Genomic DNA, 113,783 nt, shown 5'->3' on the forward strand with positions numbered 1-113,783 from the left:
TGCACGTGCAAAACACGCGAACTTCTGCAACGTCTCTCTTAGTTTGTGTTGGAATGATACTCCGAAATTCAGATGAGAATTTCTACGAGTGTTAGTCGCGCCACGATTGGGCTGACGAGCTTCGCGTTGACGCTAAGGGCGATAAAACGGGGTCGCGGTTGATCGAGGCTGCATTCTCGCTTTTCAAGCGAGCGTGCGCACGCGAGAGACGCCTCGGCACCGTGCCGCTCCCGACAACGAACGAGTGTGCCGCTGTGCACACTCTCTCCCCCGTCGACTCACTCCTCCGTGGTCGGGTTTGCCGAGGTCGTCTCGGGTGTCGACGCGCTTGTGTCAGGTAAGTGACGTTGCGCCGACAGCAAACCACGGCCGTCGCACGATGGTAGCGACGCGACTTTCGTACTGCCGCATGGCGTTGTCGCGAAGATCGCAGCATCGGCTCTGTTGGCGGACCGTCGTTCGGCGTTGCCATCGAACACACCGGACGCACGATGCCGTCTCCTCGCCGGGAACGTGGTGTAGCGGCCGCTAAACGTGCTCGTCGAGCGACAGCTGCTACGGAATTCCGTGTTGTGCTCCTCGCAGTGTGCGCCGTCGGAGGTGTACGCAGTGGTCCATGACTGCGGGGGCACACGTGATCGCGCTTGTATGCGCAGTGGAACGCGCCGAGTCGAATGATTGTACTACCTCGGCTGCGACACCGATACGACCGATGTTATTCGCGCTTCGCTGCGTCGCTGACGGCTGATGCGATGGCGAAACACTCGGCGCGCTGCCGATAAGGAAGCTCGGCCCCGATAGGAGCGTCGGAACAAAGTCCACGCCGCTCAGTGGGATGTATAATCGGCGCTCCGTCCGATGAGTATATGACAACGTATATTGCCGTGGCCGACAGCCCCCGATTAGGCGGCTCGCTGTTTGCGATGGCTTCTGCCGCGAAGCCGGCCGCCCCCGTCGGGAAGCGGGCGAAAGTCGGCGTCAAGACCCCCTGCGGAGATCTACTGCTTGATTTAGATCTAGATCAACCACTGTTCACTATCGTCGAGTACGTGTGCCAAGAAGTGGGCATCACCGAGCCCGACCTCTACGCGATTAAGTACGACGGCAGCGAAGTGTACATCTTCGACGCCAACCGGCAGGACATCAGGAACGGTGACATGCTCCAGCTGGTCCGCATGCCGATGAACAGGAACGAGGTAATCGAGAAGCTGAGCTCCGGAACACCGGACGAGAAAGCGGAAGCCCTGCAGGCGCTGCTGATCCTGGCCGCGGATCCCGATTCCGCCGTCAAGTTCATCGCCCGCGAAGGCCACAAAAGCATCGTGAGCTGGATCGAAGTTGGTGTGTACAAGGGGAACCTGCTTTGCCGAGCGATTCAGTGTCTCCAGGGTTTGATCGATCAAAGCCTCGTAACGTGGGACATCTTTTCCAACAAGTGTTTGAGTAGGATACTGAAGGAAACGAACTCTGCCAATGGTACTGAGTGGAATAATGTGGAAGTGTTTCTCAGCGCGCTGGAATGTGTAGTGACGAGTAACCCGGCTGCATATGAAACCGTTTTCATGGGCATGCCTTGGGAGCGATATGCAGTGTTGATGCAGGAAGGGTCAGTAGTGGTCATGAGGAATTGCATCATGCTGTTGAACGCCCTTTTCGCCCAAGGTAGTCCTGGTAACAGAGATGCCCTTAAGAACGCCATAAGTAACTGGAAGATAAAGAGCGTCGTGTGGACGAGGCTGAAGAATTACGGACAAGTCGATTCGGAACTGGCGCATGCTCTGCATGTCTTTCAAGCCCAGATGCTTGGTTTATATGAGCGACTGCGAAATGCCAGAGTTGACACCGCAGACCTGGCTTTGAATGGCAAGGTCGACATTCTCTTGAAGCTCGCGCAGAGTGGTTTAAAGTCGGATGACGCCAGGTATAAGCAGCTAGACTTCAAACGACGCCTGTCAGTCCACCACACCGCCATGGGGCTTGAGGACGTGAGAGTTCCGTTGAAGGACTTCGCGAAGCCGGCGGGCAGACTTGCCATAGAGAACCTCTTGTACTTCGCTGACAAGTACAACTTGAGCTTTACCACGGCAATTCAAGAGAATCTGTTCAGCTCGTCCGAGCACATGTGTCCCTTGGTCGAAAGTAGCATCCTGCTGACAGAACTCTTGTGCCGCGTGTTCAGAGTGGGCGAGCCGGCTGGTGACGAAAAAACGTTCTTGCTCATGTACTTCTCCCACGAGTGCTTCTTCGAGGAAGTGTTCAGTGTGTGCATGCTACTCGTGTTCAAGACGTGGCGTGAAATGAAGGCGTCCAAGACGAGCATCCGCAAGGTCTTCGGCATTGTGAACCAGCAGATTGTGCGGGCGCTCAAGCTCAATCCCCATTGCCTGGACATCAACAGCTTCCGCACGACGCTGTCATCCCTGCCTTACTCGGAAATCGTCAAACAACTGCAGCGAGAGAACGACGAACGCAAGGCGTCTGAGAGACAGTCTCGAGCGGTGAACCAGCTGAGGGACTCGTTCCGCGCAGAAATCATCTCTTTGGTGAATGAGAACCGCATCAATGTTCTCTGCAACGGATCGAGGTTCCAAAAGTACGGAGCCAAAGGGAACCGCATCAAGGACGGTTATGTCTTTGTTAAGCTTTCGCACAACTTAAAGGCCCTTCACTATGGTGACTGCAATGCCACCTGCGATGACGTTGACATTGAAGAGCTGCCAGAGAGTATCGCGGTGTCGGACATCGAAATGATCAACACGGGTGCGTCATGCCCTCACGCGCGCAAGGCGGCCAGGCAGATCGTCGACCTGGCTTTTTCAATTGTGATCTGTAACGATGGCCAGCCGCTCAATCTGGTCGCTCCTAATGCAAAGGTGCTCAACCGTTGGCTGGACGGACTGAACGTCTTAATGGGCAACGCTGCGAATAGTATCGAGGCGCGCGGAGACATGGGCATTCTGTTGGACATGGAGGTTCGTCTTAGACTTCTGGAAACCGAGGGCATCCACATCCCCGAGACGCCCCCTCCAATACCTCCCCCGCCGTCGAACTTTGACTTCTCCTCAAGGTTTTTCGGCAGCCTGTGAAAACTCGTCTTCTGGTGTGTGACTATTTCTAACGGCGCAGTCTTTTGTAACCAGCTAGCTGCTGCTATTGTGTGATATTAACTAGTCTCATTCAAACTGTGCCTATTCAACAAAACTGTACAGCTTCTCTATATTGAGTCACAGCGCAGTCCACTTATATAGCCAGTGAATATTATTTACTATATGTTAGTCATATTTGTGTTGTCACTATGAAAAATTAAGCCACACATAGCGACCAAGGACAGTGATTGCAAATCATGGGGCAAAGCCATCATTGGGCCTTCTAAACAATTTTTTCAGACTAAATGGTACTGGCGGGAATGTCAGTACATATGATAGGTTTTCTCAAAAAAGTCCAGTACAGCTGATAGCCACTTACAAAAAACATAAGGTTGCGCTGTTTTAAAGGCTTCATCACACTACATTCCATGATACTAGGCTGTGGAAATATCACACTTTTATGCGCATAAAGACTTTTCAAAAAGATTTGTGCATGCCAACTTGCCCGCCTCGTGAATATCTTTTATAACTAGACTGTGCTTTGTTCACCGCCCTCTGCTTGTAAAGAAGCAAGCGAGGTTGATAGCAATGCAAACTCCGAAGTGTTCGAATGAGTACAACTGCCTTCAACCATGTTCCTCCTGCAACCAAAGCAATGCACAGTCATCAACTTCAGGCATTTGAGTTACGCATCTGAATGAGTCATAGTAAGTCGGTGTCGTTGATATGCTATAAATAATATCACCTATACGTGACGTTTACATTTGCAGTAACATTAGTTGTAGTGGAATGGCTGCACAAGCTTACTCCATAACTTTCATGTTAAATATCTGTATCACACTTGAGTAACGCTTTGCTGTTGGCTAGTCCATAGAATAATCGCCAGGCTAGCAGCATGCGTTCGCCTCTTCAGACTTATTATGGTGATGATTACGATTATTAGTAAGGGTACAGATCAAGCTGATGGGCTACACAGTCAGTGCTTCCAATATCGACTTGTCCAGATTGTTTGCGAGAAAAGAGCACATACGTGGGCATGCTCAGAGAGTTGATGTCTCAACTACAACAAATTTACGCTCACCACCTCTGTGTACATTGGTCTACATCGTAAGTGTCTAAAACTTTTGTTGGCTCGTTAAGGGAAAGGTTCAGAAACCAATATATGTAAACCAATATACTCGGAGCAAGGGACGTGGCCAAAAAGTTCCCTTTAGGTAGGTGAAGTTCAGGCATTTCACAGATTTTACGAGCCACAAGAATCTATGTTATGCGAAGCATGGGGTGAGAACATGACTGTGGTGTAAAGTTTTATCGAGTGAGTCGTTACGAAGTTACGCTACACATATGTACAAATGTTGTACATACAGACATATATTTAACAGTCGCACATGTTTTATACAACTGGTTGTTTACAGTTACGTAATGATGCCAAGAGTAACATGGGAAAACCGACACTAGAAGTGGTAAGATGAAACTTAGCGCTTATACTTGCGAGGATAGTAGCCCTGGGTAGTGCTACGTGCATAGACCAACTTCAGGGGATGGTGCTTAACTACAATTTGCTTTAACCTGACACGACACCTGTATCGTTGGAGCACATATGTAAAGTTTATAAAATTAGACAGCCAGCACTGGCAACCATACTTGACGTTTCACCAAGGTTACACCTGCATAAGGTCTTTTTCCAAAGCAGTTTCCAAGACCTGGCGTGGCTGTGCGGTAGAATACTTGACTTTCACGCAGAATCCTTTGGTTCGACTCCTGCTGGGACCCTTATTATTGCTACGCCTCGATTATTCCTACGAATGCAATGAGTGCATGCTTGTCTACGCATGCTTGGGTACGATTTCTGCTACACACTTGTGGTAGCACTATAAATGTATCACAGGGGCGTAGCCAGTGTTTGTGTGCACATGCGTGTGTGTGAGTCCACATACACAATTAAAAATTTTCGAGGGGCGGGGGTGCACCCTTCCCCCCCCTTACCTTCCCCGGCTACGCTGCTGGTGTACCACATTTGAATACATGGATTGTGAGGGATTATTTATATCAAAACTCGGGTGTTTCAGATCGCATTGCTAGTACTTGTACGCTGCTTCTGCTTGGTTAAGCAGGCTGTACCTTCGTGTCGATGTTGAGGTACATTCCCTGATCGACGCAGTTGCACGTGTACAAGCTCTAGGACTTTGCTGGAGAACCGCGTAGTTCGTAATCAGAAGTGACAGTGTAAGTTAATATTGAAAAGCAAATGTGTTATCAGTAAATGAGCTCATGAATCAAATAAATCAGAATAAATATTGGCATGTCAATAAAACATCTTTAATTATTTAGCGATCAAATTGCATTGAACATGTAATTACGGACCCATCGCTTAAGGATATAACGAATCGGGAACTGTGCAATCTATAGTAGCAGAAAACGATGATGAATTGGGCGTTATTGCGTTTCCAGACTGAGAATAAAAACTTTTATTATTTCCATAAAATGAAGTTTTGCATATCAGTATGCAGAAGGCGGTTCCAGAATCGGAGACTTAATTGGGACCTCCTGAACATCGTAAACATGAAAAAAATTAGACTTATAGCATCGAGAAGGAAGAAAAAATACGATATGCATTTTAATATCAGTAATCATGCACATTTCAAAGACATGTAGCAAAAAAAAAAACATGCAATACAATGAAAATAGAGAAAAAAATGTTTTTCGCAACATGGAAAATATATCAAAATATGCTAAATTATGTTTTATGGGCTGTGTTGAAGAAATGAAATGGAGCTTTATATTGATTGACAGAGGAACGTTCTTTGTCGTTCGTTTGCCTGCTACTGAGACGCGTGAATTTAGATATAACCTGTTCACGGGGCGAGGCCAGCGCTTGCCTATCGCGGGGGTGCGCCGCCTCCACGCCCTTTATTGGCCCTCTGCGGAGGAGAAACGTTGATTTCTACACTCACGATTGCGCGCGCTCAGAAGTGGGTCGAAAATGAACATCCGCATAAACGCAAACGGTTGAATAACGCATTGTTGTCAGGCGGCCTTGTCTCTTTCCTCCAAGTCACGGCAGAACTGTTCAGACTGGAAGCTTTTCCATCCGTCAGGCTCGTTACACCATCTCGTGCCCGACGTCGCAAAGTCGTGTGGATGCTGGGACTTCGCCGAGAAGTTCAGCAAAGAAAGCGGTGGCCGTTGTTTTCCATTCGAGGAATTCTTTCTTTCTTTCTTGATAATAATAATAATAAGAAAGAGATTAATAAGTTTCTATGTGCGTTACTCTTCATCAACCTCATCAAGACTTGTCCCTGGGTGCGGGCTTTCGTAGCGACAGAGCGTTCTGCAAAACTGGCTTCTCTGCAATGATAGGCTTTATGCGGAGAAGCTTGCTTTTTCAACTCTTAGCTCTTGCATCACGACGCACCTGAAGGCTGAATAATGATTTCTTAAATATATGGCTAACGAACCATGACTAATTATTGCCTATTCTTTGCCATACACTACGGCCGATCGATGGCTAATTTTTTAGGGTGGTCGTTTCCCAATGATCGCCGCCAACGCCAGGGCAGCGCTGCTAACCTGGCGATATGGCAGTTACAGTGGTTCCCTAGTTTCCGTTCCTCATTTGCTGCTAGAAAAGTCTCTTTTTTTTTTACGTTCAGGCTGTATATAGCTAACTTATTCGCTACTCCGGAACTGTAAGCATCTCATCAGGAAACACCAGGCAACAGGAAACCCCTCGGTGCCTCAGGAATCGGGGAAAACTCTGCCATTCGTCCTGGTCCACTAACAATGAAGTTGTCCGCGGGCAAGTAATAAATAAATAAATAGAACGGCTCAAATAGTTTATAGATAGGTATGTAAAGTTTCACGTCCCAAAACCACCAAATGATTATGAGAGACGCTTGGAGGGCTCCGTAAATTTCGACCATCTGGGTTTTTTTGACGTGCACCCAAATTTGAGCTCACGGGCCAACAGTATTTTCTCCTCCATCTAAAATACAGCCGGGATTTGATCCCGCAACCTTCGGATCAGCAGCCTAGTGCCTTAGCCACTAGACCCCCGCGGCGGGAATCAAATGGGTTCTAGATCATGCGCAAAACGCAAAGCCCACACGGCAAACCAGAAGGGAATAATATAATTGACAAATAAGTAAATAAATATACGAATAAATAGGATTCGCATTGCACTTCCGGCCCTTGCAAATTGAGCTGGAAGTGTTTCAAAGGAGCGTATACGTTGAATTCAAGAGACTTCCTGGGCCTATCATCGAAACTCCGCGACTTTCATCAAAATGCAGTCTGCTCAGGTCGGTCATGAGACGAGTGCAATAGTGCCGAGAGAAAACCAATTGATCAGTAGCGATAATTGTTATTGTACATCCCACCCTGCCGCCCCGCCGTGGTGGTCTAGTGGCTAAGGTACTCGGCTGCTGACCCACAGGTCGCGGGATCGAATCCCGGCTGCGGCGGCTGCATTTCCGATGGAGGCGGAAATACTGTAGGCCCGTGTGCTCAGATTTGGGTGCTCGTTAAAAAAACCCAAGTGGTCGAAATTTCCGGAGCCCTCCACTACGGCGCCTCTCATAATCGTATGGTGGTTTTGGGACGTTAAACCTCACATATCAATCAATCAATCAATCCCACCCTGCTGCTCGCACGCACTTTGCACCAACTTGCCGCGTGTATTAGTAAATTAATGGAAGATTCGCGGATCACAGTACAAAGTTCCCTCGCTGTTTGCGGATGACACACCGACTTCTTTCCATTCAGCTGATATGGTGAAACGGAAACTTCACTGGCGACACACTGTCCACTTCCTTTCTCTTTCTTTTGTCGGGTTACGAGAGTGACAGCCACGCTTCAGCAGTTGCTTTGTGACCCACTCCGTTTCCTATCCATCTCTCGTCAAAAAAAAAAAAAAAAAGAAATGAATGCAAAGCAGAGATAAAGAAAGAGACCAACCATGGAGGTTTAAGAGCAGGCAGAGCAGGAAGTGCTTCCTGTCGAGCATTGGGTGATTGTCTGGCATGAGTCACATTGCGACGCTGTGCGTGGATAACTGGTGGGCCAGTAACTATACACATTTGATAGACTATACATGCACGTCAGAAAAGAGTAGAAGAAACGACCGCTTAATTGTTCGCATACACACGTACACGCAAAAAGGTCAACTTGACAAAAAGCTTGTGAAACGTTGCTGTCAGCATCTCATACTAAATTGAAGGAATTTAAAATGCTTATTACTAGGATCGAAGTAAAATAAAAATGATCGAGCGCGCAATTATAGCTGTTTGGTTATTTTGAAGCAATTACGTCTCTTAAGTTGCGCTTTTCGGTTCTTCAGCTAGAACTATTTAGCAACAGCTATGAAAAAGAGCGGATGCATAAATGCTTCTTTTTTTACTTTCCTCTCATTGCGCTGGAAGAGCGGGCCGTGGTTCTTTGAAGACAGTGCTTTATTTGATAAAGCAGAAAACATGGTACGAGCTAATGGGGGGGAGGGGGGGGGGGGGTAGTACAAATTAATCAGTTTTGCACCGCGACTGGGAGAGGGGGAAGCACATGGTGCAACTTGGGCGAAGGCAAGTGCTGGTGTAGCTTGAGGGGGGCAAGTGCCCCCCCTGCCGAGGCCCACGGTTGTGCTCATTAAAGTAAAACAGGGATGGCAGTCGTCATGGAGGAAGCTGGTTCGCATGTGGCGCACTTCACTGATCACTGCTTTGGAGTTTTGCTTTGCGAGCACACTAATTTATTCCTACAAAAATGTTGATACGAGAATCTCATTTGAGTTGTGTTAATTATTAGGTCGTGGTTGAAAGATTTAGGCTTCGGAGGAAATATTTCAACAAACTGCTGATGATTTGCTACCATCTACGGGTTACATGCATCCAAACAGCTGAATCATACATAGTTCTCACAATTTTTAAAACAAAAAAAATTTTGGCTCAGCTAATTGAGTCTGAATTTTCGCGCCATTCAGCGTGTGAGCGTAATTCCGCACTCCGTTCCGCGGAGTTCAAATCTTCGCGTGCGCTGGACGCATGACTACAGCGTGCGTCACTTTTCTCAGCCGCGAACCACGCGAGCGTTTTCCTTTCCCGTTCGTGGGAAGAAAGTTATGCATCGCGCAGAGTCGCATGACTGAGCAACACTCTCAAGAGTTATGCGAGGTAATGTGTCGTTGAGTGCATCCAAAATATTGCCATCAAGGACGCAGTTTAGTTTCGGTATTGAAGGCTAGCTTGCAAGATATGAATGTGGCCTTAGAGTGTCGTAGTTTATATTTGAGCCCTTCTGTTGACCCTCGCCTGACGTTGGCGAATATTTTTGAAGAGTAAGACCCGAAAGAAACGGCGTATGCTCGCTATTTTCGTCATTGACTGCATACCAAAACCATGACCTACTACACTCCTGACCTGCCCAGAGAGCACCTCTTCCAGCGCCCACGTTCTAGTTCATACCTTCTGCCGCTAGGGCCGTCACCTACGAGCGGCGTGGCGCTAGGCAGCACCTGTTCGCTGTCGTCTGCTTCAGCCATCGCTGTGGCAGTGCAAATCGTTCTTATTGTGCATGAATTGTGTATGAATGTGTAAAATATGGCAAATAAAGCGATATGATTCCTCGTCAGAGTTGGCTGCATTCGTGTGGACCTTGATATCACTTTGAGGGATCTGCTTTTCATTGACAAACGAGTATAATGGCACATTTTCAGCATGTGTACGCGCCCCAACTGCGGGTGTCGCCCTTGGGCGCTATCAATCAAACATAACCACTAGTACAACAAAGGCGGTACTATTCCGCCCTAAAAATAAGTCTGTTAATGAAAACATACATTTCAAGTATGGCGATACTATTATTGAGTTAGTAAATTGTATAAAAATTCTTGGAGTTACATTTTCGAGCAATATGCTTTGAAACGATCGCATTTACAGTGTGCTGGGTCAGTTATCTCGCGTAGAGGGCACGGTGTACAGTGGCAAAACTGTTCTACTATACAAGGTAAAATTCTTACTTTATAAATGACTGTTCTGTTGGCATCTTGCTTATTGTTTCTTGGTATGAAGGACTACGACTAACACGCGCTTACAAAAACTGTACCTGATGCAAAAGACGTATATTAGAATAATTTTTTACTGGTCGTATGATGCTCGCAGAAGTGAATTGTTTCAACAGGCTGGAATACCACCCCTACATCGTCTCTACGATTTTAAGTTAGCATTGGTGGTCAGGCGTCAATTTCAAGAAAGTCGACATTATTTGTACGACCTCTCGAAACTGCAGCCAAATAATTTGTTCGAAACATGACATAAAGAAACATGGAAAATAAAAACTTCGAGAACAAACTACTCCACAGATAGGTTGTTCTACACAGTTTCTACGTTAATTGATAAATATGTGAAAGCTGGCATAGATTTCTTACTCTGTACCCGAACTCAATTGCACGATATACACATGTATAGTTTTCAAGATTTCTTTGCAGTTGCTACATTGTTATCATGGTTGCTATTTTTATTTTTAGAATTTGAACTTGATATTTTTGTAATTGTTGCTTAGATAACATTGCTAACTGTTTGCCAGTGCTGTCGTGCTAAAGGCGTCTGTGGGCCTATGTCAAGCTGCCTCTTTCGAAGAGCAGCTTTTACCTGCCGCTGTCCTTCATCAAACTATTGATGAAAAATAAAACATTATTATTATTATTATTATTATTATTATTATTATTATTATTATTATTATTATTATTATTATTATTAACTATGCTCGACAAGATGATGATAATGATGACGATAAAAACTTTATTGGGGTCGCAATGTGTTGCCCTCGATAGGCACATCACTGCCTTTACCATATCGTCTCATCGCACGGACATATAAAATCATAGAAACGCGCATCGGCCAGCGCTCCCCGTTCCAGCAGACAAACTCCCGTAGCGAAATTTGACGCACAATTTTTGTTGTGTAGGTCACAGTAAGAGTTAAAGCTTCAATTCCTGTGTCTCTCCTTGATATGCGTCCGTGGGCGTATGTGCATTATTCTCTTCTATCAATTGACTACAAGTGTAACACCTGTCCAGGGCGAGTGTCCAAGGTAAGTGCTCAACAGGGGCACTGCGTTTCACCTGACGCGTCCTAAACAACCTAAAATCAGTTTGATATTCTATTACCAATGAGTACATTATTAGTCAAAAGCTTTATGAATACTAAATTGAAGTTTTTTTAGGCTGGAATGGCAAAAACAACCATGCAGCAAGACATTTCTACGCAAATATACAGCTTTAGAAGTCAATCAACCAGTATAGCCTAACTACTAAAATGTAACACATAGCACACGTTAGCCTTTTCAGCAAAAAACAATCACACGTATAGGCAGTTTGTCACAGAAGCAGACGCATGGTATCAGTCCGTCGCCCTCCTGCCGGCCGCACAGTAGCAGACGAACAGGTTATAGGTAGCGCCACCTACGGCGAGCGATTGAACGAGAGCGGGGACACGCGCTCCCATAGGAACCCCGCTATCTGAACAGGTCAGGAGTGTAGTAGGTCATGACCAAAACTAGCTGAGCAGTCACGTGACTAACATCCGGGTGGTGAACGCGTTGCGCCCATTGGACAACGCGGAAAGCGCACCAAGCGACCCCTATCAGAAACCGATGGAATTTTTTTTCCGTAACAGTTCACGCTTCGCAAGTCGGGGCTGTGTCCACGTAGTTTTTGTTTTTATCCTTTCACTGCTTTCGGATGCACTGAGTGCAGCGTGCTCATGTTTCCAGTAGGATAACGAGACCGCATCTTCATCGGGGATGCCTAGATCCGATACGAAAAAGTCTGGATTTTTCAAGGGTGTTCTCGATGGGCTACGGTCCTCGGTAACCCAACCAGTGAAACCAGAAGCCGACGTCGAAGAGACGCTCCGACCGGAACATTTTAAGGTTTCCAGAGTAAGCGAACACTTTTGAGAACCGTTGCGGACTGCACCGCACGATCGTTGCAATCTCTGTGCGCGCAGCGGCCCGACAGCAAAAGGGGGGTGTGATTTGTGTTATGACGGGAGTCGGCCATTTCATTCGCGGGTTCTGTGCTTGACAAGAATCCGCCTACCACGGTGGATGCATGGATTGAGCTCGGGCTTACGCGTGCACACGCGGATTTGCATTGGATCCGCGATTTAAGTGGCACTGCGTACCAGTTCGGCGACGGCACGGCCCCCGTAGTTATGCAGTATGGCTCTTGTGTCGCGATTGTGAAAGACGGCGATGTTTAGAAAAAAAAAAAAAAAGAAATCGGCCACATCACTGACCTCAACGGATTGCGTGCGTTGTTGTATTTGGCACGTAGCGTACCTCTCACTTCACATGTGTCAGCGAGGCACGAATCCGCGTTATCTGCACGCATCTACTCGCTACCTGTGCCTTTCTGATACCTTAATGCCAGAGCTTGTTTGTGCAACTTTTCGCTGGCCGCAGTTTGTTTCGGTTTGCGCGTCTCTCTGGTTTGCGTCGAGGGCATCAATTATAAGCGCTGTATTTTATATTACTCGTGTGTCATTGCATTGAGGACCGGTTAGAACTTCACCGCTTCGTCGAACGTGCCTACGCGGACAGCTTTGGAAAGCGGCATTTCCAACGCGGCATGACCCGTACGTGCTTAACGTAAACGCGCAAAGGGCGGTCGCAGATGTTATAAATGTCGTACGGGGCTGGCACTGTCGTTCATTATCGAATTTGGTACCGCAGTAGTTTGCCGTTCGCTCACCGTCTTCGATCTCAAGTGGCGAGTCGCCGTATCTGCGCGATTGAGCGTCGAAAGCAGCTGCATTCGAAAACGTAAACACCATATTGCCGAGCCTTCGTTAGTTGTGTCCTAAATTCCAGCCCAGTGCATGCAAAATAGCGAGACCCGGCCCCTAAAATACTGTTTCCAGGACCTCTGAACCTGCCGATAGTTCTCTTACGACCTTTATCTATCTGGCGTAGATGCAGCGCGAGTGACGCAGATTGGTTGAATTCCTGAAAAGCACATTAATCATAGTGAAGGCTTCGACCTTTCTTCGTTTGTTTTCTGCGTACGTCGGAAGTATGTTAGCGAAAGCTCGCCAAATTTTTAAATCTTTTCCGGGCTTGATGCTGTACTTGCTAAAAAGAAATTTCTTATCCGCGACTATCTTGTATATTTCTCCCTTGAAACACAATGTAAAGACTTTAGTTTACTGGGACTTGCACACTGAGTATTGTCATTGCAATTTAATGAAAACAAATTATTATATTTCTGCCACTACAAAGAAGCCATTGTAGTATGCTGTCAGCTTACGTAATTGTCTGTGGCTTTTAAAAAAGGTGGCACTTATGTATTGCATTGTTTCTACAGTGGGTTACCGAAGCCTATATCAGACACATTTACATGCAAAGGTTTCCATCCGATAAGTCATACTCATGTTTTTATTGTGCACAGGGGCACATACGATGCTTCAATATTTATTGGCCGTTTCATACTAGGTGCGTATAGTTCTAGGCAGGCCGATCAGCCGAAATTGGACCAAGAGAGGGATATAAAAGGCGATGTGTGCTGTCCTCTAAAAATTCCAATTTCCTAAAATTTTATGATTAATTTAATTGTGGTGGGAGAAAAGTAGCAGAGGAAGTCTTGCCCACTTCTTAATGCACTCACAAAATTTCCTTTTTTTTGCACCTGGCAGACTGTACGCCATGGATTCCCTTTCCAACCAACAGCATTGGCATTTGATCCCGTGCAGCGGATACTTGCCATCGGAACAAAAAATGGCTCTTTGAGGTTGTATCCTTCTATGTGTGCGTCCACGCTTTCTATATTTATTGAAAGACCAGGTGACAGGTTGCACTTGAGATAAGTGTATGGCAAAAGTTTAATGTTAACGAATAGTCACATCAGAACAGTGCTGCTGTTTTAACCATCGCTGGTGACACACTGATTACAAAGGTGACACCTTTTATGGCGTTATTAGAATATCAGGACCATACATCCCTGCAATCTTGTTTGTTTCTATGAGTGGTATTCAACAGCTGTTATACGTTTCACCACATAGCTTGTCTTCGTTTTTCCATGCCACCATTTGATGAACTTGGGACTGTACTGTGAAAGTGTTACCATGCTTAAAAATCATGGGTTTGCACCATGTGTGGCTCTTGTAGGGTTGCTAAACATGTACAGTCACACACGATATGCAAGTTATTGCCCGAGCGCTGACCTGCTAATATCCCAAAGACCTAACGGCACATTTCGGAACAGTGAAAATCAAGATTACACATTCGTCTCTCCCTCATTGGCGGTTCCATGCTACAACGATCGCTCCTATGACGAACTGTTCCCCCTTCCTCTCAATTTTGAACCTTCTATTCACAGTCATCAAGACTTAGTGTATTCTTTGTGAGCTCCTCTCTCTGTGGGAAAGATGCTGGGAAAGATGTGTTAAAGTTAGTGATTGGCACTGCTTTATGGAAACAGCTTGCCCAGGTGGGAGTGATTGCAGCTCAAGCAACAGCAAAAAGGGTGAGTGAAGCTTGCGTGGTACCACACTCTCCTCGAAGGAGTATTCTGGGACGTGGCGCTGTCGTAATTCGCAGTTGAGGCTTGCGCGATTACCTTCAAATTGCGCTTGATTGTACATTGACTACGGAGTGCATCAGGTGAAAAACCGCGAGTATTTTTAACCTCGAAAACAAGTTTGCTATATGGTTGTGCTTTAAGCATGGTGTGGTGTAGCTGCAACATTTAGTATAGATAACCACTGAGTTCAAGCAGATGAGTTAACGTAAAAAATCGGAGTACTGCTGGGTGTATGCTGACACTGTTTCAAGCACAAACAGCATAGTGGTGTTTGGTATGTTTCATCACAACTTGACTGTACTAAAAAAAAAATTGGCAAGGTTTCTTTTCGCACCACATACATTGTCTCTCAAGCATGTATTTTTGGTTTGTATGTTATGTTGAGTTCGTATTTTCTGTTGCTCCTTTATTGCTCTGTTTTGTTTGTTCTTTGTGTTGTACGATTTTCCTTGTGTTCATGCCTTTTGTCTTGATCTAATAAATGCTTATGCGTTTCATTTCGCAGTTTGTGCTGTGTCATTGAATGGGTGGTTTGATATATTTGAACTGTGTCACTTTGAATGGGTGGTTTAGATATATTTGAACTGTGTAACTGTAATCACCATTGTATATCCTTGGGACAGCTTCACTGACGTCTAAATGGTCGGCATCCATTTGCTGCTCGTAAATGCCATTTATTTTGACAAAGGCCCCGTATTTTGTATAACATCAGTTCATTCAGCCCAGTTTCCAAGAAACTTTAAAGCAGTCAACCTGTTTGGATACACAAAGGTCAACCAGTCAGACCAAAAAAGAAAATACTATTGACTGTAGTGCAGGGTTTGCCCAGTACAGCAAGTAAAGTGTATTTCAGACATTAGGGAAAGCTAGATCAAGACATGCTTGTTTCATGTGCTTGCTTTGATTAAAAAAAAAGTTATATTCCAAGTCCTAGGTCTGCTAGTTCTTATTGCATGTACATTTTTCCCTTTAACTTCATCTTATAATTTACGTTATATCAGTATTTGTCCTCAATTTATACTTAACAATGTTTTGATAACGAGAGCATTCATTTAAACAGCGTTAAAAGAGTGCAAGGGTTGTTGGATCAGGTAGGCATGTATACACACTCGCTGCTCAAGTGGGTCACCATGAAATACAACTTGCCGTAACAGCCAGCACTTAAGCTAACGGCAGCTTATTACTTTGAGGATGTTGTGTATATTGGGAGAGTTTGAAGGGCCAAGGTTCTTGTTTGGTTGAACAGTGGGCTTAGTTTCTGCATGTCTAGCATAATGACGCCTTGTTTCGTGTGAATTAACCGGGGTAGGAAGTCGCAGGCAACATAATTTTCAGTACATGTATGTGTGTATATATATGTATGTCTCTCTTTTAGCTGACTTTTTGCTGGAACTACATCCTGGTCTTTCTTTTTTGTTCGTTTGCCTGAAAATTTGACAAAATCCAAACCTTGCTCTTTTGCTTGGACAAACCCTTCAGGTGCTGTGAGGTGATGCTACTATTTTGTGCATGTTGAAATAGTGTGCAGGTACCGAACCTCTAATGAAATTTTTTAGAATGTGATGCATGCATCTTCATAATTTTATTTAATGGATTTAAGGTCTGAATAAGTATATGTACAGTGATAATAATAATAACAATAAATATCTGGGGGAGTGTAACATCCTAATACCATTACATAATTATGAGAGACACAGTAGTGAAAAGATCCTGGAATTTAGACCATCTGGGATTTTATTTAACGTACACATGCCTAAATCTTAAGTGCATGGTCCTGGAGCATTTTTGCTTCCTTGGAAAATGCAGCCACTGCAGACAGGATTCGATATGCGACCTTCGGGTCAGCAGTCGAGTGCCATAGCCACTAGAACAACGCGGCAGGCCACATCTACAGTGCAAGTAGCAAGTGTAAAATGCAAGTGTAAAGGCTGCATTTGTGGTCTACATCAGTAAATCGTTATGTAGTGAGAATCGATACCTTTATGATTGTTTACAATGTTTTCCATATGACGTATTTGTCAAGCGACTGCATAGCTTCTTTTTGGAAGTGGCAAATGCAAAGCAGTTAACACTCCTCTGCATGATTGATGCAGCGCTACAGACGAAGACAAAAGAACACTAAGTGCATAGTACGAGTACTGCCCTGTGCAGGGCCAGGGAAGAGCACATAAAACCCGTGCCCCCCCACATGGCATAGAGAGCGGAGAAAATGACCATTTTAAGGGGGTGCCCTCCCCAAAATAATGGATGTGCCCCCTCCCCCCCAAAAAAATTCTGGCAAGGGCTTTGGACCTGTGCACTCTGTGTTCCTTTTGTCTTAGTCTTTAGTGCTGATTCAATCACGCAAGCATTGCAACCAGCCCAACTTTCCATTTTTCTGCAGTAACATTTCTCTATAGGCATCTTGCGGGAAGTTGGCAGTGTGTAAAATTGATGAAACTGACTGAAGAATTTGAAAGTTTCTTTTTCATTCACTGTACACATTGATTTTGAAGATGAAATGAACTTGTTAAAATTAGAATAGAAATAAATGAAATAGCACTTCGTATGGCACAAAGCGTAGTTTTATGAATCAATAACTTTTTTCATTGCTTTGAATAAGTCAGCTATGCCAAATAGCAGTTCATATGGTGCGAAGTGCAGTTGTATGCATCAATAACTTCCACATTGCTTTGAATCTGTCAGCCGAGAATTCATTAGCAAAGCTAACGCATATTGTGCGCCATCTGGACGAGCATACCACTTCTCTTGAAGTCATCACACTTCTTTTTAATTGCTCATTATAAACATTGCGATTAGCCCCATGCAATAGTGACTTTCTAAGATATGTTGATTTAACTAGCTGCGTACTACTTACTGTGATTATCTACTTATGGCAGCCACACCTCAGTGGTGGCAAAGCACAGGACACCTGTTTACTTATTTTTAGCTATAAAAACCCCCAGGTGATTAAAATTATTTCATATTTCCCTAGAGCGAAGTGCCTCACAATGATATCTTTGTTTTGGCATGTGCAGCCCGAAAACTTAAATAAAAAAAAAATTCACTTCAGCCATACAGCAAAAATCTAAGAGCTTTTGATTGACATGTGCTGCTTCAGATATTTCTCGAAAGTGGAATGAAACTTTGTGGAGTCACAATAATTATTTTTATTTTTTCCTTTTAACTGTAACCACAGCCTACAGTACCCGTCAGCAATATCAATGGTCTCAAGTGCACTTCACTTATACCCAAAAAATTTGCTAGTTTTTGTTAATGTGTACCTGTTTCATACTTGGCAAGCAGCAAAACTTCTGTTGACATAGAGAACTGAGTGAATTTTTTATTCATATTTGTGTACTTCATTAAGGTTACAGGAATGTGCGTGGAAGATATGTCTATCGCAACCTGTAGCTTGTTTGCGTACACTCGGGTTGTATGTGTTGTATGAATGTGCGAAAGTACCGCTCATACTTTTAGCTAGTTACAAAGTGGCATTTAGTGTGGAAGAAAGTACGGCGTCCAGATAAAAAAAAGAAATATTCAATACAGTAATCAAATGAAAAGTTGTGTTGTGGTGAAAAAAGTTGTTGCAAACCTTATTTGTGCATTTTTAGCAGAAGCTGCACCCTCTGTTAGTTTGGTACGTGTGGGTCACATAAAAAATAACTGCTCAAGCATGATATGTCTTCTCTTGCAGTTGGCATTTGTGCCATATATTTCTTTTGTGGCCGTGTATGCTATTCCTAATTTGTTCTACAGCAAATTTTAAGCAAACCACTTGACCTTCTGTCGTTTTAGAGAATAGCCTTGTGTGCTTTATTGCAAAACTGTCAGATCACTTGCTGGCAGCGTGCAGTTACCCTTGCTACTCAACCTTGACTCGTGACGTCTCAAAGGTTTGGCCGGCCCGGCGTGGATTGTACCATTCAACATGTGTTGGAGTATGCTGTGATACAGATTTTATTTTTGGTGAACGAGGTGAGGCTGTTTCACTTACTCGGCATGTTTCAAAATAAGTTTGAGGAAGTGCTCCTATTGTAATGCGGAAGTCGGATAACAGCGGTCTTGCCTGGCCTCAATGGATACGTGTTGTTTTTCATTCAGGGTGCTCTGATTAGCGTGTGTGCAGATGATACTCTCCACCTCTGGAATCTGCGCCAGAAGAAACCCGAGGTGGTGCACACACTCAAGTTCCAAAAAGAACGGCAAGTGTTTTTTTTCCCTGCTATGCTTTGCATCTATATCCCCTTCGGGCGCGAGTCATGATGCACTGTGTGGAAATGCATCAAATGTGCATGGCATGATTTTAAGGCACTCAATATTACATTTCAGGAAAGAAAATGAAGGAATGTGTTGTTTTTTGTTAGTTTGAGTAATTAATGGTAATTAGCATATAATTAATTATATAATTACTGTTATTAGTCATCTTCATTTCTTGCTTAAAAAGACCAAATATTAGGCCCAAAATGCATGCATAGTTTGATTTGTGGTTGCACTCATTTGGAACAAAAAAAAAAAAAAAACTCTTTACGTTGGTTGTGAACACTCTAGTGTTTCTAGCAAAGTGATCCTTGGCAGCAATACTCAGCGCAACAAACTTAAGTGATTGCTGTGAAGCCTGCATGAATGTGCACGCTGAGTTTCAATCCATCTGAAGAAACATGCTGTATGTGACATTTCTCTGAATTTGATGTGTATAATTGTACACACCGCCGCCGAAGGGGATAATAATGATATATGAGCATGGCTTACACTAAATAGATGTGGAGGTTCCTGTATGAGCTAAGTAACAAGAGCGTCTGGGGTACACAGGCAAGGAAAAAAATAAACGCAGATAATTATTTCAGTTGAATTTGTAACTCGCCCTTCTTCATAAACACTCAAAAGAGCCATTCTTATTGTAAAACAAGTTTTAGGGAGCCAGGAAAGACAAACGAACTGGGCATCAGCTTGTGATTGTGTGGATTTCGACAGCATCTTCTTCAGCTTTGTTGTCTTTTTAGTTGTGTACTAAGGATCCAATGGCTGAGCTTGACAACTTTTGAGACGCTTCTGCTGAGCCATAGTGACGTAATTATGAAAAAACGATTTTCAATTCTTCATGACAAACTGATGTTGATAGCAGTCCCATTCTGTTCATGACTTTCGTGTATATGCTTCTGTGAACCATTTCTCTTTCAATGGTTAAATATTATCAAAGAGATGGATCGCAGCCAATACAGCTAACCGTTTTTCTATTCTTTTTCTAGGATCACCCATTGTCACCTGCCATTCAGGAGCAAATGGCTGTACATTGGCACCGAGCGTGGGAATTTGCACGTAGTGAACATAGAATCGTTTACACTCTCTGGCTATGTCATCAACTGGAACAAGGCTATAGAATTGTGAGTGTGCTTTGCCAAGCTTCAACAAGACACTCGAGAGAACTTTTGAATTTTCGAGCCAGTCATTACCAAAAAGGCCACCCGTGGTTAACTGTCCTTTTAAGTGCAGAGCACTTTATGGGGGACCTGGGCTGTCATACGGCGTCATCATTTCTTGTAGCTTGGTAGAACGGTAGAAAACCCACGTGTAGCGTAGTAGTCTACACTGAGCAAGTGCTCGCTCCAAGAAGACGATGTGTTCCTGGTGTTATTCGAGCGCTTTAACTATGACATCAAGTGCAGAGCACTTTAGGGGCCCAGTCTGCTGTATTCTGTTGTGTGCTGTCGATCATTGGTGTAATACGGTCAGAACGACGTATAATAATAGAAAAAAAGGAAATAAGTGATAAATAGAAATGCAGAGAAAGAAAGAAAAAAATTCAAAAATGGAAATAAATTGTACACAAAAAGAGGGGAAAAAACGCAGTAAAACTGTGATAGATAAAAAGAAAGAGAGGAGGAAAGAAAGCGAAAATCGAAAAGAAACAAAGAAAGCTGCCTAGCTCTGCATTTCGTTCGTGCTTGGCAACACCAGTGCAAAGCTGCGTTATTATCATTTTTTGTTTACTACAAACACACTCAGTCTCCCTAACGTGTCAAAAAGGTGTGATATCCCAGGCATTCGAATTGCAGAAACAAAAAATTGTGTGTATGCGTTGTTTATTACAGCTCTATTAAGCACAACCAAAAATTTGCAAACGCATTTTGCGATTTGGGCAGCTGTTCTGTAACTGTACAGTAAGACGACTCACATCTCGCTGGTACATGTTCTGATGACATCAAGTTAATTTAAGCCCCATAACTGTACAGTCAAACGACTTACATCTCGCTGGTACATGCTCTGGTGACATTAAGTGAATTTAAGCTCCCATAAAGTGCAGGGAGCAAGCGGGCCGTATTAATTTATTCGATTGCAACAAAAGGGTACTAATAAAAAATATGGAAGCTTGTGAAGCACAGTTCAATAATAAGCGAAGTCCTCTAATGCCTGCTGTTCAGAAAGGATTTATGCATGGTGTTGCTGTTGCTCCATCTACACAGATCTCGCAAGACTCATCCCGGTGCGGTGGTTCACGTCAGCGACAACCCTGTGGACCATAATAAGGTGGGTGCTCTGGCTTGTCTTATTTTTCTACTTTTTTTTTGTCCCCTTAGAACTTCTATTTTAATTTAATTTAATTCTATTTAATTCATTCTCTTGGGAAAGGCTCGAATATGACCAACACATCACCACCCGATAATAAATCTATGAAAGCTTCCCTCTTCACAGTCACAACCTCTCTAGATGTTCCATTACTTTAGTTATCATATAGCCTTCACAGTAGTTGGGCAAGTAAGTTCTGGTATGGTTGCTGAAAGCTATGTCAAATGCCAAGTGGGGGCCACAAAAGTCACGGCTTCAAAAGTCTGCACTAGAGCTGACAGTGCTTTTTTGTCAATGTTTCATATAGATAGGGATAAGCATGACATGGGCACTTCTGACTCACTGTTTCTTATGTGTGGGATGTGAGAAGAAACATTGTGATGACCTGTAGCAGCATATCAGTACACTTGAGTGCACCCATTCTTTGGCCATATCTCCTTTGCAAGTATGGACTGTGTGTACAAAAAAAAAAAACACATCCGAGCAATTACCTGGCCTTTTATTCTGTTATCCCTGTGTCCTCATTCTAAGCATTTTGGCACAGATAGAATGTGTTGCTTGCTTCTGGCCACTACCTAAAAATAAGTGCAGTCCACCATGGTGGGTGAGTGGTTAGGGCACTCGGCTGCTGACCCGAAGGTTGGAGGTTCGATTCCGGCTGTGGCGGTCACATTTGGGTGGAGGTGCAATGGAAGAGGCCCGTGTACTGTGCGATGTTGGTGCATGTCAAAGAACACCAGATGCTCAAAGTTTCCGGAGCCCTCCACCATGGCGTCTCTCATAATCATTTTCTTTGTTCTGAGATGTAAAGCAGTAGATATTAAGAATGAGCTCATTCTACTTGGTACTGTCAGTTTTTTGTTGCACGAGGCGCTAAGTTTTACTATTGAGGTTTCAGTAAGTTATCCTTCTGAGGCATTCTACCTAGCTGCTGGGAATGCGTACGTTTGTTTGCCAAAATGTGTTCGCAGGAAACTTATTTTTGCGAGGTGCTGCAAATTTTATTTGTAAGGCTCTCCCAAATCGTTCTTGTGAGACACTTAAGGCCCATATTTTTAACTGAGCCTCAGCACTATATGGCGGGTTCATCGTTGCTGTGCTGCTTTTGCGTTCAAGCTGCGCAGCACATTTAAAACTCTTGTTCATCCTTGTGCATTGACAGAGATGGATTGCAAGAGAGCATTGTGCATTGTGTGCGCCCCGAAGCACTGTGTCCAGTTGTTGGCTGAGCACAAATTCAGGCATGTTTCCTCATGCACACACGGCTTTGTGCATGCATATTGGCCTTATGAGTCGGCGCTCGTGCGGCTGTGAAGCATCTGACCAACTTTCTTGTTGTCTTCTATGCGCTAGTTAAACCCTGTAATGCCTACGAATAGTTATGACTTCAGAAAAAAATCTGAGAAAATATTGACTGTTTTTGCTCTTCTTGTACAATTCATTTTAAGAAAAATATGAATGAAATTTCGTTTGAGGCATAATTTAATTGGTAATAATTACAAATAATTAAAACTGTCCTATAATATGTAAGTCATTGTATTGTCAGCGCCGAATGAAACCCAAACAGCAGAAAGCCTTTGCGTATACCATCGTGAAGGCTTGCCGCTGTTTGGGCTTCATTTGACACTGATAGTACCTTCTTCATAACATGTCAAACCTGCAACAGCTGCTTATCATGACATCTATAGTACCTTTATTGACGTATCATATTCAATGTACCAAATATGATACAGTGGGCATTACAAGAATGATACATAGTTGTATGCATTCGGTAAATTGGCATGTCCTCGTATTAAGTAACTGTTGGGAGTGCTGTGTTAATGTCTTGCTACGTAAACACAACCTGCCTCGAGTTGTGTTTCTCGGGTGACCACTTGTTTTTCCAAGTGTACAAAAAATGAGAAATAGCCAACAGTGTTTCCGTAACGGAAGTGTACTTGGAGCTCCAATGCATGCTTTGCGACGAAACTGAAGAATTAAAAAACAATATAATAGCGTGTTTTGTTGCCTGCATATAATCAACAATGCTGGAAAATACAAGCAAGAATTTATTAAATAGGTGTGCAATTTTATCAGTGGATAAATCTACCCTTCCATATCAGTCCCAGCACATGATGCCGCCTTTTACAAAGCATTGGTAACCACCACTGGTTCCACATAGGCCCTCACATACACGTGTAGTTGAGCGAGTGTAATGACTAGAAGCAAATGCTATTTTTGGGGTGCATTTATAAATAAATAAATAAATTAATTTTAATTTTTTTATTGCCTCTGTCTTTTGTCATCATCTAAGAAGGAATCATTGAGAAGTTTTGTGGTAGAAAGTTTTGCTAAAAACAACATTTTGGCAAGGAGGATATGTGCATGTACAGTGATACCAGCTAGAGACAGAGCATGCAACTTTAGCTTTGCATACTTTCGTCAGGCATATTGCTTCTAGACATTTTTATACAAATAACTTCAAGGAAGGCAACAAATTCTTGCCTGTTTTGGTTGGAGCACCATATGAAGTTGAAGTGAAGTTATTGTTAAGTTACTATGGCAGGTGGGTTAAATGACATAAGTGCTGCCTTCATTAGAAGATATTAGCTGCATGGGATTTTTTTCTTCTAACATTTTAAATAATATTTTGCCTCTTAACATCGCTAAAATTTTACCCTTGCTTGTGTAAGCATGCTGTTTAATACGGTGTTGTCTATTGCTTTTGAAAGTGTGCTGTCGAATGAACATAAGCCAAATAAAAAGTGTCTTTGTTACGCATTTAAATGAAGCTATTGCAACCTTTCTCAATTTTTACTCAACAAAATTGCACATTTGTTTTCTGCACAGCTGCTCGTCGGCTTTGAGACGGGAGCATTGGTTCTCTGGGACTTGCGCAATCGTTCTGCCGATGCAAGATTTCAACACTCTGAGGTGATTACTGGATGGAATGTGTGTCTTGTTTGTATCAATACGACTAGCCATTGGCAAGAGAAATTTAGTCTGTAGCCTAATTATGTTGGATGTTTCTAGAGACAGGTTCTTGTAGACACATTTTTTGAAATGCAGTACTGAAATATTTTTTGGAAATATCGTTACTCATGTCAACAAAACTCGCGTATGATTTAGCTATTAGTTTGTCAGTATAACATGACAGGTTTCTTGTACAACTACATACTGCTCTCTATCAGGTTGGTGGCGAAGATGTTGCATTTGTGGAAAGGCTTGCTGAGGCGTGAGATTTTCTCGATCAACGCCCTTAACTCATTACGCAGAAATGGAAGTGGTGCCTCGGCATTATAGCCGGTGTTTGTTCGATGAATTAGATGGCCATACCTGGGTGACACTTGTGGCTTGAATCCATTCATTTGACAATTCTTGGGTCTCATCAGATGTTCCTGGCAATTCCAAGTCTTGTCTTCTCATGGCAGTCCAGTGAAGTACCTAGTTGTGTGCACTCAATACTGTTGTGCCAACATTATTCAATGCCATAAAGAGTTTTTCTCGACTTGTACTGATTGCACATTTGCTTTAAACTATCACATTATACGTGCTTTTTCTCAGCATGCACCAATAACTTTGTGTCTACCTTAATTCTCCCTAAAGTGCAACATTTAAAGTTGATAGTCTGTAATTGGGTTTTTTGGGCTATTCTGTTGTGTCAGTGTCTGCATGCCTTTGTTTTGCGATGAATCTCTAACAACTAGCTCAGCCTTCTGTGGTTATTAGTTTCAATCCTAGCATCGCTTCCATTAATCCTAACAATGTACTGTAGTACTCAAGATTAGGCAGGTAAGTTAACAAAAAATTGGAGAGTTATTTTGAGTCGGTTGTAAGCTTCATACGTAATTGTGTTGCCTACGTACCTCATGCTGCCTTACGCCAATAAGAGATTGCGCCACAACGGTGGAGATGGCTCGTCGTTCACTTGGGCTGTTTTTTTCCCTGGCAGGCTCTCCATTCTGTGGCGTGGCATCATGAAGGCAAGCAGTTCATGTGCAGCCACTCCGACGGCAGCCTTACCACGTGGAACATACGAGTTCCTGCCAAACCGATGAACACTATCTTCCCGCACGGTGAGATCTGTCGTGCATTCCAACATTGTGTCCGTTGCCTACGTAGTTCGCGAAAACCACCTAATGCAGTGGCAAATATTACCACTGTCTAACTTCCAATTTGTGCCAGTGTACTAGCCAATTATACGTCTACATTTTCGTGGTGCCGAGACATTCTTCAATACCATGATGGCATTGCATATATGAACTTGGAAGCTGTATGTACAAAACGTTTCATGAGCACTGCTTGTACTGAATTCATGGATTTTAATCGGTACTTTAGAGAGCACTGTGTCAGAAATCTTAGAACGGAAAGTGCCTTCAGGAGAATTACGGCAACGAGCATAGTCTGAAAGGTGCTAAAGAAGCAAGATTCTCATAGTATAAACCTGAGAAGTCTTGCTGAAAAGTGTGTACTCGGAACACCCTGATCACATTAGCTTAGTGCTACATCTGGCTTGTTGGTTTAATATATAAACAGGGAATTTTCTTTGTGTGTGCAAAGGCTAATACTACGGGCTCATAAAGTTCCTGCATGTGTACTTTGGTTCAAAGTAGCCGAGGCATACTGGTTTTCAAGTCTCTGGCCTTATGCAGCCTGGGGTGCTGTGATGTAAAGCTATTGAGTTTCATTTCCTATTCCACTACAAATAGAGCACTTCCTGATTGGTTCAAATCTTCTCGGGCCATGCTCATTGCACTCATTCATCACAGAAAGCAATAAAAGCAGCAAAACTGCTCCATCACATCAATATTCCAAACAAAACCGAATTTTTTTTTTAGAATAGCGGTAGAGTGTCCTACATTTTGAATGGAATAAGATATAGCTTTAAGAAGTACAGAGTTTAGGTTCTCTGCTATAAATCAGGCCGTAGCATTGGAAAGACAGGATGTGAAAGACCTTTAGTGCATGTTTTGTCTTTCCATCATTTATAGGAGATAGCATCATTTATAGGAGATGCCTGCCAACCAAGTTCCCCGGAACTAGGTGCATATAGGTGATGATGGTAGCAAATTTATTTGCATGGCCCCATAATTCCTGCCAAGCAATTATTTCTTCCTTCAGAATGGAATTCACAGGAATTTTCTATATCACTTTAGAACGGGAGCACTTGCCAGCAATTCTGCGCATATTCAAGTTTGTTCAGCATATTTCAGCATAATCTCTGGACATTCATACTTGTCATTTTGACACGATAGGACTTTGTGATCTTCCAAAACTTGATTGACAGTCAAAATAGGGGCATCCTGAAAATTTCTGACAGCTTTAGCCAATTATGTAAAAGTAATGGCTTGAGTGGTTTGGGGAGCGCAAAATAAGCTAGTAAAGTTTTCTTTTTATTAAAACTGGCAAAACATTAGGAGTACCCAACTTATGCGGGGGCACAAATTAGGTGAGTAGATCTGGTATGTCACACAGTCAATTTTAAAGATGTATAAAATGTGTGCTTGTTCTTCACATGCATAGGCTTTGAGAAGTGAACTCAAGTAGTTGATCGCAGATTTGGTTCTAGACTTGATATCATTGTAACGCTGAGTCAAGCTTGATTTAAAGAATTAATAAGAAATTATATGAGAACAAATGCACAAGAAGCAAACATGATCAATCTGTTTCCTGTCTCATAATGGCAGTGAAAAGTTCTCGTTCATTGTAAATATTGTAAACATTGTGATTACAATCTTGTTTTCATTTCTCACATGATAAATAAAGAGGAAAATTTTTAAAATATCTTCAGCAGCAGGGCCACGCTCATGGCTTGTAATCGTAGCTTCGTGTTCGTAGCCAGAAAAAAAAGTTGTAGTCAGTTTCTCAGGACTCGGGTAAAGTTCTTGTCATGCCACGTCTTCATTTTAGTCTCGTTCACTGCATTGAAACAAAAAAAGAAAGCATATTATGTTCTTATGAAGGGGAAAAAGAAACCTGCCTATGCCAGTTTTTAGTCATCTTTCACTGCTCCATCACAGTGCATGTTCAACCGCTAGGGCACATCATCACGCTCGCCCACTCTTTCTCAAATGTTTTTTTTTTTTTCCAGTGCGGAATTCGAAAGAAGGCAAGCCCGATCCATGCAAGCCCATTTACAAGGTGGAATGGAAAACAGTGAGGGGGGCGTACGTATCTACAATCTGTGATTTTTTTACACCCCTTTTTTGCCTCTTTGTTTCGTTTGATGTTGAAGCTGGTGTACAACTTGTATTAATCTTATCCTTTGACCTGCATTGGTGACGCTAAATACAATGACTGTTTCCTTTTCTCTTTTATAAACAGGAAAGCACGACACGCAAGTACCCTAACAGAAATGATTTGCATGCTGCCGTATGCCCAGGAAAAGATGTGTGTCTCATTTAGCTGGAGCCCTTTTATAGGCTTTTGCATGCTGTAACGTTTGCCTTTGCCGAGTATTGCGCCATGCGTCGTTTCAGTCAATCGGGGATTCTCGTCATCCGTTTGGGCTTTACGGCATGATTAAATATGGGTTCTGTGTCCCTCAACTCTCAAAATAATTAGCCATGAAGCTAAGATTTGTTAATACTTACACTGCAGTGGGTAGTTGACACTGCTGCATGCTGTAACGTTTGCCTTTGCCGAGTATTGCGCCATGCATCGTTTCAGTCAATCGGGGATTCTCGTCATCCGTTTGGGCTTTACGGCATGATTAAATATGGGTTCTGTGTCCCTCAACTCTCAAAATAATTAGCCATGAAGCTAAGATTTGTTAATACTTACGCTGCAGTGGGTAGTTGACACTGCTACGTTCGGCACTTGTGTGTTCATAACTGGTTCATAAAGCCAATTATACAGTTGGTGGCACAATTTTGTTCACAAATGTGGCTTCCGGTGCCACAGATGTGTGACGTTACGTTAACGTTTTTTTGTCTGTGAGTGCTTAACTCACAATTTGTTGTCTGAACTGGCCTAAAGATAGTAGTCTGCTTCTTTTGGTACATGCTCGTATTATCACATAGGCTACATTAAATGGAACTAATGCTATTGTTGCACATACACTGGCATGCAGCTAATGGTAATGTAACTAAGCTCTCTACATAAAACGAAATAGACCACTATTTTATGTGCACTCTAGATGGAGAATGTCAGATGTTCAAGAAGTTTGCCTTATGAAGTATTGAAAGGTTTGTGGATATATTGAATATATTTTGTGTTCATAGAAAACTTAGAACAATGCTTGTGAGTGCACAGTTCTTAAATGTAAAATCGGAGCATTGTTAACCCCGGAGGCACTTTATCACATGAAAGATTTCTCATGATTTCTCAGCCCTCTTTATGAACAGTTTTTATACTGTTACAGCCAATAATTCGCATCATTTTAGTGACAGGTGCTTACTGTTATGGTGCAAATCTCATTGTGGCTGACAAGTGTATAAATTGATAACGGAAATAAGGACTCTGACAAGTGAGCTTGTAGCTGGTATTTGGAGTTTCTAGCACCAGCTGTGAGGATATCATTGAGTTAATCAGAACTATACTTGACAAGGAGATGCACAGCTATCTCTATAGGTGTTTTGATTGCAGTAGTACAGATTCTGTCACATTTGAGCTTACTTACTCCTAGTCTCGTATCTTAAGCAAAAAATGGATAACAGTAGCTTTTGACAAGTAATAATAGAAGATATGGAACTTGGCAATATATTTTATTCTTTTGTGTCATTCATTGTGTCTTGGCAAAATATGTGGGTTGTCAGTCATCTCAGTCATTCGTGAAGTCACCCAGCAACTTGGAAATATGAGTCAATTGTGGCTTGGTACCACAGCACACAGGAGCAACATGATGTGTAGATGTTCTAGACATACTTGTTGCTGCTTCTTGATCATAGCTGAAAGTGAAATCGAGGTGTGTATGACCAGGAATGCACCCTTTTATGCGTACCTTTTGTATTTGTTTGTTTACAAATTTTTCAATGTACCGTGCACCTTGCACAGTACCCATCTTTGGAGTATTGTGGGAGGTGCACAGTACTTTTGTATGATGAAAATAATGAACAATAACAAAGAAACAAGTGTTGAAATGAAATTATTAGAACACTGTTCAGTCTGAGATGTTCTGCAATAACTACGGCATTAAAAGCCACCAAATGGCATTGTTACTGGTTGGTATTGCATTGCTAAATGCAATGTAATGACGGATATCGGCAATAGCATTGTCCTGGAGATTGGTTGCTTTTGCTTCTTGGTTATGACACATCACTTTGCTGTTTACATGGCAACATTTAGTTCTGCTTCCTTTATTGATAAACCTGGGAAGAGTTCTGAAAATATTGCCTGTTGGAAATGAAACTTCGGCTCTTGGTTTTTTTTAATCTGCTCTGGCATAATATGTTTCAAATATCAATTGAAATATTTTGAATGCTACATGTCGACCCTGGATTGCCTCTTATATGTGCATGTTTTTTTTTCTTTTCCAGGGACTCCTTTGTTATCTTTTCGGGAGGCCTCCCCTTCGACAAGAGTGGCCAGACACCAGCCTTGACCGTTATTCATGGAAAAACCACAACAGTTTTGGAAATGGAGCACAACATAGTTGATTTTGTTACCCTCTGTGAAACCCCATTCCAAAGTGGTACGTCCTGCCAGTGTGTATGTTCTGTCATTTAACTCAACAGCTGACACACCGTTATCATTTAATGGCTAAGTGCAAGGACAGGGGTTTGATTCGTGTTTTTTGAGGTCACATTTTGATGGGAGTGAAAGGCTTGTATTTAGTGTGCATGTTAAGGGGTGCATGTTAAATAACTTCCGGTGGTAAAAATTATATTGGAGTTTTCTACTGCTTTGTGCCTTATTGCTGCATTTTGGAATGTAAAACTCTAGAATTTTTATTTTATCTACACAGTTCGTCATTAACTGTAGAGTGTTGCCTGGGTTGATTAGCAGCCAGCTAGACAGCTTTACATGGCTGGGCCCCAGACACAGCCCAGGCACATAACTTTTTAAGTGGCTTCCTATTACCAAATGGTACATTTAGTACATGAAAAACTGAGTTTTCAAAATGTAATGGTTAGATCCTGAATGCCAGATTTTCATTAATATGAAATGAGTGACTGTCTTTGTCAGTTTGTTCTGGTGGAAATCATTTTTATTAGCTTCAATGCAGAGAGCCTGGTGTCAGTTCTGATAGCACTTTACCATTCTGATGCTTCATGTTGTTGTCTTACATCGACTCATGTCAACTTGTGGTACTCGAAATGTACCCTATGGCAGCTTATCATTAGTAAATGTGTCTACACTGAATTACGTTCTACTAATAATTTTAACTGATACAAAGAAAATAGATTAGACTATAGCACAGTTCTGAATGCAACTCACTCTGTGTCCATATTTAATATTTTGTGTAATATTTACTGAAATATTGAAATGTACTTATAATAATGATAAATGGGACATGCAAGAGATCTAGAGAAGGTATGGCAAGCCAGCTCAGCTGATAGTCTGGAGGCTTGTATGACGGATATTTTGTTTGCTTGCAGAATTCCATGAACCCTACGCTGTTGTTGTTCTTCTACAGAATGATCTAGTGGTGGTTGACCTCACAAGCCAAGGGTACGTTTTGTGGATCTTTTTTATATTTCTCATGTGGGTGCCACTAGAAATTAACCAGTATTTCTACCTCTAATATAGCTTAATAATTGCATATCAAGGTTCATTTAATACATTAATTTGCTTGTGTCTAGTACAGTAATATGCATCTAATACAACAACTCAATGATTCACTAATTAGCAAAAAATTTTTTTTTCGTTTAGTGCTCTTTTAAAGCAATAGATCAGTTAAAAGACAGCACTGAGCTTTTCTTGATGAATTCAAGGGCAAGCCTTGGGTCAACTTCATCTTGTGGATGTGATGACAGTCAAAGCCAGACATGCTGAATCCAAAGGGGATGACAAAATTGCTAGGTGTAGTTCGATGTATTGGCGCTAGTTAAATACAAGAGTTACATAGTATATACATAGCTGCTTTTCAGTTAGTACTTCCCACTTTTGGTATGCTTTATCTTATCATACTACTGTGTTGCAAAAATCTTACTGAAACAAACGGTCAACAAGATTCTGCGTGAGCTATCCATATTATGGGACCCACAGCTTCCTCATTTTTTTTGCATAATAACCTTCATATTAAATGACCCAAAGTTCACGAGATAGAATTCCAGCCACAGCAGCAGCATTTTGATGGAGGTGAAGTGCTTGAGGCCCATCTGCTTATATTTAGAGGCACATGGAAAAGACACCAGGGGGTCAAAATTTCCAGGAATTTCCACTACGGCGTCCCTCATAGTCATACTGTCGCTTTGGAATGTGAGACCCTAGCAATTATTACTAGTACACCTTTGCATATTATTTCCAAGATAATGTTGCAACAGCTCAATATCAACAATTTTTATATATAAGTGGGTTCTACGCATGTGTGGTCATGTGGACAAATTCACATAATGAATGACATCCTGAATTCCTCACCCCAGCTGAGGATCACTTATCTATTCTGCGCTTAGGATACCTTTAACTGCTGCATTGCCGCACTGCAGGGCTGGGCAGTATCGAAGTTACATGCATCTTAAATACTATCTTAGATACTCTTTGGGTATCTTGTATCAGTATCGTTATATATCCCGCAAGACAGGTATCTGTATCTGTATTTCCGTTACATTCTATGAAGTATCTCGTATCTCAAGATACAAGATACTGCTGTCGCAATGCTTCCATGCACAACATTCATCTCAAACTGAACTTTTCAATAAAATGAAATTAGCCATATTAAGAATTTTTCAAGCAGACCTTTTTGTGTGTATGCATTCGCTGCTACATTTTGTGGGTCTACAACAACGAATTTTCGAATGTATCGTGTTATCTTAAGATACAGTTGGTAAATATCGTAACGGATACAATTTTTTTGGTGGTATCTTGTATCTGTATCTCAATACTTTTTGTTTCGGTATCTTGAATCTTATCGCGATACAAATTCAAAGTATCTTTGCCCAGCTGTGCCACACTACGACTCAGTTTGTTGGGATATGAAAGCATAATCTAGATAAACCAGGGAAAGCTTGCCTAAACTGATTGATAAGCTGCTTACATGGCGTACAAAGAAACTGTGTGACCAGGAGTGCATCCTTTATAGGTGGTGTTCTTGAATTCCACTTCTTGAAGGTTGGTGTACTTCGGAGCACTTCGATTGAGTTAGGTGAATGGGTTTGCAGTAAGAGGGCTATCGAGCAGATGAAAGTGACCAGCCAAGTGTATCGTTAGTCTCGCCACAAGCAACCATAGTCTGAACAATCAGGTTTTTCACTAGGGTCACTTTGCAGGAAAACACGAAGAGTAGTGGTTATGTCTAATGTGTGAGAACACCTTCATTCATAATTAAGTGCATTCGCAAAAACATATTGTGTTCCTGGTCGCAGCTACCCGTGTTTCCAGAACCCTTACTCGATGGACCTGCATGAATCTCCTGTCACCTTTTGTACGTACTTGGCCGACTGTCCGACAGACCTCATCCCTGCTTTTTACTCAGTGGGCAGCAAGGCCAACAAGAGGGGAGGGTTCTCGGAAAAGGTGCGCATATCATCACTCTGGCTATGCTATCTTTGAATGTCTATCCCTCTAGAGTGTTAAGCATCTTTGCTGTCATCTTGATGGGTGCTGGGTATGATGTTGCGTATTATACTAGTAATGTGAACTACCCCTTATCAAATCATGTGATGGGGTAGTTGGCTCATGCTTTATTAAAATGGTTAATATGCCACCTGAGGTGAAAAGAGCTCAGGACAAAAAGCAGACAGGAAAGATGCAATTTTTTTTTATCCTAAACTTCTTTTACATTGGGTTGTGTCCTAAAACCGTATTGATCAAGTAAATATGGAAGACATCTGGGCCCCATAACAGTTGTTTGCTATGGTAAATTTATTCAATAAGAAATGAATAACAATATTGAGTTGTTTTAAAAGTGCTTGTAAAATGCATCAGTGCTATCCCTATAGTTTGCAGAACATGCCACTTGCTTTTACATGTCACACTTCTTTATCATCTGATATATTAAAAGTTATTTCATGCATTGTATATTATACAAATGATTTGTACTGCTACTTATTTGAGAGTACTGTGTCAACTCTGAAAACATTTGCATTGAAAAGCATTTTTCAAACTTGAGATCACTTTGAAAAGTGGTGTGCTTCAGTGGTGTACTGCACATAATTTATTTACTACCCAGCTATTCTCACAAGCAAAGTAAGACTGAAGCAACATTTCTGATTTTAGCAGAATAGTTGCGCTTGACGATGTATAAGAACTTGACTGTTGTAACACTTAAGTAAGACTCGTTGTCGGGCAAGTTAGTTAACATCAAAGGGGTACATAATAGCGCAAACTTGGAAAAGAAAGGTTCGAGGAAGGACGCGGTGTGCACGTAGTCTTCTCAGCACTATGCAAGTCGGCTGGAATATGTCTGCAGATCAGCCGCATTGATGAAAAGCTGAAATGACAGAAGAAGCACACCAGACCTTATGTGAAATGCGGGATGGGTGTTGCACGCGAAATACTGCTATCGTGTAGGAAGACGTATGTGGGCAAAACTGGGCGCCGTCTCAACGACTGAGCCCGGGAGCATGAATTATCCTTACAGAATAAAAGAAGTTCACTCTTACCTGTGCATTGTCTAGCCTGCAGACGTGAGTGTCGGCTTCGTGAGATTAAGATAATAGGCAGGAGCAACAACACATTAGGGTGAGAGTTATTGGAGACGTTTCGCATTAAGAAGAGAGGCATATTTTGCATCAGTTATATAAGCCTGTCTCACTTTTTCAAAATAAGTTGCAGCTCTCTGATATGCGAGTGTGACCACTGTTAGCCGATAACGATGCACGCATGCGCAGATAGTTGTAATCTGGTGGCTTGTTCTTTCAAATAAACACCTGTAATTTAGTGGCTGACCTTTCTGCTCCCTCCTACTTATTTTTTCATGTCTTTCTTTTCCAAGTTTGCTCTAATATATACACCTTTGTTGTAACTATGTTGGGGCTGAAAGAGGTGTTTTACTTGAGTCCTCTGTAATCTAAGCAAGGTCATTTGGCATTATATGCCTGTGCTTTTGAGCCTTCTGGTTTTTGAACTCCCTGTGCTCTTGTTTGCTCTTTTTTTTTTACAGGAATGGCCAATCAGCGGGGGTGAGTGGGGAACATCAACAGTCAGCTATCCTGAAGTGATCATCACTGGGTAGGCTTGACTTTTCACTCGGAACATATGCTTTGTGGGTACTAGGTATACATAACTTGCATGTGACGTCACAGACAGGTTCTATGCACTGGGTACCTAAATGTAGTTGCGGCCATGACATTTAATGTGTTTGAGAGTGCCAGTGCAAGGGACAGCAGAGAGTCGTTCAACCATCACGTTTTTTTGTGCTTTCTCCACTTCATTTTGTTTGTCAGTCGCGCCGAGGGAAACACAAAGAATTGGAAGATGCACCGGCACTGATCAGATGTCACCATTTCTTGCTCCGCGCAGTCTCGAGCAAGAGTTACTGCAGCTTGTCAACTAGCTGGTACCTAAAGATGGTGATCACTGTGATGTCAATGCAAGTTTTGTATAATGAACATTGCTTCAAATAAAAGCTGTGTAAGTTTACGAAAGCAAATGTAGCTGATCGCTCTTGTTTGCACGTGAAGAGCAAGCTAGCTCAGGAGTGCCCGGTCATTTAGGTTCAGAGTAGAGCAATAAGAATTTATTTTTATTCTTTTTTTCTTTCTTTTGGAGGATGTTGCATTAATTTTTGCAACGTTTCTTTCTCACAGGCATGCTGATGGCTCCCTAAAGGTGTGGGATGCGTCTTCAGGTGGGAACTGTTCACTCAGTTAATACTTTGTTAACTTTGCTTCAAGTGCAAGCCATATAGAGACTGCTCTAGGGTTGTATTGGTTTGTGAGATACGAGCACTGTGTTTGTGCTCCCAGTAGGTTATGGCTTTTGACCTCCTTCATTTTACTAGCTCACCATGGCACTCCTGAGTTTTTGTTGATTTAAAATGTCATCTGCTTCAATGATATACAAAGTAATGATTTCCACATTGGCATTACTTAACACTTCACTGTGCATTTTTGTGCATGTATTTTTAGGCATGCGGAAACAGTAAACTTTATGTTTGAAGCAAATTTAAAGTGAATCTAGATTTGGTCAAATTGCATATATATCTCATTATAAAGAAAAATGAGCCTATTTATTGTGACCCAGCTAACCAGCACAATATGTATATTTTTAATTAGAACAGAAGTTGTACAAATGTCATTCTTTTTTTATTCAAAGGAAGTGCAAGCAACTTTAAATAGCAGCAGGATTTGGCTTTTGGTAGAATGCAAGTAGTAACCTGCAAAGTATATTGCTTTAAAATTTACTATACTTAGAGCCTAAAAGTTAGTATAACAAGCTTTTAGACTTAAAAAATTATGTATTTATTAATGGTAATGTGCTGACTTAACCTTGAAGTAGAGGCTTTGCGACAGGGCGAATTTCCCCTGGGCAGGTGTATTCACAATATAGTGGCCTTTTAATGCAGTGAAACAACCTTTACAAGAGGTTACATGAGATGTTTTATTTGTTCATTCTATACTTTGAAATTTTGAATGATTTAAATTTCCATTTAAGCAAATTTAGATACTGTAATATTTGTTTGTATATTCAAAGTGCTCAATTATTTTCACATCCTTAGTATTTTCTTATACATGCCTCCATGTTTGAACCTTCTGTACGCAGAATGTGCAGCTTACTGGTGTGGTCATGTACAACCACTGTTTTTGTGCCATGCAGTGACGCTTCAGGTGTTGTACCGGCTGAAAACCTCCAAGGTGTTTGAGAAGCCCAAAAGCCGTGGCAGTCAGGAGGTGCCGGATGACGACCCCTTTGCCGTGGAGAAGGTGGCCTTTTGTGCCGACAGTCGTTTGCTGGCCGTGGCTGGCTCCAGCTTCTACGTCATCGTGTTTGTGTTCAGGAAGCAGGAGGCCTCGGTGGAAGTGGACGTGAGTGTGCAGTGTGCTCTTCAGCTCTCTTTTTGTTTACAGTGTTCGTTACTTTTGCATGCATGTGTGCCTGGGTGCTTGCGCCTCAAACAACTGCCATTCTGCCAACCTTTTATGCACTGATTAAGATGCTCCCTCCAGTTCTCGATCACGCATTATGCAAGGCCACTCTTCTCTTTACCTTGCTTTTTTGTGAAGATTAAAGTGGTGTACAGCTCGTGACGTTCTGAGCCATGGTGCACCAGGTAACCGCCATCGACCAGTTCGAACCTTTTGTATCTCAGCGTTCGCATATGTAGGCGGAACATGTTAGCGAAGGGTGATTAGGCTAAGCAATGCCTGCCCCTAAAATCAGTTTGATATTGTAGCATCACTCCTGCATAGGGTAGGGCCAATATTTCAAGTCGATTTTAAGGCAAGGAGTTGGCTAGTTCAATCAAAATTTGCACAATGTTCTGTCCACATAAGTGGATGCTGGGATACAAAGAGTTAAAAAAGTTTATGGCCGCCAGTAACTACTTCATGTTACCTTCGTGTAGTTACTGTAAGTTGCGTAGCTGTCCTCTAGTTTCTTAACACTTTCCTGTCCACGCCTATCCTAATCAACAGTATGCTGCCGATGGTTTCAATAAACATTTTCTCGCGTTCAGAGCGCTCTGGGACATCTAGCGTCATCCAGTGCATAAAAGGAGAACTTTTTCTCTAGTTTCGTTTTTGTGTTTTCTTTTTTCGCCGGGTATTTTTAAAGCGCATTTTATAGACCTCACGCTAGACGTTTTCATTGTTTCCGACATGGCGTTGACATCGCACGTGACTGCCCCTCGGAAACGGCGAATTTCAACGCATTCTGATGAGTCTGCATCAGAATTTTGTGATGGTGGTAGCAGCAAAGACTTGGGAAATGACTGATTCATCAGACTTTAGCACGGACGGTGAAAGTGCATCAAGGAGCCCCAGAACGTTGACAGGTATCCACTGGTTAGTTCGGTTTTCTACTCCGAGCCCTTTCATCGCGGCGGCGATCAGATCTGAGGACATCCAGCGTGTTCTAAAGGTCGCGGTTCTTATCTGCAGGGTGTAAACCTTGTTTGGATGGGATCACCTGTTGGCGGCAGCACAGAGAGTGGAGTTTTGCGCGAGAAGATGGCCGGGTGTTGACCTCGGCTTTGGGCTCCGCAGTGCCGCAAGGCGCTTCGTTAGAGCTACTATGGCTAACATTTTTTTTTGTATAATATTAACTTGTGCAAATAGAAAGTTTGTATTTGCAGTAATGTTGTATATAGCATTCGTCTTTAAAGTGTATATTTGGAAATTTTTTAGGTTGCTTTGGTGCAAAGCAGCATCTATGGTTTTACGAAGTTTTCTCGTTTTTCTTACAAATATTTTCATTAAATAATTTTCTACAAAAATATGTTAAGAAATCGTTGTTTGAAAATAATACCATCAGAAAGCACAATCATTCTGCTACAAATTAATCTATACGTTATAATATAAAGCATTTGGTGTAGCAGTAAAAAAAATTGTTTACTAGACCACCCAAAAACTGCTTATTTTCCTGCGGACAGGAACGTGTAAAGTTATGGCCCACATTCACAATCTTTATGACCTAGGTGGGAATGTTGCCTTACTACCGCACGTGCACAATCATAGTGTGCCCGTGAGATTGTAATGCAAACTAAAGAAAAAAAATTGACATAACCATATGTTGGATTCGTTTTAGAGCCTGATTGTAACGCGTGCACAAATTTTAGGGCTACATTTAGCGACAGGAAACATTCCTGATGGCTGCATAGTAGTTTCTTAGTGTTCGCCTCTTAAGCTGTGAAAAGATCATACTGTATTTACTCGAATGTAATGCGAGTTCTTCTTCCAGTTTTTTGCGACTTCAAGTCAACCCTTGCATTAAAATTCTATACCGATATTACCAAAATTCATGTAAAATGTGCATTAATTAACGTAAGTTACTGATTTGTATAACTTTAACCTTTTTTTTATTCTTGGACACAACTAAAAGTCAACCGTCACATTATAATTGTGGTTGAGTTAGAGTCGAGTAAATACGGTAGGTGCAGCCTGTTACTTGCCGCAGCTTTGGATTCTGCAGTAGAGGTGATCTGTATCTCTTGCAAAGCGAGCTCAACAAGTTTTTTGTCTCGGCAGGAATCACTGTATGTCGCACTTCTACTCAGGTTCTCGAGACACCGATCCTCTATGAGGTCGATGATGACGGTGACTGTTCCCCTGAGTGCGAGTATCAACGTCAATCATCGCAGCAGGGATCCTGCCCCAGTGCCTTGGAAGAGGGTTGTAGAAAGGTAAGTTTTTTTTTTTATGTTCGTGGTTTAGCGTATATATGAAAATTGAGGGAGCTAGAGGAGATGGACATGGGATAACGGTGAAAGGGTGGGCTTCAACTGGCCACACTATACAAACCTGCCACATTTTTATGACACTTGTGCATCTGGATGTAGGTGCGTGTCAGCAAACCTGAGGTGATGAAAATTAATCCAGTGTTCTCCACTATGGCTCACCTCATAATCATATGTTGGTCTCAGCACGTGAAGCCTTGTCAATCCAGCACATATCTTGGTCTCAGCACATGAACACCTGCCACGAAGATGCTTCGTTTTATCCGAAAATTCGTTATAAAGATACATTTGAGGCACTGTACCTATTACAAAGCCATTCTTCGCTCACTTTGTTATAACCGTTAATTCATTATAGTAGTATCCAGGTTCGCTATATTGAAGTTTGAGTGTACCTTGTATTTGTCATTGTAAAGCAGTACTACAGACAACACAGGAACTGAAGAAAAGAAACATAAAAATGGGGTGCTGTCTTGTTTTAGTGTAGCTATTCCTGCGCTAGTTATAGCACCATTTGCAAATGATAAATGAGAACCAGTTTGCCAAGCATGCAGCTTAGCATCTAGTGCTCAGGTATTGTTTCCTGCCAGTGGCAATAAATTTATATGATGCATGGTACATTGTGACATGGCATCAAGGAGTTTCGTTGTTTGAAAGGTTTGCCGTATCTGTGTTTCAAATTGACTGCTTCCTGATTTATTGTAATGAAAGCATAACATTGCTGGTTGTAGTGGAGCATACGCACCAACGCGTATGCGCCTTCGGAAGACAACAAAAAGCCCGTGCTCTGCTTGCGCGAGAGTTTGTGCCGCCTCTGCCAGACTTGCCGTACGCCCACTTTCCGTTGCGACCTCGCTGCGACTTCTCGGCTCGAATAAACGTCATCACATTTGGTGGAGGGTGCTGAGATCCCCAAGAAGACCTGGAGCTCCGCTCTCGCAAGTTGCCTGAAAGACTACCGCGAAACATGACTGACGCAGTCGCCCACCAGCCCGTCCCAGCCCAGCCAGCACCATCGGCTGCCCCGTCGACCTGCCCCGGTGCTACCCGTCAGCGGGACCCACCAATCTTCAGCGGCAGTGGTGAGCAAGACGTCGAAGACTGGCTCTCCTTGTACGAACGCGTGAGTGCCAGCAACAAATGGGACAACGACTCCAAGCTTGCCTATGTCATCTTTTACTTGGCTGACGTCGCCAAGCTATGGTTCACCAACCGCGAAACCGCCATCGCCAGCTGGTCCACCTTCAAGACCCTCGTGACCGAAGCGTTCGGCCGACCAGAGGTCCGCAAGCTCCGCCCTGACCAGCGTCTGCGCCACCGAGCCCAGCAACCTGGTGAGACCTTTACTAGCTATATTGAGGATGTGCTCGACCTCTGCAGGCGTGTTAACTCATCCATGCCTGAAGAAGAGAAAATTCGACATATTCTCAAAGGCATCGAGGATGGCGCATTCCAGATGTTGCTGGCGAAGAGCCCGACCACGGTGGCGGTCCTCGTAAGCCTGTGCCAGAGCTTCGATGAATTGCGTCGTCAGCGTTCCATCGCCCGACAGAGTGTTCCATCACCAGATTCCATCTCGGCCGTCGCACTCGCCAATGGCAACGTTCACCAAGGAACTCTGTCGAACCAGATTAAAGACTTCATCAGGGAGGAAGTCGCCCGACAGCTTTCCCTGCTGCCGCATAGTGACGCGCCCACGACAAGCCTCCCTTCGAATATGCAGCAGGCCATACGCACTGAAATTTGCAATGCACTCCCTACAGTTCCGGCCTCTTACCCGTGCACTTCGGTGCCATCTGATCGTTCAACTGCTGGCTACGCACCAACTGCGCCGCCTTCACCTCTCAGCTACGCAGCTGTGGTCGCGCGGCCCCCACCGCATCCAGTCGCCTTATCGGCTCCAACTCCTCCGGCAGCGCCACCGGTTTACAGGCCCTCACCTCGCTTTTTCCGTCAATCTAATGAGTGGCGCACCCATGACAACCGTCCTATCTGCTTCGCGTGTGGCATCGCTGGCCACATTGCACGCTACTGCCGCCGCCGTCCCACACCTGCGTACGCCTCCTTTGGAACTCCTACCTATGCGTCGCAGCAGGCCACCTCGTCTGCATACGAACAGATGCACTCTGACTCGGATCGTCGCCCATCAACTTCTCGTTTCCCATCTCCTCGTCGCCGATCACCATCTCCTATGCGTCGTAGACCACCTCCTGAGGAGGGAAACTAATCAGTGCAGTTCCAGAGGCAAGAACTGCAACTTCTGCGCAATTATCAAGGCCTCCATTTTCGCCGCGAAATGTTGTTGATGTCAATGTTGAGGGAGTCGCCACACAAGCGTTAATTGATACTGGGGCCGCCGTTTCTGTGATGAACGCAAAATTTTGTCGCAAACTGAAGAAAGTGACCACATCTCTCTGTGGCATCGTGCTGTCCACGGCTAGCGCGCAACGCATTCAGCCCTCGTCTGTGTGTACGGCGCGCGTCGTCATCCAAGACGTTTTGTACATCGTCCAATTTTTCGTACTACCATCTTGCTCTCATGACCTCATCCTGGGTTGGGATTTCTTATCAGGTCATGAAGCTATCATCGATTGTTGCCGTGCGGAAGTGTCCCTAGTGCCAAATTGTGAGTTTCCATCGCCCGACCATTCACCACTGCTCTGCAAACTCATCGCTGACGACGACATCACCTTGCCTCCGGAAGCTTCAGTCCCTATTAGCCTTTCATGTGTGGCGCAACCTGACGCCACGGTGGTATTTACGCCATCCCCTGTTTTTACTGAACGCAAGGGCATCGTGCTCCCATTTGCCGTTCTTACGATTGCGTCTGGTTTAACCGTAATGCTGGTTACCAACCACTGCAACTACCCCATTGGCTTGCTTCGTGGTGAAACGTTAGGATATGTGCAACCTGTCGACCATATCAATGATATTATTCTTCCCGACGAAACGCCATGTCAGATTGCCGCAATCACTCAGGCGTCTGAGCCATCAAGCTCACCAGCCTTCGACGATGCTATTGACGCAGACCTTCCCCCCTCGCATCGCAGCCAACTTGTTGCTCTCCTTAACAAGTTTCGCTCTTCTTTCGACTTTCAGAAACCTGCTTTGGGCCACACCACGACTGTCACTCATACTATTGACACCGGCTCACATTCGCCTCTGCGACAGCGTCCTTACCGCGTTTCTGCCGAAGAGCGCCGCGTCATTACGGAGCAAGTAGATGACATGCTTAAACGTGGAGTCATACAGCCTTCTCAAAGCGCTTGGTCGTCACCCGTGGTTCTGGTAAAGAAAAAAGATGGCACCGTTCGATTTTGCGTGGACTATCGCCGCTTAAACAAGATTACAAAGAAAGACGTCTACCCGCTACCACGAATAGACGATGCTCTTGACTGTTTACAAGGCGCCGAGTACTTCACATCCTTGGATCTGCGTTCTGGGTATTGGCAGGTGCCAATGGCTGAATGTGATCGCCCTAAAACAGCCTTTGTAACGCCAGATGGCCTGTATGAGTTCAAAGTCATGCCATTTGGGCTCTGCAACGCGCCTGCGACGTTTGAACGCATGATCGATACCATATTGCGGGCCCACAAGTGGAAAACTTGCTTGTGTTACCTAGATGACATCGTAGTCTTTTCAGCTGATTTCCCGACACATCTTCGTCGTCTCCACGAGGTTCTGGCGTGTCTAGCTTCTGCAGGCCTACAACTTAACACCAAGAAGTGCCACTTCGCAGCCCGCAAACTAACCATCTTGGGACATGTCATCACAAGAGACGGTGTTCTTCCGGACCCCGATAAGCTTCGAGCTGTCGCTGACTTCCCCATGCCCACATCACTGAAAGCCCTAAGAAGTTTCGTTGGTCTTTGCTCTTACTTTCGTCGCTTCGTGCGCAACTTCGCGTCCATCATTGCACCTCTGACTAGTCTGCTTTCCAACAGCAAAGGTATATCTGCATGGTCACCTGCATGTGACGACGCATTTCACCAGCTGCGCCGCCTGCTGACCTCGCCACCTATTCTTCGCCACTACGACCCTACTGCTGCCACAGAAGTTCACACTGATGCAAGCGGCGTTGGTCTTGGCGCAGTTTTGGCACAACGGAAAGGTACCCAAACCGAATACGTAGTCGCTTATGCAAGTCGCGCTCTTAAGAAGGCTGAATTGAATTACTCCGTGACAGAGAAGGAGTGTTTGGCCATAATCTGGGCGCTTGCGAAGTTTCGCCCGTACCTTTACGGCCGTCCTTTCGATGTGGTCACAGACCACCACGCTCTATGTTGGCTGTCCACCTTGAAAGACCCGTCCGGACGTCTGGGCCGTTGGGCACTTCGATTGCAGGAATACGACATCCGTGTCGTATATCGTTCCGGTCGCAAGCATGCGGACGCCGATGCACTTTCCCGATCGCCATTAACACCAGATGTGGCTTCTCTGTCACCCCCTTTTACCACCTTGTCACCACTCGGAAGACAACAAAAAGCCCGTGCTCTGCTTGCGCGAGAGTTTGTGCCGCCTCTGCCAGACTTGCCGTACGCCCACTTTCCGTTGCGACCTCGCTGCGACTTCTCGGCTCGAATAAACGTCATCACATTGTGAATACTTGGCCTGTACATGCATTACTCAGAAGTGTGTATCACATGTTATTGCAAATTAATAGAACATATACTTGTGTTTTCAAAATAAACATACCATAAGTGCTCTTCCAAGCTTTTGTTGCGATACAGAATTGTTTCAGGTTGGTGTAGATTTCTTCAAGTAATACAAGATTATATAGTAATAGGAATACGGAATCTATGGGTGTAATACAGAAGTATATTTTGCATCATTAGAAAGTTGTACTGCATCATGCGGGATTATGCAGAATTGATTTGCCGTTGGGAATTGTACTATAAGTTGAATCATCAGTTTGCTTTAAAATTACATCTTTATGTCCAGCTGAAATTGTTGAGCATATGAAATTGAGATGCTGCGCAATTGAGGACATGATGTAACACTCGTACGGAAAGTGGACATTCTTGCGAATTCACTACGGAGCTGATTTGACGGTTCCTCTTTGCCTACCCCACGTGCAGGCTTCTTCGGAGCACTACACCTCGTTGAATGTCAAGTCGGGCCCGCAGAAATGGGGCACAGGCTTTCAGCCTTCCTTGGTGTGCATGCTCCCATGGGTGCGGGGGGAGACGCCTGGACACATCACTTCTCTCAGCATCAACTCTACATACAATCTGTACGTACGGCTGCTCGTAGATCCGCTGGTCTTTCACCTGAATCTGTGGAAGCGTAGCTGAGCCATATATTCCGACTGTTTTTCTTTTTTATTTACAAGGAAAAGCTGCCTTTTATGCCCCCGGTGCCAATCCTTGCTTCAGTTATTTACTAAATATTTTGCAACACTGTCTCACCTCAACTCTATGTATTCCTATGCATGCAGGCTAGCGATTAAGTTAATATGCTATTTTTAACGAGCCTTTCTAAAGACACTGAACGACAGAGATGGTCCAAATCATTTGATCCCTGCTTCGGCTGCGTTTGTCACCCCCACTCGTGTGCTTTTAGCCGCGGATAGGACAAACTATGTGGAAAGGTATGCTTTGGATTCACAATATATACGGGACGTGAAAGCAGTGGGAAATACTCGTTCAGTGTGTTCATATAATGGCTATCGCAATAATATCATTACGCATTTTAGTTGAATGTTTGGAAAATGCAGCATTCGATGAATGTTTGTTGACAAGTACTGTGTAACGGGGCTACACCTGCTCTGAATGTTCTGGTTGCTACAAGCCTGCGCCAAAAATCTCTTTCTGGCTTCTCCAAGCCTGCTACAAAATGTACTTTTACCTGCTCCCGGGACTGCTCCAAAATCCATGTGCCCTGTTCTACCCTTGTAGGTGTGCAGTTGCTATAAATGTATGCTATAAAAAAAAAGTTGATGGTGAAGATAGTGCTTTTGTCTATTCACACCCTGTGCTCGGTTATTTATGTGCTGGTTCTTTCTTTGCAGTCTAGCCTATGGCAATGAGTGTGGCCTGGTTGTTGTGGATCTTTGTACGAAGACCTGTGTGTTAAACCTTGGTACCCCTGATTTGTATGGTGAGCACTTTACTGCAGCACTTGTTGCCCTCGCTTGGTTTCTGCTGTACCGAGAGATGCCATGTAATGTTTGATGAGTTAAGTGATTTATACCATACTTGCTTGATATGGTGCAAATATCACCTCTGTTATTTTTCCTCATATTTGCTACCCTAAGAAAGTACCACATGCTACATTTAAAACGCTCTGCGAGTGCACTGTAAGATATCCACGCTCTTTTTATGTGCTCGGCAATTTATGTCCCCAAGCTTTAAGCGCTCAAAATCTAAAAATTCATATAAAAAGGTGAAAGCAAGGTAAATGAAGTCCCATTTATTTTTTTCTTTCCTGAAATACCTGTTTTTCTCATCTATTTACCAAAAAAGAAAAGCCATTTGGTCTGACACATAGCTGTACTTGCACTATCGCTTGAAATGCCCCAACTGCTTGCCTAACTAAAGCAGTTGATTTGGAAAATGTTACTGTGTAATTTGCAATCCTGGGAAGCTTCAATTTTTGCTGTGATGCCACATAATTTCTCACCTAAAGAAAAAGCTACTTTCTTAGAGAGTAACGTGGTAATATACAAAAAAGTACTTCTTTTTTATAATAAATTACCCTTCCGCTATATCAAAAGTGCTGCTTCAGCCATGAGAAAACTCTCGTCAAGCTGGAAAATGCATGAAAAGAAAGTACAGGCGGTGACGCTACCTTGCAGTTTCCACATCGGTTCTTCGTAAAGTCATAGCGTTTAACCACCTACATCTCCTACAGCCTACGTCACATTTTTATTGCTAAAACGAATTACATTCTGTTTCTAGTGATTTTAGAACAAAGCATTACTAGTAGCAGGAATGTTTATAGAGCCAATATTTCCAAGACGAGAAAAAACAAACAAATGGCTTTGAAATTTGTGATGTTCTTCTGACGTTGAAGAGTTGCAACTCTCCACAAAATCTGGGAGTCGAATTTGGCCTTCATATTCTCTAATATACCTACTATCTCTAAGTGGACATCAACAGAGTTCTCAACAGTTTATCGCTCTACACTAATCTGAGGTCGTTTCACTCTGAAACTTTTGGTGACTGTTGATAGTTGGTGACTCTTGAGAGCCGTGCAGTCAGTGTGACCACCTCCTGAGGGATGTGTGTGTGCTGTCTACAGGTTCGTCTGACCCCTACCAAAGAATTGCCCGATCACCCAAACGGAACGCAATACTGCCTTCTTGTGACAACAACTCTGGTGAACAAGAGCAATGTCGTTCGCCTAACGCTGACCAGGTCAGGTCTTTGGTGCATTGCTTTTTTTCACTCGAAATGTTAAGCCTCTCGAGTCGCAGTAGATGTGTCTCAGTTATGTTAGGCACTCGCATTCCCTTGCTTGCTTAATGTTGTAGGTGCAAACTTAAAGTCAAAGGGGTCAATCAATCAATCAATCAATCAATCAATCAATCAATCAATCAATCAATCAATCAATCAATCAATCTTCAACTTTGTTGAAGTATCTGCACACTTAGTTGTAAATTCTTCTCTTCCAACCATCAATTAATCAATCTTGCATGTGCAAATTACATTACAGCATATAAATTGTATGCATATGAAGATCCCAAAATGCAATACTACAAAGGGGTCTTCCGTAAGTGTTGCAGATACATTATACTAAGATTAGTGGCTGAATATCATGTGTAGATAACAGATTCTGGGTAAGAAAAAATATTTTGCATTCCTTGTTATCACATCAAAATGTGGTTAATTTTTGATAACACAAGTTATTGTAGTGCCAGTTTCAAAACTGACCTTTTTATTAAATCATTTCATTTTATGCTGTGCCATATCCATATTTTTGAAGTCATGATTGGCTGTTCAAGCACTGCGACTGCATTTAAGATGTTGAGTTTGTTGTTGCTGTATGCTATGAACTCAGCATAAAAATACTGGTGTGTAATTGTTTGGTCTTCCTGCATAGGTTGAGCCATGATAAACATATATAAAGAGATGAGCATAATATTATGCATATGTTGAAGTGATGCCATGTCGAGTACTGTTGTTCACTAATCAAGACACTGTCTATTTCCTTCACCGAGTGAACCGTAGTCAGGATATCAAGTGAGCTATAAAAGTTTAGTATCTGTTATATTATCTGTGTCATAAAAGTTCTAAATTGAAACACACTTTAGAAGTTAATTAGCACTGGATTTCTGACAGGAGGCTTATTAGCATTAGAATTAACAAAGGTTAATATAATATGCATGTAGCAACCAATAACAATACTGCTTTAATTTGACTCTTGCAAAATTGATGGATTTGTCCTGTAACTTGGCTCAAGCTATAAAAGACCAACCTGTACATTCAAGGTGTTTCAGCAGTGACTGTCTGCAAGGATTAAAAATGGAATTTTCAAGCTGGTCGAACTTACAGCGCTCATGTACATAAAGATATATGCAGCGTTCGCTAAAGCGCCGATTTTAGGCAAATACCTAATTTATTCCTTGGTTCAATATCAGCGGATTATACATACCGTATTTACTCGCATAATAGGCGCACTTTTTTTTCAGAAAATCCGGCTCGAAGTTAGGGGTGCACCAATTACGCGGGGTAAAATTTTCAAAAATTTTTTCGACTCGGTTCTCGCGCTTTAAATCTGCACACTTGTCAAGTAAAAGGCGACTTTATCGTTTACCAATTAATTCAGCATAAAACAAACATACCTACGTACCTTTTAATGAACAAGCGAGAGCCGTCAACTGCACACACACACGTAAAATTTATTTACACAAAAGTCGTAGCTGTTCCTCCTTTTCCCTATTCGGAGTCAAACTCCGAATAGGGAAACAAAACAAAACTGTGGAAGTCCACCATTTTGTCCTCATATGCTGCGGGCAAGCGCTGGCACAAGGTGGTCCGCCTTCGCAGTGCGAGGCCATGGCGCCGCATGAAACGAGTTGTCCATCCGGAGCTGGCTTTGAACTCTTTTGCTTCGATGCCCTGCGCTCGGGCTATTCTGCGCGCCTCAGTCTGCACAATATCCAACGACACAGCACAGCCGCCTTGTCGTAGCTCCCGTATATACCGGACCAGTTGCTCTTCGACGTTCGGATACCTGCCGGTCTTGGCACCGCGGAAAGCCCTTCGTGTCTTCTTCGTCGCCTTAAGTTTTTCTTCTTGGTCCCTCCAGTACCGAATACTGGTTTCTCCAACGCCGAAATGCCTGCTTGCAGCCCGGTTGCCGTGCTCCAGCGCGTACTGCACTGCCTTCAGTTTAAACCCAGCCGTGTAGCTCGCGTACTTCCCCATGGTGGAACCAAAGTTCAATACACGACCACAACATACGCACACCGCTTGCAAAATGGCGTTTCTTTCTTTTTCTCTGATGGTGGTGATGGTGATCGAGCCCCCGGCGTTGTACACGTGACCTCCAAAAAGCGCGGCGATTTGGGGGGTATCAGTAATTGATGGAACAGCCGTTTTTTTTTTTTCGCTCATGGACACTTTTTTTTTTTCATGTTTTATTTCGACAAACACGTTGGTTAGGTCGTTGCACTTCGAATTTTTTTTATTTGCTCGTCGATTTGCCTTCTTTTTTTCTTCAGGGTACGGGGACCGCGTTCCAACTGTACCGCTGGGGGTAGAATCGTTTCTGATCACGGCCAAGTTCGGGGTGCGCCTATTATGCGCGGAATTAAAAAAAATCGAATTTTCCGCGACCAAACTAGGGGTGCGCCTATTATGCGAGTGCGCCGATTATGCGAGTAAATACGGTATTTCCTTTTCATTACTGAAGCACTAATAAAGAGTAAGAGTAAACAGTATGGTTTGTACTCTTTCTACAAGAATGCTTATTCTGGCTTTAGTGTCTAAAAAGACATTTTTCCATCTGAAGCACCTATACAAACACTGCTTTTTTTCTTGCACATCTTTGAGGGCTGAACTGAAATAAAACATTTAGTCTTCAAGTGATTTTACTTATTGCATGGTACGATTTGCTAAACTTAGATGAGGTTGCGAGGAAGTGCTCATTCATTTCCGACAACCAGGACCCAACCTTTCTAATGAAGAAGCACTCTGTGGTCAGAGAAGTGCATTCACTCTAACGAGGATATGGTTGTGCTTGTGTGTACCCGCTTGTGCCATTTGCACCTGTATACTCAAACCTTGTTATAATGTAATGGGATATAACGAAATAATGAATATAATGAAGTAAATGAAATTCCTCTTGAAAGCTCCATTGCGAACCATGCATTTTAAATCTCATTATAATGAAGTAAAATTGACCTGTAAATGGATATAACGAACTAAATTAGTCTATCAAGTAGTCTATTAAAAAAAATGACTGTTGTGTTAATCATATCGTTTTCTGTGGAGTTTGACGCTCGTTCGGCGCGGCTCTTTCAAAACTCCGCCGTGGGATTGGGAATTCGGCGCGGCTCTTTCAAGGTGCCGCCGTGGGATTGGGCAGGGTGCTGAGAGCATTTCAGAAGCGTGGTATGTTCGAATGAACCGTCACAAGTGCTTGCGCGTTCGAATTACAGCGCGTTTTCGCCGTTTGGAATACACATAGCTTTCACGGAACCACAGCGCGAGTTCGAATTAACCGGAAGTTCAAATTAAGCATGTTCGAATTATTGAGATTCGACTGTGTTTATTTTCCGTCGCACGTGTGGTCGCGTAGCGGTACATGGGGCCGCGAGGCGGTTTTCTTCTTTGCATGCTTGAAGATGTGTGCGCTCATCTGAGCATACATTGCCACAAGCTGTTAAAATCAATACAACGAAATGATGGTTATAACAAAGTTCTTGTGGCTCCCCTTCAACTTCTTTATAACGAGGTTTAAGTGTATATCTATTTTTGCTGGGGTGAAAATTTTTTAACAAAAAACACATCAAAATGTCTTTCCGAGGTTCCCCCTTTTTTGGAAACACATTTGATTGCAAATTTCTGAAAAGCTTGGGAAAATTTAAGTGCTTATTTTAGGGGCCTAAAATGTGCATTTTTTAATGTATGAATATTTTTCTTTTAGCTGTCTTGATCAGCCGAGTAATTACCTAAAAAAACAAGTTAAAATAATGTACATATGACTACAAAATTGATAGTAATGTTAGATTTTTGAGGCACATCTGCTTAGTAGGAATCCTATGTATACTACCACTTTCAAAATGTGATCTCCCAAAATTTGCTGCAAATTATGGTTGTGTTTTATGTAGTTTTGTTTCACAATATGAAAGGAGCGATACCTGGCAAAATGAGAAACCGAATGACAGCGCTTTCCTACGCAAGTTTATTATTATGGATTTCTCAAAACTGGTGCTGGTTTCAAATTTCTTCTTCAGTGAACATGCTCAGAGTACCTAATGGCTACAATGTAACAGCTCTGTTTTTTAACTAATTTCTTTAAAAGTTGATCAAGAATTAATAGTTGTTTAAAGAGTGATCAAGTTATTACTATAGGGTGTTTATTATTCACCAGCTTGAACAGTGTGTTGGAACGAGATAAAAGCAAAAACAAGCTGGCTATTCTTACTCTGACATTTTTGAGAATTGCCTGAAGTCCTTGCTGAGACACCTGGATGTAACTGCTATGTGGTGAACTTTTTTCTGCATGCCTATGCTACTGTACGTTGGGAGTCTTTCACAACCTGCAAGCTGGCTTTCCTACATGGTGAGGCTGTCCCCAGGCAGTTAATGTCCACATAGGTTGTAGAGTATATATAAGATAATACCATTTTGCCTCGCACTACATGGAAAAAAGCTGTGTCTAGCTGCACTGCTATGTGGCATAAAATTCTAGCTTATTGCATATCTTCCATCCCATTTCCGTGCAGTGGTATGCTGCCTTGAGCTGGGCTTTTTGTATTACAGTGGTAGCTTTTATACGATCTTCACAGGTCTGGGCCTATTTTGTAAACTTTTCTATTTGTGAAACTAGATTACCAATGCACCAAAATAAAAATAAAATGTGCAGGGCTATGTCCAAAACATTTGTTGTCCTTTTTGAACAAGAAAAAAATGCTAAGCTCTTCTTCTCTGATTAGATTGGGTGCACGTTAAAGAACCCCAGGTGGTGAAAATTTCTGGAGCCATCCACTACGGCGTCTCTCATAATCATATCACGGTTTTGGGACGTTAAACCCCACATATCAATCAATCATCATCATCATCTTCTTCTCTAATTGAACACTAGTAATCTTCCTTTCTTGGGGCCTGCCGCCGTGGTCTAGTGGATATGACAAACGACCACTGGCCTGAAGGTCAGGGTATCGAATCCTGGTGGCGGCGGTGGCTGCGTTTTCACTTGTGGCAAAAATGTTTGAGGCCCGTGTACTTAATTTAGGTGCATGTTAAGGAACCCCAGGTGGTCAAAATTTCCGGAGCCCTTCAATGCAGTCTCTTATAATCATATAGTGGCTTTGGGATGTTAAACCTCAGATATTATTATTATTATTATTATTATTATTATTATTATTATTATTATTATTGCCTTTATTGGACATAGTTGTGAAATTTCATTTCCTCCTACCGAAACAACCTCTTATCATGTCATATTGAGGACATCTCATGGACATTAGCAGGATTACGGTATTTGATTTGCACTGTGGAAGAAAGCTGGTTTGATAAGGTGTGTGAAAGGCGACTGCTGTGTGACTACACCGGCTCTTTTTCACGAATTTTGTTGCGACATGTGCTCTGAGCTTTCTGGGTGAAAGTGCTCTGTTGCTCAGGCTGTGCTATATAGCTGTGCTTTCTCATTGTGCGTGATATTTGTTTGTAAGACAGCTTATGTAGTTGAGAGGAATTTCCAGTGGAACAAGAAATGCTGCTTGACTCTTGTTTTGAGCTCTGCTGGTATAGGTTTCTTTCTTCCATGTGTTCATTGTTATGGATTAAGCCATTAGCCCCACTGGAAACTCCTCCTTAAAGTGGACTCTGATGTGGTTTTGAGACATTTGGAAGGTATGCGCAGTCATAAAAAAAGCTAGTCTTCGCATTTACATGGTCGTGACAGTTTACAACACTGCAGCAGCAATCATTTGAACTTTGCTAAAATTTACAGATGTTGTTTAGATGGGTCTGCAAATCCATGGCACGCTTTCAGCATAGAATTATGCAAGCACATGGCTATGAGAGGGAATGCAGGCAAAGTGCCTAATGTCCTTGAACTACATTCATTCACAAAACACACTCGGGTGTTACTTAAGTATGTGCAGGTTTGTAAAGCTAGCTTATCTTGAGAAGGGTGCCCTTTCTGTTTTCTTTTTTTTTTTTCATTCCTGCGTGTTTACTTTTGTGCTGAACGGTGGCCATGGAGTCAGAGTTGGAGTGAAAGTTCCATAAATAAGCCTTTCCTTTTTCCACTATTCAGTGCCAAATCGGCGGCCTTCGCATTTAAGTCGAGTTTGGAAAGTTTTCGTCCTAACATCTTGTGATAAACTGCAACTTTAGAAACTACATCAGAGTTCACTTAGAGGCCAGGCTGTTGTCAAGCATGCGTTAGTGGAGGTTCTGAAAGCAAAGCATGACATTCCGCTTCACACGCCTCGGGAGCAGAAAAGCAAACTTTAGTGAACTGCGCTCCGAGCCACCGCGCACACGACGACATGCTTTGAATGATTGACGAGAATGCCGTGTCATTAGCTCTTGCACGCAGAACCTCTGCTTGAACAACTGCATGGCTTTTGGAGTTGTACCCTAACGTGTAAACTGCGACCTTCTCCCTTGTTCCCGCAACCTTCTCGTTTTTTTTAAAATTTGGCTGTCTGTAAGAGTAATGTGTTTGCATGCAGTGCTGTAGCTACGTGTAACCTTTGTCCTGTTCCTCTGAGAGCAGCCGTTGCTCAGCGTATTGCCATAATTGCGCCGGTATAGCGTGTGTTCTCGAGCACTCTTATACAGTCCTAATCATGGCTGCTCAGTGCATTACAAAGCTGTCCGAAAATGAAAGAAAAAACTACGCAAGTACTACGTGGAACAAAGCCAAATGAAGCTACAGGTAAAAGCCAATGCTGGCCCAGTTCGATCTTGATGCTAATTTTTTTAGACTAGACCATTGCCTGTACAATATCGCATGGTGCTGGCCTTGCATTTGGTCTTGCGTTGGTAGGGCCTACATAGCCTCTTGTTCTGGCTGCAATACTTGGGCTGCTAAGTATGTAACTTAAGCCTTCCTTCCTACAATGTCTTTGGCTCAAAGCGTCATGTACCTTAGGTAGGAGAATACTTACCCACTTGTTTATAGGGAAAGTGCGAAACACTGCGATGATGAGAGCTTTACAATGTCAGGCCCAACTCATTTGTTAGGTTGTGCTGATAGCGCAGTGAGGAGGATCAAGCAAAATGAACTGCCCACTAGTATAAATTGAGAGTAACACCCTACGTTCAGAGTGCTTAAGCGTGAGCCTTCAGTTTTAACAGTAGAGCTGTTAATTCTCTGTAAATGCCCTTGTAGAAGTCACAAAAACTATCATCATCGTGTTCAGCGCGCTCTCTGCTTCATCTGTTGCTTCGCTTTCCTGGTACGCGTGCTCGGTGTGTGCTCTCCCGCTGCGCCGATTTGTCCGGTGTGGGATGCAATAACTCTGATGGCCGAGAGGATGAGTATATATATATATATATATATATATATATAGAGTGAGAAATGGGGAGACAGACAGTAGAGACATAGAGACAAAGAAAGGGAAGAAACAGATACAAAAAAGAGATAGAAAAAGAAACAGAGATCAAGATTGAAAGAGAAAGAAAGGAATAGAGAGAGAAAAAAAGTGAGAAGCAGGGCGAAAGAGAGAAAAAAGCAAGAGGACGAGAACGTGACTTAAGAACACGTAACTCTAGTCATGTGACATGTTCCCATCAAATTCACGTAACACTGGTCACGGGACATGTCCCCGCTAAAATCATGTAACACTTGGTCGCATAACACGTTTCTGCCAAATGTAAGTAAGGCTGGTCGCGTGATGTGAAATCGCACAACAGTAGTCACGTCACAAGTTCCTGCAAAAAATCACCTCACGCTAGTCGCATACATGTTTCCAATTAGATCCATTTCATTTGCAGGACAGCGACACAGGCTTGGGAGAGTAGCTTCTTTCTCGGAAGTCCGAACACTAGCTCAGCTGTTGGTTCCAGCTTTGCACCTGAGAATTCAATCAGTGTCCATTTTAAAGTTATTGTCACGCTATACACGTGCAAATATGAAACTACCTGAGCATTGAGCTGTTTATGTAAAACTGTTGGTTTTTTTTATAGCAGTAGAAAAAAACACTATCAATTCAACAGGTAACGTAAATGAAGCATGAAGACAGATATGCCACAGCATATAATTTTGGCTGTCACCTCTTAATGCCATGTTTAGCTTGGTGATTTGGAAAGATGTGCAGATACCAATGCTGCTGAAGTGTGTGACTTTGATGTCACTCCTTCATTGAATTCAGGAGGTTGCACATTTCTGAATCGCTTAGGAATCTCTGGGTGACTTGATTGACAGAATTGCTAGGAAACGCTTTTGGCCCACTCTATTAAAGTGATATCATATATATCTTGTATCATATCTGACCCAGCCTTTCATGTTCTCATTACCATGTGGTAATGAGAACTCTGGTGAGACTGATAAGATCATGGGGTAAATCTTTTATAAACTGCTATTTATCTGTAAAACACATTTTAATTCAGTATGCAGTGTCAGCTGTGTGAGAAAATCGAGTTGCCCTTTGTAAATCTAAGTGCAATGAAAGATGAGTTATACTTAAACGGCCTTAATGCTTTCATTAAAAACATCAACACTCTTGAAATATTTAAGCCATTTCTTTCATTGTAAACGGCAGCTTGTAAAACTGTTGATTGGTACAGGACGATTGACACACACCCACACAAAAAAAAAAAGGCACTGTTTCCATACTTCTCCTAAACATTTTTTTCTCTTTTTTTGTATAGTTCTTAATGCAGCTTTCTTGCTGTGCACATAAACCTTCAAAAGTCTCGCAGCATTTTCGAACCGGCTTGTGCAAGTTACACACTCCGCTCTATTCCCTTGTGCCGTGACCCACAGTGGAGAGTTCACATGCGTGCTCATTGCCTTGCTGGCACCTGTTGCGTGCTCCGTATGCCTCATTTTTTTTTCTCCTCTACTTCCCCTCCCTCACCGTCACCTCATGCCCACTCATCTCTTGTCAAATCACCCTCACATCACCTTCACCAATACCACCAACACCACCACCACCACCACCACCACTGGTTCCTGACTGTCCCGTGCTAATTGTGCCCTCCTGTATTGGCTGGGAGCAGAGGTCTATAGGTAGGTGCACCTGCTTTCAGAACCTTGAGAAAAGACAGCCCTTGTGTGTGTGTGTGTTCTTGTACAGACCGTGCATTAGGTGAAGCAGCGCAGGGTTGACAAGGTGTGGCTTGTGAAAGCGGAAAGCGTCCCAAGACGCAGATCGGACTTTTGTTGGACATGTTATAGCACTTTCTTGACAAATTAAGTTCTCAGTGGTGCGCTAATCAGGTATGCAACTTAAAAGATGGAGTTACTCGTCAGCCAGCTGAATCTTAGCGTCACAGTAAGCATTACTGTGATACTGCGCCTGTGGCCCAGCACCGATATGACGGGCCAGAAACTGATAAATCACAGCCGAAAGAAGCTCCTCCCAGGGTTGAATTTGGCATAGTGATCGTCTAAGCGCTATCGAAAAAGTCGCTTCAGGCTGTTTTTCAGCACTGCTGATGCATTACGTGTGCCTCGATCTGTGTCTCGAAACGCTTGTCGTGCACGACGCGTCCGAGCAAGCTGCGATGCTGTCGAGGGTAACGGGCTGCTGTGTTGCTGACACTTGTCCTCCTCCTCCTCCTTCCTCAGATTAACGGTCTGTGCAATAGCGGCACACTTGCAGCCCAGCCAACTCAGTCGAAGCGGCAAGCAGACTCCCGCCGCAATAAGTCTCGCAAACTTCAGAAACTTCCCAACTTGGTTTCCACTGAGGAACCACCCAGTTTCAACACTTTACCAGGTGGCTGAAGAGCTCGGCTTTTATTTTTTTACTCTTTCTTTCTTTCTTTCTTTCTCTATCACACCTTCTTGGGTGAACTCTTTTGTGTGGTGCAGGTTTGGTTCTTTGTGCGGTTGCATGTGTTGCCAATTTGTTGTGCGTTCAGTAAAAGGCTGCTGCAAGGCGTAGCTTATTTGTATTGATGTCTGGCAATCTGTAGCTTTGTCGAACGATGATAAGTTGTGCACCTAGTTTGCGTGTGCATTTTACAAGGTGTGCCAACTGACATAGAATAACCTTACAGCCACAGTGTCAGTGCGAGCTTACATCAGAGGTTGCATAAAAGTACAACTGTCTGTTGTTTGCAATGCGTAATTGCCAGTGAAACTTCTTTTCTGGGTTTAAAGAAATGTGCAGTATCGTTGTAAAGTTGAGGCCCATTGCTGATGTGGCACAAGTGACTTAATTTAAATTTGAAAAATACTAAATGAAAGGGCTTATGCTAGAGGCAGCCCATGGTGAACTTTTAAAAGTGGTGCCTTCAAACATGCTTGACAAAAGTCATATACTCAGCACTAAGTTTATCATTGAATTTATTAATGAATTGGTAGTCATTACTAATAAACATGTTTTAATAGCACAAAAATACTGGAGGTTTGTCCAGGCGTTCTCTTACTATGTACAGTTGGTTTCATTTTAACAGAATCTTTCTCTGTTATTTTTTAAAAATGGCTTTGTGTTAGTTATGATCTTCTGTATACATTGCATCTTGTCTTCGCAATTCAGGACTTCTGGGCTGTGCGCGTGCCCATGAACTCTTGTGGCTAGCTGATCGCGACAGAACAGATATTGTTTCAGTTGTTGCGCTAAAAGACAAGTTAGTCGGAATTAGTCAACAAGAATTATAAAGTGTGCAATGATTGATTGGTCTTGCCAGATAACTAGCTGATCACGACAGAACAGATATTGTTTCAGTTGCTGTGCTAAAAGACAAGTTAGTCATAATTAGTCAACAAGAATGATTAAATGTGTAAAGATTGCTCTTGCCAGATAACTGCTATGTAGCCAGAAAATATAGCAGATTTACAGGCTACTGGTGGCCTATGTAAAACATTTAAAACTAATATAAGTGTTTTATTTTTGTCATCCACAATGAGTGTCTTCTGGCAGAAGAGATTAGATCAGAATATAGATAGTTGAGTTAAGAAGATAATTCTAAATTCACTTGATAGCCTCTGCTTGACTGTCTCTACTTCACTTATGATAGTGACAATACATATTTCCATGTTGGTATTGCTTTACATTGCCTAAATTAACATGCATCAACCTTTCTAGCTGGTTGTTTGTGATCACTTTGAAGCATACTGTATGTCATGTTAAATGAAAAAGCAGTACTTTGGGGATGATGATACCGATAATTTGAGTATGCTGATGGTTGCCTGTTTAGGTTGCAGGAGGAGCTAGACTGCCATTCAGATTTCATATAGTCCAAGGGAACATACGGAAGGTCAATTTTAGTTACTTTAGTTGACTACTCTCTGCTTAATATTTGTACCTATAAGCAGAAGTTTAAAAAACCTCAATGTTTATCTGGCGTGTGCAGTTGTGTGCCTTATCTCTGGCTTTCATGCCACTGCACTGTGCGAGTGTGTGAAATAATAGTGGCAGGTCAAGAATGCAGAAAAGGCTACTTTCATGCTAGTGTGCTGTGCAGATGGTACAGTACCCTCTTATCAATATGGCTGCAAAGCGTGGGGGGAGAGTTCTAAGTTGAACGGGATGCCTTGGTCAAGTTGTACTATAAAAAACGCATGATGTTCATGCATTGCATACCCGAGCAGCCGAGATCCAAAAGAATTAGGACAGAGAAGGAAGCTTCTAGCATGAATGCATGTGTCGTGATATGTGGTGGCTTGAAAAGGGTAGCAATATACTGAATGTGCTTGTTACCTGGTATTCAATCTGGTCTAGTGTCTGATGATCCTCTTCACTTGCTGCCCGCCTCAATAAAACGTGAAATGCAAGGTCAGCACAGCAGCACAAAGATTCATGCTTGAAGTCTGAGTTAAGTTGTACCTCAATCTTACAAGTGGGCTACAAACTCCCCACTCTTTTTTTTATATATATATGATGAGATGGTCAATGCCAGTGCATCGTACAGCCTGTGCGTACATATGTATCAAGGGATAGAAAAGCAAATTATAATCGGATAGGCGTACGTGCACTAGTGTTTATTTCAACAGTAGCTTGCCACTGCATTCTCGATCTGTTGCCACTTACAGTTTTGTTCAATCTGACCTTGCCTTCGGGTGGGCATTAGACTGTGCCACTTGTCTTCATCGTGCTTCCAATAGCAGTTCAATGTCTCAGTTGTCTTAACCCTTGTCTTGATGAAACCAGTGTTGTTACGCGGCTGTTGTGAGGGGCTGCTCGTAAGTGCTGCTTTCTTGTTAGGAAATCCTCAAACACCTAGAAATGAGCGGCAAGGTCTGAAGTCTCCCAGTGTCGCTTATCAGCGAGATGGTACGCCCCACTTGTTCTTGGCGCTGGGTATGGCCAGGCTTTTGGTGTGCTGCTTTTTCTGTGTCACCAACCAACCACCACCACCACCACCACCTCCATTTGCCCTCATAGCTGCGCTGACCCGCAGCGCAGCGTTGCATTTTGGCCCCTCAGCCATGACTTGCATGGGCTATCAGTGTGTAACATTCATGCAAACTGTATGTTGAAGGATTACCAATCATTTTTGACTCCCGTATTTTCGCACTATGTAAAAGTTGAAATTCTTTCTAACCTAGAGGAAGTACTGACAAGTGCCAGAGACGCATATCTGCCAATTTTTCTGTGTGTCCTGACGTTGTAACAACAGTGACGATGGTCAGGTCTGGAATTTTAGGACCAACTTTAATATTGGAAGTGATATGTTGCAAATGTCTCGCAACCTTTACATTTGTTGGGTATTATCTTTCCATGTGCGAAAAGCGTCGAAAATGTGTGCTGGTACTCTTTTAACGTGGGGTTTGTACTGTGCAGCAGTTCTCAGTTTCCAATGCTGCGCATTTGTTCGACTGCCTCTGATTCAATTTCTGATGTTCTTCAGGTTTTGTCTTTTTGGCTGATGCTGGTACTGGTAATTGGGAACAAGGGAACTGCTACACGATGCAACTTTGAAATTCATCGTTTCCTCTTCTTTTGATTTGCATTGCATGCTGTCATTGTTAAGTTGAACAGTCACAATATTAAGGAGACTTCATATTGAAGGTGTTCAGCTTTGACAAGTTGAAGAAGAGCGTTCGAGCATTGTAATGCTAGTTTTCTAGCTTTTTCACTTTTCTATAGTGGCGATGTAAATGTGTTTTTGTTTGTAGTTTTTTTTATACTCTTGACTAGAACTAGTCACAAGCACAGATCTAGCAGCTTCTACTTTGGCAGTTAAAAAGACTTTGTTTTGTTACACGAATATCTAAGCTCGTCTACAGTTCTAAGTTCTACAGGTGGTCCTGCGTAGACTTGTTAAATGCATCTGAAGCAGCTGCTAGGTATTCAAACTCTGAAAATTAATTTTACGGCATTCAGGCAGATACTGTAAAGAAGGCGTCTAATGTTGTAGTGTTATGTGCAATGTTTGAACATAGGTAGAAAAACACTTCATTGACATCATCAGTGTGTTAGATGTAGTCCCTCGTGGATATGCCAGCACTGCATGTGTCACGTGACATGCACTCCCTGTACATATTTAGTATTAACAGTAGATGGCTGAGTATATATATTGTTTGAGCTGTGACAAAGTTGCTGGAGCTTGCGGTGCTGTTAGGACAGTAAGTGGAGACTCTGGGATGCTACGCATGTATTGTGCAGCGGCTGCTGGAATTTGCCTCTGTGAGCTATGCGTTTTCATGATGATTCTTGTGTGCTCTGATATGTTGTAGTATGACAAAATTCAATGTATAGGAGTGGCTTTACTGTGAGCTTTCTTATTACTAGTCTGAAAATTTAGTTAAAGGATGTCAACTGAGCACGAATTTTTTTTGACAAGATTTGAGAATAGGGACAGTTCAGGACTTCCAAGTGCTCGTATAAACTCACTACCTCTAGCCAGTACATCAAAAAGCTAGATATCAGAGTAAACACTATGTGCAAAATGTGCGAACTACTATCAAGTGGGAGGCTGTCATCCAGCTTTGTGTCCACATTATGTAGTGCTCTTTCATCTAGGTCAAATTTACACGTCCAGAAATAGAAAAAAAGTGCTGGTAGATAGCACTTTCTTGGTAGATGGCACATAAATGCTCAATTAGGTGGATGGGATAGTGACCATTTCTGTAGCTCAGTTAGTGGAGCATTGGACATATTATATGAAGGTTTATATGAAGTTCGTTGGTTCGGTTCCTGCCATCATCAAGTTGACTTTTCATTTATTTTGATTCGTCTTCATTTATGTGATAATTATTACACTACTGTTAAAAGTTAACAATAATGTCTCCCATAGCATCTTTAGCTTCACTGTCTGTTGGTTTCATGATATTGCGTCTAATGAAGAAAATGAGTCCTTGATCAGTCCCCCTTCTTTCGAGCTTTTTTGGCAGGAAGATAGCTAGTGCAGAACTTTTGAGAAGAATGACACACGCAGGACTGACAATGATCGTTCTAGGACAAAAATGCATGCCTAAGAAGTGCAAACTGGTTTTAGTGCGGAGTGTGTCATAAACCACCTCTACACATAATCTCATTATTATGCACTACAGACTTGGTTTCGTCACTTGTGCACTATGATTATGCAGTTGGATAGTGTTGCGACTCCGGGTCCTGCAGATCTCAGTTTGGTAGCGGGCCCCCGTCCTACGACCCATCGTCGAACAAGTCAGATGAGGTGCTCGTAATAACGACAACAATTTATTTATATGGTTAGTAACTGAGAATTCGGAAGGAGGTGATCGAGGGATCGAATACGAGAAGTCAAGAACTGTACAGGAGAACTGATGAACTGTGGAACTTAAATATACAAAAAGGCTTCCGCTTGTATAGCGCCGCATTGCCAACCCTGGGTGCATTCTCCGCGGCTTCAGCCAATACGGCGCTCGATGGTCTAGGTGCTCCATTCATGAAGGCGGGGAAAGACACCACACAATGCACGTGGAGAGGGCACAGTCTACACGATGCTCAAATATGCTCACAAATGCACTGCTCTGACGTTTCTCACACGTCACCAAGATTTCCCGCATGTCCGATGATCTTAGATGACCTTGGTTGTCAAGAACTCTTCTGGCAGTTGGGTAAGGTTCGAAAAACCGGCTCCCAATACACGTGTCAAACTTGCCTGTCTGCATTCGGGTAGGACAATGTAGTGGTCCGCCAGCATATTTGCAAAACATGCCACTCCATTCAGCCGATCATATGGAGAAATGGGGAAGGAGGAGTGGTCGACTGATCCCTTGTCGTCGTGGCGGGCTCCCACAGCAGATAGGGTCTTTTCCTTTCCTTCAACCCCACATTCCATTCCTCGTTGTTTGCTAGAAGGCGCGGCTTAGCTGCGAATTTTCGGGGCTCCGCTTCTCCTCGCATGGTGCAGTCACAACCACTTTGGTTTTAGCTTTAGCGCGAACTGCAAATACCATGCTGCTTCCGGTCTTTTCAGATCCTCAATGACCTCGAAAATGGCCCCGCTGCTTCCTTGTTCGCCTCGAAAGCCTTGCATAGAGTCCAGTTCACAATGGCCTTTCTTGGCTCGTACGTTTTCTTTGCGCGAACCAGTCCCGGATTCCTCGTTCACGTTTTGATGACAGGAAATCAACCCGCCTTAACGGCACACCCTTGCTTGGAATGAGTCGAAATATTTTCGTCCCGTTCACAAAGACCGAAACACTTCAATAATGATGACGGTCATAACAATGGCGTCTCAATTTGTGGCTAGTTAGAACTTTTTGCGTATGTATTGTGAAAGGTTTGTTCTTTTGTATGAGTTACTAAGTAGCTGCCAATTTGAGTATGATCTAACTTTTTTTTTAAGTAAAGGTGTGTAGCTGTCGTACGTAGACATAACACGACATTGTTTTATATCAAAGGGCAAATGCATGTTGTGGAGCCAATTAGATGCTGCACATTTATCCCCGTAGAGCCGCACGGTCGTCGTGGCAGTCCTTTAATCCTTTTATTGTGGTACGTCTGATCACTTTGTGATGTCTGTTTCAGACAAGCTGGACAGCTCTTTCTCACGGTCACGAAGCTCAAGCATGTCAAGTTTAGAAAATATTAGTTCCGAAGCAATCCTTTGTCTTAGCTATGCCGAAGCCTTCTGTCGAAAAAGTGGTGAGTAGCCGATTTCGCAGAAGATGCGAGATTAGGTAGTGTGTTAAATGACATACGTACATCGAGTTTTTGTGTACAGTGTTTCTTGATCTATGTTGGTCTACCATTTTTTCTGTTTTTGTTCTCTAGATACACTGAAATTCTAAACATAACAAAAGGATAAGGAAAAATACCTAACACTGGGAAGCATTGGTTTTGTTTTTAAACACTCTTTGCTCTTTTGAACAAGCTTCGGTATAGACTTGCTTACCATGTTGGAGAGGGGGCCGAGAGAGGACTCAAGTGACTTCATTGCTGCCATGTTAACAGTGCAAGCTGGTGTCCAACACAAATTCCTGCATATAAGAAGTTTATCGTGGCAATAAGCCATCAAAACAATTCACTTCTGAAGTTAAGCTGTAAGAAAGTCGTACTGCTGTTCTTCTGTAATTCTCTTGTAAATTTTGTCATTACTTTAGGTGTTTTCATGAAGCAGCACACTAACGTACATGGGCAGCTGGAAATAAAATAGTAAAGGACATGCCCAAACTTTTCTTTTCAAATTCTGTATAACACAAAGTGTGATATATATGTAGCTGTACACGTTATGACTCAGTCATGCATTTTGTTTGCCTTGCACAGACACATCAACATCTCCTAGTCTTTGGATTGGCACCCACCTCGGATCTGTGCTTGCCATCTCCCTCTCTGTGCCCACTGAATCGAGGCACACGCAACCGGTCATTGCTTCTCCAAGTGGTGAGCGTTGTACTCATACCCCTGAATGCCACAGTGCTTCGATCCTCAGGCACACCAGGCTAAAGAAGGCCCGGTCTTTTCGTTACTAAGGAATTTTTTTTCCCCGTTTTTTCTGGCTCCGTTTTGTTCTGTGATGTCCAATGTTGCCATAAAGTCATGTGATACGAATCTCATAAGGCAGTACAGAATGTTTCGTATCACCCAAAAACTCTGCCATCAAAACGAGGGCAAAAATCAGGAAGATGACTCACTTTATTCCGAACAAAAAAATTTTTATATGTTTGCTGGCTGCCTCTGCTGCACCAGGTGTGAGGCATCATGAAGCAACCTGTTCACTCATTCCTGGTACTATAGGCGTGCTCAGAGTTCTCCTTCAGGAAGGGGGAAAGGTTCATTGCAGTGCACCGTCCCCGCCTTCCGTTAATTCAAAGTATGGAGCAGACTTTGTACCCCACACTTTCCACACTTTTAGGTGACTGGGTGGGGGGAGGAGAGGAGAGGAGGGGAGGGGGCACCTCCTCATGTGCAGGCCTATACCAGATACGTCTCCTAAGCTTGAGCAATTTCCAACGCTAGGTGTACAAGCAGGAAGCCCTCACCAAACGACCATGGCAGCCTGCCACGGTAACCGCCTCCTCCAAAATAAAACATGCCGAGCAGCTATGCACTGAGTTGTGCTAAAAGGCAATCCAGTCGCATGAAGTGTATTGTCACTCTTTTCACCTGCCTCTCTGATTGTAATCTGTAGCGTTAGGTAAAGGGAGAGAGACTGCAGAGAGAAAAAAGGTGCACGAAGACGGCATGCATCAAAGGTCATGCCTTCTCTCGGCTCACATAATCCGGAGAGCTGTTGAATTTCGGCTAATTGGTGTCATGCTTCTATAAGGAAGACAACTGCCTGGTAACCTGGCAACTACAGGCAGTCGGCACCCTACGGTGCCAGCCATAGTGATGGCTTCCGTGTTTGTAGAACCCATGATGATGTCACAGTGCACTTGGGAAGCAGCTGACATTTTGCACATACTTGTACTACACATTTCAGCCATGGTATATTCCAAATGTATGTGGCATCAACATTTGTACCAACTGTGAGTGTGTCACCCATGTTTTTCTGTAAAGGGACCGTATCCATTTGCATCTGTGTGTAAACCATTTTGAATTTTCAGGAGTGAATGGTACACAAATGTTCTTTTTATATACTTGTTTTATTGGGGCCTTCGTGTCATAGTACATTCAATTTCTACGGCAACTTGAATATTGTACGGAGTATCGAGCAGTGCAGCATTGCTCAAGAGGAGGAGTTGGCATACATAACTATATTCAGTAGACCCTCAGCTGACGGAAATCTTATAAACGGAACTGCTTCTTAAATGAAACAAGCACCTCTAAGATGACATGCTTTGTACTTTTATTCTGCTCTCTTGTTCATCTCTCAGTAAACAGAACTACTGTTAAATAGAATGCATTTTCCTGGTTCCTTCCAAGTTCTGTTCAATGAGAGTTTACTGTATATGTCGTTACTCTTGGCAGTTAGTAGCACAGTGGCTTGGAAATGCGAAGCTCCTGTAAAAGCTGGCATGGTATTTATTTCATGTAAAATGTCAATGCAGAGATATTGGTTTTCTGCACTCAACTCCCGATATATTTGCACCAAAGAGAGAGAGAGTTTGAGAAAGAATGTCTCACTGAAGAAATTGTGTGTTGCTCGGTGGTATCCGTTCAATGCAGAGCTCTTCTTCTGTCCTTTTGCATGCAGGGAGCATATTTCGGTTGAAGGGCCCCATCCTGTCCATCTCCTTTCTGGACAGCAGTGGCGTGCTGATGCTTCCGCTGAGTGAACAGTGGAAGGACAGACCAGACTCGAAGGAGCGCGACGATCGACGGTTGCGCAGTATGCCATCGCGGGGTTCCCGCATCTCGCCCACAACGTCCCAGTCGCTGGAGCCCCGGGACACCCAGTTTGTGGTGATGGCCTCGGAGAAGCAAGCGCGCATTGTGGCCCTGCCCTCTCAGACGTGCCTGTACAAGGCGACCCTCACGGAGACTTCCTTCGTTGTTTGTGCTGAGGTGCTCTCCATCAAGAGCATTGGTGAGTACAGTCACAATCTGCAATAGAAGAGTTTCTAGTTCTCTTCGGACTGATCTGGAAGTAGCTCCAAAAATAATAAGAAAATCATCAAAATGCTACATGCTACGACGGGAGGTTGCATCACATTTCTGAATCGCCAAAATGCCAAGACACAAACATCCTGCATAAGCATTCTCAAACTGCGGGGAAAGACCTGGACGCAAGTAAGAAAACACACAGAACGACACCTATGTTAGCGTCGTTCTGTGTTTTCATTGTGTCTTGGTCTTTTTGTGCAGTTTAAGAACATCACGTTGCAATTAGCCAACCGGCCACCCTAGACGTGTTACTGCTCCTAAAGAAAGAAATAAGGGGCTGAGCGTGACTAAGCTTACAAAGATGACTGAAGATTGTCGGGTATAGTTTTTAATGTGTATATGTAAGCTTTTGGAGTAGCCAGAATAGGAAAGCCACAAGGCTTTGCTGTTATGAAAGTACTATTCTTTACATGCCTTATTTGGGAAGTTTTACATCTCGCTTGCGGATTTGGGTGAGACTGGTGCGCCATGTCCGGAAGTGTAAATTTTTTATCCACATTGTGTGCTACTGATACGGGCCTCAATCGCAGGATGTTTGCCTTTCATTATTGCTCACGTCTCGGGCGTTCGATTGGGAATGCCCGACGTGCTCATGCCAGCTGCTTATAAAAGTGTGGCACAGGAGCATTTCACGTACATTTGCCAAGCTGTGTGAATGAAATAAAGTGAAATAAAGAAATGTCTAACTCAGCTAGACTTTCTTAAGCAATCTGTCACCAGGCTTCATAGTGAATTTTGATTACAGGGTGAAAGTTATGAATCTAAATAATTTTTTGGGTCGGTTGCTTTTTGGGCGTGTTGAAAGAAGTTAAAAATGCACTGTTGTGATGCCTTTAGGAGGCAAGCTTCTCTGCCACGTTCGACACTCTTCCACGGCCTCCGCCAGCATCCGCAAGTGCTTCGTACTCCGAACCGTTGGATGTGAGGGAGCACATTGTGCTCATGAGACGAGCCTCCGCCGTTTTTAGAGTGCAGTTTTAGGTGCCCAGTCTGTGTTGAGCAGCGTTGTGGTTGTCAGCGTAACCAATAGAACGAATGAGAATGAAAGAGAGCAAAAGAAAGACTTTCCCAAGCCGTTTTCCACCGTGATAGCCAGCAAGCCACTTCGTGCCAGCTTGCACTTCTATCAGTGCAACGCATGCTGCCTCTCTTGAGCGTGCATGAAAAAGTGGGTTGACCTGCGAGGCTTGGGAGAACAAGACGTGTGTTAGTTGAAGAGGCATTGTGTGTGGAACACTATATCTGATTCTTAGGTGTTCTTTATAGTCTAACGATGCGGTCACGTCGGCCAGTGGCAGCGGAAGTTGGTGGTGACAGGTTCACCATGTCACATTGACGTGAAGCAGACTACCACTTGCGCTGTGCCACCTCTCCTTGAAGCTTGTGAATTTGCTCAACCTATCACACAATCAAAACACCTTAACAGCTGCGCTCAGAGTTTGCATTGTGTGGTATCGTAATTGTCAGCAAATTTTTTTTTTTCCATTTTATTTTGTGGTACTGTCTAGCCCCTTTATAAGAGAATATAAGAAATAAATGGGTATAAGAGACACCAGTGTGCCTACAGTAAGATAGGGGTTGATAAGAAAATGCATACCAAGTACCCTGCTTATAAAGGACATCTCACATAAAATACAAGAATAGCTGCCTGGAGCATACCTCTTATAAAGCGGTTTAACCGTACTAGCATTGTAGGCTGTGCCTTGGGTGATAAATTGAATTCGCTGGCCGCGGTTAGTGAACAATGTTTTAAAGAGGGTCCGTCATCTCTCGAAAAAGATAACACACACAGGCACCTAATTTATGTTTAGACCATTGTCACACTGCAGAGGTTTGTTGTAATTTGTAGAAATAATTGCCACCAGTCTGTCTACATGCCACACGTGTTCATTTGCCACTCCCAAAGCTGGTGAAGGGACCCTTTAGAATGATATCAGTTAAGCAAATTTCACTGAGAAGCTGTTAATGTGGGGAAGCACTTATTGTTCCTGTTTAGTTTCTCATTAAAACGCTGCCCCTCATGAATTTCTGAATGAAGTAGACCCATGCTGACTGATTTTTCACATTCTTCCTAAATCAAGTTGTGATAGGTGGCATGACCAGTGGAATTTTAGTAATAGGTGATGTTTGCATCCAATATTTTCAGAATATTTCGTTTATGCCCAGTGACAAAAACATGCCAGTATGCATGTCCCTACCATGCAGGCAATGTTCGCGCTTCAGTGCTTTTGTGTGTGACGAGTGCCATTTCTACAACTTTTGTTTGGAGCTTCTAACCTGCCATTACATCGTGTCTTTTTTTCTTACTTGCTCATTTACAGATACTGCATGTTTGGTGTGTTACATTGCAAATGGCAACATTGTTGTGTACAGCCTTCCTAGCCTTAAACCACTTTATGAGACAGACTTCCTGCCACTTGTCGACATGAGGTATGTGTTTATAGAAAATTTTGTTGGCTTTTATGGGCCTGTTATGTTTTGTATAAGTACCACTGGTAGAGTTCGAACCCTTTTTCCATTGTCCCTGACATGTATGGGCATTACTTGTTTAACACTTCATCAGAACGATTCCGTGTGTGCACCTTTTTCAGGCCTGTTGGAATATTCAGATGTTTTGAATAGTCGAATGAATATTACAGCATTCGAATTCACTTTTATTCAAAGTTAAATTATAAACATTTCAAAGTATTTGGAACAAACAAATAAATGCATATTAGTCAAATGTAATCTGTAGTGAAGGTTGTTTCACTGCAGTGAAAGTTTGCTAAGCCGCGAAAGCACCTGTCTAAATGTAAATTAAGCCGCAATTTACCTTTAACTCCCCTGTAAAGATTGTTTCACTGCGGTTAAGATGTGCAAACATGTATTCCGGAGAAAGCTACACTGCCATGAGGCCTCGCTTCATTTTCTTCTTTAAGAGCTTGTTATACCGGCTTCTATGCTCTAAATATAGTAAATTTTATAACGTAACATATTTTGCAGGTTATCACTTGCATTCTAGTGAAAGTCAAGTCCTGCCACTATTCAAAGTTGTTTCTACTTTCTTCTAAGCAAGAAAAAAAGTGCTTTTGCATTGGCCTTGTTTCAAATAAAAATATATTGTGCAGGTTAGTTTAGTTAGATCATGACAAACATGCCCACTTTTCTTTGTAATATTTGATATATACTATTCGAACTTGGTGTAAAATCCCCGCATATCCACGAGGTGATTGATGATGAGTGAGCAAAGCTCCAGAGGTAACCTGGTAAACAGTGCATCCTCCGTACACTTTACCAACTGGATTGTCATGTTAAGACATGGAAAAGGTGAGGGTGGTACAGTATATACACTCACAACTACTTTATTTGTCACTGTATATGTGTGGTAGTACGTAAGCCCTCAGACACAGAACTAAGTCAAGGACAAGAAAATGTTTATAGACACTCACACAAGACAAATACACACCCATAGACTTGCTATATACAACCCTCTTCCTCTATGCACAGTCCTGATCGTCCGTAAGCGTACGCGAACATCCCTGTGCTCTGTCTAGTACGGAGTCTATGGGTCGGTAGACATTACTCAGGGTACTGATGACCGTGCAGCTGACGCAGGCTTGCAGCAGGGACAACGCGATAAGTCTGTTGTAAGGCCACGAGCAGACCTACGACTGCTCGCTCAGGAAAGTGTGGGACAACGATGTGTCAGCGCAGCACCAAGGCCACGCCCTCAACAGGTGATTGTGTCAGACTGTAACACATGTGATTCCAAGGTCACGCCCTCAGCAGGCAGTTGCGCCGGGCCCGAGCCGAGTCAGAACAATGCCCGCGGCTTCGGTAGCTGGTTGCACTCGGAACACCACCCGCGCTGGGATCAGCTGCCCGCTCTGGCTCGCACGCTGGAACAGCAGGACCGAAACACTCGCCCACCACGGGGAACCGCCAAGCTCATCCCGGCTAGTCTGGTAGCACCAGCTCGGTTTGTTTTGGTCCCCTCAGGCCACACGTCTTGCGTTGCTGGCTTCGCCAGCCATGCTGGCTTCGCCTGTCCGTGTTCTCCAATTCACGCGCTTCACGTTCTCTCGCTCTTGCGCACACTTCGTTGTCTTCTTCAGTTCAGTTTTGGGTAACACTCTTTGCCTGCTCTTTGCCTGCCGAGCTTTCGTCAACGATTCGCCTCATTGTACGTGAGAAACTTCGTGGTCACATTTCTGTATTCGTGAACGCCTGAGAACCACCGTGCGATACGCCGTCCACAAGTGTTAATGCTGCGAGTTTTGACGAGCGCAGCTATCCCAACCACGGTCCTCAGCTAAGGGCTCCACCTCCGACGTCTTCTTATGTAGAGTCGCCCCACAGTCGTAACGGCTACAACAGCCATCCACCTCCTTTTGCGTCTTAGTGGGAACAGAGCGCCGCTTACCCTCAACATACAGCGACGTTCTCTATGCCTCGTGAACGGCCCTTCTGCCACCAGTGCAATGTTCGTGGACATATCGCCCGATTTCGCCCAACGCGACGTAATCCACGTTCGACATTTCCTCAGTGATACGCGACGTTTGCACGTCGAAGCCAACGGCCTGACTATGCCTACTGGCTCCCCAACCCAAGTGACAAGCGGCACACCTGCCAGCCAATCAACCGCAATGATTTGCCTGTGTCTGTGCGCTGCTTAACGCTGCCCACCACGTGTCCGCCTTAGTCACCGTCTCCATGGCGCCAGTCTCAGCTTTCTTCTCTGCGACCGAAAAACTAGCCAGCGCGGCCGATGGAGGTGATGTTGCTGTACGTACCGATTTTCATCAAAGTATGCCTCCACCAGTTTCTATGCTTCAAAATAAGGTTTGTGTACTTGTTGACAACGTACCCACGATGGCATTCATAGATACTGGCGCAAGCGTTTCTGTGATAAGTTTAGTCTTTAAGCAACAACTTGGCTCCAAGGTTATGTTTTATTGGGACGAACCTTCCACTTTTCAGGCAGTGAGCGGCACATTCTTGCGTCCAGTCGGTGTCTGCACTGTGTCTGTTAGTGTTGCCAGTAAAACATTCAAGGCGGAATTCACAATACTGGTCAATCAACGCACGACGTTATACTTGGCATAGACTTTTTGCGAGAGTGTCGTGCGACCGTGAAATTTGTAGCAGGTGAGGTTCCGTTGTCTACTCTCGCCCAGCAGCCTGATTGTGAGAAAGGTAACCTCATTGTTGCTAAAGATGCCCTTCTGCCAGCGTGGTCTGCGGTTAGCGTACAAGTGACAGCTTTGGAAACCGACTCGAGTTTTCCTTCACGTGACATAGTGTTGAGCCGTTGCCCGTAGCTCGTGTCAAGAAAAACATCTTTGTACCACACTGTGTTGTATCTCTCGCAGAAGAGAAGGCTCAATTATGGGTGATGAACAGCTCACCCTAGTCGATTGTACTGCCGGCTGGTATGTGCCTTGCCCTGTTCGAAAAGCAGAGCAGTACCTGCGTTGGAGCCTTAAGCAATCTTACAAAGGCGGATCCCGATGAAACTTCTGGTATGGAAGCTGAACTCTAAAAAATGGTTAAAGTCCATTTCCCCGCTGAAGTGCTAAGTCCTGGTTGCACTGCTGGCGAGACATGCTTAAGCATTTGATTTTGCACAGAAGGTGCACAGGGCTCGGATACCGACCAAGTGCGCTCGTCACAAGATTGATACTGGCTCTGCTCATATTCTCCAACAAAAGCCCTATCGTGTTTCTGTGTCCGAACGCAAAGTTATTGCTGAACAAGTTGGCAAGATGCGAGCCACTGGTGTAATTCAAGAATTGTCTAGTCCGTGGGCTCCGCGTGTTATCTTGGTAAAAAAAAAAAGACTGGTCCTGGAGGTTCTGAGTCGATTATCGGCGTCTCAACCCTATAACCAAGAAGGACGTGTATCCCCTCCCTCGCATCGATGACGTAATTGACTGCCTGCATTCAGCTTCCTGTTTTTCTTTGGTAGACTTGAAGAGGACGAGGTTGAAGCAAGCTAACTCACAAGCAGCTCGGTCTCCTGTTCTTGGCTCTGAGCTGTACCTATCGCAATTATTCCATACTGTAAATAAACCTGTTCTATCGTCACAATATTTATTGTTGAAGCGCACTGACTGACGACTGTTGAGAAAGAAAGCACGCCGAGAGCGAGTGCAGTTTGTTGTTTTGGCTTCCTAGCAGTCTCCTATCAAACTAGAGCACGCGCCGGAATGAAGCGAGTGCTGCAGAGCCATCTAGTGGCCTTCATTCAAAGTATAAGTAAGAGCACAGCTGCACCTGTACTGAGCGCTTCTAGTACTAGTGGCTGGCTACGGCGAGGGGGGGGGGGGGGACAAGTCTCAACAGTAAGGAGCTTTGCTCCTAAAATTCATATTCGCACAAACCTGCTCTTTTTCTTCATTTCCATTGTTGTCTCTTCAGTTATTGTGCAATCACTCAGAAAATTTTCAATCAAGGCAGTCCTTGAATTTGGCTAAAGCTCCATGCTTAGCATGTTTTCAACCATGTCACGCCCCTCAAAAAGCTTTCGCATTACTTTGCAGAATTGCAAGGACCTTTTGCTTTAGCAAGAATGGGCACGGAATGTTTTTGTGCTCCCCATCAGAATTACAGAAGTTCACCATTTCTTCAGATTTTTGGTGAGTTTTTTTCTCATTGTGCTGAAAATGTCTCGCTGGAGCTGTGAAAGTGAAAAGACTGTACTCACACGAGCAACACATTGCACTACATTTAATGTTTTATTTTGTCTTTCTGTGCACAGCACAGATTCTGCAATATTCGCATTCAACTTCAGAACGTAGTCAAGTGGAACAGACAATTAAGCAAGTCAGTTTAGCTTGATGCTAACTCATGGGTATAGCCAGAAAAATAGGGCATGTGCAGATATGTAACTAAGAAGTTTATTAAATTGAACATTTTGTGGCATTTGTTCAGTGCTTGAGCGCCTTTCACTGAGGAATTATCCCTCATGCCTATGTCGCCTTGAGCTACCGCTGTCACACAAAAGGAGCAATAAATACTCTTTCTCTGTGTTCACACATATACGTGTCACGTCATTTGTTACGCCAGCACCTTAGGCCCTTCAAGTAACAGCAAACTCCGTTCCCACTAGTCGCACATTTTGAAAGAGAGCTTAATGACAAAGCATCAGTGGAGGACCCTGTCAACATTCACAGTACCATTTACAGAAGTGCTGAAATGTGCAAGTCTCACGACAGTTTAAACCCAGCTCATGTTCAAAAGCTATACTTTGTTTCACACATGAAGTGCAAAGTTGTGGAAGCTATGCAAGAAGCTCAGTCAGAAGAACATGTAACTCTGCGAATCTCGTTATTGGCTCTCGTAGAAGTAAACGCTCATGCGAGCCAAGCACGAGCATGCGAGTGATGCAGCGTCAGGACAGGCTGCAAATCAAATACAAAAAAAAAACAATGCAGACAGAAGCTAAGCAATTCAGCCGCATTACGAAAGACGTATAATGGTATTTGTATGCTTGTAAGGCACAGTAGTACTGGCCATACAAATAAACAGAAAATTCTATTCTGGATGATAAGAACATTTAACTATTTCTGAACGTGGGCACATATACTGCAAAAAGTCTTGATAGCCACCATAGCACCTAATGTGTGATGTGCCTGATGTCTGAAACAGTGTATAGTCTCCATATTTCGCTCACACAAAAAAAGTTACTTTTGTACACATACTTTTGTACACGATCATGTCATGCTTGTTTTTGTATAATGGTGTTGGAGTGCACGGGTGATGATTGTGTATAAAAGTGTGTGTTCATTTTAACAAACATCTTAGTTACCAGTCAGTGTTTTTGTTTGTATTCTTGTGTGAGTAAAATGTTGTTTGCACTGTTTTTGAGTTAGGAATATATTGCTTTAACATGATAGCGTTAAAGAGCTCGTGTCGCAGAAAACCCGCTGCCGGCGTCGGCCCCGCTGGTTGTGAGCGAAAAATCGTCTGTGACCAAAAACTCAAGTTACCGAGATAGCCACAGGAGGCCGCTACTTTTCCACGCGTGCGAGTACGATCACACTGAAAAAGCCGCACAGTCAAAGAAAAAAAAAAGTGCTCAAGGTCACGAGGTCCGGTAGTTTCTTTGCCCTGCCACCCCTCTCTGCTTAGCTTCCAGCGTTTTCGTCGGGACGAGAGAAGAGAGAATGCAATTGCAGCATGTGACAAACATTTGTAACTCTACTCGTACTTGATAGATTTTTAAAATGTTTGTGGTGTTGAATTCGTGAGTTTTTCTAGTAAATTCATTCCATAATTACTTGAAAAAGTGTTTCAGGTTCCCTTTAACGCATTTTGTTCGACAGGTGTCATGACGAAAACGAGCCCATTCGGCGATAATAGTGCGCGCTGGTCCAATCTACTGCGTGCGTGTTTGTGTCCGTGCATGTGTATATAACAAAACATATTAATAAGCATGCACTTGGCGATTGAAGGGTGCACTAGGAACCAGATTTCGCTATCGCGTTCAACTCGTAAAAGGAAAGCTTAAGGGTCCCCCAATTTTTGTTTTTTTCTTTTAATGTGGATTGCCGACTGACCCTGTTTCTGCTTAGTGATATGGCTCAAGGTCGGAATGTCTTACAATTGCTATGCAATTGTTTCAGACTTCTTTAGAGATGTCTAAACGTTAAAAAAAATTTTTATCCCAAGAAAAAAAAAAGAGAAAGAAAAACGAATTCCTGTTTTGTTTTGTTTTTTTGCGCTAAATGGCTCATATCACAAGCAGCTAGGCTTGGTGTTGCAAAAGCACACAGCCAAGCTACAGCTGCAGGCAGGTCAACGTGTGGGCTTGCTAGTTCGGGGTGTGAGATGAGCAGGCTTGCTTTGGTCAACACTTTGATCAATCGAATAGCAAATGATTTGAGCAACCAGAGTTTCTGGTGTTCTTGTATATCGACATCATTGGGCTGGGACTTGTGTATACACAGGCAGGATCGAGAGATTATGGGACATGGTTCAACAAAAGAAGTTTAGCAGTGGCTCAGTTTGGGCACCCGACAAGAATTTTCGTTGCTCTACCTGCACAATCAACATACTGTTAACTGTAAAGAATGGTAATAGCGCACTCACACACACATAGCGCTGTGTGTGTGTGCCTTCTTTGTGCCCTTGTTTTTATTGCACTATCACTATTCTTAACCATGGAATACCAAAGTGCCCAGATGTCCACTTTGGTGTTGTAATAGTAATCCTATATTATAGCCACCCTGAAAAAGTAGGCTGATCGGTTAAACCCGTTTACAAGAGGCATGCTCCTGGCAGCAATTCTCGCCTTTTATATGAGATGTTTTTTATAAGCAGGGTACCTTGTATGCATTTTCTTGTCAACCTGTGTTTTGTTGTAGACACACTGGTGTCTCTTATACCCATTTGTCTCTGATATCAGTGCCTCTTATAAAGGGGTTCGACTGTACTGGGCTTTTTTGTTGAGCCTGCATCTTGTAAACTTTTGAGCCCGGCATGGAGGATGCATACATAATTCAGATGCGGAGGTGTCTCAATCGTCAGGCACATCGATTCAGGCAATTGTTCAGCAATGACAGTATCTGTGCTAAGCAGGTAAAGAGGTTAATGATTACTTATAAGTTGCAAAAGTTGATTTAATGATTGCCACGTAATTATGCCCTGGGCATGGACTGAGATTGTGTGATGCCACTGTGTGTAATACAAAGCTCTATTTTACATTTTCGATACTGCTTTTAAGGTAGTTACAGGAGCGCCACGCTTCTTTTCAATACTCTTGGTTGACTTTGTATGCTCGTTTTACAGTGCCAACTTGCAGGAAATGCTTGGTACCATATTCTTAAATAAGGAAATGCCAGAAGCACCAAAACAGGGCTTCTTCAAAGGCCTATTTGGAGGTGGACCAAGTATGCTAGACCGAGAGGAACTCTGTGAGTGCACGTATTCGCTACGCGGGGACAGATTCCTGGTTTTGTTTGCTATCCACCCAAATTTCAAGACTGTCTGTTTACACCTTTTGCTAATCTTCCATTGTCATGGTCTTGCCATGGCGCAGTTGGCGAGGCAAGCGGCAAACCATCAAAAACTGTTGCTCGCCACATTCCTGGAAGCACTGGCAACATGGATGCCATGAGGGCACAGGCTGGCACGCTGGCTGGAGAAGTCATGAGGGCTAGACAGGTGAGTTCGCGAGGCATTTCGCTCTGTTTCACATATTTCATATTGCAAATCAGTCAAAAACAGACTTTCTGCATGCCGCGACTACAACGGAACCTCAATTATACAACTTTGAGCCAAAGGACCATGCAAAACTGTTGTACTATATGTGGAAGACTTGACCAAAGTAGCCATGATGCTCAATCTTGCTCCAAAAAGTGGGTGCCAGCCTCCTGAATAAGCTCACAATAAGAACCAGCAAGATTGATTAACATTTAATTGTGAAAAAATGTCATTGTTGTAGCTCTACATAACCCTGTTCTACGTTTAAGTAACATAGTTGAGACGGAAGATTGTAGATCATGTAGGCTGTATAACAAGCCTTGAAATACCCCACATAGGAGTGCGAACGCTTGCTCGTCATATCTTTTTGTCGCACGTTCTCTCACAAGCTTTCCCTGCGTTTGCTTTCCAGGGGCTGACGGAACGTGGCGAGGCCCTCACACAGCTTGAAGAGCGAACTGCTCGCATGATGACCGAGGCTGAGAGTTTTGCCAACACTACGCACCAGCTCATGAACAAGTACAAGGATAAAAAGTGGTACCAGTTTTAAGGGAGAAAGGAAAAAATGATGACAGGAGGAGGCCTGCAAAACCCCCTCACTCGCTCTCCTGGTGTGTGCCTCCACTCTGTGATTCTCACTACAGGGTGACAAACGCCAGCTTGATTCGCTGACGCTTTCGACGCATCTCTCAAAATGGCGAGATTGCATCACCCCAGTGATTAGGACGGCAAGAGCGGGAACAGTCTGTGGACGGCCAAATCAATCTTGTCGGACACTTTCTTGTGGGGGCTCTATCGACTGGGACCCGCAATACTGTTTATATCGAAATGGCTCAAAACAGTACTGAATCATTTGATGGCAGCTGGACAGATAGAGCGCTATAGAAAGGGAGTTACCTTCACTGCATGCACTCTTTATATATTGCATACTCTCAAGTATTCCCTCTATCATCGCCAACTGCTAAGAGTAAAAAAATATTGACTGACTTGGAAGAGTCTGAGAAGTTGTAGTAAAGCTTTCTAAGCAAACTTCACGAGTAGCGATGGGATTGTGCTAGAGGCAATGGAGAAACAACCCCAAATTCTGTGTGTATGATGCCGATAGCAATAGGCAGTCTTTGCCTGCTTTTTTACTGTCTGGATGCAAGTCACGCTAACATGTGGTTAGCTGGTAAACCTTTTTCTGTGCATGTAGGATGCAGGCGCATGACTCAAAGACTCCAGATTTCTCAGTCACCGAGCAAATATACCTCACAAGTAATAGGCCACTGTTTTTTTTTCCATTTTAGCATCGCACGAGAGTGCTCCCTTGTCTACCGCTTCACCACAAAACGAGAGTTCTGAAATGTAAATTTGTGGAAAGAGAGCAGCCGGAAAGTTTTCAGTAGCACATGGTACGAAACAGCGAATCAAAAAGCTTACATGCATCGTTTCTATATAGTGAGCAAGATCAAAAGTGCGCTTGTGACAACCGTATCGGCAACATTTTCTAGCCTCAACAACTGCAAGTGTTCTTAGACGGCCTACGCAACAAAAGCTTAATGCTTTTCCTTCCTGCTGACTTGAGCATGACCTTGCGTAAAGGCACAAAGTTTCATATAGCACCGGCTCTGAAAGCATCCACTGCATATCCACACAGCAGCTTGTACGTGCTTCACTGCGGCAGCTACTGCGACAGCAATCAGTTTCTGCCGCAGCTGAGCTGTTGTGTTGAAACAGTTTTTTTTTCTGCTTGCGGCTTGGCCTTAATGACTCTTGGTGTATGCTACAACGAAAAAGAATGTCTTTATAGGTCATATTACTTCTACGTATAATATCCCTTACATTTGAAGTACACTCCGTTATCATACGGTTTTCTTTATAGTTAATTGTGTACATGTGGGTTCCGGACCAAAATCCTGTACAAGATTCCTTCATCAGCTTGTCAACAGCAGGCAACTGCTACAACGCTGCACACTTCTCATTCGCTGGAGTAGGTGTAACAGCTATGTTAACGCATGGTCGGTGCCATAGTTGGAAAGGTTCTTTTAAAGGTATGCACGTTGAAATGTGGGAGCGTTGCATCGTGTCACACCCGATATTTTTCTCCGTACATTGGCATCTGGCACCGCTTCGTTGCGGGAGATGCGTCGAAAGTTTGCGACTTCTGCGGTTTGCTGCCCTGTGACGTACATTCCTCAGTAGGAAGGTCGCTACTCTATTCCACTGCTGTGTGTCCCCATTTCTTTTTTTTTAACAATTTAATTTTGAGCATTCATTAAGTTCTTAATTATTTTTTACTCGTCCACCTTCTGTTTCTAACATTTTTTTCACGTGCCTGGAGCAACCAAAAGATTGAAAAAAAAAAAAAAAAAAACTTAACTCACACCACCAACCACCACACAGCCCCGCTGTGCAGCTGAAATCACCAGCACCACCACGCCACCAAATGGATGTGTACGATGTGTATATATGTAGCATCAGAAAATGTTGACTGTTTAAGTGGTTCCACACACTTCTTCTGTAGTGTTTTGCCATTTCCTGTATTGTATTTCTTGGGGATAAATGTTACGATGATGAAGTCAGTGAAGGCAAGATGCAGGGGTATAAAATGAGACATGCCTCTTTCATTTTTCTTCGTGTTTTCTTTCTTGCCTTTGTTTTTTGCTCCTGTTACTGCTAAAAAAGGTTCCCGAGGTATTTTTCTAGAAGAGGCTTTGAAACCCATATATGCAATTTGCCAAGTCACGTGGAGGCGCTCTTCGCAGTGTTTTCTGTTCTCATCTTCACAGTAGACTACAAACACTGCTCTTTGTTTCTGTAGTGTGTTTTTTTTTTTGTCCTTACGAGTCTTGCCTTCACTGTGCAGATTGTGAGCAAACAGTTCTTCCATGAAAAAGTGTGAACTCTTTTCAACCATTCTGCTCTTGAGTAGGCGTTTAGGGATCTACGGATGGGATAGGAAACTCTCTCCAAGGAACGATAGCATGCAATCTCCAGCTCTCGTGAGAGAGGAATGCAACTTAAGGTGAATAATTTCAAAAAAAAAAAAGTGCATCGATGATTCAATCGTACATTAAGCGGTGGCAGTTTGTTTTTTGCACTTGTTTTTCATTTTGTAGCGAGATTATGAAAAACTGTTTCTGTGATCAGCGGCATCAAGTACAATTGTAAATAAAGGATATGTACGAGTTGGCGCAATGCCACATTTTGTCTGTTGCCGTTGCGTGTTAAGTATGAGGTTGATTAAATTTCTTTCTTGTTTTGTTTTTCTACACACTTGAGTTTTCTTGTACCCGGTTGTCAACCACTGGACAATTAAACGAATAGAAATGTTGCAACCTCTGCTTTGTGTGTGGTTTTTGTTGTTGTTTGCAGCTATTGTGGAGCCCGGTGTAAATTCCCATGTGGCGAAATTGCAGGTTCATTTGTGCTCGTATTTTTACGCAGAAGGGGCACCTTGCGGTGCACTTCACTTACTGCACCACTTCTTAATACAGTAACTGTTTGCCGCATTTGTATAATGAGTACGTACACACGCTTATAGCCGTGCGGCGAGTTCCTCTGTGCCCTACCGCTAAACTCGGCAGCAGCCTGCTGCTTTCATTTCTACAAAGCGGTGTGCACCTGAAATATTTTGTCATGTAACAGGCCGGCAGCCTAGAGACTGCAGGATTTGATTTGGCATTTGTTTATTAAAAGCACGCAGTATGCATAAAACAGCTCTACGCCCCCTTCCACAGCTGAGCTGACAGAGAAACATACTCGGTGTGAAAAGGTTGTCATTGGCGTTTTCGACGGTCTCGCCTTCACTATCGCACATTCACTCTTTTCTGATGCTTATCCTTGCAGGCTTCACCGTAATCATGCGGAAGTGGGCATCATTGACCCACAAGTCTCTGTAATTACCTAAAGGCAGAAGGCCTTACACGGCACTTGTGGTATTGGCGAGTTGAGGGCAGCACTCAACCTTTGAGTGACGAAAGGTTATGGCGGGTATCGGTCATAGCCTTTTGCATTTGTGGCTTCGTGCACTCCAAGGTATTGTTGGGTAGGCAATGCTAATTGTAGACAGTGGTGTCTGAAATGTTGTATGAAGGCTGACCATGACCTATGCTCCCACCTATTTTTTATGTGCACACTCTTCCAGACTGCTCAGTCTAGAGCCAGCACAAGTTGCCAGAAATATTTTAATAATAATAATATAAAAAAGAGTTTTAGGGTTAGGCTGAGGCTCTTAAAAAGGTTTTTTTTTTTTATAGTTGGGTGAAATGGATTAGCTTCTATACACTTATTCAATTTTTTTATGCAGATTCCAAATCTCCGAGTAGATTGTTAATAGCTGCATTTGAGCCAGAGATGTCATTTTCTTTTCCATCGCTCGCTGTGTCGTCCTCAATTTAAGCTGAACTCTTTGTAAGTCTCCAGGTTTGTGCTCCGTAGCTAAGTACCGGCAAGATGCAGCTGTTATATACCTTCCTCTTGAGGCATAGAGGCAATCTACCAGTCATGATTTGAGAGTGCTTGCCAAATGTATGCCATTCTTATTCTTCTAATTGCTTTAATCTCGTGGTTCGGCTCCGTGGTTATTACCTGCCCTAAGTATACATAGTCATTTACAACTTCATGTGCACTATTACCTATATCTCGAAGCGCTCCTCTCTTCCCAGGTGGTTGTACATTACCTTCGTTTTCTGCAGATTAAATTTAAGACCTACCTTTCTGCTTTGCTTGTCTAACTCTGTAATCATGAGTTGCAATTCGTCCCCTGAGTTACTCAGCAATGCAGTGTCATCCGCGAAGCGTGGGTTACTAAGGTATTCTCCATTAACTGTTATCCCCAGCTCTTCCCATTCCAGGCCTCTGAAAACCGCCTGTAAGCACGCGGTAAGTAACATATAGGAGGGACTGTATTCCCTACCATACACCTCCCGCCAAGATCAAAGCACAATCAAATGCTCGAACGGCATGCTTCGTCACGGCGCGTCTCGTGTCACACCTCTAACACGCCGAGCCAAATGAATGATCGAGCAAGAGTCTACTATGACTTCCGGCCAGTCTGCAAGCAGCTATTCGCGCTGCTTGTTGTTGTTTGTCGTGTTATCCGCGTGGGTGCACACGTCTGGGCACGGCGTGTCCCCGTACGGGCAACACCACCTAGACTTTCCTAGGTGGTGTTAGTTGGACCCATACGATAAGGCACGCACCTACAACGTAACTGACGGAGTTGACGGCTGGAGTCGCGGCAACCAGAAGTAGACTGTTGTGTTTCAAGCAGCGCGTCAGCGATGACGTATGCCACGCGAGATTGGAAGGAGCATGGGAAGGGTGCATGGCGAGAGGGCAAGGCGGCATGGGAGAGGATACCAGCAGAGTGAAGCGCAGGAGCGAGCGAAAGGTGTGGTCGTCACGGTTTTGATAATCAAACGCGTCTAGCTTCGCTATCACTGCACCGTTTCGAAAAATTCTCACGGCTTCGTGTTCGTCGTACACTCATGCACAATCTCCTCTCCACAACTAAATTTCGGCCACTGGGTGGTTTACGCGCCCTGTACACATGTTATCCGCACATCCGCACCACACATGCCGGGGCACATGCCACATGCAAGCGGAGGACGAAAGAGCGTATCGGTGATGTTCTTTCGCCCTCCGCTTGTGCTGCAGCGACGCTCTTTCGTTCTCCACCTGTGTGCGGCAGGTGTCCCGGCACGTGCGGTGCGGCTTTGCGGATAGTGCCCGTACAGGCCGGCCCTCGAGTGACCAAGAGAGGCAACCGCCTTCCCCTCCCCCATTTTTGAGCCCGCCTGTGCATACTGGTAGTGTGGCTAGCCTAATACTGGTGCCTGCACAAAACATCAAAGGCGTGGGTTCAGATTTTACGCGATGATTTCGGAGGACGTGACTTCACATTATAACTTTGATTAGCCGAAGCAATACTGAAATTAGTTTAAAGAAAAGGAGAAACTGAATCAACACAATTTCGCCTTCAGCGGTGTTCTCGCGTTCCTTGCAGGTTGCCGATTATAAGATACACCAACGCGCAACGCGCATACACCTCCCGCAATCGTAAAACTGACGAATGCAAGCGCCAATGGGGAACGATAGTTATAGCGCGAGAACAAAACGACGACACAGAAACAAGAAGGACACGAAAGACAGTCTCTGTGTCGTCGTTTTGTTCTCGCGCTATAACTATCGTCATGCCATACCAACTAGCCCAAGCTGCCTCACTTCCAATGGGGAAAACGTTTCAGGGACGTTACCACACGAGGAAGACTTTCGAAACATAGCGCCTGGAACGACACAAGATCCAAAGCACAATCCACATTACCCGCGTGTTATTCTCGTCGTACCCTGTCGACCGGGCCGCCAAAGAGCGGACGGTACTCGTTGATCTCAAGTCTATAGCTGCTTCGTCACATCACTCCCGAAACAGCAGACGAGCCGATCTCTGGATCAGTCATGTGCCATCAGTGCAGCTGTACCGCTGTGCTCGATTGTGTTTCGAAGAGGCCGCGCCGATTTCCCCTAGCAGCCGCGTCAACAGGTGTCACCGCAAGGCAACACGTTTGTCGATATCAGCTCAATGATAGCCAGCTAAATCGTGCCGGACTCCGCTGCCTGGTGATTCCCAAGGAAACGGAGAAAGTCCACAGCTGACGACACTTTGTGGTCCAAGCAGTTTTCACTTGCTCGTCTTGCCAAATTGCTGGTCTTGCCAATTGTGCCAAATCGCACCCCTTGGCAGCTGCATATGCTGCTATATTTCCTGAAAAGTTGACGAACCTCATGTCAAGTCTGTGCCAGAGGGTGTTTTCAGAATTTCGGAAACAAAACTAACAGCACTGAAATCTCGTTAACTTGAAGTCACTGGTGCCGTGAGAAATATTCGAATCAAGCGGGTTTTCAAATTAACAGAACATACAAAAAGTGCGATGCAATGAACTTCAAATGATTCAAATTAACCGGGGCTGGTCGTTTGCTGTGCCGGCTAGTTTGTGGCCCCAAGGGTTATGTTTCCCAGCAATACCTGGTAACAATTTTGCCACAACAAAGGAGGAATTCCGGGCTTAACTGCTGTCACTGCAAAAAAAAAAAAAAAAAGTGATCTGCTGAAAGTTTCGCAAACGATGCGACTCATTAAAAGAATAAGTAATAAACATCAGGGCATGAAGGAATGTAGTTTTCTCCGGCTTATCCGCTCCTTCGTGCTCAGCCACATTGCTTATGTCGCTGCCTACCATCGATTGTTCGCGGCGGAAAGAGCTAAACTCAACGCACTCATCAGACGAGTTTATAAACAGGCGCTAGGGCTTCGGCACAGTACCAGCACGGAACTCCTTCTTAAACTAGGCCTTCATAACACGGTGGAAGAAATAATTGAAGCGCAACAGATCTCGCAGTACGAGCGCTTGAGCTACGAAAGCAGGTCACCAAATTCTCGACAGTCTCGGCATTTCTTACCACGCAAAGCATGGTATGAAATGCGACATACCACGCGAAATCCGCACTAAACTCATGATACCACCATTGCCAAAGAACATGCACCCTGCATCACAACAAAGGTAGAAGAATCAGTAGAGCCAAAATTATGCTCCGAACTTATGGAAGCAATAAGGAGCCGGTCTTCGTCGATGCAGCGCGCTATCGAAACTATCGCCGTTTAGTTTCTGTGGTTGTAGACTATAGGCACAAATGCATAACCAGCGCTTCGATTAATACAAATGACGTGGATACAGCAGAGGAGGTCGCTATCGCGCTCGCCCTATCTCATACCGATGCTCAGTATATTATCAGTGATTCACAAACAGCAGTCCGCAATTTCGCAAATGGCAGGAATCCTCCAGTGGCGCTGAAAGTCCTTGCAAAAGGCAAAACCCGCTCTGAGCTCCTCAGTTCAAAATACAGCTTTCCTCATTAAGCGCATATCCAATCGTCATCGCGGCATGAGGGAAGCAGACACACGCCGCCTCATACAGGCCTTTTGCCTATGCAGAATTACCTATTCTATCCCCTACCTCTATCTCTCACTTACGGAGATCGAGCAACTTAACAGACTCATTCGTAATGCCTATAAAACTGCGCTCCACCTCCCTAAATCAACAGCCACGGATAAACTACTTTAACTTGGGGTGCACAACACTCTGGGAGAGCTTGTAGAGGCGCATCTTTTCAGCCAATATCAAAGACTATCACTCACAAAAACAGGACAGCTACTCCTGCGCCGACTTGGAATCAACGTTCCTGGTCACACCACGGCAACGCATGCAGCTCCCGTCACTGTTAGCAGAAACCTATTAATCCCGCCACTCCCCAAAAATACTCACCCAGAACATAATCGGGCACGACGGGAAGCTCGAGTCAAGTCCCTTCAGAAGCGCTTCCCTCCTAATTCTCCCGCAGTCTATGTAGACGCTGCCGAATATGTAGATCATCGAGCTTTCGCGGTAGCCGTCGTAGATGGATTTCAAAAACTGGTTGCTAGTGCGTCCCTTCCGAATTCGACAGAATCCCTGGAAGCAGAGGAGGCGGCAATTGCTTTAGCCATTGTTCACTCCTCCGCTGAGTATATTTTTTTCCGATTCAAAAACTGCAATTCGTAATTTCGCCACTTTCTGAATTCATTCCCCGGCTGCTAAAATTCTTGAATCATCTTTTCCGCCTGATCGCCTCATCACCCTCCTCTGGGTCACTGCGCACTGTGGACACCCAGGCAACACGGCCGCTCACACCCAAGCGCGAGCACTCGCCAACCGGGCTCACAGCGACCTACCTTCGCTTCGAGGTGCCAGGGATCGACTCCTCAGCTATCACGTTATCACGCTATTTTGCCGAAATTCCCGCCTAACGTATCCCCCGCCACCCAAATCTCTCTCCAGAAATGACCAGGCTTTGTGGCGCAGACTTCAAACGGTCACAGTGACGACTCCTTTTCTTCTCTCTCTTTTTACACATGACGAAACCTCACCTCATTGCAACTTATGTCCTAGCACCAGAGCCGACTTCCAGCACATATTTCTGAATTGTCCAAACAAACCCAAGCCTCCGTGGCAAGGGTCAGAACACCAGGAGCGATGGGAGGCTGCTCTGCGCAGCTCGCAACCGGGTTTACAGCTCCGGACAGTGAGCTGGGCCAGAAGGGTCGCCGAAGCACAGCAGTGTCCGGCCACCTAGAGCGGCCCGAGGGCTCGTCGTCATCCTGATTCCACTTCCCCTACCACCACCACCCCTCAAATGATTCCTTCGTGAATCAATAAAGTTAATTACCCACCCACCCGCTCTGACGACCAGATTGCATGCATTCTCCGGTTTCCCGCCTACACACCCGTCGACCACACGGAGGTCAATCTTAACGAGGTGGCGGACGACGTGGCTCGAGGTCTCACGTTCCGGGCAACGTCAGTGGTTGACACCACCAGTACAGACTAGCTCTTGTGGAGGAGTGGGAGTTGGGGGATAGACTTACCAAATTCAACGGCATTATCCAACAATATAGACTTCAACGACGGGAATACTCCCCGCCTCACCCCAAGCTCAACCGGGCCCAGTCCGTTCAATGGCGGCAATTGCAAACAGGCACCTACACTAATCCCGTAATTATGAAACACATTTACCCCGACTCGTATATGACCAATTCGTGCAAGTATTGTAGTAATAGGGCCACATTAGCGCATATTCTTTTGGAGTGTCCAGCACTAATTGGCAAAACGAGAGACGCAGCCTCCAATGAGGACCTCGCTGCTCAGCTCAGGACTAGATAATACACTTTGGGCGATCCAGCAGGCCAAAAAAGCTGCTGAGAGACATGGTCTCTCAACCAGCTCCTAGGTGGGAACCCATCCCGGTAACCTGCAGGAAGTGAATAAATTTGTTCACTCACTCTGGTGATCTGCTGAAATGTTCGCTTGTGCAAAACAAGGCATCTTCACTGCAATGCAGTGGTGATGTTTCTCGCCGCATCAGCACATCATGATGCAACCATTCGCCCATTCTTTCTGGTAAAATAAAGAATTGTGTAATGAACTGTAGAAACTGACACTCGGAGTTCGCATACATCGGCAGTTTTATCGAGACTGTCCTTCAATAATGTCAGTTTCCAGAAAAAATAGGTGAATTGTGACGCGCTGAAGTTGTGAAAAGCATGCGACATGCTGTCTGCACGTCACTGCAGTAGTGCAGGGAAGCATGTCTTGTTTTTCACAGTTGATTACGAGATTGTGTTTTTATAAATTTATATTTACGTGCATTGCCTAGTGGCTCTTAGGGGCCGTCATTTCGGTTGATCTGCGGCGAAATTGGGACCGGGAATCGGCACATTACGAATTAACCAGACTTGTGCTGACCGCCGCCTCACATTATCCGCTCAAGATTGCATTGCAAAATACGGGAGCGTTGAAATACTTCAAAGTGAGCTGGATTGCGAAATTATCCCGTTACAATTAACGAGGTCTTATTGTACCAACGGTTTCTCTATTAAATGGCATCATGGTAGACCCTGCGTACGATGCAATCTGAGCCAAGCCATGTTAACCTGAGCTAAATGTCGCTATTGCAATACCGTCATTGTTCGATTTCAGGGACTACCTAGGGACCACGAAATTATTTGAAAAGACGAATTTATACTGTTTTTATCGTGTTCAAGAAGTCAGATAATCATAGCCGAAATAATTCCAGTGCCTCCCAGTAGACTTATCAGGCATTTTGGTGCACAGCCAGGCCCAGGCCTTGCACCAAAACGCCTGATATGCCTTCGAGGTTTGCCGTGAACTATTTAACCACGTGCCAACTACCAGTTGCAAATTTGCATCTCGTGATCTGCTTCCGATACCAGCAAAGCGCGGAATAAATAACGGCTGTCACGCATGAAGCATTTGGAAAGGATAATGTTGCTCCGCGTACAAGAAACATTTGCTGCATTGTGAAGGATTGGAAATGCACCTTACTATTCCTGACGTTTGCCTCTACTTCGTTCCATCACCATGTTACTGGTTATTCTTCGTTCTATTTGCTCTATGGATGCAGGTCGCTCTTGCCTCTCGACTCACTACTTTTTTCTGAGGCGAACATGTGTTTCAGCCCTGGCTCCATGGTCTTGCTTCGCCTTGAGCGAAAAAAAATGGCAGCATATCCACGGGGTGAATGATGGAGAGTGGGGGCGAAGCATCCGTCCGTCCATTCGTTCTTACTTCCGTCCGTCTGTGTGATCGTCCATGCGTCCATCCACCCGTTCGTGCGTGCGTCTGTTCGTGCGTCCGTCCCTGTTTTGGTCCATGCATCCGCCCCTGCGTCCGTCCATGCGTTCATCCGTCCGTGCGTCCATCCATGCATCTATCTGTCTGTGTGTCCATTCGTCCATCCAGTCAACATTCCAAGTAGCACCCTCTCGCATCTTTTAATCATATATGCGTCCGTCTGTGTGACCGCCCATGCGTCCATCCGCCCGTCCGTGCGTGCGTCTGTTCATGCGTCTGCACGTCCGTCCCTGCGTTCGTCCATGCGTCCGTCCATGCGTCCATCCGTCCGTGCAGCCATCCATGCGTCCGTCCATGCATCTGTCTATGTGTCCATTCTTCCATCTAGTCAACACTCCAAGTACCACCATCTCGCATCTTTTCACCATATATTCTGCATATAGAAGCACCGCCATCCAGCGGACATTCCAAGGACTAAACTAGAGGTGGCACACGCACACTTTCTTACGGCTTGCGCTTCTTGTCTGCTTCCCACCTTTAACCACCTCGAGTTCATGGTATATACTAGTTCACTGTATTCATGCACTGCAGCCCAACGCTCGCTAAACTTTTCTAAAACTAAAGAGGTTACGCCGAGCGAGTATAACGTAGCAACCCTTTCTTGTCAGATAGTGCTCAATGTACATGCCAATGGCTGCTAAGGGGGAATGAGAGACAGGAGAATTCGGCGTTTAGATAACGCGCCCGCTGCGAATTTTTTATTGTTCAACAACGCACAAAAGAAATCTCCCACCGGCACCACCTTGGAGGTCAAAATGTAAGACTGGTTACACACTACTACTATGACTACGAGGGATGAACGGGTGCCGCTATAAGAAGCTGCGCCCCTAAAATGCTATTTAGCTCACACCGAAGACGCACTTTTCTGGGTTAAAGGTCAGCCCGGCTTTCTCTGCCCTTTCTAGAGCGGCGCGCAGACGTTCGTCATGTTGAGCTTCGTCAGCCCCGCACACCAGGACGTCATCGACGTACACACGTACTCCAGGTACACCTTCAAAGATTTCGGACAGCGTCTTCTGAAATACTTCACTGGCAGATGAAATTCCGAACGGTAACCTTAAATAGCGATAACGTCCGAACGGTGTTCCAAACGTGCAGATCCGCGATTTAGCTTCATCAAGTGGTATTAGATGAAATCCGGAATTTGCATCTAGGCGTGAAAAGACTTGGGCCCCTGGCAACTCACTTTCGATGTCTTCGCGAATGGGCATGGGGTAGTGCTCACGCAATGTATTTTTGATCACTTCTCGTGGGTCCTAGCATACTCTGAGCGACCCGTTCTTTTTCCGTACAGCAACCAGTGGATTCACCCATTCAGTTGGTTCTTCTACTTTCACGATGATGGCTGCTTTTTCCATGCGGGCGAGTTCGTCACGTAGTCGTTCCTTCAGCGCCAGTGGTACTCTCGCCGCTGGTTGAACGACTGGAACAGCATCTGACCGAAGAACCATCTTGTATTTTCTTTTTACGCAACTAGTGCCTCCAAAAAGGTGCGCGAATTCTGTCTCGGGCACCTCTACACCGCTTCGTCCTATTGCATCGATGGTTGCCGGGATAATGCCGAACTCACGGCAAGTGCTCAAGCCGACTATTGCTTGGCGCCCTTTCTTGACGATGAAGAAGTTGTTTTTTTTTCCTGCGCCGTTTATCTTCAGTGCTACGGTCACCACGCCAAGGTGTTTGATTACAGACCCATTGTAGGTGGTGAGCACTGCGGCGCTCTTATGCAATGCCGATATGCGCTTGAAGACGCTGAACGGAATAAGGTTCGCCTGAGAGCCCGTATCTATTTTCAGTTCAATTTCGCAGCCATGCACCTTACCGCGTACTGTCCAATCTTTTCCTGCGTTGTTGCTGATGCCGCAGATGCTATAACGTCAAACACGTCGAAATAGTCATCCGAGTCGTTCTGAATCTCATTAACCGGCGTTTTATTGCAGCAGGACGCAAAGTGATTCGTTCTTTTGCATGCGTAGCATACTTTCCCGTGAAGAAACCCCCGTCAAGGAAAAAAAACAGTAGAAAAGATGTGTAACAAATTTATAACTTCCTGATGTCTTATCACACTTCATCAAAAGTTCAATGTGCAACTATGTTCATATTGTTATGAGACAATGTCCCACTAAAGCGGTTAGATAGGCGCCGAGAAAGACAACATGATCTTAGTGTAGGGCCCAGCTCTTGTTATCCATCTTGGCTTGCGCGTTGGCGCTGTGTAAATATATCTTCAAACGCCTAGTTTCGCGTGTGCCTTCACGTAAAATTTTGGTCGAAGGTGCTCGGTTACAACGCACGACGGAGTTACGCAGCGGACGCCTAGTCGCTGCTTCCAACATGTCCACCGGCAGCGACGCTTCGTCAACTGCCGCGCCCAATGCATCAACGGCGCCGGCCTCCCCTGTTTTTCTCGTGGCCGCTCCACCCCGTAATACCGGCAACTTTTCGGGAACGGAGGGCGAGGACGTCGACGAGTGGCTCAAACTCTACGAGCTCGTCAGCGAAAACCACAGGTGGGACCCAACCTTGATGCTGGCAAACATCTTTTATTTGCAAAGAACGGCCAAGGCATGTTTTAATAACAATGTGGACGCGATCACGAACTGGGAAGTATGCAAGACCAAGTTACACGAGTTGTTTAGTCAATCTGCCGGCTGCAAGCAGGCCGCTAGGAAAGAACTTGGCACACGTGTTCAGATGTCCACGGAGTCCTACCTGTCGTATATACAAGATGTGCTGATCCTTTGCCGTAAAATTGACCGAACCATGGCTGAAGCAGACAAGGTAGCGCACGTGCTCAAGGGCATCGCAGACGATGCATTTAACTTCCTTGTGTGCAAAGAATGTTCCACCGTGCAAGATGTTATCTTGGAGTGCCAACGCTTTCAAGAGGCTAAAAGCCGTCACATTGCCCACCACTTTATGCGCCTTCCAAACACTGCTGCGATGTCAACTTGCGAGGATCTCCGTATAGTGACCCAGCACAATTCACACTCAAGGGATATCACGAGAATCGTACGCTGTGCAATCGAAGGCATATCACCCGCACCCTTGAGAGCACTAGCACCGAGTGATCCTCAGCCGACCATATCGCTAATACAGACCGTTGTTCGCCAAGAACTAGCCAACACGGGTATTCACACGGTCTGTTCTGTGCACCGTCCCGACACTGTCAGTTCATCTACCTCCAGCCACCCACAGCATTATCGCTGCCCGGCTCCACGTAACCGTGAGCCAAATGCGTGGAGGACGCCTGACGACAGGCCGATTTGCTTTCGATGTGAATGAGTGGGACACATTTCCCGCCATTGCCGAAACACGTGGACCTCACCGTATTGGGCAAACTCAAGCTTCTCCAACCTCCACTCACCAGCCCATCTTTATGGCCAGGAACTACCACGGCGTGATGGCTCAGATAATTACGACCCGACCACTACGACCACTGCCCAGTACAGTCGCTCACCTTCACCTCGACGTAGATTTTCCCTGTCTCCGCCGCCGCCCCAAAGTGGTTCTAACAGAGAGAAAGGAAGAGAAAAGTGAGCCCCGTAACTGTCTGCTTCAGCGAGCGACACCTCAACAGTAGCTCACAAGAGATGGGGGTGAGGAGAGATTAAAAGGATAGGAATAAAGGTGTAGAAAGAGAGAACAAGTATGCCAGAGAGCGACAACAAACTGAGGAGATATGAGAAATAGGAAAGATGGAAACACGGTCACAGGAGTCCGAGGACGGGGCACCACTTGCGAGAGCTCTGGTCGGCGTCAGGAAATTACGTTGAGCAAGTCCAGTCGGTCAGAGCTACACTGTCGTCGGAGGTCGGCGTCAAGAGATGACGTAGGGCGAGCCCAGTCGGCCAGAGCTACGCTGACGTCGGAGATCGCGAGGGCACAACCGGTCGGCACGAAATCCAGCGAACGTGTCCGCCCCGTTTCCCGTCCCCATCCTCTGCCCGGCGGTTTTCTTCGGAAAACTAACGGCTGCAGCTTCTGAAGGTGACGCTGCTGATACGACTTGCTCTTTAATTCCTCTGTTGACGCTCCCGACCAATCAGAACCTGATCGACGTTGAAGTGGACGGTTTATCTGTTAAAGCCTTGGTAGACACTGGCGCCCATATTTCTGTGAGCTTGCACAGTCGTGACCGCTTAAAGAAAGTCCCCTTCACGTAGTGTTCGTGTTGCTAATGGTGGTACGGCTTCTGTTATTGACGTTTGTACTGCACGCGTTACTATCGCCGGCAGTCAAACTTCACTTCTTTTTACTGTTCTCTCTCACTGCACCAATGATGCGATCCTTGGTCTTGACTTTTTGTCCACTCATTCCGCCCTCACCGACTGGTCAGCTGGTACTGTGCTATATACTTGATCTACCGTGTCCGATTGATCCGCCCAGTCCACCCCAAGCTTGTATGTGCTCTGCGGAGCATGTTCGTTTGTCACCGCAAACTGTGACCTGCATCACCGTAATGCCCTCACCACCTGATCCGATGGCGACTATGTGTTCGCGCCCATTACATCCATTCTTTTGACTCGCAGTGTTACCTTAATACCACACACTGTTATTCAGTTACGTGCGAACCGCGCCTTCATTCCTGTGCTCAACTTTGCTCTGTGTCCACAAGTGCTACCGCGTGGAATTGCCCTCGCCATGCTGACTACCTCTGACGAATGCGTCATCTCAGATCTTTCTTCGAACGATGCTGGACACTGCAGCTACATGCATGCTTGATCTCCGCAAGCGAGCCCGTCTGCTGACGTTAAAAAAATGATCGCGTCAGACCTTTTGCCGCATCAAGCTGACGTGCTCCTTCACGTCCTTGAGTCATACTTGGACGTATTTGACTTTTGTGATCGTTCGATAGGTCAAACCACTGCTGTAAAGCACCGCATTGACACCGGCGGTGCCCCCCCTGACCATCGATGGCCATACCACGTATCTCCAATCTAGCGTCACATAATTCAAGCAGAAGTCGACAAAATGCTCACCAACATAATTGAGCCATCATGTAGTCCATGGGCTTCCCCTGTAGTTCTTATCAAAAAGAAGGACAACACTTGGCGATTCTGTGTTGACTACCGACATATGAACAAGATCACTAAAGAAAGACGCCTACCCGCTACCACGCATAGACGACGCCCTGGATTGTCTTCACGGTGCTAAGTATTTTTCGTACATTGATCTATGATCAGGGTACTGGTAAATTGCTGTCGATGGCATGGACCGCGAAAAGACCGCTTTTGTCACACCCGATGGTCTTTACCAGTTTAAGGTCATGCCCTTCGGGTTATGCAACGCTCCGGCCACCTTCAAGCGGATGATAGGCTCTCTTTTGCGTAGGTTCAAATGGTCAATTTGTTTATGTTAACCTGACGACATTATCATCTTTTCTCCGACCTTTGAGACCAACCTCGACCGCCTATCCTCAATACTGGCTGTTTTACGCAATGCCGGTCTCCTACTAAACTTGTCAAAGTGCCTCTTTGGACGCCAGCAACTAACTATGTTGGGCCACCTTGTCGACTCCTCTGGTGTACGCCCTGATCCTGTTAAAGTGCGAGCCGTATGGAACTTCCCCTTTCCGGCCTGCACCAAGGAAGTCCGCAGCTTTCTTGGTCTGTGCTTGTACTTTCGAAGTTTTGTGAACAACTTTGCGGAAGTAGCCCGCCCTCTCACAAACTTACTGAGAAAAGATGTCTCATTCACATGGGGTGCTGCGCAGGCTACGTCGTTCTCTACACTTATTGCATTGCTAACAGAACCACCTGTTCTGACCAATTTTGACAATTCCGCCCCTACAGAAGTCCACACCAATGCCAGTGGCCATGAAATTGGGGCTGTTTTGGTCCAGCGTCAAAGCGGCTGCGCCCACGTCATCGCCTATGCCAGCCGTCTCCTCTCGCAGGCGGAAAGGAACTACTCAATCACCGAAAGGGAATGCCTCGCTCTCGTTTGGGCAGTAGCAAAATTTCGGCCCTATTTAGATGGTCGGCATTTCACCGTCACAACAGATCACCATGCACTTTGCTGGCTCGCATACTTGAAGGACACCACTGGGCGCCTTGGTCCATGGGCATTACGACTCCAAGAGTATAACTACTCAGTGTCCTACAAATCTGGCCACTTACACCATGACGCTGACTGCTTATCTCGGAATCCAGTGGACCCACCTGAAGCGTTTATGAAGCGTCATGTGTCCTGTCTCTCTCCGCTTTAAGCAACATCCGTGAGGAACAGCGCCGAGATCCTGTTTTACATAACATCATCGAGAAGCTTCATTCTGCGGCACCCGATCCGTCTACGCGATTGTTCGTGCTCAAGGATGGCACATTGTACCGTTACAATGTCCGCCCTGATAAACACGAACTGCTCCTTGTGGTACCTTCCCACTTATGTGCGAGCGTGATCAGCCAGCTCCACGACGCTCCCACTGCCGGTTACCTCAGACTGTCTCGGGCGTATAACCGTGTACAGCGTCGATTTTACTGGCCCAGTCTTTATCGCTCGGTCCGCAGCTACGTCGCCTCATTGGACCAGTGTCAGCGCCGAAAAAAAACGTTCTGTGAGCCCTGCCGAATACCTCCAACCACTTGACGTTCCCTTAGATCTGTTCTTTCGACTTGGTCTTGACCTCCCAGGGCCTTTCCCTGCGTCTACTTCTGGGAATAAGCGGATAGCTGTTGCGACGGATCACACAACCAAGTACGCCCTTGCACGGGCTCTACCAACCAGCTGTGCCACGGACGTTGCCGATTTTCTCCTGCACGATGTCATACTTCATCATGGCACCCCACGCCAACTCCTCACAGATCGTGGGCGCTATTTCCTTTTTCGAGTTATCCACGACCTGCTTCACTCCTGCGAGACAAAACATAAATTTACGACAGCTAACCACCCGCAAACTAACGGACTGACTGAGTGAATCAACCGTACTTTAACGTATATGCTCGCCATGTATACGTATCGTTCAACCACCAGGACTGCGACGTTACATTACCCTTCGTTACGTTCGCCTATAATTCCTCATGCCACGATGCAGCTGGTTTCTCACCGGTATTCCTATGATGGGCTTCTCACCATTCAAGCAGTTTTTCAATGTCCTCACACGAGTCACAGTCCCGAATGTAACTGTGAAGCTCACTGTCGGCTGGTTGAGTTTCCGCAGCATCGCGCCACTCCTTAAATTCGTCAAGGGACGTACGCTTCGCTGGGGTTTCATAATGAGGATGATCTGTGCTCGTTTCTCCTAGTAGCAAACGCAGATGTACATCGGTTAACAATTCGCGTACTCTGTCATGAACACTTTTTCTCTCTTGCTCATCAAGAACACGGAGATGGCGGAAAGGCGGCCACAAGAACGTTGCCACTCTGGGAAGATCTTCCATGGGCAGTTTTATTTGAAGGAATTCTAGTGTCCTCGGCTTGAGCTGGCACACTTCTTGTGAGTCTATCGAATCAGCAGTAAGGTGCTTCTTCAGTTTTGTGTAGTACATCAGTACAAGTTGCAGCGTTACCACTTTATCCCGCTCAAGCTTTTCGCTGACCTCTTTGAAGGGCTCCAAGAATTCGCGACCTCCGTCAACAAAGTCTTATTGACGTCTTCCAAGAGCAGATTTCCCCTTGAATCTAGGAGGTTCTCTATCGCGTCGTACTGACTTAGCACGGACTTGATCATGGCGAGCTTTGAATTCCACCGCGTACATATCTCCTGGCACACACCGTGTGGTAGCTGGCTCATCAGTCCGCTTTGTTTTAAAAAAGTCACGAGAGCTTTCACTTTTTCAGTTGCTCCGAAAGGTCGGGAAGTTCCTGAGCGAAGTACCTGTCATCAAACACGTTCCGAAGAACGGTGTTCAGGACGTGCGCACAGCAGTTCATCCTCGCATACGGACGCAGCGCGCTAATTATGTTGGTACCCTGGTCTGTCACAAACACCACATTGCTCAACATACCTTCATCAATCCCCAACTTAGCGCTCCTTCGTACAATCTCCTTACGGATGTTGTCTCGCGGTTTTCTCTCGGGTGGGGGGGGGGGAAGTCACTAGTGAACAGAACAAGGCTCCCGAGTTCCCATTTCACACTTACGTAATGCGCCGTTGCAGTAATACAGGCAATTGTCTTGCGGTCGTCGGTCCACCTTCTTTCATCGCTGACTGAATCTCAGGCATCACCACTTCTCGGAGTTCGTTTGCAACTTTGGACACCCTGCGAGACACCGTCGTTGGATGCGGAATCACGGTCCTCGTGGGCATGCTCCCGTACTTGGCACCGATAGCAATCAGTTCTTCGGCAACATTTAGGAATCCATCATCGCAAACAACGTCAACTGACCGCATATCTTTAGCACACCACTGCACGCAAGCAGTCGTCAGATTCCACTAAACCGTTGATGAAACCCGGGGTTTCTTCTCAGTGAAGAACGAAGAAATGGCAGTGGTGTCACCCACCAGCAGCGTTGCACTTGTGGTGGTTCAGATGCGACGTTGCTGTCTTCCCACCATCATATGCGAAAAAAGCTTTGCATCTTTTGCACTGCAGATGTCCTACTGGTGATAAGGTGTGCACGTCGACAACTTGCAGGAATCGTTTCCAAACTTGGATTTTCTTAGCTTGTTTGGAGACGAGCTTAAGCTCGCTGGCAGCGAGCTCGTCTCGCAATACAGCTGCATTCATAGCGCCACCTGTAGAGGAGACGAATTACGAACTATAGAATGCCGGTAACTAACACAATAAAAGCATCAGCGTGTTCTGCCGAGCTACGACACAGCATCCAAAGATTTCTTTTTTTTCTCTTTTTCAGTAGATGGCGACACGGGTCCCACGCTACACATGCAGCAGTTCCTTGCATGAGGTTCCTTATCGGTGGGCCGCGGTATGTGCATGCTCCGCCTAGCCGGGTGTCACCTCGCAATGGAGGCCGTCTTTACTCCCTCATTCTTACGCGTTTCTTCCCACGCGTGGCTCTTATTTCTGCTCACGCATGAGGAGTTATCGAAATCTCGCAGTGGTCGCTGCAAGGCGGTAGGGCCTTCATTTTCCGGATGGCGTGAATTACACGCACCTGCACCTTAAGATGCTTCAGGACAAGTTCAGGTGTGGGCCTCGTCAAGACAGTTACGAGCTCGCGATGTCTGTGACAAGTTATATCTCCTAATATCCTCACTGCCCAAGTGAAAATTATCATGACGCTTTGAAGGTGATTTACGGCTTACAATTTGACCAGAATGATAGCCACATACAATTCGGCCTACACCTTTACAGGCCGAATTGTATGTGGACGCAACGGAGGAGGCGAGCAACAAATATCTTTGTTTACTTACAGATTGTACCGTATGTGTCAACCACAAATAAAAAAAAAACTATATCTTTATTGCTCCCGCAGCCTGAAGCCCAGGACCGGCTTAGGCCCGTGGCTTCAAGCCCTGGCCCGGCCCAGGTCCACACTTTCGAGCCCGGCTTCAGATGGCCCGGCCGGGCCCGCGGGCTGGGCCGGGCCCGGGCTTTCGGGCCGGCCCGGGCCCGTGCAGTGCTCTAAGGTGCAGTGCTTCACCGCTCCTTCTCTCGCAGTTCTTTCTCCCCTCCCTGCGCCCCAGTCTCCCGTCCGCTCACTCGTACTCTCAACCATTCGCTGGCAGATGAATGCGTAAATAAATTGTTACGGTGCAAATCTTCGTCTCGTCATAAATTTACGCCACGTACTCTCGACGCAAGAAATGCATTCGAATTTTCTCACGATTCCCTTCGGGGAGGTGGGGAAATGTTGTACGGCGGCTCGACTACGCGAGGAGCGGCGCCACTTCAAGGCCTGGGAACTTCCTCCCGCTACGCCGACTTGCAAGGAGAAAGTGGACGTCTCTCGCGACTGACACTGGAAACGTCCCGCGACTTAACCTCATTCGCGGAAGTCGAGCCGCCGGCGCCTCCAGCACGGCGTACACCATGCGATGACGCTGGGATCCGTATACGGACACCTTTCTGTCGCATCGCTGCGGTGTCGTCTCTGCCTCAGGCCAGTTCCCACGATGACGGCGACACTTTCGCCTCGACAGGGCACCACCGTCGTTATCGAAGCGGCCCGATGCAAAGCACAAGCAAGAACGCGGCAGAAGGCTCGCGTTACTGGAAACGGCGAGTGAGATGACGGCGGAGCCTTTCGGCTGCGCTGTTCCCATGGAGCCGGGAACACACCGAATGAAGCACTCCGTACAAATGGTTGACCAGCTAAAGCTGAAGCGTTCGGTCCCGGTGTTTTGCAGTGGGTTCAACCGGACGCTGCGCTGAAGCCTTTTCACACGTATTGGTTACGTGTTCGTGCTTGTTAGTGAGGTTAGACACACGTTTGGTTTGGGTTTACCACAGTGTTTATTTGACACGCCGCACGTCGTGCTTCGCATGATCACGGTCGTGGAAGAGTGTAATGAGCTGTTAAATGCATTTCACAATGCGTTAATCAGAGTGGTTGTTCTCGAACAACAGGGGGTCACTGACGTCGCAGCCAAAGCCAAAGTGTCGCTGGAAAAAGCCAAAAGACTACTGGAACGAGCTCCCGTAATCAACACGTTGACGCCGCAACGCCACTTGTACGGCGTTGGCACTCCGCCTAATAACCTATAAACAGAAAGAAATTAGGTGCCTGCGCAGTGCACACTACGCGAATCAAACCCTTACCGTACATTACTCCATGTCTACACGTTACCCGTTGTGCACTTTCTGTTCAAACGCTGCCCGGCGTGCCTCAGGGACGCTAGAAACCACCCGCTGAAGCGGCGGCTTCCGTCATTCGCACGGCTGCAGACAGCGTGCGAATGCTTTGCATGAGGGACGTGAATGTATAGTGCGAACCTCTAATCGGGCCGTGAGAATGCAGTGCCTGCCGATGGCGGTGGCGCAGAATCTTTGTTCTTGTTTTGTTGGGAGGAAGTTGATCGTGTGCTCCAATCAGACTGTGCGCTGAGCTGGAGCTTCGAAATTGATGGATGACAGCTATAAAGAAAAAAGAAGCGAATGAGGGTTTGTGTTCTGGGAGGGCGTGTGGTTCTAGTATGTTCCTTGCAGCATGAGGGGATATTCATTTGTCATTTCATTGTTTCTCTAATACCGATCGAAACGCATACACTGCTTACGGCGCACCGAATACAACGTAATCTTGCTCTGAAAGTGGAGTGACTCAGAGTTTGGACAGTAACGTGCAGCAGAAGTATGAGCCTGCTTAGAACTGAATCGACCCTTCATACGTACATCTAGGTAAGGTTTGGATGGTACTCTGAAGTAACACACAAACACATTCTATCATGCTGCGATCCATGTATAGGGTGTACTTGTAATTAAAAAAAATACACCTTCAGGGCGTTGTTATATTTCAAACAGCTGCGTGCACTACACGTCTAGTGGTGCTATAGTCATTTATTAGACACGAGTCGCGTTCTTTATGTTTATTGCCGTATATGGTCGTATCAGTTATTGAAAGGCCTGCGTTCAGTGCTGGAAATTAGTGATGAAAATAGAACATGAATATTATTATCTGTCTCGCTCTGTTCACTGCTGCTTACGAGCAAAAAAAAAAAAAAGTTGCACGCTGAGAGGCAGCGCTGCCATCGCAGCAGCCAGTGGAACATACATGTGGAGCCACCGCGCCTGCGCAGAAAACCGCCGTGAACAAGTGCGAAGCGCTCTCTCGGTCACCTCCCACTGTTTGAAGCATGTGTTGTGTGCGTACGACCTCATATAGTCGCCGCAGACCGAAACACCTCGAATGCAAATGTGTCATTGTGTTCCCGGTATTATCGTGATGAGACTCTGACAGGTAAGCATTCGGTTGCGCTAAAGAAAACACGTACTGTAGAACGAGCCAGCTTCCCTTGGCGGGTGCTGATGAAACAGCGAATTCGGTGGCGTGCAGTGGGGTTGAATGAAGTGGAATGAAATGGGTGACTGAAGTGGGTGGAGTGGCGGGAAGTTGTGTACCTAACCTAAACCTAACCTAAGCCTAAACATAACCTAACCCTAGAATTAGGGAGTAGTGGGAGTGGTAAACGGAGTGGCTCATATCCGCTGTGGGATTTAGCCGCTTTCTGCGAGTGACTCCCACTAAGATCTACGATGGTCCACGGACACGAAAGTTTCGACCGAGAACAACTTCGCTGCTGAAATTGGCCGCGTGTTCCTTTAGCGATTACGAACGCGCACATCGCGGAAGTTATGTGGTTTCCCCATGCGCCCTAATCACTGCGATTTAATGCGTCCGAATTTACTGCGACAGCCGGGTGTCACTCGCCTGCGATTCGGCGGGGTCCGTGGTGTAACAATGCCTCGGCGCCTCGCGAAAAGCCGCTCCCATACACCCATTTTTTATTTTAAAAACTCGCTTCATGTCTCTGCTGTTTCTATTTTCACTTCCGGGCGTGCGTGTGTGTGTGCCCTTCCAGGATATTACCGTCGCTTGCAAGGTACATAACTGAACAAGGTCGAGTACAGCTCTCACTCAATAACCCGATGGTAGCACATGCTGGCTGTGTATGTGCTACCATCGAGTTATTGAGAGAGAGCTGTACTGGACCTTGTTCAGTTACCTAGCGCGGAGAATATATATATATATATATATATATATATATATATATATATATATATATATATATATATATATATATATATATATATATATATATATATATATATATATATATATATATATATATATATATATATATATATATATATATATATATATATATATATATATATATATATATATATATATATATATATATATATATATATACGTGCCTAGGCATAGAACGGAACAATAAAAAAACCCACACACTGCACTTTCAACATCTTCCTATGTCCCTGGCTCACTTCCTGTTCAAAATCACGTGGTCGCACACCGTTGAGAGATCCCAACCCGTTGTCTGATTGTCCTTAACAACAACTTTCTTTCTTTCCCAGCCCTTGATGTCTCGCTGCCTTTCAGTCACCTTCTTTTTTTTCTCTTTATTATTTTGACCGACGCCTCGCGACAGCTTTGCCGCGTTTACGTCAACACGCCCATCAACACCGCGGCAGCGGTGGCACGCGCTCCACGTCGAGGTGGCCAGCCCTTCTCGAGGGGAACACGCCCGCTGCTGGCGGTGGTGGCCGCGCTTTTCTTCAAAGAAGACTCGCTGGCACGAACGGCTAAATGTCACACGGAGTACGGCAGCCTCGCCTTACTTGTATACAAAATGCAGAAATAGACGCACGGCCGTCTCAGACAGAGAGACGACCGTGTCGTTCGCTCGCCATCTCCCGTGCACACGGGCGTCCGAGCGTCAACGCCTTCGTCGTCATTTTAAAAGCAGCCAAACTCGTGGGGCGTGTCGAGTCTGAATATAGAACCACTGTTGAGAGCCTAGCTCGCGACTCTTCTTCCTCTCTTTAAATAATTGCATGTAGCATTTTTTTAGATGTACACTCAGCGGTGTCAACGTACGGCTGAAGATATCAAATCGGACACTTAACATAAGTTAAATTAACTTCTCAATTACGAAAGTTAGGTGGTTTTGTCAAATGGGAGAACTGAAGTACACCTGAGCTACCCATTGTGGCTTTGAAATATAAATTAAGTGGCCTCTAGTAATAATTGGCCCTTCCGCAATGGTCTAGTGGCTATAAGTATACTCGGCTGCTGATTCGCAGGTCGTAGGATTGGCTCTCACAATCATATAGTGGTTTTAGAACGTTAAACACCACATATCAATCAATTGAATCAAATCTAGCAATAATTGCGAAGTAATGAAATTTTCTTGTTGACGAGTGTCGTCATCGCAGACTCAGCGCATACTTTTGCGGGATAAACGCCGTGTGACCGACACCCTGTTGTAGAAGTTTTTTAACATTTAAAATATTTAGGTGATATAATCAATCTTCAGTTATGTTTGTCTACTTTTCCGTATTGCATCATTTTTTGTTAAAGCTTTCCACTTCATTATTTATTTTCTTTGTAAAGGAGGATCCCGTCAGGCAGGCCTAAATGTATGTTTTCGTATTCATTTTTGTGGTCGGTGTCCTTCTTTTAGTTCTATGATATGACTTATATTATTACTATGATACTATTCTATCCTTAAAACTTTCAATTTTTGTTTAATTTGTTACTTCTTTCATTCTGAATTCAACCAAAACGCACCGTTTCGAGGACACCAATAAAACCATGAAGCCAGTGGCATTCCCTTCAACAGGCTGACACATTTCTGTAGTTCGCAAGTCCTTCTGATATGTTCCATCACTGCGCCTTACTAGAGACTCTTTGTTAAGCTTTGAGGCGCTTAGTATATCCACCACCTTTGATAATCGCAATGCATCACGTGACAGTGTTGCGACTGCGGTGACGCGTGCGCTATTGGTCGGGTCAACTGCGCCCTTCATTTATAGGGGACTCTTCATTATAGTAGTATAGTGCCTAGAATATACCCAATATATTATGAGGAGGAGGATGTAAGTTTATTTACAGAAAGGCAGAGAGGTCGGCCTGAGCGATAGCTTGCTCTAGCCTGCTACTCTTAACTGGGGGAAGGGAAAGGGGAAAAGAAAGATTAATGAACGACGATGGTGAGATAGAGCGGTGAATATGTAGTGTTCTTTCTAGCTGAGACACATTTCATAGCCGCGCACATAGTCCAGTTGTTTTCAAAAAGGTTATAACTGCTCTTGTGACCGCAGTTGCACTGTTGGTGTCTGGCCAAGGGCCCAACATGGTCTCATCAGTTAATGACCTACTGCGATATAGTTCAATAGAAGAAATCAGTGTTTGCTGTTCACGTGCGTATGCTGGGCAGACACAAAATATGTGCTCAAGTGTGCCCAATATGTGCCCAATATATTATGATCACTATACTAGTAGTGGTACTTGGCCAATGTCTGTGGCGCATGCCCACTCATGACGTCCACAAGCATTACCACGGATCCTGCACGTGAAAGGGATCGATCATGAACACCTTCTGTAGTTAAAGAACAAAAGTTAATCTGCGCTTTAAGAACTGCCTTTTAATACTACGCGGTTCTTGGACAATCTCTCATCGTGGGTGTCTGCCACATTTTGAAAGCTCTACTCTACTGTACTTCCGTTGAAAGTTTATTTCGTACTCAATGCACCCATGGTCTATTTATTTTCCTTCCTGAACGAGACACTTATACTGCCACTCCCGGAGTAGACTGAATACAGTACTTTAAATTACCCGCACTCCTACCACCCTAATTTTTAGGCTGTATCTAGCATTCTGTCCAGGCGGAACAATAAGCAAGGCTAAACGTCTGCTCAGGTAGAACAAATATCTGCAACACATAGCTCAATAATAGCGGTGATGGTTAAATTCTAGCAGCACAGAAAACCTGCTGGTTAGGCTTATGAATTTCAGGCCATTATTACAATATATTTAGTACAGTGCTCAATAAGAGCTTGAAAAAGCCACCCTCGAAGTTCCGCTACTATCCACAATGTCTATGGGGTGTTTCAAAATATGTGCCTCAAAATCCTCAAAAATGAAAAAAAGAAAAAAAATTAAGTATTTTCATTCTGCCAGAGTAATAACTTTTCTTGTGGTGGCGGATATCTTAAGATCAGTAGAGGCATCATTTACAACAGTAATGAAAAAAAAGTTAAGCCAATTTATTTATGGAGACAGGCGCGCGTCGGGTGGAATGACAGAATTGGGTCCCTTTCTGCGAAGAGCCTGGTGCCGCTTTCACATTTCACAAAATCATCCACTGGCAATTATTAGCGAGTAATGAAATCTTACATATTTCGCCGGTCAGACTGTACCAGTCAGACTTGCTGAAGACTGTACGTCTACGAATGCAGAAGTACTAACACCACTGCAATCGCCGTCGTGAACAGTGACGTCATGCAGGTCGTCTCCCAGTTGCACTCATGGGAGCTTCCACTTCGATTTCCCCGATCACTTTGGTGAAATTTTATTGCTCCGTAATAATGGCAAGAATGCCAGAGGCCGATTAATAAAAAATCACAAAGCGCAATGACCTATACAGAAGGAAGACAACAATTCTTCCACTTGACTTGACAGTCTGTATCCGCTAGTTTATCATGGGACTGCCATAATTGCATTGCCTATAGTCATTAGGCTTGTGAGGAAAGCCTCTCCCATGGTATTCAGCAAGGTATTAAAGAAACTGCACATGCGGCTATGCGCACAATAATATGCTCTCCGAACTACTCTGAATTTGACCTCGAGCTAGAGAGACTTCGTGCGATCCGCCGTCGTGCTGAAAGAAGATACAGACGCACCAATTCCACAGACGATCTACAAACAGCCCGGCGCATCCAAAAGAAGATACAATGGTGCCTCGACAAATTAGACACCCAACGATGGAGGAAATTCTGCGCGTCGCTAGACGCTCATAAACCACTGTCTCAGATATGGGGAACAGCCGCGCTTTTCTTTCAGAGCCCTTGCACTTTTCCATCGCCGACATGAAATTGAGGTGGAAGAAGAGTTCTGCGCTATGATTGTGGGCCATACAACGTACACAAGGCTACATAGAGCAAACCATATTCCTAACTCACGGGTCCCGCGCATGGCTCTACCGTATAAATCACAGGAACTTGATGCGGCACTCGTCCTATGTAACAGGTCGTCGTAGACTAGCCCGGATGACATTTATTACTGAATGCTGTGCCACCTCGATGAACGGGCACGAGAAGCGCTCCTTAACATCTTCAACGAATCCTGGCAAGCTGGCGTCGTTCCGCAAGATTGGAAGATTAGCCGCTTGGTACCGCTTCTTACGCCTGGCAAATCTCCCCTGCAGCATTACCTCTTATCGACCGATCGCACTTTCAAGTAGTGTTGGAAAGTTAATCTTGGCCAGACTCGAATGGTACCTTGAGTACTACGAGATATATCCAAACGCCATGGCTGGTTTTCGCCGTCACCGATGTTCCATCAACAATGTTATAGATCTTTCCACGTATGCCCAGCATCAAAGTCATACAAACGATTATCTGTTGGCATGTTCCTTGATATAAAAGGAGCATATGACAACTTCTTCATGACTCCATCCTCAAAGCCATTAAGTCAGTGGGCCTAGGTGGATCACTGTATTGTTTGACACGCAGCTATTTATAAGGACGGACCTTGTTTGTGAACACAGATGGTCAGACCTCCCAACACCCCACGCATCGTGGAGTTCCGCAAGATGGCGTCTTGAGTCCAACCCTCATCAACCTCGTTCTCATTGGTCTTGTGGAACGACTACCGAGTGTGGTCAAGCTATCTATGTACGCTGACGACATCTGCGTCTGGGCATCTGGCGTGACAAGATCTCAGGTACACGCAATGTTTCAGAGAGCTGCGACTTTGGTATCTGCGTACCTCAATGAACGTGGTCTGAAGATCTCGCTAGCGAAATGCGCATTGATTGCTTTCAGTCGAAAGCCAATGAGACCATACGCTATATCTATCGACGGCCAAGATATACCGTATGTCAGGACGCACAGATTTCTAGGCGTATTCATTGACAGAGATCTCTGCTGGGGCCCACATGTGGCCCACTTCTTGAAGAGGCTTATAGACATTGCTAACTTATTCAAGTATCTTCGCGCGTGTGCTGCCGAATGTGCTGTGTTTATCTCTCTTCCCTCTCTGCTCACTATCTTTCATCTGCCCCATCCCCCTCCCATGCGCAGGGTAACAAACCAGTTGCTTACAGGCTGGTTAACCTCCCTGCCTTTCTTTTCCTCCTATTCCTTCCTTCAAGTATCTTGGAGGAAAAACATGGGCGACTTCACTACATGAAATGATGCAATTTTACAAGACGCATTTTCTCGGCTTTTTCCGATACAACTTGCCTGTGTTGACCACTGTCTGTAGAACGAGCATTCGCACTCTCGAAAGCATCCAGGCTGTCTCTGCGAGTTTGTCTGGGGCTACCGCGATGTTCGTCAACAGCTGGGACAATTGCGATCGCAAATGAGTACCCGCTCAAGACGCATATCGTAACGAAAGTGCTCAGAGCACACGTGAGGCATCTTACTTGCGCCCCAGCCCATGATCTAGCCTCAGGGCCAGAAGCCCGACCTCGTGCCTCATTTTGCAAGGGCAGTCTTGACATATCGTACACGCATACCCACGGGATATACAACTCCGTCCAGAATTGCAACTCCCCCATGGCGTATGACCCATCCACATATTGAACTCATGGTTCCAGGCATGCGGTCAAAAGCCCGGCTCTCATCTCCAGCGCTACAGCAGCTTTCTCTTCTCTTATTATATGAGCAGTGCAGTGAGCATAACCATTTATATACTGGCGCTTCTACTAAAGTAGATGGGTTAGCAGGGTCGGTGATCTTTCCTGCAACAGTGACAACGACGAAGATTCGGTTATCCCACCAGACGTCATCGACAGCTATGGTACTGCTGCTCTACGTAGCACAGTTTAAGTAATTAAACACGCAGAAACTGAGAAATGGAGCGTGTTCACGGACTCCAAGGCAGCCCTACAGTATTTGGTGTTCGCCTTACAGCGGGGACCTCATGGACAACTAGTGCTGTAAATTAGAGAGTTGCTTCACCACCTCTCGACGAAAGACACGAAATCACGTTTCAGTGGCTTCCAAGTCACAGCGGCATATTTAGCGACGAACATGGTGATGCAGCTACTCGATCAGTACACGAAGATGGTGAAGAATTCATTTCATTTTCAAAAAATGATGCTGCGAGGAAAATTCGAAAAAAAAAATCACTAATGACGAAGTAAAATCCCTGTGAACGCTGTGCGCTTACGGCACACGCGACTGCTTAGGCTGGACACATCTCATCGACTTCAGCCTCCGTCCGGACTCTCTCGTCTTGAGACAACGGTGCTTTGCCGACTGTGGCTTGGTGTCGTTTTCACCAAAGTTTTGGCCTTCCGTATCGGCATTGAAGACAGTGCTGCTTGATATCATTGCGGCAGCGATGAAAGGATAGAGCACGTTCTCTGTCACTGCCCTCGTTACAGCGTGCAAAGATGGCAGTATAGCTGCTGCATTAGCTCGGCTTGGCGACAGACCCTTGTCAGAACAGTCATTGCTTGAAAGGCGACTTAATCTTTCCTGGCACAGAAAATCAGTGAAAGCCTTATCGAACTACCCCAGCTCACTTGCTTTTTTTTTCTTTTTCGCGCATCTATTTCTTTCTTCGCCTTCTTTTCCATCTTTATTCCCCATTCTTCCTTCCCTTAGTGCAGGGTAGCAAACCGAATGCTCAAATTTCTGGTTAATCTCACTGCTTTTACCTCATTTTATTCTCTCTCTCTCTCTCTCCAGGCAGAAAAAAAGTTTATTATGAAGACAGTGAGCAAATGTTCTATTTGCCTTATTTTCAGTTACTTTCAGACACGTTTCTAGAAACACCCTGTGCAGCAAGTTGAAGTGAAAATTTTTTGGTGGTGCTTAACCTAGTCAATGGATGAATGAATGAATGAACGAATGAATACCACAGTACGAGCCAAAATGTGGCAGTGTATATAGTAGCTAGTATTTTCTTATATATTTATGCTTTTGCGCTTATGTCGTTTGCCGAGCCATCTACACGCTTTCTCGATAGAGTAGATCGTAACAAATCGCTTTTGGCCGTATACATATATGCGCGTCTTTTCCTTTCTTTTTTTTCCCGCCACGATGCATGAAAATGACGTACTTCACTCGTCACATCGTCATAGTTTCGTCTGAATTATGTACCGACTGAAAATAACCATTTGGTTCGATGTGATTTGCTGAGTGTATGCTATGTTGCACTCAAGCTGACATATGTAGCATGCATGCACCCAGCTTCCCAGTTTACTTAAATCGCAAGTCGTTATCACACTTATCCATTGCTCGTTGCGCAGCACTGTAAGCAAGATATGTATAAACCATTTACGCACACGACCTCGCTTCTGCTTGTTTCACTCAGATGCTTCGTACTGCGACGTTTCAGAGACGTAACCATAAGCTTGCACACGGCGGGTGCGGATGGATAGGAAAGGCGGCCTAATTAAATAAGAATGGCTATTTCGGCTAGTTGGTTGAATCCTATGCTGATAGATGCAAAGAGGGACAGCAACGAACGTGTTGTCCCTCTTTGCTTTTTGTTCCTCGCCTTCCGTACTCTTTTCTTGCTGCACTTTCATGCTTGCACTGCCACCCCTATTAACAGAAGCGGCCTAATTGGCTGATGCTGCTTGAATTTCCTGCTTTTGGACTGCTTCTTAACTCGCAATTAACACATGAGGACGAAGGGCGATGTCACGCGAAGTCGTTTACTGACCACATGTATACACAAGTGGTTTATCTGATAGGTTTTTACTGTGTGCATCCCTTACTTGTCATCGTAGACCGCACTCACACAGGCAGCAACCTTAGTCAAATGTGCCTGAATTCCCCCCCTTTTTAGGGGCGAAGCTCCTTACGCAGAGGGTCGTACGTCCCGTGTTGTCGAGGCGTCGTCGTATTAGCCGCCTCTCGTTTACTCCTTAGAATGTCCGCTAGATGGCGGTAAATGTATATGAATACATGACGAAAAGATGCGAGATCGCGGTACTTGTACTTCGAGTGTTCACTAGATGGACAGACGCACGGTAGGACGGACATACAGACAAACAGACGTATGGACGAATGGACGAATGGACGGACGGGGGTGATTCTTAAAAGAGAGAAACGAAGAAAAAAAATGAGCCCTGTAACTGTCTGCTTAATAGTGCGACACCTCGACAGTAGCTAAGAAGGGATGGGGGTAAGAAGGAATTAAAGAGATAGGGAGGATTAAAATGTATAGGGATAGAGATAGGGGGAGGAACAAAGAGACCCACATTCAGAAATAAGGAGAAGATAGGAAAGATGGACATGGTCGCAAGAGTCCGAAGACGGGGCACCCCCCTATGAGAGCTCTTGGCGGTGTCAGGAGATGGCGTAGGGCGAGCCAGTCGGCCAGAGCTGCGTTGTCGTCGGAGATCGCGGGGGCACAACCGGTCGGCGCGAAATCCAGTGAGTGAGTCAGATGGACGGACAGGCAGACAGAAGGACGCATGGATGGACGTACATTTAGACAGACTTTAACTGCGCTACGTAGAGCAGCAAGTTCCGCAGCTGTCGATGATGTCTGGTGGGATAACTGAAACTTCACCGTTGTCGCTGTTGCAGGAAAGATCCTGGACCCTGCAGACCCATCCACTTTAGTTGAAGCGTCAGTATATAGGTGAGTATGCTCACTGTACTTCTCGTATAACAAGAGAAGAGAAAGCTGTTTTAGCGCTGGAGACGAGAGCCAGGCTTTTGACCCCATGCCTGGAACCGTGAGTTCAACATGTGCATAAGTCATACTCCGTGGGGGAGTTGAAATTCTGGACGGGGTTGTATATCCCGTTGGAATGCGTGTGCGATATGACAAGACTGTCTGGCAAAATGAGGCACGAGGTCGGTCTTCTGGCAGTGAAGCTAGATGATGGGCAGGGACGCGAGTAAGATGCCTCACGTGTTCTCTAAGCACTTCTATTATGATATGCGTCTTGAGCGGGTAGTCATTAGGGATCTCGATTGTCTCAGCTGTTGATGAACATCGCGGTAGCCCCAGACAAACTCGCAGAGCCATAGCCTGTATGCTTTCGAGAGTCCGAATGCTGGTTCTACAGGTATTGGTCAACACAGGCAAACTGTAGCACAAATAGCCAAGAAAAAGCGTCTTGTACAATAGCATCATTGCATGTACATAAGTCCCCCAGGTTTTTCCTCCAATATACTTGAATATGTTAGCAATTTATGTCAGCCTCTTCTTCAAGTGGGCCACATGTGGGCCCCAGCAGAGGTCTCTATCAATGAATACGCCAAGAAACCTGTGCTTCCTGACATACGGTATGACTTGGCCGTCGATAGACATAGCGTATGGTCTCATTGGCTTTCGACTAAAAGCAATCAATGCGCATTTCGCTGGCGAAATTTACAGACCCTGTTCCTTGAGGTACACTGATACCAACGTCACAGCTTTCTGATGTCTTGGGCGTATCTGAGGTCTTGTCACGCCAGATGCCCAGACGCAGATGTCGTTAGCGTACATGGATAACTTCACCACACTTGGTAGTCGTTCTACAAGACCAATGAGAACGAGGTTTAAGAGGGTTGGACTCAAGACGCCACCTTGCGGAACTCCACGATGCGTTTGGTGTTGGGAGGTTGGACCATCTGCAGGGTTCACAAATAAAGTCCGTCCTTGTAAATAACTGCGTGTCCAACAATACAGTTGTCCGCCTAGGCCCACTGACTCAATGGCTTCGAGGATGGCGTCATGAAGAACGTTGTCGTATGCTCCTTTTACGTCAAGGAACATGGCAGCAGATTGTCGTTTACATGCCTTTTGATGCTGGACATATGTGACGAGATCTATAACATTGTCGATCGAACATTGGTGATGGCGAAAACCAGCCATGGCGTTGGGATATATTTCATAGTATTCCAGGTACCATTCAAGCCTGGCCAACGTTATTTTCTCCATTACCTTTCCTACGCAACTTGAAAGTGCAATCGGTCGGTAAGAGGTAATGTCCATGGGAGATTTGCCAGGCTTGAGAATCGGTACCAAGCGGCTAATCTTTTAATCTTGCTGAACAACGCCAGTTTGCCAGGAATCGTTGAAGATGTTAAGGAGTGCTTATCGTGCCCGTTTACCATGGTTGCACAGCATCCTGTATGAAATGTCATCCGGGCCAGTCGACGACGACTTATAACATAAGACGAGCGCCGCATCGAGCTCCTGTGATGTAAACTAAGAAGCCAAGAAATGGAGCGTGTTCACGCACTTTAAGGCAGCACTACAGTGTTTGATATTTGCCTTACGCCGGGGACCTCATGAACAACTAGTGCTGGAAATTATAGAGCTGCTTCACCACCTCTTCGACGACGGACACAGAATCACGTTTCAGGGGCCTCACAGAAAATCAGTGAAGGCCTTACTGAATTTTTCGCGTGGCCTATTGTATATACTATAGCACCCCAGCCCCCCCCCCCCCCTTTTTTTTTGCGTGCGTCTATTTCCCTCTTCACTTTATTTCCCATATTTCTTCCCTATCCCCACTTCCCCTAGTGCAGGGTAGCAAACCGGGTGCTCCATTTTCTGGTTAACTTCCCGGCCTTTCCCTCATTTTATTCTCTCTCTCTCTCTCTCTAGACAAACAGATGCACGAATTGACGCACGGACGGCTGCATGAACGAACAGACAGAAGGATTGACGGACGCATGGACGGTCTCATGGACAGAAGCAAGAACGAACAGATGGACGGAAGCAAGGTCGGGCTAATGGATGCTTCGCCCTACTCATCATGATCTTTCCATGAATATGCTAATATTTTTTCTTTCTATCTTAACTCGCAATTAACACATAAGAGCGGACTTGGCTGCACCGGAGAGGAACAGATGCTAATTCCCCTGCTCTTCGTTATCCAGGTCGCTTTGTGCCCTTCGGGGCATATCGCTGTGGCCGGTGATCATGTCTGGGTACAATTCAACACTTCGCCTACTGCGCCGGACCAATGCGCCATACACAGAGCGGAGCCGCCACCTCACGTCGAAAGCGCATGTGCATCGTGTGAACCCTGGTGGACCAGCACCGTGACGTCAACGGATGAACCATATCTCGACTGTATCAGCAGCGGGAGCGCAAGCCGATTCTGCAATGGACTTGGTTGCACCGGGAAGGAACGGATGCTATTTCCCCTGTTCCGAGTTCGTTATCCAGGTTGGTGAAAGAGCCACTTATTCTAATCGAGACGACTCTTTAACCTTGACGGTGCTGCCAAGTCCACGTTTTCTTCTGGAAACCATGCACGATTGTGTAGAAGCCATCAAGTTGCTCTTACTAACCGCCGGTAATATTTAAACTAACCCAAGGTTAACTTCCGACACTGAATCAAAATTAAGGTCAACAAACGATCTCTTGAGGAAGATCTTGAAGGAGCAAACAAAAACCCCGACTTGAAGGAATGAACTTCTAACTTGAAACGAGTTGATTCTGCTGTGATCAACGTTCAGGAACGGGTATCTTCTATTGAAAAAGAAATAGGCCACCTGCAGGCTCTTTAACAAAAAGTAGTGGTTGCGAACAATCCTTTAAGGACACCGACGTCCAACTTCTTGAGCTGTCTACTAAAGTTGATGATTCGGAAAATCGAAGCCGACAAAACAATCTAGTAATTTACGGCATCAGGGAAGATCCACGTGAGGATTGGAAATAACTGAAAATCAAAATTAAACAAGACGTGCGTGAACAATTGTTAGCCATAGAAGCCAAGTTGCTTGAAAGAGTTCACCGGGTGCGGAAATACGAAAAAGAACGCCCCCGTCCAGTTATCCTTCGGTTGAATGACTTCGCAGAAAAAAAAAAACAAAACAAGAATTCTATCAGAATGCAGCACAATGAAAAAAAAATCGCTATTTCAGAGGATTTTTCCAAGAAAGTGCGCGACACAAGAGGAAAGCTTTGGCACTCTGCAGAACAAGAGAGGGCGCAATGCTTGAAAGTGTCGCTAAATTATGACAAGACAAAAGTAGGCGGGGAACTGTCTGTCCGAGACACGCTTCAAAACAGAAGGGTGAATATACCAAAAACAGTTGCGCCTGCGCTAAAGCAGCCGAAAAGCCGAGGCAACAATGACAGCCTTGTACCAAAATCTTGCGAGTTGTGTCACTTAATGCCCGTAGTGTTTTAAACAAGCTAACCCTACTCGGAAGCGTAATACTAAACCATAATCCACATATTTTAGTCATTACTGAAACATGGTTGCAACATGACATACTCGATTCTGAGGATGTTCCCTCTTCCAACAAATTATTCTGCAAAGATCGAACAACACGGGGTGGCAGGGTCGCTATAGCTATTAAAAAAGAGCCTCAAGTCTTCTCGTTTAGAAGACATTAACGACCACGAAAGTGTGGTGCAGGGTCAATTACCATGGGAGAAGCATATTTCTTGGCGCAGTGTATCGGCCACCAAACTCTTCCTCTGAATATTTAGAAATTATGCACGATTACATTGCACAGCATACGAACTCACGTTCGATGATAATTCTTTGTGGTGATTTTAATTTGCTCGGAATAAACCGGCCAGACTTATGCCACGACCAACGAAAAAAAGCAAGTTCAGAATCATTGCTACTGACATCATTCAGTTTTTCATTGTCCCAACTATTATCTTGTGCCAGACGTGTTGTAGATTCTTGTTCGTCAATACTTGACCTCGTGCTCGTTAGTAGTTCAATCGAGGAATGTGGTATCAGTGTTGAAGATGGAATTTCCGGTCACAAGATTATTATCCTTTCTTGTCATATAACGCTATCTCCAACAACAAGAACAAGTCGCCCCATTCATCTCAGAGACTATACGCATGCAGACGACGATGCCATTTTAGCCCATCTAGCGTCATCTTTTACCGAATTTGAAGAAAAAAAATTAGAACGTAAGCGAAATGGGGTCATGCTGTAAAGATATCGTGAGTTATTGTGAAACATAGTACGTTTCTCTGAGAAGAAAAAGCGTTGATCGAGAGTATCCGTGGGTGACGCGCGAGATTTACATCTAAAAAGAAAGATTAAACGACAACGGAAGCGCGGAATATCTAGCAAACTACAGAGCCTTATCGTAACGCTAAACAACAAAATCATTATTTCTAAGTCTCACTTCTTCTCGGAAACACTACCGTCTTTTATGCGATCAGAGCCAAAAAAATTTTCGCGCTATTTGCCAAGTAAGCGTTCCGAAATGTGTGGCGGCTGCATTTCCGATGGAGGCGGAAATGTTGTAGGCCCGTGTGCTCAGATTTGGGCGCACGTTAAAGAACCCCAGGTGGTCGAAATTTCCGGAGCCCTCCACTACGGCGTCTCTCATAATCATATGGGGGTTTTGGGACGTTAAACCCCACATATCAATCAATCAATCAATCAATCAATCAATCAATCAATCAATCAATCAATCAATCAATCAATCAATCAATCGATCGATCGATCGATCGATCGATCGATCAATCAATCAATCGCTCAATCAGCGTTCCGATATCGCCCAGATTTCATCGTGCCATCAAATCATCACCAAAGCAGACCAAATAGCAGATAAATCGAACGTTTTTTTTCATTCTACCTTGACGTATAGATCCTTTGAAGGAACTTTGCCGTCATACTCTTCATCTGAATCCATGTCAGAAATAAATATAAATCTAGAAGGTGTCCACTGCTTACTACAAAACCTTAATGCGATGAAGTCCCCAGGCCCCGATAACATTTCAAACCTTCTTCTTAAAAAAAATGCTGACTGGGTGAGTTGATATCTGTATAAAATATAAATTTGCTCCCCATCTACACACGCGATCTCAGATGATTGGCGCACGGCTAAGGTCATCCCCATACATAAATCTGGATCTAAAGATGAATCTAGCAATTACCGCCTGGTCTCTTTAGCAAGCACGAGCTGCAAAATTTCAGCCATATAATTTTTAAAGATATTATAACTCACTTAGAGGCTAACAAACTGCTCTACTTTACGCAACACGGATTTAGATCTGGCCTGTCAACAGTTACACAGCTATAGCCGAGATGAGCAACGACATTGCAAGTACACTCATCACAACAAGAAAAAGAGATGCTGCTTTTCTGGACTTTGCAAAAGCCTTTTATGTCGTTCCCAACCATTACCTCATTATGAAAATGCAAGCAGTTGGTATTGAACATAAAGTTATTCTATTGGTAATTTCATACTTAAAAAATCGCAAACATTTAGTTTCCGTGAACAACAATATCTGAAGCAGCCTAGACGTCTTGTCAGGCGTACCTTAAGGATCCGTATTAGCGCCACTTCTATTTCTTATCTATATTAATGACATTTCTTTTTGCGTTGACCCATCTATTCAACTAAGGCTTTTCGTAAATGACTGCGTCGTATACACGACAGTAAGTCAAATTAAGGACCAGCTTCACCTTAATCAATCGCTACAAAATATTCAGGCACGGTACTCGAAATGGGAAAATTACACTGAACGCAAGGAAAACGGTAGCCATAAGTTTTACGAACAAAAAAAAAAAAGCCTCTGAATTTCACATAAAAACTAAGAAATTCGGATATCACCAAAAGTAACCATGTAAAATACTTAGAAGTTACATTAACATCCAATCTCAGTTGGGAACCGCATATGGCGACTATTGGTGCAAAAGCGCAAAAAAGCTGTCGTTTTTCCAGAGAAGACTAAGTAACGCGCCTGCTGAGGTTAAACTAGCTGCACATAACACACTAATTAGACCAGCACTTGAATATGCCTACGTAATTTGGAATCCGCGTCACATATTTCTCATCAAAAAAAAAAAAAACTTGAGTGAGTTCAAAATTTAGCAGTTCGATTTGTGTTTTCAAATTATTACCGGCAAAGCAGTGTTACAACTCTGCGCAAAAAAGCCGAGCTGTGCTGTCTTGATCAACGCAGAATAACTTCCATACTTAAATTTCTGTATCATAT

The 113,783-nt window shown here is 44.6% G+C and overlaps 2 protein-coding genes across 5 annotated transcripts; both read left to right on the forward strand.

The window, feature by feature from the left end:
- The first annotated feature begins 725 nt into the window (after positions 1 to 725).
- On the forward strand, positions 726 to 3,279 carry LOC119174386 (engulfment and cell motility protein 2). Its single transcript, XM_037425262.2, has one exon. It carries the CDS (start codon positions 867 to 869, stop codon positions 3,084 to 3,086), a length of 2,220 nt encoding a protein of 739 aa, XP_037281159.2. The 5' UTR covers positions 726 to 866; the 3' UTR covers positions 3,087 to 3,279.
- An 8,458-nt stretch (positions 3,280 to 11,737) lies between these two features.
- On the forward strand, positions 11,738 to 76,010 carry Tomosyn (syntaxin-binding protein tomosyn). 4 transcript variants are annotated; one of them, XM_075895707.1, is made up of 29 exons: positions 11,738 to 12,014; positions 13,769 to 13,866; positions 18,534 to 18,615; positions 18,742 to 18,842; positions 19,887 to 20,021; positions 21,102 to 21,165; positions 24,034 to 24,117; positions 25,136 to 25,259; positions 27,275 to 27,350; positions 29,661 to 29,815; positions 30,723 to 30,795; positions 32,649 to 32,799; positions 34,388 to 34,455; positions 35,034 to 35,074; positions 36,043 to 36,251; positions 38,441 to 38,566; positions 43,696 to 43,850; positions 44,628 to 44,716; positions 45,860 to 45,975; positions 55,538 to 55,688; positions 58,122 to 58,217; positions 61,857 to 61,973; positions 62,595 to 62,711; positions 64,468 to 64,800; positions 67,199 to 67,307; positions 71,399 to 71,494; positions 74,649 to 74,773; positions 74,899 to 75,023; positions 75,475 to 76,010. In XM_075895707.1, the coding sequence occupies exons 1-29, from the start codon at positions 11,877 to 11,879 to the stop codon at positions 75,610 to 75,612; spliced, it is 3,492 nt and encodes a 1,163-aa protein (XP_075751822.1). In that variant the 5' UTR covers positions 11,738 to 11,876; the 3' UTR covers positions 75,613 to 76,010. The 4 variants fall into 4 exon arrangements, with proteins under 4 accessions (XP_075751822.1, XP_037281160.2, XP_037281161.2 ...); XM_037425263.2 differs by having other exon boundaries at positions 58,122 to 58,190; XM_037425264.2 differs by lacking the exon at positions 58,122 to 58,217.
- Positions 76,011 to 113,783: the final 37,773 nt, after the last annotated feature.

This window comes from Rhipicephalus microplus, chromosome 5, assembly GCF_043290135.1.
Source record: "Rhipicephalus microplus isolate Deutch F79 chromosome 5, USDA_Rmic, whole genome shotgun sequence".
In the NCBI taxonomy this organism is placed as follows: domain Eukaryota; kingdom Metazoa; phylum Arthropoda; class Arachnida; order Ixodida; family Ixodidae; genus Rhipicephalus; species Rhipicephalus microplus.

Excerpts from the sequence above, each read along its gene's own strand:
- Tomosyn (XM_075895707.1), top strand. The coding sequence starts at position 11,877 with ATGCCTAGATCCGATACGAAAAAGTCTGGATTTTTCAAGGGTGTTCTC. Across the intron at positions 43,851-44,627 it reads ATCAACTCTACATACAATCT|TCTAGCCTATGGCAATGAGT; the intron begins GTACGTACGGCT and ends CTTTCTTTGCAG. Across the intron at positions 45,976-55,537 it reads GTTCGCCTAACGCTGACCAG|ATTAACGGTCTGTGCAATAG; the intron begins GTCAGGTCTTTG and ends CTCCTTCCTCAG.
- LOC119174386 (XM_037425262.2), top strand. The coding sequence starts at position 867 with ATGACAACGTATATTGCCGTGGCCGACAGCCCCCGATTAGGCGGCTCG.